Source organism: Malaclemys terrapin, chromosome 15 (genome assembly GCF_027887155.1).
Source record: "Malaclemys terrapin pileata isolate rMalTer1 chromosome 15, rMalTer1.hap1, whole genome shotgun sequence".
NCBI lineage: Eukaryota > Metazoa > Chordata > Testudines > Emydidae > Malaclemys > Malaclemys terrapin.
In genome coordinates this window covers 4,858,422-4,998,964 of record NC_071519.1, presented here as the reverse complement: position 1 = coordinate 4,998,964, position 140,543 = coordinate 4,858,422, and the positions used below count along the sequence as shown (strand labels likewise).

The 140,543-nt window shown below is 49.4% G+C and overlaps 6 protein-coding genes and 1 long non-coding RNA gene across 9 annotated transcripts; 4 read left to right on the top strand and 3 right to left on the bottom strand.

The window, feature by feature from the left end:
- Positions 1 to 32,043: 32,043 nt before the first annotated feature.
- Positions 32,044 to 49,904, bottom strand: LOC128823007 (zinc finger protein 436-like). The gene is made up of 7 exons (XM_054005006.1): positions 49,669 to 49,904; positions 47,946 to 48,053; positions 47,297 to 47,417; positions 45,628 to 45,716; positions 44,813 to 44,939; positions 36,586 to 36,699; positions 32,044 to 36,224 (listed from the first exon to the last, which is right to left on the bottom strand). The coding sequence occupies exons 3-7, from the start codon at positions 47,373 to 47,375 to the stop codon at positions 34,846 to 34,848; spliced, it is 1,788 nt and encodes a 595-aa protein (XP_053860981.1). The 5' UTR covers positions 47,376 to 47,417; positions 47,946 to 48,053; positions 49,669 to 49,904; the 3' UTR covers positions 32,044 to 34,845.
- A 255-nt stretch (positions 49,905 to 50,159) lies between these two features.
- On the top strand, positions 50,160 to 51,631 carry LOC128823121 (uncharacterized). Its single transcript, XR_008441674.1, has 3 exons — positions 50,160 to 50,226; positions 50,780 to 50,866; positions 51,415 to 51,631. It is a non-coding gene; the product is annotated as an uncharacterized LOC128823121 (long non-coding RNA).
- Positions 51,632 to 51,971: 340 nt separating this feature from the next.
- LOC128823349 (zinc finger protein 3-like) lies at positions 51,972 to 79,275 on the top strand. Its single transcript, XM_054005590.1, has 9 exons — positions 51,972 to 52,066; positions 52,666 to 52,688; positions 54,462 to 54,494; positions 56,140 to 56,210; positions 59,196 to 59,392; positions 59,495 to 59,867; positions 61,804 to 61,834; positions 71,832 to 71,945; positions 72,298 to 79,275. Exons 1-9 carry the CDS (start codon positions 51,972 to 51,974, stop codon positions 73,152 to 73,154), a joined length of 1,794 nt encoding a protein of 597 aa, XP_053861565.1. The 3' UTR covers positions 73,155 to 79,275.
- On the top strand, positions 52,657 to 138,622 carry LOC128823040 (zinc finger protein 154-like). The gene is made up of 8 exons (XM_054005071.1): positions 52,657 to 52,688; positions 54,044 to 54,159; positions 54,462 to 54,494; positions 125,507 to 125,595; positions 126,374 to 126,500; positions 128,705 to 128,842; positions 134,628 to 134,732; positions 135,060 to 138,622. The coding sequence occupies exons 4-8, from the start codon at positions 125,572 to 125,574 to the stop codon at positions 136,082 to 136,084; spliced, it is 1,419 nt and encodes a 472-aa protein (XP_053861046.1). The 5' UTR covers positions 52,657 to 52,688; positions 54,044 to 54,159; positions 54,462 to 54,494; positions 125,507 to 125,571; the 3' UTR covers positions 136,085 to 138,622.
- Positions 93,867 to 95,947, bottom strand: LOC128823082 (SRRM2 protein homolog rsr-2-like). The gene is made up of 2 exons (XM_054005167.1): positions 95,478 to 95,947; positions 93,867 to 94,412 (listed from the first exon to the last, which is right to left on the bottom strand). The coding sequence occupies exons 1-2, from the start codon at positions 95,866 to 95,868 to the stop codon at positions 93,874 to 93,876; spliced, it is 930 nt and encodes a 309-aa protein (XP_053861142.1). The 5' UTR covers positions 95,869 to 95,947; the 3' UTR covers positions 93,867 to 93,873.
- Positions 109,178 to 113,141, top strand: LOC128823096 (E3 ubiquitin-protein ligase TRIM7-like). 3 transcript variants are annotated; one of them, XM_054005190.1, is made up of 6 exons: positions 109,178 to 109,277; positions 110,018 to 110,086; positions 110,630 to 110,851; positions 111,507 to 111,529; positions 112,321 to 112,433; positions 112,720 to 113,141. In XM_054005190.1, exons 1-6 carry the CDS (start codon positions 109,227 to 109,229, stop codon positions 112,797 to 112,799), a joined length of 558 nt encoding a protein of 185 aa, XP_053861165.1. In that variant the 5' UTR covers positions 109,178 to 109,226; the 3' UTR covers positions 112,800 to 113,141. The 3 variants fall into 3 exon arrangements, with proteins under 3 accessions (XP_053861165.1, XP_053861164.1, XP_053861166.1); XM_054005189.1 differs by lacking the exon at positions 111,507 to 111,529; XM_054005191.1 differs by lacking the exons at positions 110,018 to 110,086; positions 111,507 to 111,529.
- Positions 114,369 to 118,839, bottom strand: LOC128823077 (uncharacterized). The gene is made up of 2 exons (XM_054005157.1): positions 117,251 to 118,839; positions 114,369 to 114,501 (listed from the first exon to the last, which is right to left on the bottom strand). Exon 1 carries the CDS (start codon positions 118,288 to 118,290, stop codon positions 117,283 to 117,285), a length of 1,008 nt encoding a protein of 335 aa, XP_053861132.1. The 5' UTR covers positions 118,291 to 118,839; the 3' UTR covers positions 114,369 to 114,501; positions 117,251 to 117,282.
- Positions 138,623 to 140,543: the final 1,921 nt, after the last annotated feature.

The following is a 140,543-nucleotide window of genomic DNA, read 5'->3' as shown; positions in this document are numbered from 1 at the left end:
TGCTGTGATTCTTGGTGTAAGAGACCACTCAGAGGAGATGCATGGGGGAGGGGGGAAGCGAGCATGTGGGGTCATGTGCCCCCTCCCCAGATTTGCTGCTTGGCTTGTACTGAGGATGCTCTCACAGACTGAGCATGCTCAGTAGCACTGCTGAAGCTGCCTGCCCTAATTCTGACCCCCACTATTAGTAGGCACGGGTCATGTCTGGGGCCATTTATCGCAGAGAGATGCTCACCAGGGTGGCAAGACAGACCGGAATACCCAAGGGGACTCTCTGTGACTCCGGGTTAAGGCAGTTAATATGCCTGAGGACTTTGCCCTTGGTGCAATAAGTTTAGCACTCACAAGGGATAGCTCAGTGGTTTGAGCATTGGCCAGCTAAACCCAGGGTTGTGAGTTCAATCCTTGAGGGGGTCACTTGGGGATCTGGGGCAAAATCAGTACTTGGTCCTGCTAGTGAACGCAGGGGGCTGGACTCAATGACCTTTTAAGGTCCCTTCCAGTTCTAGGAGATGGGATATCTCCATTAATTATTATAATTAATTATAACCAGTTTGCGGTTTGTGCCCTGTTTTTTATAGTTTGCTCCTCCCCCCTCCCCCTTTGCTATGGCAATGGAACCATCTGCAGTAAAAGATGAGAACGAGCCAGTTGGTAAAGGGCATCAAAATGCCTTCTGGGCTAGAAGTCAAAATAGAGTTGAATGCTGATAATATCTTGTTATAGTGGGAGGAGCCAGAAGCCTCATTAAATGTTATAGAACAATGGATTTTGGAATTTAAGTTGCTATCAGGCTTCAAAATAAACTATGATGAATCCAAAATGTTAGGAATTAATATTCCCCAAATGATCAAAACCAAACTGTCATCAGCTTCATAAATTTAAATGGGTAAAGAAATCTTTAAAATGTTTATGAATAAATATGGTGGAGAAACATACAAATCATTCTAAGGCAAATTACACTCCAATGTGGAATAAAATAAGACGACCCAGGACAATGGAACAAATAGGAATTTTATTGGCTAGGTAAGGTAGCCTCGGTACAGAGGAATTGTCTTCCCAAAGTTGTTTTTGTTTCAGTGCATCCTTGTTGGTATCCCTGCCATGACCTTGAAAACATGGAAGTATGTGCTATTAAAATTCAGATGGAAACATAAAAGACACAGGGTGCATTCTAAAATTCTGCATAAGCCTACAACGTGGGATGGAGTAGATTTCTCTGATTTGGCTGATTATTATGATGAATCGCAATTAAAATATGTGATCAACTGGATTAACAATTGTCCATCCAGGCACTGAGTAAAACTCAAACAAGACTGGAGCCCAGATATAGCTATTCATAGTAATGGTTGGGTTCAAAGCAAATGTAGCTAACCAAAAATAAAAGACCACCCATTCATCCAGACCACCTTAGCAGTTTTGGACCATTATTTTTTTTTTAAATCTGTTGTGAAGGCCCCCTCCATTAGCTAGCTTCATTAATAATCAGGAAATTAATAATCAGCAAGGTAGGGCATCCCCCCTCTTTCCAGCACAATGAGGTGAGAAGATAGAGCAGTGATCCCCAAACTGTGGGGTGTGCCCCCCTAGGTTTGGGGTGGGTTGGCCACTCTGCCCCCAGCTCCACTCTGCCCCGCCCCCCAAGCTGCAGCTCCAGCCCCAGCTGAGGCTCTGTTCCTGCCTGTGGCTCCTGGCCCCAGCCTACTTCTTCCCTCCTTCCCTCTCTGCCCCCAGGCCAGCTCCACCTCTAACCCCAATCAGCAGGCAGGGTCGTCTCTGGGGATAATGGAAAATAACATGAAAATCCCCCAACCTGTGGAGGTTATAGAATGGCAGAATCCTAGAAAGGTAGCACTGGAAGGGACTTCAAGCGGTCACCTAGACCAGCCCCATGCACCGACTCAGGACCAGGGAAACCTAGATCATCTCTGACTGGTGTTTGTCTCAGCTGTTCTGAGAAACCTACAAGGATGGGGCATCCATGACCTCCACTGGGAGCCTATTCCAGAGCTTACCCACCCTTAGAATGAGAGCGCTTTTCCTAACATCTAACCTCAATGGGCCGTGCAGCAGATGAAGCCCATTACTTCTTGGCCTGTCTTCTCTGGCCAGTGAGAACCATTGACCCATATCCTTATAGCAACCCTTAATATATTTGAAGACTCATCAGTTTTCTCCTCCTCCCACCCAGTCTTTTTTTCTTCAGACTAAACATGCCCCATTTTTTAACCTGTCCTCATCAGTTTTTTTTAACCCTTCCATTGTTTTTGTTGCTCTCTTCTGGACTCTCTCCAATTTGTCCACCTCTTTTTTTAACATGCGGCGCACAGAATTGTATGCAATACTCCAGCTGAAGCCTCACCTGCGCCAAAGTAGAGAGTGACAATTAATGACCACGTCTTACATAGGACGTTCCTGTTTGTACACTTGTCGTCAAGTCTCTCCTCTCCAGAGCGCCTCCTTGTCTCCAGGTGCAGCACTGCAAAGATTGTCCTTGGCTAGCGGGCCATTTTACCATTCTTGGGGCTACAACCACCTGGTCTTCTGTGTGGCTTAGCCGTGCAGCCAGGTCACTGCTCAGTTCATTCCCCTTCTTGGGTTGATAGAAAAGTCCTAAAAACAGGAAGTCTAACAGCTTCCAAGCCTGTCTCCTGGCTCTATCTTGTACTTGGCTTCTTTTATCTTTGTCACCCACTCTTCCCCCCCACCCCACATGGTCCAGGGAAGAGGTAGGGGACCCCCAGGCCCACCCTCTCTGGGTTCCAGCCCAGGACCCTGAAATCTCAGGACAACGAAATCACAGGGAAGATGAAAGGAAATCAGAAGTAGCAGCAGAATTATTATCATGCCATGGAGGGATCATCTTGTGGCTGGGAGGAACATAAAGGGCTCGGAGATAGTAGCTCAGGCCCCACTGGGAAGGGAGGAGGTGGGAGGAGTAGGAATTGAGCTATAGTGAGATGAGAAAAGTGAAAATATTTTGGGGGAAAAATATGACTGCAGACAGGGATCTGGGGGTCATAGTGGATCACAAGCTAAATATGAGTCAAAAGCGTAACACTGCTGCAAAAAAAGCAACCATCATTCTGGGATATATTAGCAGGAGTGTCGTAAGCAAGACACGAGAAGTAATTCTTTGGGTCTACTCCATGCTGATTAGGCATCAACTGGAGTGTTGTGTCCAGTTCTGGGCACCACATTTCAAGAAAGAGGTGGACAAATTGGAGAAAGTCCAGAGAAGAGCATCAAATATTATTCAAGGTCTAGAACAGTGGCTCTCAATCTTTCCAGACTACTGGCCCCCTTTCAGGAGTCTGATTTGTCTTGCATAGCCCCAAGTTTCACTTCACTTAAACTACTAGCTTACAAAATCAGACATAAAAATACAAAAGTGTCACAGCACTGAAAAAAATGTCTGACTTTCTCATTTTTACCATATAATTATAAAATAAACCAATTGGGATATAAATCTTGTACTTACATTTCAGTGTATAGTTAGAACAGTCTATAGTATAGAACAGGGGTGGCCAACCTGAGCCTGAGAAGGACCCAGAATTTACCAATGTACATTGCCAAAGAGCCACAGTAATATGTCAGCTGCCCCCTTCAGCTCCCCACCCCGCTCCCAGCACCTTCCACCCACCGGCAACCCCACCGATCAGCGGCCTCCCCTCCCTCCCTGCACCTCCCGCTCAGCTGTTTTGTGGCATGCAGGAGGCTGGGTGGGGGGAGCAAGGGCACAGCAGGCTCAGGACGGGGCGGGAAGGGATGGAGGGGGTCAGGGCCCATGGCAGAGCCAGGGGTTGAGCAGTGGGTACCTCCCGGCACATTGGAAAGTTGGTGCCTGTAGCTCCAGCCCCGGAGTCGGTGCCTATACAAGGAGCCGCATATTAACTTCTGTAGAGCCGCATATGGCTCCAGAGCCACAGGTTGGCCACCCCTGGTATAGTAGATAGAGCAGTCTAAACAAGTCATTGTCTGTGTGAAATTTTAGATTGTACTGACTTTGCTAGTGCTTTTTATGTATCCGGTTGTAAAACTAGGCAAATCTCTAGATGAATTGTTGTACCCCCGGAAGACCTTTGCATACCCTTGGGTGAGAACCACAGTCTTACACCACATGGACGGTGGCTTAGCTTAAATCTCTGAAAGCCAGGAAATGAAGAGTGAAGGTACACAACACCTCTTCAATGCAACTTTAACTTTACCCCCACTCCCTAATCCTGGAGCTGGCAGGAGCCACTGGGAATATGTCAGTACGGGTGGAGCAAAGGTTTAAAACTACCAAAGGAAGTGGAGGAGTCTCCATCTCTTGAAGTCTTCAGGTCAAGACTGGATGCCTTTCTGGAGGAGGATTTAGTCAAACACAAGGTATTCAGCTCAGTAAAGCACTAACTGCATGAAATTCTGTGGCCTCTGTTGTACAAGAGGTCAGACTATTCCCTCCCAGCCTTTTACCCTCCCCCCCCAAAAACAAACAAACAATGAATCCATAATAGATATGAGGACGGACTAAGAGAATATGTCATTGTGTTGTGTTCACAGATTGGAATACCAACATATGTCCTCATGCCCTCCTGTGTGCACTGGTCAGGTGTAGCTGTCACTGAATGGGGGAGGGAATAGTTTGGTAGAGCTGTGACTGTGATATCAAGACAGGTGCATGTGAAATGTGAAGGAGCAACTATGCCTCGTTTCAGTGCTGAGTGTTGTCAGTAATGGTGCAAAAGATTATGCTCTTGCCATGAGGATTGTCAGCAGGCTTATTTGTCTTAATGCCTTCTTCGGTGTCTCTCTCCCTTATCTCCTTCCCACCTCTAGATGGGAGATGTGGTCAAGGTAATAAGAAGAGGGCCTGAAACATAAGGACTTGTATTAGAGGCTTGGTATGAGGCCTGAGGCCTGGGCTAAAGTAATGGTCATAACTTGTTAATATAAAGCAAAGTTAAGTTGTGAGCAAGAGGCAGGCCCTGCTCACAGAATCTGGCAGGATCAGGGCTGATAGTGCAGAAACACACATTCCTAAGTAGTGCTAGGCATAAGAATATATACGCAAACACATTCCAGAAAGGTGATACCCGAATACCCCGATGGACACATTCCCCAAAGAGAACAGGAACATGCTGACCCATCTTAAGGATAAGCTCAGGATGACGGCATGATGGATAGAGATGGTTTGATCAAACCTACAGGTACAAGGCAATGGGTGGCGCCCTAATACGTCAGAGGGTGGCACCCAGATACGTCAGGGGCAATAGGTAATTTGTTTGTTTGTATAAAAGATGTATCTCAGAGGGAGTGTCTTTGGCCAGCCGAGGGGGCAGTGGAAAGTCCTGCCACTGACTGAGTTGCATCCATTGTCATGCACGTACATGTTTTAGTATCCTTGTAGAGTCTGCCAGGTGCTATTACTATGCTTCGTCAGCAATAAACCTGGCCTGGCACCTTCACACCTTAACGGATCTTGTCGTCATTGGGCAGTTCGCATGGGATCTGCTGTGCCAGCTATCTGCGCAGAGCTGGGACAGCACATTGGGAGAACACACATGCAGCCAAACATCTGACGACACCTGCTATACTGTGAGAACATGAAACCTGTCCTCTGCCCTCTAGACTGGCTTCCCATAGAATTTCAAGTCAAGTTCAAGTTCTAGATAATACTTAGTCCTGCCATGAGTGCAGGGGACTGGACTAGATGACCTCTTGAGGTCCCTTCCAGTCCTGTGATTCTATTGTTCCTCATCTTCAAAGTAAAATATCACCTAAAGCTTCTGAAGGTTGTGTGGTTGACAGATGTGCCCCTCTGGTACAGTGAAAATCTGCATAATGCAGGTAAAGCTCATAGGAACAGCCATGTTGGGTCAGACCAATGGTCCATCTAGCCCAGCGACCTGTTCTCCAACAGTGGAGAATGCCAGATGCTTTAGAGGGAATGGACAGAACAGGGCAATTAGTGAGGGATCCATCCAGTTGCAGCTTCTGGCAGTTGGAGGCTTAGAGACACCCAGGGCATGGGGTTGCCTCACTGACCATCTTGGCTAATAGCCAATGATAGACTTGTTCTCCAGGAACTTATCTAATTCTTTTTTCAACCCACTTATACTTTTGGCCTTCACAACATCCCCTGGTAGCCCATTCCACAGGTTGACTGTGAGTTGTGTGAAGAAATACTTCCTTCTGTTTGTTTTAAACTTGTTGGGAAGGCCAAAAGTATAAAAGATGCTCTGGGATACAACCCCATGCACTGGGTGTTCCTAAAACTCTGACTGCCAGAAGCCAGGACTGGACAATAGGGGGTAGATCACTCAATAATTCATTCCTACTGGAGCATCTGGCAACAGCCACTGTCGGAAGACAGGATACTTGGCTAGATGGACCGTTGGTCTGACCCAGCATGGACGTTCTTATGTTGTTATGTATAGACAGGTAATCCAACCCTTCAGTCCCCTGGCAGCTCTGAGGTTGGGGATATTAGGCACACAGCAGAGACACCGAGTCCCTGCCCCATGGGAGGATGCATGGAGGGGCCAGTCTCTCCCACTGGGGTGCAGAGCCCAGTGCTGATGTGCCATCCCCTCAGCAATGAGAAAGGAGAAACACACCAGGCCCTTGCCTGCTGGGGAGGGAGGGACCAAAGCAACAGCTGCCAGTTGCCATATGGCCCTGTGAGAGGGTGGCCCTGCAGGGAGCGTGTGACACTGAGCCAAAAAAGATTAAGCAACTAGCAGGCTAAATTACCCAAATTCAACCTTTAAAGTCACATTAGAAAAGTATGTAAATGGTAATTAGGTCTATTCCTTATCAATAGCTAACGTAGCCATGTGCCATAGACTAGAGCTTTGAAATGCAGAATTGGAGGTAATACTAATTCTATGTGTTTACTTATATCTTGTTAGATGTTAGCCATGTAAACAGACGGTTCCTGTCTGTCACTATATCTACTGATTCAGAGATCAAAAAGGGAATATTCACATTTAGATGAAACTTGGGTGTAATGTCACCATCTTCATTTCTCTTTGAAATTTGTAGTAAATGGTCTATGAACTGCTCAATGGAGAATTACCTTATGCTGATGAATGCAACTGTGAATACGTAGGAAATAGGAGGTTTTATGCCAAAGCCACAATGCTGCACCCAAGGAATGCCGGCTGTCAAGAGGCTGCCAGAGAGCTATAAAAAGAACTCTTGGGTCCTGATCCTGTTATTGCAGGTCTGCTTAAGCTTCATTGGGGAAGTTTGAGTCACAAGGCTGAGGTCTCCAGCTCCAGTCTGGGTCACCCCGATATTGGACATTGACCTATAACCTATTAAACTAATCCTGGAATAACTATTTGCAACTCTAAAGCTCACCATCTCTATCAGACTGACCTAAGAACTCAACTCATATCTGTATGTATAAAGATCTTTTAACCTATACTGTCTCTCTTTTCTTTTTCATAAATCTTAGTTTAGTTAATAAGAATTGGCAGTAAGCGTGGATTTGGGTAAGATCTGATCTATTCACTGACCTGGTGGGTAATGTATCCAATCCTTTGGGATTGGTAGAACTTTTTATAGGATGAACAAGATTTTCAGTAATCCTCACCATATTTAACTTGGCTGTTTGGGTGGGAGGCCAAGGCTGGGTTGCTTTAAGGGAGCTGTGATACTGGCTTCTGGGTAGCCGGGAAGGTATTGTAGAAGCTGTTTTGTTGTTGGATTTGTGAATTTAAGTATTAGAAATAACCACCAGTTCCGGGGATTGTCTGCCCCATTTGTTGCAGTTTGCGCTGACTGAGCAATCTCAATGCAGTGTGGTTCCCCCCCTCCCCCGAACCCTAGTCACAGAGGGAGCTGCAGAATATTACCCAGGAAGGTGCTCTGGGAAAGTGTATTCATTGGTGCTCTGCCGGTCATCCTTATTCATTATTACCCTGCAATATTGTGCTGCGTATTACTGAGCAGGGTTGTGGCGGGGATGGGGATGTCTTTATACTAGCATCCAGGCCCTTAATAATCTTCTTTCCCTTAGCAAACAGCTCCCCAGAAATTCCTTTGCTCTCCATCACGGGGTTGACTACTCACTGCCACCGGTGCCTCCTCCTGGCCACTCCGGGGATTAGTTCATGGCTTGGCGTTCCAGCCAGGTCACAGTACCCCTCCCCTTCTGGGGTTCTGTCAAAGTCCTCCACGGCATCCCAGGCAGTCCTTAAATCCACTGTCCTAGCTAAATCATTGCCTCACACTTTCTTTACCACCCGTCTCACTTCAGGGTATGCCTTTCCCTCATGGCCAGGCTCCTAGATTCCCTCCTTCCCTCTCTAATGCACAGAGGATGGCTGCAGACTTGCTCACTGCAGCCCTTTCTGCTGCCAGCTTCCTGGCTTTATCCAAGCCCAGCCCATACCTGCTCAGTTCAGCTCCAACCTCTAGGCAGGGATTGCTCCTCCTACCTAATCCCCTCATTTGGGGCCCTATCACACTAATTGGCCCTTTCTGAGCCCCCTTAACCCTTTCAGGGTTGGAGTGGGGTGAACACCCCACCACATCTCCAGGCAAACATCCGAGCTTCCGTGCAAAATCATCTGAGTTTGCTTTAGAGGTGTGAGGGTGGGAAGAGGAAACAGAGCAGGGTCAAAATTTTCAGATGTTGCTGTTTTAAAAAGTAGTTAAAAGGACGTGATACTAGAGTATTTTAAACTCAAGATTTAATTCCCTCCGCCCCTCCCAAGAGATCTATTCTATTGCAGGCAGGAGTTATTTCAGGAGAGTTCTCTAATGAAAGAGGGACAAACCCTGAGCTGAAGCCAAGCTGAGTCCTTTAGAGACCTCACAGCAGCTAATAACAGAGGGGACGGGAATCCTTACCCAGCGAGGTCACGTTCTCACAGTTCTCCTGCATGATGCCTCTCTAGAGGGCTCTCTGAGTGGGGTCCAGCAGAGCCCACTCTTCCCTGGTGAAATACACAGACACCTCCTCGAAGGTCACCGGCCCCTGAAAGAGCAAGAGTCCAACACTCAGTACCTGCTGCCTCACTCACAGCCCCACTATTCACGGAGGAGAGGGATCTAGCAGATGGAAGCTCTGGGAGGCTCACAATCAGCAGATCCCTCCTCCACCCTGCTCAGAGGAGCCAGCAGGCCTCAGAGTGAGGCGAGAAAGAGCATCCAGGAGGCATGAGGGTCAGGGGATAAGGAGAGAGCCCATCGTCCTTCCCAGCAGATCGTGAGGGCAGGGTCTTCATATTCATCACACACCTACTAGCCACAGACTGATACAGGAGATGGGGCTCCTAGCAGGGTCCAGGGAGAGTTCCGAGGTAGGAAGCCCAACACCCTCCTCATTGTGAGGAGCTGGATATGAAGGGAGGGGCAGCTCCCCTAAGCCTGACTAATGGGTGCCCCCTTCATATCTCACAGCAGCTGTTGGTTAGTCGGGTCAGGCTACAGCACTGGGAATCTGGTCCGTTTTCCTACCTAGGTGGGTTGTTTCCTGTTCCATAAAAAGAGAGGAATTTCCACCTCCCACCCCCCTGAGTCTTTTCCTAGAATCTAGCCACCAGGTTAAACAAGTCTCAGCATGTTTGTTATACTTTATCCCCCTCCCTTTCTCTAGCCTGTGTATTTTCTGCCCCCTCTCCACCAGCTCTCACCTCCTATCTATTTATCCCCTGCAGCAGGAGCCCTCCCAACAACTTCCTGATAACAGTGGAGCTACTTCAAGCAGGGATTCTCGTCCCCGGTACTCAGGGCCGACGAGAGAGGGGGGGAAGCAGATACAAATTACTGGGGCCCGGCAGTCCGGAAGGGGGCCTGGGGCCCAGCTTCCCTGGCTTCGTTGGCCCTGTTTAGCCAGTCCGTCCTTGCTGGGGGGCCCGAACTTGCTCCCGGCGGCCCGGTAGTGGGGAGGATGGGACAATCTCACCCAAAACGTGGGTGTTGTTCTGCAGCCCCTCAAGGGCAAAGGGGTGACTAAAGAGATTTCAGCAGGAGCTTTTGACACCCAATTTCCCCCCAGTCTCTTTCCCGGCCAACGGACCTTCTAGACTCCACCTTGCTGGGCAAACGCACAGTTGCTTTTTTGCAGCGCGGACCCAACCCTTTGCACATGGGCTAAACCCACTTAGACTTTTTTAAACCCTCACAGGAACAGAGTCTGAAGAAAAGGAGCAGAAACGTTAGAAAGGAGCAGAACCAAAGGAGCTGCTTTGAGCTCCCTCAGCCGTAGTCCTTGGCCACTCTCCCGCAGTGGCAGGAACTGGCTTTTCCTCCATCTGCTCCTCACCTTGTTCCCAGGAACATGATGCTGCAATGTGTGTGTCTAGGCTCGTTTGAGAGCTGGGATCTCTCTCCTCACTTATTTCTCCTGCTGCCTCTTTCAGTGTCTCTCTCCTCTTTCCCCTTTCTACCTCTTTCCCTCTCTCCACGCTGGCTGGGAGATTTGATCACTGATCCATTTCCAGGGGTATTCGATCTGCAACTGGATTGGCTCCTGCCAGTTCTAACGCGAGCGAGATCCTGTGGGCGTCAGTGACAGCAGCAGCTGTGGGAGCTGAAGACACACGAGGAGCAGAGACGGGGCAAAGAGGGGCTGTCTGTGCAGAGAGTCACTGTCCCCAGCACTTTCCCCAAGGTGTCCCTCAATCACCTGGAGTCTCTGGCTCCAGAGCTGGTGTCAGCAGAGCCCGGGGCTGCACTAGGGGCTAGTCCTTGCTGGAGAAAGTCCCCACCTTGGCTGGGCACAGAGGGAGCTTTAATGAAGGTCTCTCCCAGCATTCCCACTGGGGGACCAGCAGCTGTTCGGTCCCAGATCCCACATCTCAATGGAAGCAGCATCTGACTGTTGACTAATATATGCTGGCTAGTCCCTCCTTGCAGCTCCCAGCTCCTTTCACTGCCTCTCCAAGCGGAGCTAACACCTGGGAGCTGCAGGGAGGGGCTGCTGAGGTTAGGAGAGGGGTGTGCCGGGGGGGGAAGTGTGATTCAAGCTGTTAGGGGGGGCTGAACCTTTAAATTGTGCCCCGGCACTCTCAGCATGCACCAGTCATCTCTGGCAAAAGCCTCTAGCCCCACCACCCCACTGCAGGGCAGAAACCCTGAGCCTCCCCTCACCCCAATTCTGGTAGGCCGAGGATGGGGGGAGGGCGTGGGGGCTCTACAAGCCAGACTTTAACTGTAAAAGAGCCACAGTTTGGCCACCCCTGCCTTATAGCAACAGGCAGGCACCCTCACAAACCTATTTATCCAGATATAGCCCAGGAGGGGTTTTTGTACCCCTTAGTGCCTGGAATGTGTGTGCCCAGAGCTCAGATAAGGGTGCACCAGGACCTGGGATGCATGGTGGGTTCAGAAAAAAGAGAAGGGGTACACCATGGTACCAGATAATTAAGATAAAACATAATTAGTTGAATCTAGTTTGAAATGACTTATATGGGACCTTTTACTGGTAAACCAGTAGGGTATAAAAAGATAGCTTTAGGGATGTAACTTTGGCATAAGGTGACTATAACATTATAGGCGGTGGGTATCACAGGCCAGGGGAGGTTGAGCTTCCCCAAACAGCCAGGTGTGGCCCTGCCAATGCTCCGCCCCCAGACTCTCTCCCCCATCCCCACCCCAGAGGTATCCCACTCTTCTCCCATGGCCCAGGCTGGGGATGGGGTGGGTCGGCCTGCGGCCCGGGACTCGGGATGGCTGGGGCCGGTGCTCGCACTGCCTGGTGCTCTAGGGCTGGGGCCACTGGGGCCACCTGGGGCTGCTCTGGGCTCTGGCGGGGTAGGGGCATTGGGCAGAAGGGGCGGGGCCGGGGGCTAGGCTCCCCGAACGGGCAGTTCATGTGCCGCCCTGTGTAACATCACGGTACGGGATAGGTCTTCAGACACTGGTATTATACAGAACCTTTGTCCTGTACCATATTAATCCACATGACTGACATTGGCTATTTGGTCTCTTGCGTATATTTCATAATGAACCAAAACGTGGTCAAGCAGCAGCTATGCAATTTATCATTATGACATTGAAGCTCAATCCAGATATCCTAAACATATAGACAGAGGCAGAGTGATTGAGAAGTCTCCATTCCCTTAAAAATGATGGCAGGTAGCTAATGAAACCACCTCCCACCAATACAGAACTGTTCTCCGTCCCAAAACCTGAACTTCCTGCAGTTTGAAAGAGAGGAAAGTGGAAATATCAGAAGGAATTTATATCAATAAATAGGTAAAATGATCAACTTGGAGTGGCGTTCATAGCAGTATTCGAGCATTAGAGAGGGACAAAATTGGCCAGAATTTTCTATCATTATTGGAATTTGCCAGAAGATTGAAATCGAAGGCGATTTTGTTGATGCCAGATAATCAGAGAGATGGGGAAATCGCAGGGGATATTAAATCAGTAATAGATAACGAGAGAGAACAATGGGGTGATTTTTAGGGTATTTTACATCAGTCTGTGAGAATGGGGGAGGAAAGGGGTCACGCTAAATATCTGACAGAAACCCACCAATATCTGTGGGGATTGTGTAGGGATAGCCAATAATCAGGGGGGAAAGTCAGAACGTTTGAGGAGGCTGTATAGGGATGATCAGTAATTAGACAGAAAGGGATGGTTTCCCTGCTGCCCTGCCATTCACATGGGCAGCAGGGAGACCTGGGAAAGGAGGGGTGAGGAAACCCCAAGTTTACTTTGCAGCAGGGTGGCAGTAGCAGCAGGGTTGGGCAGGTGACTGGCAACTGGTGGGAACTGCATTGGGTAGCAGTCTAAACTGGCTAACCTGGGGCTGGGCAGTCTCCATAGGGGTCATTGGCTCCTCCCTTCCCTTCCTGCGCCCCTGCCATGCCCTGTAGCTGGCAGAGAACAGCCACCCCATCCCCACCCCAGAGGCAGCCATGTCTCAGGGGTCCCCCAAACAGCACCTGCTAACTCCCAATCCTAGTCAGGGAATGACTCAGGGCAACAATTTCCTACCTAACCAAGGACAAAGCACTGCACAAATCCCCAAATCTGAGGAGACCTGAAATTGACATTTGAGACCTGGAGAGGAAATGGGACACAATCTGAAAGGAGAATAGAGAAAAGGCGGATGGCTTGAGAGCAAAGGGGAGAAATCGACAGATTGTATTACCGACATTCTGCAATGGTGGAGAAAAGGGGCAAAACTGGGCAGGGTGGGAATTTTATCAATATTTGAGACCGAAAGGGCAAGATCTGAGGGAAATTCACTGCCCCCCATTTCTCTCCCTGCTCCTCGCCCTAATTTCCAAAGACTGCAATTCACACGGCCCCTCCCCCATCTCTATCTTATTTTTTCATCTCTTCCCTCCCTGACACCTCCACCATCAGACACACAAAGGGGACACACAAAGGGGAACCCCCCCACACACACACTGGGGCCCGATCTCTTTCCCCTCCTGAATCCCCCTGTCTGCTTTGCATGGGGCAGGGGGCTTTAAGGAAGGGCTCTCCCCAGCACAGACCCCACTGGGGAAGCAGCAGCAGCTGCTCAGCTCCCAGCTCAGAATGGAGGCAGCAGCGTCTGCTCTTTTCCAGCCTAGGAGCTGCCCGAGGTGAGGTCTGATGATCTCGGTTCTTCTCCCCAGCTCCTGCCTCCATCCTCCCAGCACCCACTGCAGCCAGCTGCTCCAGCCCCTTCCTGTGCCCTGCAAACCCCACCCGGGCTGGGGCTGTCTGCAGTGGCTGGAACCAGCCCCAGCTCTGCAGACACCATCTGCTGAGCCAGGCACTCCCGCTAATGGAGAGAGAGCTGTGGGGGGAAGTTCTGGGGATGGGACAGGGATCAAATCTCCCAGCCAGAGGGGGAAGGAGAGGTTAGACAGGGAAGAAGGAGAGAGAGACACATTGGAAAAGGCCTACCAGGGAAATACCTGGGGAGAGAGGTTCCCAACTCCGAAATCTGCCCTGCTCCATTTACTGCCCCATCTGTGGGTTGATCTGTGCTGTGCTGTGGGGCAATATCTCCAGTGCCAATCATATCACATATCATCTCTGTCAAGCGAGCTTGTATAGGGGTTTCCTTCATCCCAGGCACCCACCTAGCTGAGTCAGTGCATACATAAGAATGGCCATATTGGGTCAGACCAAAGGTCCATCTAGTCCAGTATCCAGATATGCTGGAGGGTAGGGAGAGGATACAGAGGGACTTATACAAATTAGATGATTAGGCCAAAAGAAATCTGATGAGGTTCAACAAGGATAAGTGCAGAGTCCTGCACTTAGGATGGAAGAATCCCATGCACTGCTACAGACTAGGGACCGAATGACTAGGCAGCAGTTCTGCAGAAAAGGACCTAGGGGTTACAGTGGACGAGAAGCTGGATATGAGTCGACAGTGTGCCCTTGTTCCCAAGAAGGCTAACAGCATTTTGGGCTGTATAAGTAGGGGCATTGCCAGCAGATCGAGGGACGTGATCATTCCCCTCTATTCGACATTGGTGAGGCCTCATCTGGAGTACTGTGTCCAGTTTTGGGCCCCACACTACAAGAAGGATGTGGAAAAACTGGAAAGAGTCCAGCGGAGGGCAACAAAAATGATTAGGGGGCTGGAGCACATGACTTATGAGGAGAGGCTGAGGGAACTAGGATTGTTTAGTTTGCAGAAGAGAAGAATGAGGGGGGATTTGATAGCTGCTTTCAACTACGTGAAAGGGGGTTCCAAAGAGGATGGATCTAGACTGTTCTCAGTGGTAGCAGATGACAGAACAAGGAGTAATGGTCTCAAGTTGCAGTGGGGGAGGTTTAGGTTGGATATTAGGAAAAACTTTTTCACTAGGAGGGTGGTGAAACACTGAAATGGGTTCCCTAGGGAGGTGGTGGAATCTCCATCCTTAGAGGTTTTTAAGGTCAGGCTTGAGGAAGCCCTGGCTGGGATGATTTAGTTGGGGATTGGTCCTGTTTTGAGCAGGGGGTTGGACTAGATGACCTCCTGAGGTCGCTTCCAACCCTGATATTCTATGATTCTATCCTGTATTCTGACAGTGGCCAATGCCAGGTGCCCCACAGGGAAAGAACAGAACAGGTAATCATCAAGTGATCCATCCCCTGTCTCCCATTCCCAGCTGCTGGCAAACAGAGGCTAGGGACACCATCCCTGCCCATCCTGGCTAAGCCATTGATGGACTTATCAGTCATCGGTGCTCCTCTCCCCTGCTGCTTTCAGAAGGACTGATCTGTCATTAGTTTCTCTACTGTAGGAGGCAGGGGCTGCATCATTTATCTGGGAGCAGAGGTGGGAAACTCGCACACTTTTGCACTCTGTTAAAATCATACAATCGTAGGACTGGAAGGAACCTCGAGAGTGCATCTAGTCCAGTCCCCTGCACTCATGGCAGGATTGAGTATTCACTAGACCATCCCTGACAGGTGTTGGTCTAACCTGCTCTTAAAAACCTCCAGTGATGGAGATTCCACAACATTCCTGGGCAATTTCATGGTCATATGAGGAGAAAATATTGCTTCTTGGATACGCCCAGGGGTGGTGTGTAATTTCCCCAGATGACTGGGTGGGGTTCAAACTGGTTCTGTGTTGCATTGTCAAATGGAACCCCTAGCTATTGAACCTGGCAGAAGGGTTACACATAGATAATGCGGCACTGTTGCAGTTTTCATAGCTACGATGCTACAGGGTTAAAAAAAAAATTAGACACATGCACAGCGGATAGGTACATGCATGTGTATTAGCCAGGATTTGCCTGGGAGTGGAAAGCGGTGGGCAGATGGGCAATGGGGTCTGGGGGAGGGGGCGAAGAGGTGCGTGGGTATGGTGAGAGGCTGGCTGGCTGGCAGGCGGAGGGACCTTGGGGAGGGGGCAAAGAGGCGCTTGGAAGTGGTGAGGGGCTGGTAAGCGGGTGCGGTAGGGCCATGAGGAGGGGGCAAAGAGGCATGTGGGAGTGGTGCAGGGCTGGCTGGCTGGCAGGGGGACCTTGAGGAGGGGGCAAAAAGGCACGTAGGAGTGGTGAGGGGCTGGCTGGCCAACAGGCGGGGTGGGGCCAGGAGGAGGAGGTGAAGTCAGGTGGGAGGCTGGCTGGCCGGCAGGTGGGTGGAGGGCCCTGGGGGAGGGGGTGAAGAGGTGCACAGGAGTGGTGAGGGGCTGGTAGGTGGGCATGGTGGGGCCATGAAGAAGGGGCAAAGAGGCGTGTGGGAGTGGTGAGGGGATGGCTGATAGGCAGGCAGGGGGGGATGAGGAGGGGCGAAAGAGGCACGTGGGAATGGTGAGCCCTGGAAATAGGGACTGAAGCTCCATTCTGTATCCATGGCAGGTTCAGAGTGATTAAAGAGTTGGCAGTGGTGGGATTCAAACCTACACCTCCAAAGAGACTAGTACCTTAAACCAGCACCTTAGACTGCTCAACCACACTACCAACTGGGAAAAGCTAACTGTCTTGTCCTCTACGTATGAGGGCTTGTCTACTTAGGTCAACACTGTAGAGTGGAGGAGGGACCCCCCAGCAGCTCAGGGGGGTTTCTCATAACGGAAAAAATTTCTTGCTCACAAAGATGCAGCAGAGAATCTGATGATTTCAGGAGCCTGGGGGGAGATGGACTTGGGGAGACAGGTCAGGTTGCTAGGAAGATAACAGGATGCTGACCCCATCAGGAAAGGGATAGATAAGAAGACAGAACAGATCCAATTGCCTCGCCCCCTTGCTACAAGTCCTCTGGAAGGGCACAGTTCAGGGGGGAATTAGCCCGGGTGTGACATTGCCCTCTATATGATTTTATGAAAATATGCTAATGAGTGTGAATATAATGTAACTGGAATATACTTCTTGCAAAAGGCCTCTTGTAAGGTATCATTACAAAGCTTATAACACTGGTCTACAATTTTGAGAAGTCGTCTGCTTCAAAGATAAAATGTGCTATTTATTATGTATTTTGATGTGCTGAATTCAAATATGACAATTAAAACAACTGATTGGCTACTGTTTCTAAGATATTTAAGTTTTTATATTTTATGTCTATGTATATTGTGTAGATAGTAGAGTTTTAATCATAAATTGTAAACCTAGGTCTTTTCATGTGTTTATGGTTGCTTTACATGATAATATTTCACCTGTCCTGTTTATGTAACACTTTAAAAATCAGCAAAAGAGTTATATAAATAAAATTTATTATGAAACAAAAGGCAAAAAACTATTCTGTACATAGTTTAGTCCTATTCAGTGTCTACTCGGCGCTTCTTGGCTTGTCTCTTGTATTCATTAAATGGAGCATCTCTTGTCACTGTCCAGCAATAGTCTGCAAGCATTGATGGGCTCCATTTGCCCTGGTAGCGTTTCTCCATTGTTGCAATGTGCTGGTGAAATCGCTCGCCGTGCTCGTCGCTCACTGCTCCGCAGTTCAGTGGAAAAAAATCTAGATGAGAGTGCAAAAAATGTATCTTTAGTGACATGTTGCAACCAAGGCTTTTGTATGCCTTCAGGAGGTTTTCCACCAACAACCTGTAGTTGTCTGCCTTGTTGTTTCCGAGAAAATTTATTGCCACTAACTGGAAGGCTTTCCATGCTGTCTTTTCCTTGCCACGCAGTGTATGGTCAAATGCATCATCTCGAAGAAGTTCACGAATCTGAGGACCAACAAAGACACCTTCCTTTATCTTAGCTTCACTTAACCTTGGAAATTTTCCATGGAGGTACTTGAAAGCTGCTTGTGTTTTGTCAATGGCCTTGATAAAGTTCTTCATCAGACCCAGCTTGATGTGTAAGCGTGGTAACAAAATCTTCCTTGATTCAACAAGTGGTGGATGCTGAATACTTTTCCTCCCAGGCTCCAATGACTGTCAGAGTGGCCAATCTTTCTTGATGTAGTGGGAATCTCTTGCACGACTATCCCATTCGCAGAGAAAACAGCAGTACTTTGTGTATCCAGTCTGCAGACCAAGCAAGAGAGCAACAATCTTCAAATCACCACAAAGCTGCAACTGATGTTGGTCATAGTTTATGCACTTCAAAAGTTGTTTCATGTTGTCATAGGTTTCCTTCATATGGACTGCATGACCAACTGGAATTGATGGCAAAACATTGCCATTATGCAGTAAAACTGCTTTAAGACTCGTCTTCGATGAATCAATGAACAGTCTCCACTCATCTGGATCGTGAACGAAGTTGAGGGCTGCCATCACACCATCGATGTTGTTGCAGGCTACAAGATCACCTTCCATGAAGAAGAATGGGACAAGATCCTTTTGACGGTCACGGAACATGGAAACCCTAACATCACCTGCCCGGAAATTCCATTGCTGTAGTCTGGAGCCCAACAGCTCTGCCTTACTCTTGGGTAGTTCCAAATCCCTGACAAGGTCATTCAGTTCACCTTGTGTTATGAGGTGTGGTTCAGAGGAGGAGGATGGGAGAAAATGTGGGTCCTGTGACATTGATGGTTCAGGACCAGAAGTTTCATCCTCTTCCTCTTCCTCGTCTGACTCAAGTGAGAATAATTCTGGTGCATCAGGAACCGGCAGTCCTTCTCCGTGGGGTACTGGGCGTATAGCTGATGGAATGTTTGGATAATGCACAGTCCACTTTTTCTTCTTTGACACACCTTTCCCAACTGGAGGCACCATGCAGAAGTAACAATTGCTGGGATGATCTGTTGGCTCTCTCCAAATCATTGGCACTGCAAAAGGCATAGATTTCCTTTTCCTGTTCAACCACTGGCGAAGATTTGTTGCACAAGTGTTGCAGCATATGTGTGGGGCCCACCTCTTGTCCTGATCTCCAATTTTTCAGCCAAAATAAAGGTGATAGGCTTTCTTAACCATAGTGGTTATACTGCGCTTTTGTGATGCAAAAGTCACTTCACCACAAACATAGCAGAAGTTGTCTGCACTGTTCACACAAGTACGAGGCATCTCTGCTCACTTTGGCTAAACTGAAATGTGTCCCTTTGCAAAATCAAACACTGACAAATAAGAGAGCACGACACTATATGATTTCTAGAGCTGATATAGGGCAATTTGTTCAGCAGAGTGATGTAAGCTTCGTTATGATTGCATCATCCATGACTTCTAGGAATAACATGATGCAATTCATATCATGTATGACGCAATACCAGCTTCAGATTGCATCATTCATTGTTTTGCCTAAAAAGCAAGTACTGTCCAAACCCAGTCATAGATTTATTCATAGATCCAGTCAAAGATGTATTTTAGTCATTTCTGGTTTAAATTGAGATCCCTTCCCTTTATAACTCACTTATCCTCCGCCATTCCCAAGTCAAGGGTCATATATACTAACTCAATAGCATATCTTGAAAACTAGAGCCAATCAACAATTTTAAGCATCATTTTCATTCTCAGTGACCCAGAATTAGTAAAGTTTGACTACATTTATTTCAGAAGCATTTGGGCTGTAGAGCAGTATAATCTACTGAGTGTGGTCATCCTATTTGTATAAATGTATCACTCTTGTATCTGAAACTAGAAATATGAAAGAAAACTCTGAGGTCCTATTGAAGCTATGCAAAGTATGGGCCATTAATGGTGGTTTGGAATCTTGATGGCTCCCATCAAACAGGACAATTGTCTGTAGATGGCTCTGTTTGCTTGCAGGCCTTCCTGTGAGTCAGGCTGGGAGGAATGAGGGCTTGGAGTCTTACAGTGATATGTGATCATGTCACCTGGCCTGGAATCCATCTTTAACCTGGTGCTTTTCCATTTAGAAGGAGGGGTGGGAACCCAGAGAAGGGCAAAGGATTCCCACCTTATGCAAAAGATATATAAGAGGGTGGTACAGAACAGACGGGGCTGGAGTCATGAGAAATCCCCTAGTTACCACCTGAGCTGGAACAAAGACTGAAGCAGGGGAAAGGATTGTGCCCAGACTAGGCATCCAGTCTGTGAAAGAAAGTTACTGAAACATGTTTGAGGGTGAGATTTTATTTGTATTCAGTTTTCTTACTGTATTAGGTTTAGACTTGCGTGTTTTATTTTATTTTACTTGGTAATTCACTTTGTTCTGTCTGTTATTACTTGGAACCACTTAAATCCTACTTTTGTAGTTAATAAAATCACTTTTTATTTATTAATTAACCCAGAATATGTATTAATACCTGGGGAGGACGGGACAGCTTTATACAGGGTAAAACGGATTTATTTGGGGTTGGACGCCATTGGGAGTTGGGCATCGGTGTGTTGGAGACAGGAACACTTCTTACGCTGTTTTCAGTTAAGCCTGAAGCTTTTAGGGGATGTGGTTCAGACCTGGGTCTGGATTTGTAACAGGCTAGCGGGTCTGGCTCAGACCAGGCAGGGCACTGAAGTCCTAAGCTGGCAGGGAAAACAGGCTCACAGGTAGTCAAAGCACATCAGGTGGCAGTTCCCAAGGGGGCTTCGGGGATCTAACCCGTCACACCTGGGGTCTCTTCCACTCTGCAGGGTAGCACAGTACTGAGGGTAGGGTCCCCTGGCCCTCTGACAGGGTGGGGCACCAAACAGTTACAGAGCTCTGGCCTACAATCAGGGTAGAGCAGCAGAGTTCATAAGCAGGCAGGGCAACAAACAGTTAGGAGGTTCTGGTGCATTCAGGACAGTGCAGTAATGGGTCTATACGCCCAGACACTCAAACAGGGCAGAGCAGCAAACAGATGGGGGACCTGGCTCTGGCGAACTGCGGACAAACAGCTCTCTTGGCCGAGGCTGGGGAGGTTGTCACCCCAGGGGTGGGATGGCAGGGGATGCAGGGCCACCCGACTGCACCACATCCCAGCCCAGGGTCTTAACAGTAGTGGAGTATTCCACCACTGGGTCAATGGGGAAATTCGGCTGCAACTTGGCGGCCGGCCATCAGTCACCAACTCAGCTGAGCTTTATTCGGCTCCCCTGGGCTACTTCCTACTCTCCCGTTTGGGGGGAGTGGGTTACCTGGGTCCCAGGGTCGGTGTTTGTCTTGCCGGTGTAAACAGTCAAGGGCAGCCCCAGCAACTCTTTGGTGTGACCCAGGGCCAGCCCCAGATTTTTTGCCGTCCCAAGCAGCAGCAAAGAAAAAAAAAACCCGATTGAGCGGCCGCCGAAGTGCTGCCAAAGAGGAAGCGAAGGACTGACGGACCTGCCGCTGAATTGCCGCCGCAGTCCCGGATGTGCCACCCCAACAGCGGATGGAGCCACCCCAGGCACCTGCTTCCTTCGCTGGGGCCTGGAGCCGGCCCTGGTGTGACCGGCAGCTCTGGCAGTCCCTCCTGGTCTCGGGCACTGTCAGGTCCAAGCTCCAGCCACGGATGGGAGATGTCCTTGCCCTCCAGCGGCTCATCTTCAACTGAACTGGAGGTCTTGGGGAATTTGAGCTGCAATAGGAATCACACAGGGGAAGGGTTTGTGGTGCACAAGCCAGGATGCAGCTGGATGGGGAGTGAGTCTGGGGTCCCAGCTCACAGTAATGTCCTGAGCTCCCCAAGTCCCACTGACAGCTGAGCTCTTCCTGCCCATTGAAGCCTAGAGAGACAGTGGGTGGTGGGTGAGTTTGTAGCCAAATAACTGACAGAGCCAAGCAAGGAGCAAAAAAAAAATGTTTGCTTCAGTCACTGGGTCTCTGTTTCTCTTGCTCACTCTCTCTCTCCCCTTCTCTGGTAATGAGCAACAGGAAGAGAAGAAGAGGTTGAAACATGTGCTAGGTGGTGGCTGGGTTTAGATGACAAATTTAAAACCATCACAGCACCCTCTAGTGTGACACTGACACTATCAGATTCTGACCTTTTATTGACGTTTCATTAATAAATGTTTCCCTGAAGTACGTTGCTATGATTATTTCAATGGCCCCTACACCGATACCTGCTGCCCCTTCTGGCTGGTTCATTGCACTATTTGGAACCTGCACCTAAAATTACCCCCTTCCTGGGAGCAAGAGTCAAAACTGCCCAAGGAAACCCAACTGAGTTTCAAGTGCAACACGGGCAGGAAGGCAAGGACACAGCACAGTCTCTGAGCTCCTCCTTTGTCACAGGGAGTGGGGTCTAGTGGGCTAGAGCAGGGGAGCTGGGATTCAGGACTCCTGGGTTTTATTCCTGGTGGTGGGAAGAGAGTGGGGCCTAGTGCGTTGGGGGCCTGGGAGTTAAAGAGAAAACACCTCCTTTTACAGCATCAATGCACATGGAAGAAGCACACGGCTTCTCATGTCTTAGGTTCTGGCGCCACCACGTGGCCAATTTCTTTTCACTTCTTATTGTTAAAACTTTTGGGTACTTTGCACAGAAACGTTATTTCCTGGTAAGAGTCCAAGGAGTGGAAGCTGCATTGATTTAATTCTATAAAAAATATATACAGAAAGGATTAAAATATTCCCCAGAAAGCTCTCTCCCACCCGTCTTCCCTCACTGCTGCCAGTAAAGCTCAGTTCTGTCCCACAGCCCCAAGAACTGTGGGGTGCAAGTCCTGGGGCTGATTTACAGTAAATGTAGGGGTGACTCTGCCTGCCTAGACTTTTCAGTAGAAAAATTCAGACACAACACCATGTCTGGTGAAGGAGGTATAGATGTGCTATTTGATTGTTTTTCTCATTTTAAATGTACTTGATCATTTCCATGGCAAAAATATTTGTACAAGACCATGAAAAAAGGAAGAAACCGTGAAAATACCCATGGGAGAGAGGGGGGTTTCTGAGACCTGGGGTAGAGATGGAGATTTTCATGAAAGGGGGAGAGGCCCTGGAGCAAAGGGGAAGGTTTTTTGTACAGTTTCATTTTAACCGCTCCCCCCACATGTGACCTAGAGCCTCCCCCCGGCAAAGCCACCTGTGACAGCCCTACTGTTCTGGCTCTCCTCCCCACTGCAAAACTGCAGCGCCCCCAGTCTAGCTCTCCCTCTCCTAGCTGGATCCCCTGGCAGCCAGAGCTCTCCGCAGAACTGCCACGGTTGCTCTCCTGGGTGTCTGGTCAAGGGCAGCTACCGGCTTCTCCTGAGAATGCAGCTGAGAAATGACTCGCCCTTCTCTAGATTCTCTCCTGCGGGCTCTGAGAAGCAGGATGAGGCCTGTATGATAAAGTCCCTGCAACATTCCCCTTTCATCCCAGCCCCTGGTATGTTGCCAGTATCCTGCTGTCCCCTGGCAGCAGCAAAGGATGTTTCCCACCATCCAGGAGACAGGGCCAGCTTTAGGAAGTACGGGGCCCAATTTGAACATTTTCAGTGGGGCCCCAGCAGGGATGACTACCAAAAAAAAAACATATGTAAAAAAAAAAAAGTCTTTCATTTCTTCCATGTATTATTTACTTTCCATAACTATATAAATAATAAAATTATATATTATGTACATTGTGTCATATATGCTGTTGATCGGTTATTAATGAGCTCTGTTTCACGTGTGTGGGTCCCCGCCACTCCCTGGGGGTGTGTGCACATGTGTGGGTCCCAGCTACTCCCTGCCCCCCTCATTGAAGCAGGTGTGCAGGGTTACTGCCCTGGGAACTGCAGGGCACCAGTGGACATGGGGCTGGCTGGAAGCAGGGCAGGGGCTGACTGGAGGTAGGGTCTGGCTGCAGGCAGGGCAAAGGGTGTGGGGCTGGCTGGAGACAGGGGTGTGTGGGGCAGGCTGGCTGGCTTCAGGCAGGGTCGCAGGGGTGTGTGGCAGGGGTTGGCAGGGCTGGAGACAGAGGAGTGAGGGACTGGCTGGCTTCAGGCAGGGGGATGTGGCAGGGGTTGGCTGGAGACTGGGCAGGGGGTGCAGGGCTGGATGCAGGCAGGGCAGGGAGTGCAGGGCTGGTGCAGGCAGGGGTGTGTGTGGGGCTGGCTAGCTTTGGGCAGGGCTGCAGGGGGGTGCGGCAGGAGCTGGCTGTGGGCAGGGGGTGCGGCAGGGGCTGGCTGTGGGCAGGGGGTGCAGGGCTGGCTGCAGGCAGGGCAGGGGGGGCAGGGCTGGTGCAGAGCTGAGGGCAGGGGGTGCAGCAGGGGCTGGCTTCGGGCAGGGGGTGCAGGGCTGGCTGGAGACAGGGGCTGGCTGCAGGCAGGGCAGGGGTTGCGGGGCTGGTGCGGGCAGGGGGTGCAGCAGAGGCAGCTGGAGCCCCGGCCCTTTAAATAGCCCCTGGAGCCCCCCGCTACCCCAGGGCTCTGGGGGCTATTTAAAGGGCCCGGGACTCCCCTGCTTCTACCGCCCCGACCCTTTAAATAGCCAAGGGAGCCCTGGGGAAGCGGCAGGGCTACAGTGGCTATTTAAAGGGTCGGGCGGTAGAGGCAGCGGGAGCCCCGGACTTTTTAAATAGCCCCCAGAGCCCTGCAGCCCTACCCCAGGGCTCCAGCAGTGGGGCTCTGGTGGCAATTTAAAGGGCTTGGGGCTCCTGCCCCTGCTGGGAGCCCCAGGCCCTTTAAATTGCCCCCTGGGGAAGCCAAGCCATGCTGGTACACCATACCGGGGCTTGGGTGCGGGGCCCTCTTAGGCGCGGGGCCCAATTCAGGGGAATTGGTTGAATTGATCTAAAGCCAGCCCTGCCAGGAGACCCCAGCCTGGGACTAAAGTCAGCTTCAGGCTTCTCCTCTCTCCTTTCTTGGAATCAAGTTCACATTTTTACCAAGATTAAAGCAGCCCCCCTGAGTCTTGATCAATGTAATAGAATATCAGAGCTGGAAAGGACCTTAGAAGGTCATCTAGCCCAACCCACTGCTCAGAGCAGGACCAATAATCCCCAGATACATTTTTGCCCCTGATCCCTAAATGGCCCCCTCAAGGATTGAGCTCACAACCTTGGGTTTAGCAGGCCAATGCTCAAACCACTGAGGTATCCCTCCTCCACAAAATACTATCACAAGTTCCCAGTGTCTCCATGGAAGACAATTTGTTAAATCCCAGATGAGGGGAGTTAAATCGGTTCTCAGCCTGAGTCCTTTGCTCTTAATCCTGAGGATGTTGTCCCACCATGGGGCTATTTCAGGGGTGGGCAAACTATGCCCTGGGGGCATGATTGGCTCTCAGAGCTTCTCATGAAGCTTAAAGAAATTTGATGAGGTTCAACAATGACAAGGGCAGAGTCCTGCACTTAGGATGGAAGAATCCCATGCACTGCTACAGGCTGGGGACTGACTTGCTAAATTCTGAAGAAAAGGACCTGGGAATTAAAGGGGATGAGAAGCTGGATATGAGTCAGCAGTGTGCCCTTGTTGCCCAGAAGGCTAACGGCATATTAGGCTGTATTAGTAATGAAAATGATCGGGAAGCTCGGGCACATGACTTACGAGGAGAGGCTGAGAGAACTGGGCTTGTTTAGTCTGCAGAAGAGAAGAATGAGGGGGGATTTGATAGCAGCCTTCAACTACCTGAAGGGAGGTTCCAAAGAGGATGTAGCTCGGCTGTTCTCAGTGGTGGCAGATGACAGAACAAGGAGTAATGGTCTCAAGTTGCAGTGGGGGAGGTCTAGATTGGATATTAGGAAACACTATTTCACTAGAAGGGTGATGAAGCACTGGAATGGGTTCCCTAGGGAGGTGGTGGAATTTCCATCCTTAGAGGTTTTTAAGGCCCCACTTGACAAAGCCCTGGCTGGGATGATTTAGTTGGTGTTGGTCCTGCTTTGAGCAGGGGCTTGGACTAGATACCTCCTGAGGTCTCTTCCAACCCTAATCTTCTATGATTCTATGATTATAGGCCACTGGATGCTCTGGAAATAGGAGGGCTCTGAATGTAACACCTGATAAGTATGGCCTGTCTGGGGTTGTAGCTCTGTGGTAGAGCACATGTTTTTCATGTATAAAGCTCTGGATTCAATTCCCATCATCTCCAGGTTCTCCTTTTGCCCTGCTGCTTTGCTCATGGCCAGTGGGGATGTGGCTGAGCAATCTCCTTGCACAAGTTTCAATCCTGAGCAGTGAGGGTCAAGTGCCAATCATATGGAAGGTCTGTTTGTGGGAGGGTGTTTCTGCTCCTAAATCACCTGCATGCTTTTAAGATTCCCATTCACTGGGCTGCTTGATGAGGAAGGAGAAGGGAGAATCAAGGGTCCCATTGGCACAGACTGAGGGGCAAGGAAACGGAGGGGCAGTCAGTGCCGAGGGAGGAGAGAGGTCAGTGATTTACACAAGACAGGGGACAGTGTCTCTTTTCAGGGACAGGAGGTGAGGGCAGATTGTTTGGGATGATGCTGATGATGAATAGAAAAAACGCTGGAGTCAATGAAAGATGAGATCATAGAAGGGGCAAGAGAAGGGCAGCCCCATAGAGGGCCATGGGTGCTCACACAACGCACAGTTAACACGGGGAACTCTCTGCCAGAGGATGTTGTGAAGGCCAAGACTAGAACAAGGTTAAAAAAAGAACTAGAGAAGTGCATGGAGGATAGGTCCATCAATGACTATTAGCCAGGGTGGGCAGGGATGGTGTCCCTAGCCTTGGTTTGCCAGAAGCTGGGAATGGGTGACAGGGGATGGATCACTTGATGATTACCTGCTCTGTTCATCCCCTCTGGGGCGCTTGGCATTGGCCACCACTGGAAGACAGGATAGTGGACTAGAATCATAGAATATCAGGGCTGGACGGGACCTCAGGAGGGAATCTAGTCCAACCCCCTGCTCAAAGCAAGACTAATCCCCAACTAAATCATCCCAGCCAGGGCTTTGTCAAGCCTGACCTTAAAAGCCTCTAAGGAAGGAGATGTCACCACCTCCGTAGGCAACCCATTCCAGTGCTTCACCACTCTCCTAGTGAAAAAGATTTTCCTAATATCCAACCTAAACCACCCCCACTGCAACTTGAGACTGTTACTCCTTGTTCTGAGAACAGTCTAGATCCATCCTCTTTGGAACTACTTTCAGGTAGTTAAAAGAAGCTATCAAATCCCCCCTCATTCTTCTCTTTTGCAGACTAAACAATTCCAATTCCCTCAGCCTCTCCTCATAAGTCAAGTGCTCCAGCCCCCTAATCATTTTTGTTGCCCTGTGCTGGACTCTTTCCAATTTTTCCATACCCTGGATGGGGGGGGGGGATAGTTCAGTGGTTTGAGCATTGGCCTGCTAAACCCAGGGTTATGAGTTTAATCCTTGAAGGGGCCATTTAGGGAACTGGGATAAAAATCTATCTGGGGATTAGCCCTACTTTGAGCAGGGGGTTGGACTAGATGACCTCCTGAGGTCCCTTCCAACCCTGATATTCCATGATTATTACAGTACTCCAGATGAGGCCTCACCAAGGCTGAATAGAGGGGTATGCTCACATACCTCGATCTGCTGGCAATGCCCCTACTTATACAGCCCAAAATGCCGTTAGCCTTCTTGGCAACAAGGGCACACTGTCAACTCATATCCAGCTTCTCATCCACTGTAACCCCTAGGTCAGGCCTGCACAACATACGGCCTGCATGGGCTCACTGTGTGGCCTGCATGGGGTGAGTAGGCAAGCTGGCAGGTGGGCAGGGTGATGAAGGGGCCAGTGTCAGGCTGGACTCTGGAGAGTGAGGGTGAGCCAGTGGCAGGAGGCAGGGGCAGCGGCAGCGGCAGAAGGTAAGAGGCCAGGCAAGTGAGCTGGCGGTGGGGGAGGGGGACAGGTGAGCTGGAGGAGGGGGCTGAGGAGGCGGAGGGGGCAGGTGAGCTGGCGGCAGGGGAAGGGTGGCTGAGGAGGTAGGTGGGTGGGGGCGCAATTGGGAGAGGGAGGTTTTTCTGTTGTTACACGGGCAGCTGAAGAGGCGAGCGTGGGGGGGGGGCAGGTGAGCCGGCAGTAGGGGAGAGGTGGCTGAAGAGGCAAGCGGGGGGGGGGGGCAATTAGGAGAGGGAAATGGCAGAATGCCCCCTGCCGGTCCCAAATGTTCAAGTAACTGCCCCAGGGTGGTAAAGAAAACTGGGTCATTAAGGCTTGACAGCCTCTGTGGGGAATCACTGCTAATCCCAGGACCAGACAGGCTGCTGTGTTTGGATCAGGGGTTCATGTGGCTGTGGTCACTGCAGGAACTGCTTCCAAGGAAAAGCCACCTTAGGAGGACCCTTAAATGTATATTTAGCTTCTTTCTATCTCGCAGTCAGAAGAAGCTGGCCCCATGTGCACACACCCAGCTCTGTGGACTCAATCCCACCACACTTTGGGAACCTGTGCAGCCGAGTCTGTCCCCAGCAGTGCAAAGGCAAAGTGAGGACAGGATCAAATCAAATGTCCATCCCCGCATTATAGAAGAGAGAACTATGACATACTGCACATAAATCCAAACCACTTCGTTAGCTGAAGAGTTAAGCTGCAAATTTTAGAGGAGCACAGTTAGCCCATCAACAAATCTCACTTACAAATACTCGACAGCTTCCCTAGAACCCCAAAGGCAGGACAGTCTAGAAATGAACAGTTCAGGGATCCAACCCCACAGCCATATCTTTCTTCCCTGTTCCTCACCATCCCCACAAGAATCTTAGCCACATCCCACCCGGTCCAGGGCCCCACCTCTTCCTCTGCAGAGCAGCCCTTGCCGCAGAGCCAGGACTCAGCAGAAGGGTAGTTTAAATAATTTACAGAGTTAATGTTATAAACATGACACAGGTCTTTGTGATCCCCCAGCTCTCCCCCAGTAACACCCAGAGGTCCCCGTCTGACTCAGCCAGACACCTGGTATTTGGGGCCAAGCCATTTTGGGGGTAGGAAGCTAGGAAAATGTTCAGAAAGGGAATGATGGATATTTGTGAAATACCTTAATTGCAAAACCCCTTTTCTGAAGGTTACCAAACCTCCCAGACAAATCCTACCTGGCCTAGGAGAGCTCAGGGGATCTGGTAATTTTTGGGAGAAGTTACACAGAAGTTAAAAATGGATCTTAGTTGTATGTTAGGATCAGTCTGAACTATGGAGTGGCTACCACTGGCCATTTACATCCTGGTGAGTGAGCAGCATTGGGCCTGATCTGGTCTGGCTCCCATCCTCTCTCCAAAGGTGGCAGCTGTCTGGAGGTGCTGCCTTCCACGCCTTCCTCTTTCACATCTCATTCATTCAACAGGGCAATTGATTACAAAGTGGGGGGAAGATCTTATTCTACTTCTAGCAAAAAGACATTTTTCTTTTACCTTTATTATACTACCTCAGGGGCCCGCTATAACATATTACCAAGGTTCAATACAAAGTCATATAAAAGTTATACAAAAATGCATAATGCAGAGATTTATCTACAACTGCATTGATTGACTGCTGTGTGCAGTAATATAGTGAGGCTTTATACTTGGGGGGGGCAGCGAGTCGGAGGTGAGCAGAGAGCCAGTAGGGGTTCTAGGGGCGGGCATGGGGGTTTCTGGCAGGGGAGGGAGGAGGTGAAAGGAGGCGAGTGGTGGGTGGGGGACTGACTAGGAGGGACACAGCAAGCCAGCTCGGTTCCCAGCCTGTAGCAGTGCATGGGATTCTTCCATCCTAAGTGCAGAACTCTGCACTTGTCCTTGTTGAACCTCATCAGATTTCTTTTGGCTCAATCCTCCAATTTGTCTAGGTCACTCTGGACCCAATCCCTACCCTCCAGTGCTTGGATTCTTTACATGTTGTCACAGAAGGAAAAGCACATGTTCCATAATTTCATATGGCAGAGTTTTAGGGCTATTTTGATTCAGGGAACTATGCTAGTGGGTGCTGTGGAAGCAGAGAAAGAACTGACAGGAAGGGGATTGCAATGCATGACAGTTTGTTAGCAAGAGTCGGGCTAACTGTGACCCTAAGAACACGAGATTTGTAGAAGCGAGGATTGTGTGAGGCAAGTGGGAAAGAACTGTGTGAGAAGTTGTTGCGACCTTGTGTACATAATGTGTAGATAATATGGAATGTAGACTAGAGTCTAAATAAGTGAGAAAAATAAGATATCAGGATGACCTATGTATAAACAAAATGCAGCTGTTGCTTATTATTGTCTGTAACAAAAGGTATAAATGCTTGCTGTAATTGTTTACCTGTAGAGAGACCTGCCTAGGATGGGGAGACCCTGTGTCCTAGTGCACTCTCTCCCTCTACGCAATTGCTTGAGAAAATAAAGTATCTGACTTTGCTGCACCCAACCAAAAGAGTGAGAACTCTGTTTTTCTCTGATAGTGCCTTCCCTGTGAGAATTTGACAGGTGGATCAACATACGTGCACATTGTGACCCTTCTCAGGGAGCTGAGGGCTGTGAGTCTCCTTGTTGCCACCTGCCACTAGAAAGAGGGACTTTTGCATTTGGCAACTGGATATTAGCAACCAAACTCACCCAGCCTGTCAGGCACTCAAGCACCCGCCTCTGAGCTACAGCAGCCCTGCCAGTTGACAATAGAGGCACCCTAACCTCTGAGTCCCCCTCTGATCTAGCACCGATCACTAGATACTCAGAGAAATCCCAGTCTCTCTCTGCCCGAAGCAATGGTACATCCCAGGTTACCAGTTTTACTATAGACCACTGCTCCTGTTTCACACACAGCACTTGAGTACAGTTATTGAATAAACGGAAATTTATTCAACAAGGGAGAGAGATTTAAACAGAAACAAATGTGAGTGATGGAAACAGTTACAAACAAAACAAAACAACAAAACGCAACCTACACTATTTAATAGTTACCTTTCCCTAACTAAGTAGATTCTCACCTCACACCTCAGTCTAGTGCAGTGATTGCTAGTCCCTAGGAGCCAGGGCCCTGCCTTTCATGAAGCACCACTGGTCGTTAGGGATCTCCTTGGTGAATGGACCCAGAATATTTTTCTCCACCCTGTTATAAACGGAATCAGTCTTTTGTCTTTATTCACAGAAAGGACGATCTCCTCATTGTCATATCGTTCTTTTCACTTCCACAGGGTTTCGATGTTTATAGTTTGTCTTTGATAGTTTTCCGTTGACTTTTCTGGGCTGGTGCAAAGGTTGACAATGGAGCAATACATTGCATAAGTGGCTAACAAGGGAGGGGTGACAATTCCCTCCCACTGGAATGGGCCGTCCCCACCAAGACCTATGATTGGGGTGACTTATTTTCATGACAATACCATATGGGCATAATTTTCCATGTACTTACATTACTCCTTCAGTATGACTCGTACACACCTCTCATAGTGATTAGGAGTAACAATAATTTACAAGCTTTCAGTAGAGATCTCACTGCTATGCTTCCTAGATAAATACCATAAAATCAGTGTATTAGGTGTCATGAGTGTCTCAAGTCTGAGACAGGAGTTGCTTGTGATTAACAGTGACCCCTTTGCCAATTGGCAGATATGAGCTTTTGTCACATGTGCACTGAGCTATACGGAGATGTACACTCACACCCTGAGATCATAGAAAGGCCAGCACAAAAAACAGAGAAAGGAACAATAAGATACTAAAATGACAATGGTTGGAACTCTCCATTTCTCTTGGTCTTTGGATTGATGGGTACTAAGAGCTGTAGCTACAGTTGAGGAACCAGGCGATCGGACAGCTGGCTCAGCCCTCCATACTAGTAGCTTTCTCACATGCACGGAAATGAGTCAAAATTGGAATTGATGTCATGACTTGCTTCCCATAGGGGATCAATCTGTCTAAGGCTATGTCTACACTTCAAACATTAAAAATATTCTTCTGACAACCTAACACTGTCTATACTGGGGCTCAGGTCACATTAACTACTTCTCTCAGTGGAGCGGATTTTTCACACACCCGAGAGATGTAGCTTTGTCAACATAGCTTTTCAGCGTAGACCAGCCTTTAGATGGCTTATTGACCTGAAAGGCAATGGACTTCAGCCTTTTCCTTAATATTGATGGTTGACGATGGCAGCTTTCCTACAAGCTGGACACATCCTATGACAGATGTCATGCCTTTCCTTTGCAAATTAGAGAAGTGGGGAAGTCAGTAACTTTTTACCCACTGTCAGGGTCATACACTTGTCTCCTTGAGTAGTTTTCCTTTTCATAGACATTGATTTTGAAGCTAAGCAAAGTAAGTTCTATTTGAAATACAAAACTTTTAAAATCTATACTGGACCAATATTCTCTTATACACTCTCTCTCACAAATATTCTTCCACCCCAACCATTGGAGTGAGGTTTTCTACCAGAACTCCTTACACAACAGGGGGTAAATTAAAGCAAAGTAACTTTTCAAGATTAGCCATCATTTCCTGTACGACTAACAAAATAAAAACCAAGACAACTTTCAGTTTTCCAAAATAATTCAGATTATCACACAATTAGTCTCTAACTCTTTAACCAATAACTTCACCTATAATTTCATTTTCATTGATAACAACAACATATTCAAAGATCACAAATTCTTGTCATATATGTTAATTTTCTTTTATCCCCATTGCCATCAACTGAACCTTGGCTCAAGTTGTGGTTTGTCCCAACGTAGGTCCCAGCCACTTCTGTGAGTTCATAAATCTCTGGTTCTTCTGCCATGTGTGTTAGTGCAAGGGATTTCCTATGTGGGAGTGTTTGCATCATGAGGAAAAATACCTCTCTATTCACACTTTTTAATCTTTCAAAGTAGAAGGAGGTAGAGGAGAAGTGATGTAAATGCATAAAACACAAGAGAAAACTATCTGGTCTACACTAAAGACATTTATCATATAACTATATTGCTCAGGGGTGTGAAAAATCCACACTGCTGAGCAACGTAGTTACACAGCCCTAACCCCCTGTGTAGATAGTGCTACATGAGCAGGAGAGCTCCTCCTGCCAACATAGCCACCGCCGCTTGCGGGGGCTGGACTAATAAAGTCCAATGGGAGAGATCTCTCCCATTGGCTGAGCGCGTCTGTAATAGCAGTGCTACATCAGCGCAGCTACATTGGTGCAGCTGCGCTAACATCAGCTTTATTGTGTAGCCATAGCCTCAGACACAAAACCATAGAATCAGGACTCAACATGTGAGTATCTGGAAGTCTGAAATTGGAGCCTGATACATTTGTTGCCTCATTGATTGTCATCATTTCTACAGCCTGAAAGTCCTTGTTACCCAATCAAGCAGCTAGTTTGGGCTCCACGAAGAAGGAATGTCCTATGAAGCACTCTCTCTTTGGATCCAAACGGTGAAGGATGATTGTTCTCAGTCTAACCCTGGTATCCTTTGGAACTGTAATCAGTGACATTGCACTAGTAAGTGGAGTTGTACAAACAATTTTCCTTGGGTGATTGGTCACCATAGCTTTCTTTACTGGGATGGAAACCAAGAATTGGATGTGAACTCTTTCAACCCCAGTTCTTTCCAAATCCTTGGCCTTAGTTAGGGTAAATTTACACTTCTCTGAAGTAGAATCCTTTACAAAACCACTCAAAATCTCAGCAGTGTTAGTAAGGAATGGCTTCCTAAAACATGCCCAGTTTTTTTTTAATTTGGTGGCACAGGTCCAGGCAAGGGACTGGATACAGGCCTGGATCAGAATCTCTGTTAGTTATCAGAGCTGGAGTTTCTATTCAAAAATAGCTATTTTTCTGCAGCTATTAGATTTCCAACACTGATTTCATTTTATACACATTTTTAGCACCTACAAAGGATAAATTCAACAAAACTTCCACTTCTATTTCTTCAACGTCTGCATCCCATAGCATAGGATTAGCTAGGAGAGATCTTCTGTGGAGCCTGGGTTACAAATGCTTTAGGAACCAAATACATGGGCATTTTGCCTAGTTCAAAATCACGTACCGTGGAATTCTCTCCCCACATCATCTGTGACAAGATTGACTTCAACAACTGAACTACACTGTGATCATATGCACTTCCTTCAGTTAGTTGGGATTCTGCTGTTGTTCACCATTTCCGAGTTGAGATTTTAAATCACTGCTGTTTCTTTGTTAGTATGTTGAGTAAATTGGAGAGTTCTCTCCTATTGACAGAACTGCACTTGAACTTTTTCCATGTCATCATGGAGGGATGGGGAAAACGCAAAGTTGAAGAAATGATGAGCTGAGAAATGATGACTTTAGCAAATGGTCATTTGTCTTAAATTCTCCAATAAATCTGAGCTACATCCTATCAAACTGAACTAATATCCAATTGGGTGACCAAACAGCCTTCAGGAAAGATAGAAACCCACATCACAGAGAGATAGAATACATGACAATGAAAGTGTCAAGTGAAATTCCAGAGTAGGTTACATCTGATTATTCAGAATCAGGACAAGAGATTCTCCCATCACATTCTCCTCTGATCCATTCAAACCTGCTTCACTCAGCACTGTCTCAATAGTCAGTTATGCTATTTAATTTTTTTTTAGTATCCTAGCATCCCCATAATGGGGGACAAAACACTGACCTTGACAGAAGTGGCTTTACCAATAGATGGAACCTGGGATTTAAACTCCAAATGATCACACTGTGTTTGGGATCCATTTTAATTCCCCGTCCGGGTCTTTGACCTTTCATCTCCAGTTATAGTGACTCTGATATAGGATTAAAGAAGTCACAGCATCATCTCCAAGCACAGACAGCTGATAACACTTCATCACATGACACTTTGAGAAGTGGATGGATAGAATGTGATGAAGACAAACTCTGCATGGATCAGATAGGAGGTAACAGTTCTGGAGTGATGGGGAAGGAGGGAATCTCTGAGTCACACCATCTCCTTCCAGTGTCACAGAGGCTGAATTGACACCTTTTTTCCTGCCCCTGCTCCTCTTCATTTAAATATAATTTAAATGTTCCCAATATAACTGCTCTTCAGCACAACCCAGAGCAACATGAGAACAACTAGCAACGATACAATCTGCATCATTGGTGACTAACAATAAGTCTGCAATAGGAGGAATGGTATAAATGTGATGCTCCCTGGTTCCCTGTAGGAAGGGCACATTCGAATTACTCATGAGCCAATGGAGTTGATAGAAAGGACAAATGGGTCTACCTCGAAACAGGGTGAATTGCAAAAGGCAAAAATAGGTCACCCATCTGGACAAGCTGAGGGATAACGGTGCTGCAAACAGTTCAAACAGCTTTAAAGGTCACTATGGGGGAATCAGCCAAAGTATTAAAGAAAAAAAGAAGTCTTGATAGCCCTAGAGGCTTTTATGGCGTTGATCTCCCTTGCAGATTCTCTGATGCCTAACATGGGCTGAGCTCCAAAAAAAGGTTTTCCGACAGTCCCTGCATTCATAGGGTTTCTCACCTGTGTGCATTCTCTGATGTGTAATAAGATGTGAGCACTGAATGAAGGTTTTCCCACACTCACTGCATTCATAGGGTCTCTCCCCTGTGTGGATTCTCTGATGACTAACAAGGCTGGAGTGTTGACTGAAGGTTTCCCCACACTCACTGCATTCATTTGGTTTCTCTCCTGTGTGGATTCTCTGATGTGTAATAAGATGTGAGCGCCGAATGAAGGTTTTCCCACACTCACTGCATTCATAGGGCCTCTCCCCTGTGTGGATTCTCTGATGTTGAAAAAGGCCTGATCTATGAGTGAAGTTTTTCCCACACACACTGCATTCATAGGGCCTCTCCCCTGTGTGGATTCTCTGATGATTAAGATGGGCTGCTCTGTTAGTGAAACTTTTCCCACACTCACGGCATTCATAGGGCCGCTCCCTTGTGTGGATTCTCTGATGGGTAATAAGGTTTGAGCTGCGATTGAAGGTTTTCCCACACTCACGGCATTCATACGGCCTCTCTCCTGTGTGAATTCTCTGATGGGTAATAAGGTGTGAGCTGCAATTGAAGGTTTTCCCACACTCACAGCATTCATACGGCCTCTCTCCTGTGTGAATTCTCTGATGGGTAATAAGGTGTGAGTTGCAATTGAAGGTTTTCCCACACTCACTGCATTCACAGGGCCTCTCTCCTGTGTGGATTCTCTGATGGGTAATAAGGTGTGAGTTGTGATTGAAGGTTTTTCCACACTCACTGCATTCATAGGGCCTCTCCCCTGTGTGGATTCTCTGATGACTAACAAGGCTTGAGCGTTGACTGAAGGTTTTCCCACACTCACTGCATTCATAGGGCCTCTCCCCTGTGTGGATTCTCTGATGTTGAAAAAGGCCTGATCTGTGAGTGAAGTTTTTCCCACACTCACTGCATTCATAGGGCCGCTCTCTTGTGTGGATTCTCTGATGTTTAATAAGGGCTGAGTAGTCACTTAAGTTTTTCCCACCCTCAGTGCATGTATTTTTTCTCTTTCCCATGAAGATTTCTTGCTGGATTGTGGTTTCCTTGAGGTTCTCCTGAGTTCCCTGAGAATAAATATATTTACCCACTTTCTCTCCTGGCTGGTTTCCCTGTTCTCTCTCTGGTCTGTGCTGAATCTCACAGGATTTTCCCTGCTCATGACTCCTGGACACATTCCTTTTCGATCTCTGCGATAATGCTCCATATTTAGCCACTTGCTCAGCAGCTTCCTGCTGAGAATTCTGCTCATTCTCACAAAGAATTGCATCACCTGCTGTGATAGAGACAGAAACCTCAAATAGGGATGGAAAGGGGAAGAGCAAACCAAAACAAGTGCTGGAGAGAGGTCAAATAAAAACCAGGAACTGAACTCCCCCAAACTCTTCCCCCAAATAGGAGAGAGGAGGGGGTCAATTCAGCCTTCACATCCCATCCAAATATGCAGGGGGAAGGGAAGAAGCTACTCCCTGGTGTCTGCTAGGACCTACAGGAAGCCATGAGCTATGGTTATCCTGAGGATATGACCCCTGCTAGGGACAATAATGAACTGAGAGACCTCCCAAGGGCTTTGTAGGGCATCCCAGATGTTTCCTTCAGGCACTTACAGATTCTGAGTTGGTTTAATGTTTCCTCACCTGTGCAGGGAGCTCTCAGGATCTCTCTTTCCTCTGAACCCTGGAGGTCTCGGACCCATGACTCTTCCCCTTGTTCCAGCTGGGAGATCACATCAGGTTGGGAAACTGGAAACCCTGCTCAGATGAAAGAAAACAAAGGAGTTCAGGTGATTTCATAAAAAACCATTCTATTAATTTAACTTCAGTACTTAGTGTGACCCAGTGTGCCTGGGGCGCTCCTCACTGAAAATGCCAAGGTCAGGGCAGGTGGACTCAATAGGTGTATCCCCTTGGTCTTTTCCATGGGTTCATTGTACAGCTCAGGGGTGGCCAACCTGTGGCTCTGGAAAATATCTTCAGAAGATAATATGTGGCTCCTGCAAGGAGCTGACTCTGGGGAAAAAATGGTAGTTGCTCAGCACCCACCGGCAGCCCTATCAGCCCCCCTTCCCTCCCCCAGCGCCTCCCACCCACAGACGGCCTCCCCTTCCCTCCCCTGCGCCTCTTGCCCGCTGCGATCAGTTGCTTTGCAATGTTCAGGAGACTCTGGGGTGGAAGGGTGGAGAAGTGAGGACGTGGCATGCAGCCCCCTTCTTCCCCTAGCACTGGGGGGTGGGTGGGAAGGAGGAGCAAGGACACGGTGTGCAGCCTCCCACCTAACACGATCAGCTGTTTTGCAATGTGCAGGAGCCTCGGGGGGCGGGGGAGGAGCAAGGACACAGCTAGAGTCAGGGGAGGGGGCAGGAAGAGGCGGGGGAACTTAGGGAAAGGGGTGGAGTCGGGGACAGGGCCTGGGACAAAGCCAGGAGTCCAGTCCAGCACCCCCTGGCCGGCACCAGTGTCTCCTTGAATAAAGCATACAGTGATTAGCTAGTGTGGAAATTTTTAATCAAATTTTTTCTTACACCATCTAACAATGCGCAAACAGGAAAGAAAATACAGAGATGAAAATCGAGGCTTCCAACCGGAGTGGGAGAATAAGTACTTTTTCGTTGAACGTAATGGTAAGGCCAAGGTTCTGAACTCTGCACTTTAAAACTGAAAATTTTGAAAAAACAAACAGATGTAGAAGCCCAGTTTTCCCAACAGATGTGCCAACTGATCACAGACTGTAACATTAGCCTCCTATTAGGTGGCCTGGTACACAGCCCATGTGAAAAAGCCCTACTCTGAAGGAGGGCTTATAAAAAATTGCCTCATTGATGTGATTTCAATCCTGTCACCAGAGAACGAGAACCTACAGAAGAAAATTTCTGGCCTGCAGCTTTCACACCACACAATAGAATGCAGCATCTCCAACCTGAACAGTGACATCAAATCGCAACTGCACTCGCAACTTCAGCAGTGTGAGTATTTGAGCATCGCTTTGGATGAGTCATGCCATGCACAGGATAAACCTTATTATTGGTATTTGTCCACACAGTGTCTGACGACTCTTTAAAAAAGGGAAGGAGGAGGATCCGGGGAACTACAGGCCAGTCAGCCTCACCTCAGTCCCTGGAAAAATCATGGAGCAGGTCCTCAAGGAATCAATTATGAAACACTTAGAGGAGAGCAAAGTGATCAGGAACAGTCAGCATGGATTCACTAAGGGCAAGTCGTGCCTGACTAACCTAATTGCCTTCTATGATGAGATAACTGGCTCTGTGGATGAGGGGAAAGCAGTGGATGTGTTATTCCTTGACTTTAGCAAAGCTTTTGATACGGTCTCCCACAGTATTCTTGCTGGCAAGTTAAAGAAGTATGGGCTGGATGAATGGACTGTAAGGTGGATAGAAAGCTGGCTAGATCGTCGGGCTCAACGGGTAGTGATCAATGGCTCCATGTCTAGTTGGCAGCCGGTTTCAAGCGGAGTGCCCCAAGGGTCGGTCCTGGGGCCGGTTCAATATCTTCATTAATGATCTGGAGGATGGTGTGGACTGCACTCTCAGCAAGTTTGCAGATGACACTAAACTGGGAGGAGTGGTAGATACACTGGAGGGTAGGGATAGGATACAGAGGGACTAGACAAATTAGAGGATTGGGCCAAAAGAAACCTGATGAGGTTCAACAAGGACAAGTGCAGAGTCCTGCACTTAGGACGGAAGAATCCCATTCACTGTTACAGACTAGGGACCGAATGGCTAGGAAGCAGTTCTGCAGAAAAGGACCTAGGGGTTACAATGGACGAGAAGCTGGATGTGAGTCAACAGTGTGCCCTTGTTCCCAAGAAGGCTAACGGCATTTTGGGCTGTATAAGTAGGAGCATTGCCAGCAGATCGAGGGACGTGATCATTCCCCTCTATCTGACATTGGTGAGTCCTCATCTGGAGTACTATGTCCAGTTTTGGGCCCCACACTACAAGGAGGATGTGGAAAAATTGGAAAGAGTCATAGAATCATAGAATAGCAGGGTTGGAAAGGACCTCAAGAGGTCATCTAGTCCAACCCCCTGCTCAAAGCAGGACCAATTCCCAACTAAATCATCCCAGCCAGGGCTTTGTCAAGCCTGACCTTAAAAACCTCTAAGGAAGGAGATTCCACCAGCTCCCTAGGGAACCCATTCCAGTGCTTCACCACCCTCCTAGTGAAAAAGTTTTTCCTAATATCCAACCTAAGCCTCTCCCACTGCAACTTGAGACCATTACTCGGTCATCTGCTACCACTGAGAACAGTCTAGATCCATCCTCTTTGGAACCCCCTTTCAGGTAGTTGAAAGCAGCTATCAAATCCCCCCTCATTCTTCTCTTTTGCAGACTAAACAATCCCAGTTCCCTCAGCCTCTCCTCATAAATCATGTGCCCCAGCCCCCTAATCATTTTTGTTGCCCTCCGCTGGACTTTCTCCAATTTTCCAACATCCTTCTTGTAGCGTGGGGCCCAAAACTGGACACAGTACTCCAGATGAGGCCTCCCCAATGCCGAATAGAGGGGAAAGATCACGTCCCTCGATCTGCTGGCAATGCTCCTACTTATACAGCCCAAAATGCCGTTAGCCTTCTTGGCAACAAGGGCACACTGTTGACTCACATCCAGCTTCTCATCCACTGTAACCCTTAGGTCCTTTTCTGCAGAACTGCTGCCTAGCCATTCGGTCCCTAGTCTGTAACAGTGAATGGGATTCATAGATTCATAGATTCTAGGACTGGAAGGGACCTCGAGAGGTCATTGAGTCCAGTCCCCTGCCCGCATGGCAGGACCAAATACCGTCTAGACCATCCCTGATAGACATTTATCTAACCTACTCTTAAATATCTCCAGAGATGGAGATTCCACAACCTCCCTAGGCAATTTATTCCAGTGTTTAACCACCCTGGCAGTTAGGAACTTTTTCCTAATGTCCAACCTAGACCTCCCTTGCTGCAGTTTAAACCCATTGCTTCTGGTTCTACCCTTAGAGGCTAAGGTGAACAAGTTTTCTCCCTCCTCCTTATGACACCCTTTTAAATACCTGAAAACTGCTATCGTGTTCCCTCTCAGTCTTCTCTTTTCCAAACTAAACAAACCCAATTCTTTCAGCCTTCCTTCATAGGTCATGTTCTCAAGACCTTTAATCATTCTTGTTGCTCTTCTCTGGACCCTTTCCAATTTCTCCACATCTTTTTTAAAATGCGGTGCCCAGAACTGGACACAATACTCCAGCTGAGGCCTAACCAGAGCAGAGTAGAGCGTAAGAATGACTTCTCAAGTCTTGCTCACAACACACCTGTTAATACATCCCAGAATCACGTTTGCTTTTTTTGTAACAGCATCACACTGTTGACTCATATTTAGCTTGTGGTCCACTATAACCCCTAGATCCCTTTCTGCCGTACTCCTCCTTCGTATTCTTCCGTCCTAAGTGCAGGACTCTGCACTTGTCCTTGTTGAACCTCATCAGATTTCTTTTAGTCCAATCCTCCAATTTGTCTAGGTCCCTCTGTATCCTATCCCTACCATCCAGGGTATCTACCACTCCTCCCAGTTTAGTGTCATCTGCAAACTTGCTGAGGGTGCAATCCATGCCATCCTCCAGATCATTAATGAAGATACTGAACAAAACCGGCCCCAGGACCGACCCTTGGGGCACTCCGCTTGATACCAGCTGCCAACTAGACATGGAGCCATTGATTGCTACCCGTTGAACCCGATGTCTTGTTCACACCTTCCCCCTGCTGAAGAATGGCTATTTCACTAGCTGTTTGCCTTGCTGTCTCTGAGGAACTGGTCTGTGGATGTTCCCCAGAATTGTAACTTTTTCAGTAATACCATACAGTAAAATCTCATCACTTTACATACAGTGTTGCTACACATATTTTAACAGGAGGATAATATTCAGTAGATTGAGTTTTCAAACGATATCTCACAATCCATACTTGTTCACTGGTTTACTAAGCATGACACTGTATAGAATTGTGAGACACTTTATATTATTATTATTAATACCAATATTATAAAATTGCAATGAATCATGCTAATATACCATGTAAGGTATCTGTTATGATTGTTATGATTTTCCAAGTATGAGACTCTTGTTTCTATGTTTATATCACTTTTGTATTGTGAGTTATAGATATACAGATATATCCATATCTGCATTTCCAGACTTGTGCAATGTTTCTGGGGGACACCCCCAGGCAGAATGGCATTGGCACTACCTAGCCTGTTTGATGGCCCATGAAGGGTCATCAGCTGTAGCAAGGGTGGCCAACCTGAGCCTGAGAGAGAGCCAGAATTTACCAATGTACATTGCCAAAGAGCCCAGTAATATGTAACGATTATATACATATATCTATATATGTGTGTGTGTGTGTATATATATGTACATAGATAGATAGATAGATAGATATGGGACTTCTGGAAATCTTGGCTTTCAACAATTCCCTTGAAGTTTGGATTGTGTTCAGTTGTGCTCACATGCAGCAGTTCTCTTAAGTGGCAGTCTGTCAAGACGGATCGGTGCTTGGATTTCACATGTTTGAGTGTCAAGAAAACAGACTCCCAAAGATAGGTCAAGGCAAACATCAAGATTAATTTTAGGGCTGCACCTCTGATGTTGGGGTATTTATCCTTTGGTACAGATTTCCAGAAAGTAAGGGTCCCCCTGTGTCTTCTGAACAGATTTTAATCTGTCATCTTCCAAAAGTTCTATTATTTCCATCTGGGATGTGGCTTCTTCAGTGACTAAAAGGGGCTTCAGACAATTGGCTTCAGCACTAAAAGGGTCAATCAGAAATCTGTTTGAGGTCTTCTCTGCTGCAAATCATGGAATCTTTCCTCAAAACTGTCCTTAAGATCTTTAATTAGGCTCGCATATCTAGTTGTGCTCCATTTTAGGGGTTCTGCTGCATCTTATTTTGATCTGGCTTGAAGCTGTGACATTGAGGGAAAGTATGTCAGCTCTCATGCAATGATGTTTTTTAGGTCAGCCTTGACAAAGCCCTGGCTGGGATGATTTTGTTGGGAATTGGTCCTGCTTTGAGCAGGGGGTTGGACTAGATGACCTCCTGAGGTCCCTTCCAACCCTGATAGTCTATGATTCTATATTCTATGACTCATTTACATTGCATCACAGGGAAGACTTGAAGCTCACATCCACAACAGACAGCCTGTCACCATAACTCAGGTAAAAATTGAAGATGTTTCTAGTACAAAGGACTGAATTATAAAAAGAGGTGGGGAAAATGCTTGAGACTCTCTCCTCCCACTTTTCCCTCTCCTCATGACAACAATTCCTGAAGAACTGAACTTGGGCGGCAGGGGTGGGTTAGGGGGAGTCCTGGCTGAAACGAAAGCCAGCACATGGTGAGAGAAACATTTGCTTTGAATCCATTTTAGCTTAAGTTAGATGTTAGTTACAAAAGAAATGCAAGATAAAACACAAACTAAGTCTAACTTTTATGCCTCATTACCCGTAGTCACCTAATATCTTTTTTTTTTTTTTTTGGTAGTTAATCTTGTTTTATTGTTTTATCTAACTAGTGTGTTTGGATTAAAGTGTGTGGGAAATTCCATTTGGGATAAAAGGCTGGTGCATGTCATTTTCTACTGATGAAATGACAGATTTAATATGAGCTTGTGTTGTTCAGTAGCGTGCTGGACAGTGCAAGAGGCACACTTCTGGGGGGAAATCTGGCACTTGACAATTTGCTGATGCTCTCCTGAGGTGTAATTCATGAGTCGCTGACTAGCAGAACTCTATACTGTGTAGCTGGGAGAGAGTTACAGGCTGGAGACTGTGTGTTAACTGCCCAGGAGTGGCTGTTCTCACAGTAAAACAGTGGAAAAGGCACCCCAGCTTGGGGAATTGAGGGAACACAGCTGTTCAACAGTCCAGACTGTACTGTGGTTAATGTCACAGACATTCATTATGACAGAGCCTTTTACAACACAGAGAGGGTAAATCCATGTCCCAGAAATTGAAGACTCCAGACAGAGGGCAAGACTCCCTGGAACTGCTTCTTGCCAGAGGTCCAGAGACGAAGAGAGAGTCCTGAGGAAGCTGGGAACAGTAAGCATGGGCTGGTGGGGTTCAGTGGAGAAAGAGAACAGGAAGGGCAGGGATATTACTGAATGCAGAATCTCAGCAGTGCTAGATGTCAGGATAGCACATACTGCAGCCCATTGGAAAAGTGAATGCCAACTATACATATAAAATGATGGGGTCTAAATTAGCTGCTTCCACTCAAGAGAGGGATCTTGGAGTCACTGTGGATAGTTCTCTGAAAACATCCACTCAACGTGCAGCAGCAGTAAAAAAAAAAAAAAAAAAAAAGTGAACAGAATGTTGGGAATCATGAAGAAAGGGATAGATAAAAAGATAGAAAATATCATATTGCCTCTATATAAATCCATGGTACACCCACATCTTGATTACTGCGTGCAGATGTGGTCGCACCACCTCCAAAAAGATATATTGGAATTTGAAAAGATTCAGAAAAGGGCAACAAAAATGATTAGGGGTATGGAACAGATTCCATATGTGGAGAGATTAAAAAGACAGGGACTTTTCAGCTTGGAAAAGAGACGACGAAGGGGAGATATGATAGAGGTCTATAAAATCAAGACTGCTGTGGAGAAAGTAAATAAGGAAGTGTTATTTACTCCTCCTCCTAACACAAGAACTAGGAGTTACCCAATGAAAGTACTAGGCAGCATATTTAAAACAAACCAAAGGAAGTATTTCTTCACACAACACACAGTCAACCTGTTGAACTCTTTGCCAGAGGATGTTGTGAAGGCCAAGACTTGAACAGGGTTAGAAAAAAGAACAAGATAAATTCATGGAGGATAGGTCCAGGAATGCCCATTAGCCAGGATGGGCAGGGATGATGTCCCTAGCCACTGATTGCCAGAACCTGGGAATGGATGATAGGTGATGGATCACTTGTTGATTGCCTGTTCTGTTCATTCCCTCTGGGGCACCTGGCATTGGCCACTGTCAGAAGACAGGATACTGGGCTAGATGGACCTTTGGTCTGACCCATTATAGCCGGTTTTATGTACTAGGGAATCTAGTGAGTCCAGTGGAAAGGGAGGGAGTATGAAAATCCCTGGGTATGGAGAACACTGGGAAATTAGAAGCAATAATTCAGGAGTAACAGACTCTAATTAGTCTGGAAAAGCAGAATGTGAAAAATAAGAATCAGGTCATGTGACTTCAGGACTGATGCACTCCAAGATCCGAGGAGCCTGTAGAGAAGAGAGATTGTGCTATTACACATGGTGGTGGGGGAGCAAGACTCTCCATGTCTCAGGAAGTTTCACTACCAACCTAGGCCATTTTCACACGCATGGGTGCAATCCAGACCAGTGAGGAGTTCTGTCATCTGTAATCCTGGGTGAGTTTCAATGTTCTGCTGCTGGAGCTCCGTTGTCTGGATACCCCCAGCCAGCATTCAAGAACGCACGGAGTGTCTGTGTGATAAGTAACCCTGGACCAGCAGCTCTGACTCCAGCAGCCTGCTTGTTACACCCCAAGCACATTCTGGTCTGGGTGGAGCAGGCTCAGGGTTTGAGAGAAGGTCAGGGGTGAACCTTTGGTTGGTCATGCTGGACTTAACTCCCAGTTTTACTTGAGCAAACAGGAGATATTTGACACTGTGCGATACTGCTCCTGTGCTCTGTTCCCAAAGTGTTCTGCAGCAGGGAAGGGTCTTTGGTAGTGTGTGTGTCACTGGCATGTTGGGGTGATGCTGAAAGAGGACAGAATAGAGGTGGCATTGAGGGACTGACATGAACCTTATCTCTTCCTTTCCCCTTCTAATAACCGACGGGAAAGGAATCCTTACCCAGCGAGGTCACATTCTCATAGTTCTCCTGCATGACGTCTCTGTAGAGGGCTCTCTGAGTGGGGTCCAGCAGAGCCCACTCTTGGTTCGTGAAATACACAGCCACTTCCTTGAAGGTCACCAGCCCCTGAAAGAGCAAGAGTCCAACACTCAGTACCTGCTGCCCCACTCACAGCACCACTTCAAATGGAAGGATGCGATCAAATGCGATCTGGATGGATCACAGTCGCAGAGTCCCACCCCCATCCCACTCAGAGCATCCAGGAAACACCAGGGTGAGGGGATGAAGAGAGAACCCCTTGTCTCTCCCAGCAGATCCATCATATACCTACTAGCCACAGACTGATACAGGAGATGGAGCCACTAGCAGGGTCCAGGGAGAGCTCCCTGGTAGGAAGCCCAACACCCTTCTCATTGTGAGGAGCTGGATATGAAGGGAGGGGCAGCTCCCCTACACCTCACTGGTGGGTGCCCCCTTCATATCTCACAGCAGCCACTGGTTAGTCGGGTCAGGCTACAGCACTGGGAGTCTGGTCAGTTTTCCTAGCCCCATGTAGGAGGGTTATTTTCTGTTCAATGAATTAGGTCATTTCCACCTCTGAACCTCATGGGTCTGTTCCTAGAATCTAGGCTGCCTATTAAACAACTCCCAGCGGGGTTGCCAAACCCTGTTCTCCTCCCTTTCTCCAACCTGTGCATTTCCTGCCCCGCTCCAACCTCCAAACCAGACTGTGCAAACCTTCCCATCTCCTGTGTATTTGCTGCCCCTCTCCCACCTGCAGGAACCCACCAGCAACCCCCCCAATAATCCCTACCTGAGCTGGCTCCTCTGCAGCCATTTCTCTCCCCTGTCCCATGGGAGGATGGGATGAGCTGGAGCGAAACATGGACGTCATTCTGCAGCCTGGCATGATGAGAAGGGCAGTTGTGGAGGATTCAGAACAGGGTTTAGTTAATTTCACATCAGAATTCCCCCAGGCCCTTTCCCTGCAGAGAGACACCCTAGATTCTGCCATGCTGGGAAAATGCTTAATCTCTTTATTACAGTGTAGACCTGGCCCCTCCTGCCAGGCTAAGCCCACAGAGAGATTTTTAACCTCCCTTCTCCCTCCCCACATCCCATAACAAAGTCTCTGAACACAATGCTAGAAAAGAGCAGAACCAAAGGAGTCACTGTGGGGGATTCCCTCGGACACTGACCCCACAGCAGCCACACCCCAGCAGGGGGAATATGGAGTCAGGAACTGGTTTTTCCTCTGTCTGATCCTTTTGTTGTTCACTGGAAAGTGATTCTGCCCCGGGATGCTGCAATACATGTGTTGGTGTGGATTAGATAGCTGGAAAGCTCTCTCCCCACTCATTTCTACCACTGCCCCTTTCAGTCTCTCCTTCCCCTGTCCTCTCTCTCTCCCCTCTGTGTTGGATTAAAAGTAATAATTAATACATTAATTATTTTGGGGAAAATATGGTCCAGTACAGACCCCAGATTTGGCTTGTATTATTAGAAAGAAATATGTCTCTCAGCCAGGGCCGGCTCCAGCTTCTTTGCCGCCCCAAGCAGCGGGAAAAATAAATAAATTAAATAAATAAATAAATAAGAGATAAAGCTGCGATCGGCGGCACTTTGGTGGCAGCTCTGCCACACCGCTTCATTCTTCGGTGGCAATTCGGTGGCCGGTCCTTCCCTCCGAGAGGGACTGAGGGACCCACCGCCGAATTGCCACCGAAGACCTGGACGTGCCACCCCTTTCCCTTAGCCGCCCCAAGCACCTGCTTCCTGCACTGGTGCCTGGAGCTGGCCCTGCTCTCAGCCTGCTGAGTTTGTGCTAAGTGAAGCAGGTCTGTTAATTTGCAAGGTCTGTGATAATTGTAGAAAAACATCCAGAGACAAAAAGTTTGTTCTAAAGGTGATAAGAGAACAGCAGTCTCCCTGAAGTCAGGAACAAGATTTGTTAATCCTCCACTTTTGCATTTCTATCTCGCTTGTTTTCTCTTCCTGTACAACAAGTCGCATGGATAGATTCATTGGAGTCTGTCATGCCCCAATGATTTGAGAATGGTTATGTTAAAGAATATATAGGTAATAAAATGTAAACGTGATAGGAAGCAGGTTAAGTAAAATAAAGCGGGATTGCAACTGTGTGTTTGGATGTTTGGATGAGTAATAAAAAGGTTGAAGTGCCAGCCTAATAAATGTCTGCACATTGAGAGGAAGAACTGACAGGCTGAAGAATGCATTGGGGAGATAGCCCAACGATAACCGTGAGGGCACACCGGAATCCACCCACAACTGCCCCAATGGCGGGAGGGCCAAAGAACCGAAGAATAAGATATGAAGAATTGCCGTGCCATCTGCGTGATTGACCATCACTTCAAACGTGAGAACAGCATGATGAAGCAAACCCTATAGACCTGAATGAGGACAAATCCTTATAAAAACAGGCCCTGAAGACTGAGAACTTTGGGTCTGATTCTGCAACTAACCTCCAGGAACATCAGATGCGCATCTGACAAGGCCCTGCTCCCTCCTCGTGTCTTGGGCACCTGGCCAGCGACTTGGCATGAGCAACCTCCAAGATGGTAACTATAACAACCTTGCAGAACTCTGTGTGCATGAGTGAATGAATGTGTGAGAGAATGAAATGTTACAGCTATAACTGATTGCTTACTTTAATTCTTTCTGTATTCACAATAAACGTGGCGTATTGCCTTATCCCCTAAATAAGATCCTGCTGGTTTTTATTTTCTAAGTATAACATCGGGCTGGGACAGTCCCATTCCTGGGTTCTTTGCTCTCCCATGGCTGGATCTGTCAATTGCTAATGGGAGGAGAAATGAGGGGGGGCTGTTTGTGCAGAGTCACTATAATGCCAGACCCCAACACTTTCCCTGAGGTCTCTTTCAGTTACCTGGAGTCTGTGGCTCAGAATTTAGTATTAACAGGGTCCACGGCTGCCCTAGGGCGCTAGCACATCAGAACCACCCCTGAAATCCCAAACCTCCAGAACCCACCAACCTAACTAGAGTACCCCCTGCCCAGCCACCCAGAGGCCTCCCCCTACCACAATGCCCCTTCAGCTCCAGCTGCAATCTCCCCACACAGACACCACCTCCCCCCCAGCAACAATGTTACCTCACAGTGTCTGATGAGTGGATAGAAAGTTATCACCACCCCGTGCTGGCCAGTCACATAGGCAGAGGGAGCCCTGCGGGATGCTTCTTTAACAGGAGAATGGAAGGCCTGGAGGGACAAAATAGGTAAGAAATTTCCATGCCCTGTCCCTAGCAAATAATGGCCACCATGTATCCACCCCAGACGTGGCTACATCTTAGCACTGTGAGAAGCAACCCTGCACAGAGACCATTTGTCATGGGGTTTGGGAAACTTCTGGACCCACGCTGCACTCAGAGCAACATCCTCATCCTGTGCCAGTTGGAGAAAAGAAAAGGGTCCAGCCAACTCTCCTGTAACCAGCTGGGAACCACTGATCCCCCAAACAGGGGGAGGCCTCTGGCTTTGATGTGTATTAAAGATGTGGATGGTCTCTTTCATCGGCAAACATTTTAACAGAGATAAAGGGGGAAACAAATTATTCTCAAAGGAGAGGGGCAAGATGATCACTGGGCAATTTAACCCCCTGCAACCTCCAGGATGGACGGAACCCCAGACCAGCAGCGGGCTGAACGGGCCAGCGGCCGGGACCCCGCCTGGCAGGGGCCAGTGGATGGAACTCCAGAGCGGCAGTGGGCTGAGCCGCTCAGCCCACAGCCGGTCTAGGGTTCCATCTGCCGCCCCTGCCAGCTGGAGTCCCGGTCCCCGGCCCCGCTCAGCCCACTGCCAGTCTAGGGTTCTGTCCGCTGGCCCCTGTAAATGTAAAATGTATGACTGGCACGCCAAAGCTTAAATTATAGTAAATAAATGAAGACTTGGCACACCACTTCTAAAAGGTTGCTGACCCCTGGTTTAGGGTATTTTATATTAATCTTTGAGATTTGCAGAGAAAACATGTCACAAACTACGCAATTGATAACATGAGAGAGAAGCACCAAGATCTGAGGGGATTTTATATTGCTGTTATTATTAGATATTATTATGATATCTGAGGGGATTGCTTGACTGGATTTTATATGACTGTCCAAAACATAAACAGAAAGTGATGGTTCCTCCCACTGCCACCATTCACATGGGCAGCAGGGAGCCCTTTGAGGAGCTGATTTAAGAGGGCAAGGGAGGGGGAGCCAGAAGGCTCCCTGGGTGAGGGAAGGGGGCAACAGTGGGGGATGGGCAGGTGACTGGCAACTGATGGCCGTGGGCAACTGTGTTGATAGTTTGGGGGCAGCAAGTGGGATTGGGAAACCGAGGTCTGGGCAGTCCCCATGGGGGACACTTGCTCCTCCCTTCCCTGTATCTCATCCCATCCCCATTCCAGGGGCAGCCATGCTTTGGGGAATAATTTCCCACCTAAATAAGGACAAATCGCTGAAGATAAAATGGGTGGGGTAGCCCCCCACAGCTGAGAAGATTTTAAATTGACATTTGAGAAGCATGGAGAGAACAGGGGGAAATCGGGGGAGACTAGAGAGCTGATCATTTGGGGGGAATCACCCTGGATTTTATAGCCACGTATGATACTGAGAGAGAAAAGGGGGAAAACTTGAGAGAATTTGTATCCGTATGTGGGAGGAAGAGGGAAAGGATCCGATTAACTCACCTCCCCCCGGGAATTTCCGGGCTGCACAGAAACAGTTCAACTACCCCTCCCCCCGTCCCACTGAACTTCCCCCTCCCTGCAACTCCGGTTTCCCCCTTCCCTTCCCGACACCTCCCCCCACACGAAAGGGGAACCCCCCCTCACCCCGATCCCAGCGGTGCCGGGGGCAGATCCTGCTGCAGCTCCGAGGCTTCTCCCAGGTCCCCCGGGGCGGAGAGTCACTTTCCTGCCCGGCCCCCGGGGTCTCTCACTCACCGGGGGGCTCCGGCCCGGGGCTGCCCAGGGGGCGGGGAGAAAGCCCCCCCCCGGCCGGGCACGGGGGGGTTAATGCCGGGCTCCCCCCGCACAGACCCCGGGGAGCAGCAGCTGCTCAGCCCGGGTCCCGGATCACACGGAAGAAGCAGCAGCGTCTGGTCCGCGCCAGAGCCCCGCCCCCTGTCCGTGCCAGAGCCCCGCCCCCAGGAGCTGCCCCGCCCCCGTCCGTGCCAGAGCCCCGCCCCCAGGAGCTGCCCCGCCCCCGGGTTCTGGGCTTTGTTCTCCCGGCTCCTACCTCCCAGCCTCGCTGTTCTAGCCCCCGCCTGTGTCCTACAAACAGAGGGGCCCTTTGTGTGCGTCGGCAGCGGGGCCATGGCCATGGCCGGGGCCGGGGCCGGGAGCGCAGCGCGGACGCTGCTCCAGCCCTGCAGCCCGCGGGGCAGCGCGGTGGGTCCGGGGGCAGCGCGGAGCGGGCAGGGCCTGGGTGGGCGGAGACACGCGTGGGGCGGACACGCTCCTGCCGGGAGGGTCCGGGCCCGGCTGCCTGGTTCGCCCCCTGCCCGGGTGGGTCCCCGAGCTCCCCGCGGCCGGAGAGGGGCTGTGGGGGAGGGGCTCGGATCCTAGGCTGGGCCCGGGAGCGAGGGGCGGGGGGGGGAAATGTATCGGGGGTCAGAGCCGGGCTGGGTGCGGGGGAACGGCTAGTGCTGGGGATTGGGGTTGTTGAGGAGGTGGATGGGCGGGGACATTGGGAGCCGGGGGGTTGGGCTGCACCCCGGTCACTTCTCCAAGGGGTCCTGTGTTTTCCCTGGGAAACCTGGTCCCCGTTTCACCAGCCCCTCAGAGTTTCCTGGCTAAGGTTGAACTAGGCCGGGGGGGGGGGGATGTCGAAGTGCATCCCAGGGACTCTGCTCGGGCATCTGCAGGACAGGATGGGCCTTGAAATCTAGCAGTTGTGAGGCCGTTTGCAGCAGCGTGTAACCCCCTCCCCCGCTTCTTCCAGGAGCCCCCACGAGAGCGTCTGGCCCCTCTGAGAAAAGAGAGAGAAGCAGCCAAAGCCGAGGAGCAGCAGCAAAGCGAGGAGCTGCTGGTAGGTGCCCAGGGCCCGCTGCCACTCAGGTTTGCCTGGGATCACAGTGCCCTGAGTGAGAAGTGAATGCAGGGCCCGGCCTGCCAGCCTCAGCCGGGGAGCCATCCCCACTGGAGCCCAGGGAGAGGCAGGGTCAGACACGTGGGTGACATGATGCCCTTAGGATGCAAGAGGCTGCAGGGCAGGAGAGGGTCAGTCTCTGTGTTAGCCCAGAGACCCTGCCCACGGGCTGTCTGCATGTTACAGTGACCAGGGATCCTTTATAGCTGTGGCGGGGGTGGGATGGGGAGGAAGGAGATGAAATGTGGGCTGCAGAGATGGAGGGTTTGGCTCAGTGCAAGTTGATGAGGTTTAGGGGGGAACAGGCCCTCCTGTTAGTGATGTACAGCTCACCCCAGCCCTGAGCCCTCCTCCCTTTTTGGCCTAAATATATGTCTCATCCCCCACCACAAGAGATCCTGTGCTCTGATAAATAACTCCCCCAGCCGCTGGGAGGTGCATTTATGGTTCTCCCCTGTTACCGACCCGCCCTCTCCCTGTGATTGCAGAAACAGACGGAAGCCGAGAGGCGGAAGGTCGTCTGGGAGTTGCAGGAGCTGCGAGGGTTTCTGGAGGAGCAGGAGCAGTGGCTGCTGTCCCGGCTGGAAGAGCTGGAGAGAGCCATTGTCCAGAGAAGGGATGAGGGCGTTTGCAGACTGTCCCGGGAGATTTCCCTGCTCAGTGAGAGGGGAGGAGAGAAGGGACAGCAGTCGCTGAGCCAGCCCCTGCAGGTCAGGCTCTTATTGCAATGATCATAGGCGCTGTTCCTATAGGCCAGCGATTCTCAACCCGTGGGCCGCATGCAGCCCAATTAGCACAACTGCAGCCCAGCTCAGTTGTGTACTAAAGGGGCTGCTGGCCCACCCCAGGTGGCGGGAGTCTGGTGTCGGGGCTGCCCGCGGGCTCTATGGGGTCAGAGGTCTGGGACATCTGGCCGGCCCCGCTAGCTACAGGGCAACCGGCCTGCCCCGCAAGCGCTGGGTCTGGGGCAGGCAGCTGGCCCACCATGTGTGGTGAGGGTCTGGGGTTGGGGCAGCCGGCAGGTACCCCAGGATCTGGGGCAGCCATGTGGCAGGAGTCTGGGGTGGGCAGCCAGCCAGATGGCCCCACGCAGCGGAGGTCCGGCATCTGGGTCCAGGCTGCTGCTGCCCTGTGGCCCAGGTAACACATTGTGTAATAAGTTCAGAACCACTGCTGCAGGCACTTCTCCGCTCTAGACCTCAAAGCACTGTACAAAGCGGGGTCGGGGGCATTATCCCTGTGGGATAAATGGGGAAAGCGAGGCAGAGGGAGGGGCAAAGCCCTGCCCAAATCACATAGTAAATCTGTGGCAGCACCAGGAGTGGGACCTGGGAGTTCTGGTGCTGCAACTCCAAGATTTTCTCTCCTCTCCTGTAAATGTCTGTCTGCATTTGCACTTGGAGGGTGAAATCCCCTCCCCCATGCAGAGGTCCCGAGCCAGCCTAAAGCCCCACTCCCATCGGGGCTTGTGGGGCTCTCAGCACTGGCGGAATTTGACTCTCAAGACAGAGAAACATTTTCTTCCTGGGGAGAAACTTTCCTCTGTGGCCACCTCCCAGCTGGGGTTTCTGGGGCTGCTGAGAGCAACTGTCCTTGCTGGTAGGGAGGGGGAGATGGCACATGAGTGTCTAAAATTCCCTAAATACCAGAGGCTCCAATTGTGATTCCCCTGCAGAACAGGAGGCTTCCCCAGCCTGGTACAAGTCCTCTGACGGCCTCTTCTTTCTCTCCCTCTCTAGGGTGCTGGGAGCACTGGGGGAAGGTAAGTCCTGTGCTCTGTCTCACTCCCCTCATGGTCTGTTAGGCCTGGTAACTGCACTGAATTCGGAGCTTCCTGGCTTGGTGCCTGTGATTGTGTCTCTCTAGGGGCTGCCTCAGCAAGGGGCAGAGTCTGTTACTCTCTGGCAGCTAATGAGGTCACACCAGGGCTATCAGACATATGGCCCCTGGGCCAGACCCAGCCTGTCTGGTGTATTTATGTGGCCGCATCACGTATTCAGAGTGTGCAGAATCTCAGTTTGCATTGTTTTAAAAGTACTTTTCTAGCCCTCCTGGTTACAAAGCAACCCTCCTAAATGGACATAGAGACAGTGTTGCCTTTTGGATTGTGCGCACAGCCTGAAACAGCGGCTCCGGGAGGTGTGACTGCCCTTGTCCTCTGTCCATCTCTTTTGCGTGTCAAATGAAATGACAACACTTTAATATCAACATTCAGTATTCCATGGCTGACCACTTGAGCAGGTGGAAGGGGGAGGGGGTGGGAGTGAAGCCTTTGAAGGGTGGGTATAGGGGGTTGCTGTAGGGAAATAAAAACAGAAGAGAGACCGACAGGATAAGGAAGCAAGAGATAAATAGAGAAAGGAGGGTGGGAAAGGAAGGGTAGAAATAGCAGGGGCCATAAGGTGATGTGTGGGAGGGAGGCTGTTTCTCCAGGCAGTGATACAGATTGTGACAGTAAAGGACTTAATAAATAACAGTAACTAAAATTGTGTTTCCTATACAAAGGGCAGAGTCTCTGCTCATTCTTTGTGCATGCAGGTCCCATTGAGAGCAGTGGGTGTCTTGCTGTGAATGGAGGTGGGGTATGGAGTCCTAAATTGATGCCCTGGGCCACTGACCATAACGGACAGTGCAATACAGCCCTCACCACCAAATGAGTTGGACAACTCAGGGTTACTGGTTTAGCTGAAGGGCTCGGGGCTTTTGGTGTTTAAGGGCCCACGTTCATTTCCTGCTGAAGATCTGGGCTCTGCCTGTGTCCACATTGAGCATGTGGGACACATCCACTCTTTGATCTGTCTCCTCCCTTTCCATGTAATCCCAGTGCTGGCATCCCTTGTTGCTGGAATATCCCAGTGTGGGAGGTGGCTCTGCTCCCCACAGAACTAGAGTGTCCTGGAGAAAGCTCCTGAACCTGTCTCTGTTCCTTGCCCCAATGTTTCCCCGTGTCCCATCTCTCTGGGCCCATGGCGAGCACAGGGCTGAGGGCGGGTGACTTACCATGACAGTGACTACCTCAGGCTACAAAGCTCAGATCCAGGTTTGCTGGAATTTAAGGGTTCCTGGGCTCAGGGATTGGGGACTGGGCCCATTTCTCACCCCTCCTCCTTTCCCTAGCAGGGAGGATGGGAGATTTCAGAGTCCGGAGCTGGGGTATGTGGAGCTGGAGAAGAGACTCAGTGATTTCTCTCTGAAAAGTGCCCACCTGCAGGAGGTGCTGCTGGGATTCAAAGGTGAATGGGAGTCTGGGGGTGGCGTCTCCTCTGGTTAGAGAGACCCCCACCCTGGGGAGGAGTTGGGGACTCTAGTGATGTCACTGACCCCACACTCCGTCTCTCAGCCCCAACTCCATGAATCGCCCTTCCCCATGGGAGTAGCCCTGTGGGGCTGGCTCTGTCTGCAGCGGCTGCATTATCGGCCTCGGTCAGTGTCACCAGCTCATAGTTAACAGTGGATACATTAATAACCAAGGGGAAACCTCCTCGTGAATGCGGGGACCTGAATTCTCACCTCTCCCGTCCTCTCCTTCCCCTAGAGACGCTGCGACGGGAGCTGGGGAGCGACACAGGTACGTGTCTCTCTCTGACGGGCCATGGGGACATTTCAGACCAATAAAAAGGTTAGCCACATGGCATCACGGCCTCCAGTCCCAATATTCCACAGCTTCCAGCTGCACAATGCAAAGCAGGGTGAGCCCTGAGACTGATTCACTCCTGTTGTGACGTCTGATGGGGATTCAGAGCGAATCCAGATCTCGGGTGTGTTTTCCTTTGGGGAAAGGAACACCAACCCGAATGGTTGAAATAGGATGAAACAAGGACAAAATATCCAGACCTGAGGGGTCTGAAAGCTTCAATGTATGATTGAAAATGGTCAGATGTGGGCAGCAGAGTCTCGGGAGCGAGGAGGGGCGGAGCCCAGCTGTACCTTTTATGGACTGACTCTGGCTGAGCAATGGGGCTGTGTGAAGGGGCAGAGAAACTGCCAGATGGTACAACAGGGGTTAAAGAAAACCTGTGGGTTCAGCTAGCCCCGCCCCGCTATCCCAGCAGTCAATGCCAGGCAGGGAAGAAAAGAAGGGAGCCTGGCTCCATTGCGGAGGGAGGAGCTCTGTTTGCCTGCCTGAAGGGACGGATCAGTGACGTGACAGCCAATGGAGACTTTTAGAAGGAAGTAGCCCAGGAAAACAGACCTTGACTCCCTCTGCTGGGAGGGACACCCATCTCCCCTGTTTAGGGGTTCAACTACACAGGGCTCTGGGCTGGGACCTGAAGGAGAGGGAGGGCCCAGGTCCCCCTGCACCCCTGCTGACCAACGATCTAGCCACTAGGCTGCCCGGCCACTGAAGGGCCTATCACAGGCTGGTTTGCTGAATACAGACTGGCTTTGAATGTTCATTTGGAACAAAGATGGAGCTGCTGTAGTGCATGTTGGTGTTTTGCACCCTTTTCACATTGGTAACCCCTTATTTTAAATCCTCCCCCCCACCCCCTTTGGGATCCTCTGACATTTACTATGACATGAGAATAAAACACGTATCAAGCCTGATCCTATATAACTTATATAAACGCTGCACTGGATCCTTCATGATTTTGTATCCCTATTGCCTATGAATGGGAAGAGAGTGTTACATTGTATATAAAGGAATCTGAATTGGGCAGCTAGTGGCTAGAGCAGATATGGCCCAACCCTGGGAAATATTGATTTCAATGCAAGCCACATTCATAATCATTCGGAATCCCAGCTGTGATTTTAGTAGGGCCGTTCATTTTCAGTTTGTATTTGATTTAATTTTTCTGGGGAATTGATCAGTATTACCCCAACAACAAAAACAGGTGATTTTTCTGGGTAAATATGGGGGTTTATTTTGGTGGATGGAAAGAAAGGGGGGGGGAGAGCATTTAGTAGATTGATGAACGGAATTCAAAGGATCAACGTGGTTTGCTGCAGAACTAAAACAGAACTCAAAACACAAGGCCACGTCTGAGTTTAAGAAAACAATCTAATCCCCAAATGAAACTTTTCATTTGAATGAACAGGTTTCTGTTGCAGACTTTCAACTATTAGCTATTTAATAACTGGGCTGCACCATTTGCAGTGCATACACTCAACTTCATCCTTTTCTCCTGGTTTTGTTTTTTTAAAACTTTCGAATACTTCCTTGTGTTCTGAAACATATTCTGAGACAGATTTTTGTTTTCTTTCCATTGTAGAGTATCAGATCTTTAAACCATTATCTGATAACAGTTTCAAATGTGCATGTGATGGGCACATAGATTCATCAGTACGTTCAGATGCGCATGCACTTCAGTGCTTGCATGCGTGCCTGTTTGTTTATTGTGTGTATCTTCTAGAGAAATACAGAGCCTTTCTTCAACAGGCAGCATTGCGTATACACAGAGTGATGCATTACAAGAATACATTCATCTCATGTAATGGATTGTATTTTTCGAACAAGTTATTTTTTGTATATTTGAATGATACAAAAGTAGGGTGAAAATCAGAAAAGTGAATAATACTTTATTTTTCAAGAAAAATCAGTTTAAACTGGAAATGAAGGGGCTTAGATATTAGGCAGCCTGAAGCTGTGCACAGCAACCCTTTCACTGCTGTGTCTGTATCGCAACCAGAGAGACTGACACCCCACCCGTGTTGGGCGATGAGGCAGCGTGTCGAGCCGAAATGGCATTAGCTCTTGCAGGATAGGAAAGGCCTCCAGGAATAGACAATAACCAAGTCTCTGAGCCAGGAGGGAAGAGAGAAACTGAGGAGAAATAAGTGGGGAGAGAGGCCACGGGCTCCGAAACCTGCTCAGATCCAGTTCCTGCCTCAGCACTGGTCAGATTTTGCCTGGTCCCTAGCTCTGCGTAGTTCCCCCTCTGCTGGGGGAATGTGCCGTCCGGGGGAATGTCAGGTTTAAAGGGTCTCGATGGGTTTAGTCCTGGTGGGAGGGATGGGTCTGCACTGCACAGTGCCGGAGCACTTTCCCAATGTGAGAGTCTGAAAGAGCCAATGAGACTCGGGATGTGAAATAACCTAAAGTCTATTCTGAAATCCCCCCACAATAACCCTTCTCCTCCCGACAGGCTGCAGAATAACATCCCCGGGTCCCTCCAGATTCTCCCAGCCTGCCCAGGGAAGGGAAGTGGGTGCAGCAGAGCTGTCTCAGGTAGAGATGCTGAGGAAATTGCTGGGGGCGTTCCTGCAGGAGCCAGAGGGACAGTGAATACACAGGAAGTGGGAGTTTGATCTAAGGGTGGGAGGGTGCAGACAGTGCACAGGGTGGAGAAAGGGAGGGGGACAAGGTGTGATGAACTTGCTGGGACTTGGTAAATCTGGGGTCTAGATTCTAGGAATAGAGCCATGGGGGTTGGGTGTGGAAATTCCCCTATTTTTGGAAGAGGGAACAAGCCAGCCTGGGCTGGGAAAACTTCCCAGACTCTCAGTGCTAGAGAGTGAACCCACTAATCAGAGGTGGTTATGACATATGAAGGGGACACCCAGCAGAGGGGCTTAGGGAAGATGCCCCATCTCCTGACATCCAGCTGCTGGAAATGGGGAGGGTGTTGGGCTTCCTATCAGGGAACCTCTTTGGACCCTGCTTGGGGGCTCCATCTCTTGTATCAGTCTCTGGTAAGTCTGTGTCTGATGCAAGTGAAGACCTTGTTCCCTCTATCTGCTGGGAAGGATGAGGGGCTCTCTCTAGCTCCCCTCACCCTAATGCTTCCTGGGTGCTCTGAGCAGGTTGTGGGTGGGACTCTGTTGACTGTGTATCCATTTGCTACCCCATGAATAGTGGGGTTGTGATTGGGGCAGCAGGTACTGAGTGGGATATCCTTGTTCTTTCAGAGGCCGGTGACCTTCGAGGAGGTGGCTGTGTATTTCACCAGGGAAGAGTGGGCTCTGCTGGACCCCACTCAGAGAGCTCTCTGCAGAGATGTCATGCAGGAGAATCATCAGAATGTGACCTCGCTGGGTAAGGATTCCCATCCCCTCGGTTCTTAGAAGCAGAAATGCAGAGTTAAGGTTCACGTCACCTGTGACAAAGTGGGAATGTTCTTTGTTTTCTCTGAATACTGAGAGGTGCCTCAGTTTCCCCTATGCATTTCTTAAGTATCTAGGTGGGGCGATATGGGTGTGTGATTGTTGCAGAGCCCTAGAGGGCCAGTGTGATGCTGTCTGCAAAGAGAATGGCCGACACCCTGGCAACTGATGGCCTGGGCCCCTCCTTTGCAAAGGTGCCAACTGAAGGTGTTGGAGAGCAAAGAGATCAGATGGCTTCCTGGCCCGGGAAAGAGACAAAGGCCAGCGGAGGGGCTGGAGAGTTTCAGTTTGGAGCTGGCTGGGGAAATGGAGGGAGGACCAGATGGGGCTCTGGCCTCCCTGCCCCAAGATGGACCTGACTTAGGGGTCCTATTTTCTGTACCTACAAGCTCTGTTTTAGACCATGTGCCACGGACTCACAGATCGTGCCCATTCTTGACCCAGTGCGGTCCGTGGGGAGGGGGGTGCCCCTTTCAGTGAGACAGCCCTTCTCGGGGGTCCACTCTCTCTCGGGGTTAGGCCTCTCCACCTCCTGGAGCCTCACCTCTCTGAGCCTTAGCACGCCTGTCTCTCAGCGTGGGCCCCCTCAGGGAGTCCACTCGTTCTGGACCCCTGGGGCCTCCACCCCCCGAAGGAGATGATGCCACCCTGTTCTCTAGACCGGAGTGACTCTCAGCCAGCATAAAACAGGAGGGTTTATTGAGCATTGAACATAGCACAGAAAACTCTCAGGGCCTCAGGCCTGGCCTCCCTTAGCAAAGCATATCCCAGTCTCCCCTGCATCCAGGTGGACTCTACCTGCTCCCCCTCTCCAGTCCCGAGCCCCCCTGCTTCCCAGCTGGGCATCTGCTATCACCGGCCCCAAGCCCCATCTCTGTCCATTGTCTTCTCTGCAAGTAAACAGGGTCATAAACCGGGTCACCTGGGCCTCCTCTCCTCTCTTCTGTCCTCTGGCCCCCTCTGGCTGGAACCAGCTGGTTAAGTCACCGGGGTTCTCTCTTTACATCCCATTGTCCTCCCACTGGCCAGAACCGGCTGCAACTCCTGAGCTGGGCCTCCGGGTCGTCAGATCACCAGTCACTGAGGTATCCATCCTCCAGGCCATTGGCTAGGGTCCCAAGTTCCCTCTCCAGTCCTCTGTAACAACAAACTCCCTCTCCCCTCACCTTGTTAAACCAGTAACACCCAGGGAAACTGAAATTTGCTTCTTGGCCTTTTGGCTAAGATCAAGTGTAGTTGGAATGAGGAACGACGGGAGCTGGGAATATTGATACCGCGGATCGAGTCAGAGGACAACGCCATCATTGCCCCCGGAGCCAGAGGCATGCTAGAGAGATCCCTGAAGGCCGCCGTCCACGCGCTCTACATAGACACCCTGAAGAAAAAGACAGACCAGGGTAAGGCCTTCGAGGTGACCAGCAAGTGGGACTCCAGCAACCACTTCCTCCCCACAGGCAGCTTCACCCGGTTCGCCGACTGGCGGTTCATACACCGTGCCCAGCTGAATTGCGTCCCCCTCAACAGAGCCGTCCGCCACGGGAACCAGGACAAGCGCTGCAGGAAGTGCGGGTACATCGCCGAAACCCTACCCCACGTCCTATGCAGCTGCAAGCCCCACGCCAGAGCCTGGCAACTGCGACACAACGCCGTCCAGGACCGCCTGGTGAAGGCCATCGACCCGCGCCTGGGGGAAGTCAGCGTTAACCGCACCGTCCCCGGCACCGACCGTCCCCTGTGCCCAGACATCGTCATCACGGACGAGGTCGGAAAAAAGGTCATCCTGGTTGACATAACGATCCCGTTTGAGAACAGGACCCCAGCCTTCCGTGAAGCCCGAGCCTGCAAGCTTGAAAAATATGCCCCCCTGGCTGACACCCTGCGGTCAAAGGGCTACGAGGTACACACAGACGCTCTGCTTGTCAGGGCCCTGGGTGTCTGGGACCCATGCAACAAGTGAGTGCTGAGGACCTGTGGAGTGGGCCGTCACTACGCACGGCTCATGTGATGCCTGATGGTCTCAGACACTATCCGTTGGTCCTGGGACATCTACAAGGAACACATCACCGGCCACCGCCAATACCAAGAGCGAGCCCATTAGACCTCGCCCACCTGCAAGGGAGAAGGGACTCGCTAATCCCCCTGCCGCCCCCCCCCCCCGCTGGGCCTTATCCCCTGAACCCACCCAACCTCACTAGCTGCCGCCAATACCGAGAGCGAGCCGGGGAGACCTCGCCCACCCACAAGGGACCTATAAACCCCCCCCCCTACTGGGCCTTACCCCCTGAGCCTCGAACCTACCCAACCCCCGCTGGACCTTACCCCCCCCTCCTCCAAGCCCTGAATCCGCCCAACCCCATTGGCCACTGACGATAATGAGAGTGAGCCGAGGGGACCTTGCCCACCCACAAGAGGGAAGAGGCCTATATACCAACCCCCCCCCCCCCCCCCCCGATGGGCCTTATCTCTTGAGCCCTGAACCCACCCAACCTCACTGGCCACCGCCAATGCCAAAGAGTGAGCCGGGGAGACCTCACCCACCCGCAAGGGGGAAGGGACCTATTAACCTCCCTCCCCCCGCCGGGCTTCTTTCCCCTGAATCCCAAACCTACCCAACCTAACTGACTCCCACCTCGTGAGAGTCACCCCATCACCATTACCCAACCCACCTACTTGTACCTATGGCTGTTTGTACCCCCTGTGTGGATGATTGACCCTCACCGCTTATCAACTGTGTCTTACCCCCCCCATTGGAGACACTACAGTCTGTATGTATTACGTGTGCTGCCAACCCCAACATAACATCCCCCCCCCCTGTATGTTCCCCCCAATGATCGACAACTGACTCCTCAAATCGTTTGTACCGTTTATTTTTAAATGCTCTCTATGAGCTAAGATCTAGTCTTGTGGTCTACCCAAGGCTGTGATCAAGTGTCTTGATGTTTTTGATCTTCTGGCCTTAAGATGAAAACCTTGTCTGTGTTTCTGGGACCCAGGTAAACGGAGTCCCACCCCCCACTACATGCAAACCATTGGAAAAACAAGAAAATCCCATCACACCATGTTCCTGTCATCTAATAAACCTTCTGTTTTACTGGCTGGCTGAGAGTCACGTCTGACTGCGGAGTTGGGGTGCAGGGCCCTCTGTGGGAAGCGCATGGTGGTGCAGGGGACGCTGAATGCTCTGAGGTCAGACCCAGGAAGGCCGAAGCTGTGTAAGCTTCTTGCCCTGGAGACAGTTTGCTCAGAGAGAGAAAAGGCTCCCCCAGAGCCCTGACTGGCTTTTTATGGAGTAGTTCCAGAGCATCGCCTGGGGACTCTGTGACATCACCCCACAATGCAACCTCTTCTCTGCCCTGTTTCAGCATCACCATAACATGCTAGTGACACACACTCTAGCACTCTGCCCTCTCCTGCTACAGAACACTCTGGGAACAGGAGCAGAACAGCACAAAGTCTAACAACTTCCCTTTGCTAAGGGAAAACCTGGATTTAGGTCTGGCATAGCAAACAAACAATTTTCCAATCCCTGACCTGCACTCAGAGATTGAGCCTACACCACACTAACCATCACAGACTTTCGGAATATTAACATGCATTTGCCCGCCCCCTGAGGATTCCGTCTGAGTCACCCTCTCTAAGCCCTGGAGACCACTAAGTATGTATGCTACCAGAGTGCTGACAATGCTTATGGAAAGTGCACACCCCCTGCACATTTATTGTTGCAACCTTCAACACTGAAATGAGGCATTCAAGGTTCACGTGCACCTCCCTTTATATCACAGTGACAGCTCTGCCAAATTGCTCTAACTAATCACTCCATCATCCAATTACAGCTACAGCTGGAGGGCATGCAGATAAATGTTGGTATTCCCATCTGTGAACACAATGCAAACAATGGCATGTTCTTAGTCCTTTCTCCTATCTATTGTAGATTCATAGATTTTTTTTTAAGGCCAGAAGGGATGATTAGGTCATCTAGTCTGATCTCCTGTATCACACAGACCGTTGAATTTCATCCAGTTACTGCTGTATGCGCTGAATACCTTGTGTTTGACTAAATCAGAGGTCGGGACCCCTCAGGGAGTCACCAGTTTATTACCTGGGGAGTCGCGAGTTGTCAGCCTCCACCCCAAACCCCGCTTTGCCGCCACCATTTATAATGGTGTTAAATATATAAAAAAGCTTTTTTAATTTATTGGGGGTGGGGGGTCACCCTCAGAGCTTTGCTGTGTGAAAGGGGTCACCAGTACAACATTGAGAACCACTGGACTAAATCCTCTTCCAGAAGGGCATCCATTCTTGACTTGAAGACTCCAAGAGAAGGAGAATTCCCCATTTGCTTGGTAGTTTATTAACCGTTGCACCACCCTTACTGCACCATAGTCCATGGCTAATGCCAGCTCGGGGCGGGGTAGAGTTAAGGTTGTGTTGCAGGTGTGGTATGAACTTTCACGCTTCATTCCCCGATTTTCAGAGCTCTAAGTTTAATCCCCATCCAGGTTCTGCAAGGGCCCACGGCAGCACTTGGCAACCTTACTTCTGTATTACAGAAGTTAATTAACTGTGCCTACACTTGAGATTTTGCTTTTAAAATTTTTTTGGTGTGATTCTTCACACCTGGGCAAAGCTCCCAAGAGGAACTCCTGGAGAATGCAAGAAAAATGCTCCTCTCTCACAAAATGGGCAGAGCTTCTGGGAAATGCTGGTGGACATTCTGGCAGTATTTTCTGACCCACTGAATGCACCTGATAGAGATAATGATGGTGCAGGAGGAGGAGGATGATACGGACATGGGATGCTCAAATTGGCTGCTGCTACCCATGGCTCTCGGTGTAGCTGCTGATATCCTCTCCCTCCGGCACTTCTGGAGCACGTTGGTGGGATCACATCATCATGCAGACTTGGGGTGACCAGCGATGGGTGCAGAACTTTGCGTGAAGAAAGCTACATTTCTGGAGCTTTCTGAGCAGCTTGGCTTGACCCTCCAGGATCATGGCACACACAGCAGCCCTACCAGCCCAGAAGGGGGCAGGAGGTTGCCCTGGAATGTATGCAAGAGGCAGATTTGTCCTGTCCAGCTACTTTTAAGCCCTGGTTACATGGGCCACCCAACCATGATGTTGGCCAAAGTGTTGCTGGGATGCATTGCATGGTACCATGGAGGGGACTTGGGCCATGGTGGGGGTGCAGCAGGAGCCTGCCCTCTTGTGGTGGTTAATGAAAGCAGCCACTCAGACAGGTCTTTTTGCTGCACTCTGACTTCCTTCCTCAACCAATGTTCCTGTTCCAGGAACGGCAATGCAATTGTTGGGAATCATTAGGAAAGGGATAGATAGTAAGACATAAAATATCATATTGCCTCTGTATAAATCCAGCATGCACCCATGTCTTGAATACTGTGTGCAGATGTGGTCGCCCCATCTCAAAAAATATATATTGGAAAAGGTACAGAAAAGGGCAACAAAATGAGGCGGGGCAGGGAACAGCTTCTGTATGAGGAGAGATTAAAAAGACTGGGAATTTTCAGCTGGGAAAAGAGGTGACTAAAGGGGGATATGATAGAAGTCTATAAAATCATGACGGGTGTGGAGAAAGTAAATAAGGAAGTGTTGTTTACCCCTTTCATAACACGAGAACTAGGGGTCACCAAATGAAATGAAGAGGCAGCAGGTTTAAAACAAACAAAAGGAAGTATTTCTTCACACAACGCCCAGTCAACCTGTGGAACCCCTTGCCTGAGGATGTTGTGAAGGCCAAGACCATAACAGAGCTCAGTGCAAAAGTGCAGGAAAAAAAAATACTGGTGGAATCTGAAAGAAAAATTGGATATTTTGTGAAACTGACCTTCAATATATTGTGAGAGGAATGCTGTAGATCCCAGAAGCTCCATGGACACTACTGCGTTAATCGCAATGAAAAATTCATACAGAAAATGGTAACTTGAAAATCACAATTTCGCTTAAAATTACTGAACATTTTGGGCTCTGGGGGAAGCGACATGGTCATGACCTACTCCATAGGCCTTCTCTGTCATTTCAAGCATTCCGCGTTTGGGAGGACACAACAGTTCTTGTGGTTTCTGAATGGCAAAGAGAGATTTTATTCCATGCCTTTGGTGGCAAGCCAGCCATGTATGCCATCAAAGTATGCCAACTTATGGTGACTGAACATCACATCTGTAAGGGAAGTGGGCTGATCCGCTGCTGAGGACACCCTGGAAAATATACCCTTCCCGGAAATGTGACTCTATATCTTGAGTGTCTGATACGGGAAAAGTTTGAAGCACTTGGGACTGGGGCAAAATTCATGCGGGAATCAGCAGGATACTGTTAACATCTGCATGCCTTATGGCCTCCCGATGGCTTTGAATACAGGCTTTTATGGCTACATGCAAACACATAAGCTATGAGGTATTCACAAGGAACTCTGCGTAACCCGCCCCTCCCCCTCCCCCATGGTTTTGTCACCCATGGACTCCATTTCAGCTCCCCACCCCGTACAGTTCCCTGTTTACAGGTGGCTCTCTACACAGCGGGTTTGGGACAGAGCAGCGTACTGATAGCGAAGGCAATATCAGGTTTTTATTGTTAACGCCTTAGCAAGAATATGAGTTTCTAGTAATGTTTTATTTTTAATGCTTGTTTCAGTGTTTGTGCTTCCCAGTCTCCAGTTTGAATTGCACATGGTGGTGGAGGGGGAGGCCAAGGTGTGCTGGTGGTGGTGGAAGTAAAGGCAGGGCGGGTGCTCCAGGAAATGGGGGTGCTAGCCGTGTGGGAGGGAAGGGACACTTTTTGGCAGGAGCTTCTGGGAGGTGGGAGTAAGGACTGCTTGGGGGAGAGGGATGCAAAATGGTTGGGGAAATAGGTGCCGACTGCCTGGGTGCTCTGGGGCTCAAGCACCCACGGAAAAAAAAATAGGGGGTGCTCTGCACATGCCAGCCACAGCTGTTGGGCGGCCCTAGGGCTGGCTACTGATCAGCTTTTCGGCAGCTGGTGGGAGGCGCTCAGGAGCGGGTGGAGAGGAGCCAGTGGTGGGCAGGGAGACCTTGGGGGATGGGGCTGAGGTGTGGGAAGAGGCAGGGTGAGAGCAGGGCCTCAGGAAAAGGGGGGGGGCTTGGGGTGGAGCACCCACCTGGAAAAATAAGTCTGTGCCTATGCTTGGGGAGCAGGAAATTTGAGATAACTGGTAGAGGGCAGGGCTGCAAGACATGGGAAAGGATGAGCTAATATAAGGAGTGAGTGCTTCTGGGGTCCCAGGAGGTGGAGAGGGGCGTGGGTGTATTGGTGAATGACAGGGCTAGCTGAATGTCCATCCCCTTCCTCAGCTCTTTGAGTCCCCCACCCCAGTCAGGCCTTGTGCCTGTCTCCCTCCTGGAGTGGAATTCTGCAATTCTCCTGCTCCTAGACCAGGCCCTGGGCTGCAGTACCCAACAGATGATGCATGCTTACCCAGCAGGCCAGGCTGAGTGCAGACACTTTCATCCGTCTGCGATCATTTGTGTACGGTCACAAAGCAGCCCTCTTCACGCCAAAGTTGTGTCCATTTTGCAGTAGGAATCAAGGGTAAGAGAAAAAAGGATTTTAAAATAACAATCTTCACGTCTGCTTGTCTTACTGCTTGTCAGCTAGGCAGGTGTGACCCAGGGGAAATTGTGGTGATAGTTTTATGATGCCGATGCCTGCCTCAGTTTCCCTGCGTCCTTTGCATTGCTACCCGGGGTGAAAAAAGGACTGCTCTGCTCTTGGGGCAGGACCGGAGATTTGAGTTGTTTGCATCAGGTAGCTGGCTGGGTGCACTGAATGAGTCATTAAAGGACACACTGAAGCCAACCCAGATCAATGCAGAATCCAAAGAGACAAAGTCACCCCCTATGGCCAGGACATTTCCACATGGCAACAAACAAGTGCAAGGAAAGAGAATTCCCCGCCCCTCCTCTCAGCAGGGAAGCAGGGCAACGGGCTGAGCTGGAGAAGGAAGGGGAAAGCTGGCAGGCAACTGGGCTCTCTCCTGGGACTGACCGAGAGACTGACATGGATTCCAAACCAACTTGGCTGGCTACTTGCACTGGTCTGCCTTAACTTTTGCTGCTCTAGGCTGGAACGTAGACCAGACCCTGTGGATCCGTGAGAGCAGATCTAACTTCTTCAGATACCCCATTGGGCTCCCTGTGTCTCTGTCTCTTTCCCCTTTCCAGTTACTTGAAGTGGATTTCCTTTTTCCACTGCTCCAGTTTGGCCCAGACTTTGGCCCTGCTCATCTAACCCAGTTCTGCGAGTTAGCTGGAGCTGGCAGATGCTGATAGTTCCTGCATTGTCTCATAACAATTTTCAAGTGTTTGCCAAAAGGTGGCTAATTTTGAGCCATTCTTCTTCCCTTCCTGCCTGTTTTCCATACCTCCCTCCCCCGCATTAAACTGAACCAACAACTGTAAACATCCCAATAGCCAGGTCAGCATACAGTATTCAACAATATTACGGAGCAGTTCCAACTCCCATCTCAGGGGTCTGGAGCTACAGGCGAGGGCCCTACCAAATTCACGGCCATGAAAAATATGTCCTGGACCATGAAATCCTGTCTCCCCCCGTGAAATCTGTATATTGTAGGGGGGCTGTGGTAGTGCCACCCTTACTTCTGTGCTGCCTTCAGAGCTGGGTGGCTGGAGAGAGGCGGTTGCAGGCCAGGCACCCAGCTCTGAAGGCAGTGCCGTCGCCAGCAGCAGCGCAGAAGTAAGGGTGGTATAGCATGGGATTGCCACCCTTACTTCTCCATTTCTGCTGGTGGTGGTGCTGCCTTCAAAGCTTGGTTCCTGGCCAGCAGCTGCTGCTCTCTGGCCACTCAACTCTGAAGGCAGCACAGAAGTAAGGGTGGCAATACTATGGGCCCATTACACTAGCCTTACGACCTCCCCCCCCATGACCCTCGTTTGGGTCAGGACCCCCATGGTTACACCACCGTGAAATTTAAGATTTCAACATCTGAATCAGTGAAATGCAAGATTTTTAAAATGCTCAGACTGTGAAATTGACCAAAATGAACCTTGAATTTGGTAGGGCCCTAGATATAGAACTAAGGGACACTTGGGAAAGGGGGAGGGTTTGTTCATTTGGAGGGAGCGGAGGGAAGGTTGTGGGGGAGCTGGAGCTGCTGGGATCCTACCCCATTAACACAGAGTCCCTACAGACCCCTCGCTGATTTAGGAGCTGCAACCCATTCCTATTGCTGCCCAGTTTCACTTTATCTATATTTTCAAATATCGTTTTCACTCTTCTTTTTCCATTGCTGAGTGCCTACCCCCACACCACACTCACCTCTTCCATTCCTCCCAGCAACAAGATGACCTCTTCCCTGGTGAAAAGGGGTCTTTCTTGGCTGTGTCCTAGGTTGGGAGTAATTCTGGGGATGCAGAAGATTGTCCTTCCTCCTCCCTATCTGTAGCAGCCCTGATCTCTCTTGGCTCTTTGAGTCAGACCCGCCTGATGTCACATGGCCCAATTCCTATTAGAATCATAGAATATCAGGGTCGGAAGAGACCTCAGGAGGTCATCTAGTCCAACCCCCTGCTCAAAGCAGAACCAACACCAACTAAATCATCCCAGCCAGGGCTTTGTCAAGCCGGGCCTTAAAAACCTCTAAGGATGGAGATTCCACCACCTCTCTAGGGAACCCATTTCAGAGTTTCACCACCCTCCTAGTGACATAGCTTTTCCTAATATCCAACCTAGATCTCCCTCACTTCAATTTGAGACCATTGCTCCTTGTTCTGTCATCTGCCACCACTGAGAACAGCCGAGCTCCATCCTCTTTGGAACTCCCCTTCAAGTAGTTGAAGGCTCCTATCAAATCCCCCTTCACTCTTCTCTTCTGCAGATTAAATAAGTCCAGTTCCCTCAGCATCTCCTTAGAAGTCATGTGCCCTAGCCCCCTAATCATTTTCATTGCCCTCCGCTGGACTCTCTTCAATTTGTCCACATCCTTTCTGTAGTGAGGGGCCCAAAACTAGACACAATAGTCCAGATGTGGTCTCACCAGTGCTGAATAGAGGGGAATAATCACTTCCCTCGATCTGCTAGCAATGCTCCTACTAATACAGCCCAATATGCCATTAGCCTTCTTGGCAACAAGGGCACACTGCTGACTCCTATCCAGCTTCTTGTCCATTGTAATCCCCAGGTTCTTTTCTGCAGACCTGCTGCTTAGCCAGTCAGTCCCCAGCCTGTAGCGGTACATGGGATTCTTCTATCCTAAGTGCAGGACTCTGCACTTGTCCTTGTTGAACCTCATCAGATTTCATTTGGCCCAATCCTCCAATTTGTCTAGGTCACTCTGGACCCAATCCCTACCCTCCAGCATATTTACCTCTCCTCCCAGTTTAGTGTCATCTGTGAACTTGCTGAGGGTGCAATCCATCCCATCATCTAGATCATTATTTTTTATATTCTCCTTTTCCAAAGAAACTAGAATCTGTTGCTCTTGAATTATAGCATCTAATTCCCCAGCCTTCTCCAGACCCTAGGGGATTTTCATACTCCTTCCCTTTTTGCCTGACTTACTAGAGTTCCTAATTGAATGGGTGGCATGTGAACCGCCGGCTCAGGGAGGCTAGCCCCCGCCCCTTCTGCCTGAGGTCCTGCCCCTTTTCCACTCCGGAGCCCAGAGGCCCCCAGGGCCGCTGGCCCCTGCCCCAGCCCTGGGCTACCCAAGCGCCTCCAGCCCCAGAGCGCCAGGTGATGCAAGCACTGGCTCTGGCCCTCCAGAGTCCCTGGCTGCAGCCTGGTCCCCCCCTAACCCCAGCCCAGGGCCTGGGCCACAGGGAAGAGCCCCAGAGCACTGGCAGGAAGCAGGAGGAGGCCTGGGGGCAGAGTGTGGCCTCAGCCTCTCCTGCCCTGTGATACCTGCCGCCCATGCCTCAATCCTCAAGATGTGCTTTCCTGACATCTAATACACCTGACATACCGTGCTCACTCCGTCCTATCACTTAGTCTGCTAACCCCCACCAACACATGCTCACTGTTCCCAGCTTCCCTGGGACTCTCTCTCAGAAAGAAGCAGGTTTCCTTTCCCACTGCCATCTTCCCTTTCTAGGCTGTGGAGTTAGTCTCTGTGTTTTAGGCCTCCCTTTGAGGAGATTGTCGGGCAGTGTGTTTTCCCAGCAGAGATGGGGTTAGTTAAATCCCTCTTTCAGCAGAGCCTCCAACACGTTTGAGCATGTAGAGCAGGGATGGCCAACCTGTGGCTCTGCAGAAGTTAATATGTGGCTCCTTGTATAGGCACCAACTCCGGGGATGAAGTTACAGGAGCCAACTTTCCAGTGTGCCAGGGATGCTCACTGCTCAACCCTTGGCTCTGCCCCTCTCCACCCCTTTCCGCCCCCTCCCCTGAGCCTGCCATGCCCTTGTTCCCCCCATCCCCGTCCCAAGCCTCCTGCATGCCATGAAACTGCTGATCGGCGGTGTAACGGTGCCCTCCATAAGGCTTCTTGGAAATATGCTTATGAATGTATATATGACATAACTGGAATATGTTTTATGCTACATATGCTATGCCCAATCAAGAAACACTTAAAGGACAATGAATCTTGGAAGGCTCCTATCCACATAAGAAGTCTACCTGAGGATGTTCAGGGTAGGATGTAAACAGTGGCTGCTGCCTGTAAAAACTGTGGCTTGCCCATGTGACTCCAAAACTCCATCTTGGAGCTGGACTTTGCATAGAAGAGAGGAGGGGGTCTCCACCCACAAGAGAAAGTCTATTTAAATCCTTGGGAACCCCCTCCATTTTGTCTTCAGCTGGCTCAAGAGATAGCCTCTCCACCTCTAAGGATACCTGAAAGAAACTGGAACAAAGGACAGTAACTACAGGGGGTGTGAGTGATTGCTGGACCCAGACTAGAAGGAGACTAGTCTGTAAAAGGAAGCCTGACTAACCTAATTGTCTTCTATGAGGAGATAACTGGGTCTGTGGATGAGGGGAAAGCAGTGGATATGTTATTCCTTGACTTTAGCAAAGCTTTTGATACGGTCTCTCACAGTATTCTTGCCGGCAAGTTAAAGAAGTATGGGCTGGATGAATGGACCATAAGGTGGATAGAAAGCTGGCTAGATCGTCGGGCTCAACGGGTAGTGATCAATGGCTCCATGTCTAGTTGGCAGCCAATATCAAGCGGAGTGCCCCAAGGATCGGTCCTGGGTCCGGTTTTGTTCAATATCTTCATTAATGATCTGGATGATGGGATGGATTACACCCTCAGCAAGTTTGCGGATGACACTAAGATGGGAGAGAGGTAGATATGCTGGAAGGTAAGGATAGGATACAGAGGGGCCTAGACAAATTGGAAGATTGGGCCAAAAGAAATCTGATGAGGTTCAACAAGGACAAGTGCAGAGTCCTGCACTTAAGACGGAAGAATCCCATGCACTGCTACAGACTAGGGACCGAATGGCTAGGCAGCAGTTCTGCAGAAAAGGACCTAGGGGTTACAGTGGACGAGAAGCTGGATATGAGTTGATAGTGTGCCCTTGTTGCCAAGAAGGCTAACGGCATTCTGGGCTGTATAAGTAGGGGCATTGCCAGCAGATTGAGGGACGTGATCATTCCCCTCTATTCGACATTGGTGAGGCCTCATCTGGAGTACTGTTTCCAGTGTTGGGCCCCACACTACAAAAAGGATGTGGAAAAATTGGAAAGAGTCCAGCGAAGGGCAACAAAAAATGATTAGGGGGCTGGGGCACAGGACTTATGAGGAGAGGTTGAGGGAACTGGGATTGTTTAGTCTGCAGAAGAGAAGAATGAGGGGGAATTTGATAGCTGCTTTCAACTACCTGAAAGGGGTTCCAAAGAGGATGCATCTAGACTGTTCTCAGTGATAGCAGATGACAGAACAAGGAGTAATGGTCTCAAGTTGCAGTGGGGGAGGTTTAGGTTGGAAATTAGGAAAAACTATTTCACTAGGAGGGTGGTGAAGCACTGGAATGGGTTCCCTAGGGAGGTGGTGGAATCTCCTTCCTTAGAGGTTTTTAAGGTCAGGCTTGACAAAGCCCTGGCTGGGATGATTTAGTTGGGAATTGATCCTGCTTTGAGCAGGGGGTTGGACTAGATGACCTCCTGAGGTCCCTTCCAACCTTCATATTCTATGATTCTGTGATTCTTACTGTATTAGACTCAGACTTGCGTGTTTTATTTTATTTTACTTAGTAATTCACTTTGTTCTGTCTGTTACTACTTGGAACCACATAAATCCTACTTTCTGTATTTAATAAAATCACTTTTTGCTTATTAATTAACTCAGAGTATGTATTAATACAAACAGCTGTGCATATCTCTCTATCAGTGTTATAGAGGGCGAAAAATTTGAGTTTATGGATTTATTTGGGGTTTGGGATTCCATTGGGAGTTGGGCATCTGAGTGTTAAAGACAGAAACACTTCTTAAGTTGCTTTCAGTTAAGTCTGCAGCTTTGGGGCACGTGGTTCAGACCCTGGGTCTGTGTTGGAGCAGACTGGCATGTCTGGCTCAACTAGACAGGGTGCTGGAGTCCCAAGCTGGCAGGGAAAGCGGGGGCAGAAGTAGTCTTTGCACATCAGTTGTCAGCCCCAAGGGGGATTCTGTGATCCAACCCATCACAGGGGGGGCTGCCAGTGGGCAGGAGGTGCTGGGAGCGGAGGTGGGGGGAGCTTATGGTGGGCTGCTGATGTATTACGGTGACACGGTACATTCTGGCTCCTTTTCAGGCTCAGTTTTGCCACCCCAATCTAGGGAGCTCACACCAGCATATTGCAACTTCCAAATGGGCTGGTTAAAATAATAGAATTTTGTTGTGTGACAAATCTCTTACAAACCCACCGGATTTCCTTTCCCTCTGCAGAGTTTCCGCTCTTCAAAACTGATGCGATCTCCCATCTGAAACAAGAGGATGAGCCAGGGGTCCCAGATTTCCATGATTCAGAGGAAAGAGAGATCCTGAGAGGTGCCTGCATAGGTGAGAAATCATTAAACTAATTCAAAACCTGTCCGTGTCTGAAGGACACAGCTTGGATTCCCGACAGAGACCTCGTGAGTTCTCCGAGTTCAGGATTGTCCCCAGCAGGTTTGTATTCTCAGGGCAGATGTTGCTCATGACGTCCTACCCATCCTGAGTGACACCTGGCAGTAGCTCCCTCCTTGACTTCCCTTCCCCCTGAGTGTTTGGATGGGATTTACAGGAAGAACTGATCTCCCTCACCCCCGTGGGAAAGACTTTGGGGAAATTCAATTCCTGATTAATGTCCATCTCTCCAGCACTTATTTTGGTTTGCTCTCCCCTGTTTCTGAGGCGTCTCTCTCTATTCCAGCAGGTGATGGGATGGTGAGTGAGAACGAGGAGAAGAAACCTCTGCAGGAAGATGCTGAGCAAGTGGAACCATGCAGGGCCTTGCTGCAAAGATCTCAGGAGGACGTGTCCAGGAGTCATGAGCAGAGAGAAGGTTGTGAGAGTCAGCACAGGCCAGAGAGGAAGCAGGGAAACAAGCCAAGGGAGAAAACAAATAGCTCCATTAATTATTGGGGACCTCATGAGTACCTTGAGGTAACCATAGCCCAGCACAAAATCCACACAGCAGAGAGAAATAACCCATGCAGTGAGTGTGGGAAAAACTTCAGTAGACGCTCTGACCTTATTAAACATCAGAGAATCCACACAGGGGAGAGACCTTATGAGTGCTGGGAGTGCAGGAAAACCTTCACTCGCAGCTCAAACCTCATTGCACATCAGAGGATTCACACAGGAGAGAGACCCTATGAATGCTGCCAGTGTGGGAAAAGCTTCATTTGGCGCTCAAGCCTTATTACACATGAGAGAATCCACACAGGTGAGAGACCTTATGGGTGCTGCGAGTGCGGGAAAAAATTCATTGAGAGCTCAAAGCTTAGGAAACATCAGCGAATCCACATGGAAGACAGCCCCTTTGAATGCTGCGAGTGCAGGAAAAACTTCATTCAGAGCTCAGACCTCATTGCACATCAGAGGATCCACACAGGAGAGAGACCCTATGAGTGCTGTGAATGCGGGAAAAGCTTCACTCGGAGCTCAGACCTTATGAGACATCAGAGGATTCACATGGGAGCCAGACCTTATGAGTGCTGTGAGTGTGGGAAAAACTTCGCTCGGAGTTCAGACCTGATTAGACATCAGAGGGTCCACACAGCCTAGAGACACTGTAGATGCTCTGAGTGTGGGAAAGCTTGTCTCAGAACTCAGCCCTTACTTATCATCAGAGAATTTGCAAGGGAAATAAAAACCACAAGAACTTGATCAAGGGCTGACAACAGGGTTTATTTGTTTTTTTCTTTACTAGTTTTTGCTAATTCCCTCTTAAAAGCTCTTTGAACTAGGTGGGTTTCCCATTTTTCTCTTTTGTAGCTCAACATTCTTTGGGATTAATCCTCTGCTCCAATCTATCAACTCCTTTGTTCTATGAGTCATGGGAACATGTCTCCCTATTAGCTCCAGGGGACGGGGTGACCTAAACTAGCTCCATCAAGAGAAAATTACCTGGCCCTCATCTCCACTCGGTTTCCCATTGCCTTAGCTCGCTTAATGTAAAACCACAACTATTCCTACAGTAAAGACATAGCCTGTCTCATAGTAGTTGGGGTGTCTAGCAGGTTTACTCAGAACTTCACCAGTGCTCCATCAGTTTTCCTTGTCTAAACAACCCCGGAGCGTCTCATTTCTACTGTTCCTCCCACTGTAAAGGGATCGTTAGAGTCACCAAGTTCCCCTTTGGGAACCAATTCTCTTATTCCCATTTTTCTCACACTGCTGTGGATTGTGCTGAACATCAGTTACTTGTTGTACCATTTTCTCACTTAAAATATATTTAATTATAACAAAGTCTGTGACACCCAAAGACAATCAGGTGTGGTGGAGGGACAGTTTTTCCTAATATCCAACCTAAACCTCCCCCACTGCAACATGAGACCATTACTCCTTGTTCTGTCATCAGGTACCACTGAGAACAGTCTAGATCCATCCTCTTTGGAACCCCCTTTCAGGTAGTTGAAAGCAGCTATCAAATCCCCCCTCATTCTTCTCTTCTGCAGACTTCCCATCATCCCAGCAGTGTTTCCTTCTGTCTCAGCTGTATAGAGTTTATCTTCTTCATATTCTATCCCTCCACCTTCCATCGTTTCCCAAGACACAGTGTTCTGAGCTCTCCATGCTTGGGAATCATGGTTCAATTTCTTTGATCCTAAATCAGACTCATTAGGTTTGGAGGTGAAAGTGTCCCGGAAGGAGATTTTTTAATGGATCTAAAACCATGTGATCATTCTTAGTTTAAACTCCCATTTTTCATCTATAGGCAAAGCCACTTCTTGTCTTTTTCCTTCTGAGTTGGGATTGTTTTAAGATGGGAAGGCTGATTGTTTTTTCCCATTATGATGATGCTAAAACTTTCCTAAATCACATGACTCAGTAACTGTGAGACAGCATGGAGTGGGTGGGATAGCTCAGTGGTTTGAGCATTGACCTGCTAAACCCAGGGTTGTGAGGGGGCCACCTAGGGATCTGGAGCAAAAAATCAGTACTTGGTCCTGCTAGTGAAGGCAGGGGGCTGGACTCGATGACCTTTCAAGGTCCCTTCCAGCTCTATGAGATAGGTATATCTCCATATTATCTCGAAGCAGGTTTTAAAGGATGAGAGGAGATGATGATGGGAGAATCTGTTGTCCTGATTCTGAGTCATCAGGGGTGTCCTGCTCTGGAATTTAACTTTCTGTGGAACCAAAAGATTCTTACCCCTAGGTGAGAGGTGGGTTTTTCTCTCTCCAGAATGCCGTTTGGTTACATAACTGGATATCAGTTTTGTTTGACTGAATGTAACAGATTTCCTGGGGACTTTGAGCCAAATGGTAAAAAAGATTTTATTTTTTTCTTTTGTTTTTGTTATTTTCCCACCCTGCCATGATGATATGGAGAAAGTCCAAATGCAGTTCAGTCAACAGGAGAGAATACTCCAAGTTATTGGACATGCTAACAAAGACATAGCAGTGTGTTTAATTCTCTGCTCTGAAATCGTGATCTACAGCAGACTCCAAACTGTGCAACTAACTGAAGCAAGTGCAGATCATCACAGGGATGTTCAATTGTTTAGGTCAATATTGTCTCAAACGATCCATGGAGCGTAAGTGACATGGAACTGTGCCAAATCCCCTTGTATTTGGTTCTCAAACTGGTTGGGTCCCAGGTCCTACAGGAGGTTACTCCTGAAGATCTCACCTGGCTAATCTTGTGAATTGGGACATAGACTCATAGACTTTATAGACTCATAGACTTTAAGGTCAGAAGGGACCATTATGATCATCTAGTCTGACCTCCCGCATGATGCAGGCCACAAAGCCGTCCCAACCCTTTCCCTTGACTCTGCTGTTGAAGTCCCCAAAGTCTGTGGTTTAGAGACTTCAAGTAGCAGAGAATCCTCCAGCTAGTGACCCCTGCCCCATGCTGCGGAGGAAGGCGAAAAACCGCCTCTGCCAATCTACCCTGGAGGAAAATTCCTTCCCGACCCCAAATATGGCGATCAGTAGAACCCCGAGCATGTAGGCAAGATTCTCCAGCCAGACCCTCATTGTCCATTGATACTATTTACCAGCGATGGCACACTGTTCATTTGACTAAAATCATGTTATCCCATTAAACCATTCCCTCCATAAACTTATCTAGCTTAATCTTAAAACCAGACAGGTCCTTCGCCCCCACCGTTTCCCTCGGAAGGCTGTTCCAATATTTCACCCCTCTGACAGTCAGAAACCTACGTCTAATTTCAAGCCTAAACTTCCCCACGGCCAGTTTATATCCATTCGTTCTCGTGTCCACATTAGTACTGAGCTGAAATAATTCCTCTCCCTCCCTGGTATTTATTTCTCTAATATATTTAAAGAGAGCAATCATATCCCCCCTCAGCCTTCGTTTGGTTAGGCTAAACAACCCGAGCTCCTCGAGTCTCCTTTCATACGACAGGTTTTCCATTCCTCTGATCATCCTAGTGGCCCTTCTCTGTACCCGTTCAAGTTTGAGTTCATCTTTTTTAAACATTGGAGACCAGAACTGCACACAGTACTCCAAATGAGGTCTCACCAGTGCCTTGTACAACGGAAGCAGCACCTCCTTATCCCTACTAGATATACCTCGCCCAATGCATCCCAAGACCGCATTGGCTTTTTTCACCGCCACGTCACATTGTCGACTCATAGTCATCCTGCGGTCTACCAGGACTCCAAGGTCTTTCTCCTCCTCCGTTACTTCTAACCGATGCGTCCCCAGCTTGTAACTAAAATTGTTGTTAGTCATCCCTAAGTGCATCACCTTACACTTTTCACTATTAAATTTCATCCTATTTTTGTTACTCCAATTTACAAGGTCATTCAAGTCTCCCTGCAGAATATCCTGATCTTGCTCCGAATTGGCAATACCTCCCAACTTTGTGTCATCCACAAACTTTATCAGCCCACTCCTACAATTGGTTCCGAGGTCAGTAATAAATAGATTAAATAAATGCTGTCCCGAACTACGCAGGTGTGGAGGAAAGAGAAGTAGTGCTTTGCTGAACTCACACTTTGTAGTTGCTGCAATTGTGTATAAAATGAAATCAGTGTTGAATGTGAGACAGTTGCAGAAAAATAACTATTTTCTAATAGAAACCCACACCTGGTAACTTAGTGAGACTTGGATTCAGGCCTGTAATCTAGTTCCTAATTTAGATCTGTGACACCATCTTAAAGAAATTAATTGGGCATGTTTGAGAGGCCATTCTTCACTGAAAGTATTCAGATTTTGGGTGGTCTGGTAAAGGATTCTACCACAGAAAAGTGTAAATTTACCCTGACCCAGGTGAAGGATTTGCAAGACTCGGGTAGAAATAACAGGCATGCACTTGTTCATTTTCACCCCAGAGAAGAAGTTTTGGTGCATTAGGACCCAGGTAAAACTGTTTTTGGAACACCACTGTCTAGTACAGTGGCACTGATTACAGCCCCAAAGGATGCCAGGGTTAGATTGGGAACAATTGTCCTCTAACATTTGGATCCAAAGTTCCACGAGGCAAAGTGAGAAAGTTGATGCCTTCAAAGGACATTCCTTTCCCATGGATCCCAGTCTGGTTGCCTTGTCGGACAACAAGAACTTTCGTGCTGTGGAAGGGATGGTAACCAATGAAGGAATGAATGGGTCTGGCCCAGAGTTCAGACTACAGCATTTACAGATCTTGTCCCCTGATTCTATGCTTTTGTCTCTTAGTTTTGCTCTTGTGTCCTATGCTTTTGGACCACTTCTCCTCCACCTCCTGCTACTTCGGAAGATTACAAAGTGTGGAAAAAAAGTACAGGTGTTTTTTATCATTATGCAAACCTGCCCTCCTAGGAGACCCTTTCTACCAACACTTATGGCAGAAGACCCAGAGATAAATGAACTATCAGAAGTGGAATGCACCTATATTGGGGTAAACCATAATGGCTCACTTAGTTTCCTTTGAAATCCCAGTTGAGACCAACACATATCATAGAATCATAGAAGATTAGGTTTGGAAGAGATCTCAGGAGGTCATCTAATCCAACCCCCTGCTCAAAGCAGGACCAACCCCAACTAAATCATCCCAGCCAGGGCTTTGTCAAGCTAGGCCTCAAAAACCGCTAAGGATGAAGATTCCACCACCTCCCTAGGTAAACCACTCCAGTGCTTCACCACCCTCCTAGTGAAATAGTGTTTCCTAATGTCCAGCCTAGACCTCCCCCACTGCAACTTGAAACCCTTGCTCCTTGTTCTGTCATCTGCCACCACTGAGAACAGCCGAGCTCCATCCTCTTTGGAATCTCCCTTCAGGTAGTTGCCGGCTGCTATCAAATCCCCCCTCATTCTTCTCTTCTGCAGACTAAATAAGCCCAGTTCCTTCAGCCTCTCCTCATAAGTCATGTGCTCCAGTCCCCTCATCATTTTCATTGCCCTCCGCTGGACTCTCTCCAATTTGTCCACATCCTTTCTGTAGTGGGGGGCCCAAAACTGGATGCAATACTCCAGATGTGGCCTCACCAGTGCTGAATAGAGGGGACTAATCACTTCCCTTGATCTGCTGGCAACGCTCCAACTCATGCAGCCCAATATGCTGTTAGCCTTCTTGGCAACAAGGGCACACTGTTGACTCATATCCACCTTCTCTACCACTGTAATCCCCAGGTCCTTTTCTGCAGAACTGCTGCTTAGCGAGTCGGTTCCCAGCCTGTAGCAGTTCATGGGATTCTTCCGTCCTAAGTGCAGGACTCTGCACTTGTCTATGTTGAACTTCATCAGATTACTTTTGGCCCAATCCTCCAATTTGTCTAGGTCACTATGGATCCTATCCCTCCCCTCTAGCGTATCTACCTCTCCCCCCAGCTTAGTATCATCTGCGAACTTGCTACTGGTGCCATCCCATCATCCAGATCATTAATGAAGATGTTGAACAAAACCGGCCCAAGGACTGACCTCTGGGGCACTTTGCTTGATACCACCTGCCAACTAGACGTGGAGCCATTGATCACTACCCATTGAGCCTGACTATCTAGCCAGCTTTCTATTCACCTTATAGTCCATTCATCCAATCCATACTTTTTTAACTTGCTGCCAAGAATACTGTGGGAGACCGTATCAAAAGGTTTGCTAAAGTCAAGGTATATCACATCCACCACTTTCCTCATATCCACAGAGCCAGTTATCTCATCGTATAAGATTTTGCAATCTTTAGGTGTGTCACTGGTACCAATGAAAAAGAAATTAAACATGAATTTATTGGTTAAAGAGTAAAACGCTAATGATGTGATAGCCTGAATTATATTGGAAAACTGAAGTATATGTTGTTGTTTTTTCCTTTGTTACTAAAATAGGCAATGGTGGTTAATCCTGAAAAGTTTATTTGCGATAATTTATCCCCCTTGGACAAAGGAATTCTGACATCAAACCTTACTCCAAAGCTTGGGGTGGGGAAATATGTTAATGAAGTAATGGAACTGAGAATACAAACTCCATAGAGAATTTAATTATTTGTATTTCAGATGGAATTCATTTGGATAAGGGCTAAAGTAAATATCTGTAAAGAGGAAAACAACTTAAGGACACAATTTGTGTGACCTTTTCCCTAGTTAGATTTTAAGGATCATGAAGTTCCCACCTTCTCTTGTTTGCAAAGGAAAGACGTGAGATGTGTCATGAGATACACACACTTATTAATAAGGATTGTGATGGATGCATGACACAGTGAGTATTTTATCTTTTAAAAATTCCTGCAACCCATTTTTTTTTTTTTTTTGGTGCTGAGATTCCTTTTCCTTTTGAGGATGATGGCTCTTAGAGGAAGGGTATTTAACCCTTAGGCCAGGTTATGGAATCAACTCAAAACACACATTGTTTTTCCTTTTCTTTTCTCTTTCTTTCTTTTTTTGTTTAATGTATCTTTGGGGTTCGCACATCCACAATTGATGTTTTTCCAACAACTGCTATTTTAGGAAAACTGCTGAGTTAAAGGAGACTTTTCCAAACTGACAGCCCAAAGTCTGCCTCATTCCAACAGGACTGATGTTAGTTCTTGTTATTGATAGTCATACCATCAGTTCTGTATTTTTATATATTCTCTTCAACAAAGAGTATGTCTGAATTCGAAGCCCCAGAACACAGGTCTTGACCAATGTGTAACCCTATTCAGGAATTTATTCATCATGCTGTATTTAATAACTCTAGGGTGCCTTCATGTCTGTAAAACTCTTGATATTCTTGGAAACCATCTCCTTAACATAAATATAAAATGCTAACATAGGCATATATAGATTAGGGACACTAATAAGAGATTATTATTATAGCAGATGTTTTCTGTTGGGGAAATCAACATGGAAGAATGATTGTGGGGTAAGAAAGACCCACTGAGAGAGATTAACTTGAAGAATTGTTAGTCCTCTCAGCTGTAAATAAACATGCCTTCTCCCATGAGTCGGGTAAACTGAGAATGGACAGAAATGACACCAGAACATATGTTTCTGGGAGAATATTCTTGGCAACTAGGTTTCCTTTGTCTGAAACCCTATACCATGATACCAATGTGGGAACTTAGTTGGGGGGATGAAAACTGCGCAGATGCAGGAGAGATACAGATCCAGCTCTTAATCTGACAACAAAGGGCAGTAATGGAGCTATTTATTTCTGTATTCTGTATAGTGCTAATCTGTACTAATCTCTGATTAATAATTTAAAATTAAATCATTTCAATTGAGCCTGTTATTTTGACAGTCTCAAGTCGTTAACTCAGACACACAACAACTGGGCATGTTGTCTGTATCCAAGGCACAGTTCATATCAGATTTACCTGGAAGCTCTCAGAGGAGTCACCATAAATTGGGATAAGCTGGAATCGTCATCCACAAAAACCAAGGGAAAGGCTGAAGTCCTTCTCCTTTCAGGTCACCTGGGGGTCTAAGAGAGACTGGGAAGGAGCTCACATCATCAATGACAGCATATGCCTGTATTCTCTGCCTAATAAAACCTGCTAGTGGGGAGTACTAGGCCAGCTACCCCATTGCTTGGTTCCTTGACTGCAGCTACAGCTCCTACCACACAACTCCAAAGGCTGAAGGAGCTAGAGAGTTCCAACCCCTTCTCATTTTAGTATCTTATTTTTCCTTTTTCTGTTTTTTCTCTTTTCTTTGCATTAAGTGGGAGATGTCCTGACCTTTCTATAACATTAGGGTGTGACACTGTGGCTCAGTGCATGCCCCTGTGTTGATCAAGCCTAAAATCCACAAAGGAAGGCATTAGATAGAATAGTTTTTATAGCCCTAAACTCTCTCCGATGAAATCGCTGAGTGTATGCATTTCATTTGTCCCCCAGACCAGGGGGATGAGGTGGATGAGACTTTCTTCAGGCAACTAACAGAAGTTACTAGATCACAGGCCCTGGTTCTCATGGGAGACTTCAATCACCCCGATATCTGCTGGGAGAGCAATACAGCAGTGCACAAACAAGCCAGGAAGTTTTTGGAAAGTGTAGGGGACAATTTCCTGGTGCAAGTGCTGGAGGAACCAACTAGGGGCAGAGCTCTTCTTGACCTGTTGCTCACAAACAGAGAAGAATTAGTAGGGGAAACAAAAGTGGATAGGAACCTGGGAGGCAGTGACCATGAGATGGTCGAGTTCAGGATCTGACACAAGGAAGAAAGGAGAGCAGCAGAATACGGATCCTGGACTTCAGAAAAGCAGACTTTGACTCCCTCAGGGAACAGATGGGCAGGATCCCCTGGGAGAATAACATGAGGGGGAAAGGAGTCCAGGAGAGCTGGCTGTATTTTAAAGAATCCTTATTGAGGTTGCAGGAACAAATCATCCCGATGTGTAGAAAGAATAGTAAATATGGCAGGCGATCGGCTTGGCTTAACAGTGAAATCCTTGCTGATCTTAAACACAAAAAAGAAGCTTACAAGAAGTGGAAGATTGGACAAATGACCATGGAGGAGTATAAAAATATTGCTCAGGCATGCAGGAGTGAAATCAGGAAGGCCAAATCACACTTGGAGTTGCAGCTAGCAAGGGATGTTAAGAGTAACAAGAATGGTTTCTTCAGGTATGTTAGCAACAAGAAGGTGGTCAAGGAAAGCGTAGGCCCCTTACTGAATGGGAGAGGCAATCGAGTGACCGAGGATGGGGAAAAAGCTAATGTACTCAGTGCTTTTTTTGCCTCTGTCTTCACGAACAAGGACAGCTCCCAGACTACTGCACTGAGCAGCACAGTATGGGGAGGGGGTGACCAGCCCTCTGTCGAGAAAGAAGTGGTTCAGGACTATTTAGAAAAGCTGGATGAGCACAAGTCCATGGGGCCGGATGCGCTACATCCGAGGGGGCTAAAGGAGTTGGCGGACGTGATTGCAGAGTTATCTTTGAAAACTCATGGCGATCGGGGGAGGTCCCGGATGACTGGAAAAAGGCTAATGTAGTGCCCATCTTTAAAAAAGGGAAAAAGGAGGATCCAGGGAACTACAGGCCAGTCAGCCTCACCTCAGTCCCTGGAAAAATCATGGAGCAGGTCCTCAAGGAATCAATTCTGTAACTACAGGGGTGAGAGTGTTTGCTGAACCCAGACTAGAAGTAGGCTAGTCTGTCAAAGAAACTCATTGGAACATCTCTGAGGGTGAGATTTATCTGCATTTAATTTCTACTGTATTAGGCATAGACTTGCGTGTTTCATTTTATTTTGCTTGGTAATCACTTTGTTCTTTCTGTTATTACTTGGAACCACTTAAATCCTATTTTTTGTATTTAATAAAATCACTTTTTACTTATCAATTAACCCAGAATATGTATTAATACCTGGGGGGACAAACAGCTGTGCATCTCTATCAGTGTTATAGAGGGCGAACAATTTGAGTTTACCCTGTATAAGCTTTATACAGGGTAAAAGATTTATTTGGAGTTTGGACCCCATTGGGAGTTGGGTATCTGAGTGCGGGAGACAGGAACACTTCTTAAGCCATTTTCAGTTAAGCCTTCAGCTTGTGGGGGATGTGGTTTAGACTTGGATCTGTGTTTGCAGCAGGCAAGCGTGTCTGGCTCAAACAAGGCAAGGTTCTGAAGTCCCAAGCTGGCAGGGAAAACAGGCTCAGAGGTAGTCCCAGCACATCAGGTGGCAGTCCCAAAGGGGTTTCTCCGATCCAACCCGTCACAAGGGCACAGCACAAAAGAGAATTTTTTCAATGTAGGCATGGAAAGGACCTTGAGAGGTCATCAACTTAAGCCTCCTGTGATGAGGCAGGACCAAGTATGCCTAGATATTCCCAGACTGGTGTACCTCTAACCTGGTCTTAAAAGCCTCCAATGAAGGAAATTCCACAACCTCCCTTGGAAACCAATGCAACTCAAACACAGACCAAAACAATGCTGTACACACACAAGATGCGCTTGGGGCTAAGGGGAGAGGCAAGAATTCAAACAATCTGGGTTCAGTTCCCAGTTTTGTCCCAAATTCTCCATGCAAACTTGAGCAAATTACTTCAGTTCTCCAAGCCTCAGTTCCCCATCTGTACAACAGAGAGTCGCCTCCCACCATTTGCCTATTTAGCCTTTGAGCTTTTTGTGGCAAGGACTGTCACTGTGGGCATGTCTACACTGCAGTGAGACACCGGTGGCTGGCCCGTGCCCACTGACTTGGGCTCACACGGCTCAGGCTGTGGGGCTGTTTAATTGTGGTGTCGATGATCTGGCTTTGGCTATAGCCCAAGGTCTGGCATCCTCCCATCTCACAGGGTCCTACAGCCTGGCCCCAGCCCGAGCCCAGACATCTACACTGCAATTAAACAGCCCTTCACCTGAGCCCTGTGAGCCTGAGTCAGCTGGCATGGGCCAGCTGTGGGTTTTTAATGGCAGGGTAGAGATACCCTTGGTGTCTGTTCAGCACCTGTCACAATGGGGACCCTGATCGTGGTCAGTGTCTGTGCAGAGCCCTGCACAACAGGGGGCCTGACCTCAGTCGGGGGCTCTGCAACTCCCGGCATTACAGGATCCCTGATTTTGGTTGGGATCCCTGCAGTACCTGGCAAAATGTGGGGGCAGGATCTCTGTCATGGTCTGTGCAGTGCCCAATAGTGATGGGGCATGTTCTTGGTCGGGGTCAGTGCAGGGCCGGGGCCCAACGGGGACACAGATCTCAGTTGGGGTCTCTGAAGTGCCCAGCAAAATGGAGGCAGCAATCTGGGCTGCAGTCGTGCACTGCCTGGCATAAGGGGGGCTGTGATCTCAGTCCAGGTCTCAGTTTTACTTGGCAGAACAGGGTCCAGATCTCAGTTGGGGTCTCTGCAGCTCCAGGAACAACAAGGTCCCTGATTTTGTTTCCCGTCTCTGCAGCACCTGGCACAATGGGAGCCTGATTTCACTTCATGTTGATGCAGGGCCTGGCACAACAGGGGCCCGGAGCTCAGTCAGGGTCACTGTAGCACCCGGCACAACAAGGTCCCTGCTCTCCATAGGGATCTGTGCAGTTCCTGGCACAATGAGTGCCCCAAACTTGGTCAGGGTTTGTGCAGTGCCCAGCACACTGTGGGACCTGATATCAGGCAAGGCCTGAGCCATGCTCAGTATGATAAGATCCCTGATCTCAATCAAAAAGAACAGGAGTACTTGTGGCACCTTAGAGACTAACAAATTTATTTCAGCATAAGCTTTCATGGGCTACAGCTCACTTCTTCAGATGCATAGAGTGAAACACACAGACAGAACATGAAAAGGTGGAAGTACGCATACCAATTGTAAGAGGCCAATCAATTGAGATGGGCTATCAGTAGCAGCAGAAGAAAAAACTTTGAAGTGATAATCGAGATGACCCATAGAAGGTGTGAGGAGAACTTAACATGGGGGGGAAAAATTTCAATTACTGTAATAACCCAGTCTCTGTTTAGACCTAAGTTAATTGTGTCTAATTTGCATATTAATTCGAGTTCAGCAGTCTCTCTTTGAAGTCTGTTTTGAAGTTTTTTTGTTCATGTTTTCTGTATGTATAAATATCTTCTGTGTGTTTCACTCTATGCATCTGAAGAAGTGAGCTGTAGCCCACGAAAGCTTATGCTGAAATAAATTTGTTAGTCTCTAAGATGCCACAAGTCCTCCTGTTCTTTTTGTGGATACAGACTAATATGGCTGCTACTTTGAAACCTGATCTCAGTCAGACAACTGGAGAGAAAAGCAGGAAGATTTTCAAGAATTTGATATCAGTATTTCAGAACTGAGGAGAAAATGGGGCGCAAACTAAATATTTGCCCACATAAGAGAGAAGCACCAACATCTGAGGAGATTTTATGTCACCATTCAACCGTTCAAGAGAAAAGAGGAGAAATTTGAGGGGATTAAACAGTGATACTCAATCAACAACAGAATGGGATGGATTCTTCTTGCCTCACATTCACATGGCCCGCAGGGAGCCCTGGTTGATGTCACTTTCACAGGGGAAAGGAGTGGGGCTAGAGTCAGAAGGTCACTGGCTGTGGGTAGGGGTTGGCTGTGGGGTTTGGGAATGTGACTAGCAGTAGTGTGGGGGGGGCTGCTGGGTTGGGCAGGGTGGGGGAGGGGAAATAGCTGGGACTGGGCAACCTGGGGCTGGGCAGTCTCCATGGGGGATGCTTGCTCCTCCCTTCCTGGGCCTTTCCATGCCCTGTTGCCAGCAGAGAGTGCCCCCCCCCCCCAGCCCAGCCCAGAGGTGTCCCTGTCTCAGGGCTCTCCCAGCCTCTGCCCATTAACCCTCTTCCCAGTTCAGAAATCTCTCAGGGGAACCATTTCCCACCTAAACAAGGACAAATCACTGCAGGTAAAAATGGGGGGAAACACCCGAAACCTGAGATTTGAACTGGGCATTGGTGAAGTGGAGAGAAAATGGGGAACAATTGGGGGAGAGGAACAGAGACCTTCTCAGGGATTTGAGGGAAGGGGGGGGGTCACCCTGGATGTTGCTCGTTGCTCTCTAGAGAAAGGGGGCAGGGCTGGAGAGGATGGAGGGTCCCCCCGGGAGGGGGCAGCGGTAAATCCGAGGGGATCTCACTCCCCCCTTTCTCTCCACGCTGCTCGGGGGTCACCTGCTCTTCTCCGCCCCCCGCCCCCATGTCCGGGCTGCACAGACATTTTCCATGTAGTGAAGGATACTGCTCCTCGTAGGAATGTGCTACCGGCAGCACACTCCGATACTTATAGATGTTAGAAGCTACTATTGTATTAAACTGCTACCGGATGTAGCAAATGCCGACAGGTAGCCGTTACTTGCACTATAATAGATGTAAGGTTTCAGAGTAGCAGCCGTGTTAGTCTGTATCCGCAAAAAGAAGAACAGGAGGACTTGTGGCACCTTAGGGTATGTCTACACTTCGGGATTAATCCGAATTTAGATAATTTGGATTTGAAAAACAGGTTGTATAAAGTCGAAATGTATGCGGCCACACTAAGCACATTAATTCGGTGGTGTGCGTCCAAGTACCGGGGCTAGCGTCGATTTCTGCACCGTTGCACTGTGGGTAGCTATCCCATAGCTATCCCATAGTTCCCGCAGTCTCCCGCGCCCATTGGGATTGTGGGTTAAGGTCCCAGTGCCTGATGGGACAAAAAACATCGTCACAGGTGGTTCTGGGTACAGCCTCACCTCCTCCCTCCCTCCTCCCTCCCTGCATGAAAGCAAAGGACGGCAGACAACCATTTTCGCGCCTTTTTTCCTGGGTGGGTGAACACTGCAGACTCCATACCACGGCAAGCATGGAGCCCGCTGAGCTCAAGACTGTGGTGACGACGCAGGAAAGGAAACAGAACGCCAGGTTTGTTGGTAGCCAGAGAGCTTTACAAGCCTCTTGCAAAAAGCCTCCCAGGAAAACTTTCCTGGGGTTTTTATTTCTCTCCTTACTTTGTTTACAACACTTCTTAGTGGTCACATTCCTGCGCATAGAAAAGCCAGGCAGTGTACATGCACATAAGATAACGAACCCCTCTCTTGAGCGCGTGAACACCAGCTGCGAGGGTACAATCAAATCAGCCAAATAAGTTTCCCAAACACAAACGCTGGATTGAAGGTCACTCCTGCCTCGTAGCCATGGGAGCAGTTTGCTGCGCCCGTGGGCTGGCGATTCGGGAGCTATGCATCCCTACATCCCCCCCCTGTTTTATTTTATATGCGGTGTTTAGACAAAGCACTCTCGCAGGGTAGCATGCACAATGCCACTAGATTGGGTATACACTAAACAAAGCAGCAAAATAAAACGCCAAAAATCAAAACTAGGACCCCATACTATAAAAGGGTCTTTATCCACTCTAAGGGTGGCTATAACTAGATATAATCTCACCAAGGAGGAAAAACGTTTTGGCGGATGGTTTAAGCATAACATTTTAGCATATCAATTTTCTATTACATGCAGTTACTATTATCAGTAAGCTTAAAACAGCACATTTCTTTCACTGTCTCACATCCCAGATGTTGCTGGGTGGTTTACAGACAGGAACAAGGCAGGTACTTAACAGACCTTGCATTTCCGGGGCAACGGCCAGGCAGAAATCAGATTGATTTAATACTTCTGCCAGGTGGACCCAGGTGTTAAACTGCAGCCGCTGCTCCATCTGGGGTTCGCCTTGGCAGCTAGGGGCCAACAGGAAACTCCCCAATACACACAAAATAAGGAGTGAATTAGCATTAAGGCAAGCTAACAATGTCACAAGGTAATTTTCTGCGGTAGGTTCTAGCTGCTGCTGCACTCACAGCTGCTCGGCCTGCAATGAAAGGGCTTTAACCTGTCCCCAGGTTATGCGCTGCAGGGGCCCCCGCGGGGGGCGCTGGCGAGGACGCTCGGGATCCTGCAGATGTAGGTTGAACTGTGGAATGGGGTTCGATAGTCCCTGGTGCCAGGCCATCGCCGTGCCACGGGCGGACGTTACGCGCCGGGACCCACAACGGACCTGTAGGAAGAGAAACGGCAGCATGCCCTCGTCCCCACGTTATAAGGGGCACTGGGCCATGCCACTGAGGGTCTGGGGCCTTGCGATATTTAACAAAGGGGCGGGGCAAGGCCTGGTAGCTGCGAAAATGACATTCTGCTGCAGAGTAGTTGTCAGTCAAATTCAAATGATTCAGGGTAAAAAGCACTGCAGCCAGCCATTCCTGGCGGGGAGGAAGGCCTACGGGAATCCCCCCTTTCTGTTTTTGGCGGACCAGGGCTTGTTTGAGCGCACGATTGGCTCGTTCCACAATGGCCTGGCCTGTGGGGTTATACGGGATACCAAACGTGTGGACAATGTCCCACGTGGTACAGAAGGAGGCAAAGGCCGAGCTACAGTAGGCGGGGCCGTTGTCGGTCTTAAGATGGGATGGGTGACCCATGATTGCCATAGCGCGAATCATGTGATTAATAACATGACGAGAGGCCTCACCCTTCTGGGGGGTGACCCACACATAATGGGAAAAGGTATCTACACACACGTGAAGATACTGCCAGGGGGCAAAGGGAGGGAAATGTGTAACATCCATTTGCCAGAGCTGGTTGGCCGAGGTTCCACGAGGGTTAACCCCTACCTCCGGGCTATTGGAGAGAGAAGCGCAAAGGTCACACTGGCGAACAATGGCCTGCGCCTGATACAATGGGAGAGTGAACTGCTTGGCAAGGGCCTTGGCGGATTGATGAAAAAAGGCGTGGCTTTCGATTGGGGAGGAAAAAATTGAGGCCACCGATTTGACCGCCTGGTCGGCCACCGTGTTGCCTTCTGTTAATAGGCCCGGTAGTGTGGTGTGACTGCGAATGTGTGCCACAAACAGTGGGCTAGAGCGGGAGGAAAGGAGCTGTTGCAGGGTAAGAAAAAGGGCCAACAAATTGTCATCACAGGAGGGCGACACATAGGAACCTGGAAGAGACTTAAGAACATTAGTAACATAAAGACTGTCAGTAATCAAATTAAAAGGGTCATCCTGGAAGCATCGGCAGGCCAGGATGACAGCAGCCAACTCTGCGCGCTGTGGGGAGCGCTGAGGCAGGGTAAAGCGGACTTGCCAAGTGCCTTGCACCTGCCAGCTGACCGCACCTCGTGTTGGGCCGCCGTCCGTAAAAAGGGTAAGTGCATCCTTAATGGGGACGGTTGACAAGGACGGCCGGAGGTGAAGGCAACGTTGTTGTAGGAATGAAAGACGGGGGTCAGGGGGAATGTGATATTTAACTTCCCCAACATAGTCAGCAAGAGACAATTGGAGGGTGGCACTGCAAGAGACAGTGCGTTCCCAGTCTTTAGCCGGGATGGGGACAATAATGGCAACGGGGTCCCAACCCAAGAGGGTACGGGACCGTTCTCGCACTTTAAAAATCAGCTCTGCGGCCTGTTGAGGGAGTGTCTGAATAGTATGCGGAGGGGAGTGGGTCAAATAAATCCATTCAATTAAACGAAGACGCGCTGCCGCCCCCTCCTGGGCGAGGACAGCTGTCGGTTGTGAGAGTGTGGGAAGCAAAATGGCAAAAAGGGGCTGTTCCCTTTCTCGGCGGTCGACCCACACCTGGGCCAGGGTCTGGTTAATGAGGGTGACCGCTTGGCGCTGTTCCTGGGAAACGGGAATGATATCTCCGGGGAGACGGCCCTGCCGAAGGCCAGAAAAAAGAGGGGACAGCATGGAGGTAGTCAGAGGGCAAAAAGGACGAATCCAATTAAGGGACCCCAATAACTGTTGAAGCTGTACAAACGTAAGAGGGTTGGGCAATACCAACTCGGGATAAACTGGACGGGCATATGACTGAAGCATGCGGTGACCAAGATACAAAAAGGGTGGCTGACGCTGGATCTTGTCCGGTGCCACAACCAGGCCACACGCCGCAAGCTGGTGGCGCAGTTCGTCCAGCCAGTCATCAGGGAGGACGGGGTGAGCCACCAGGATGTCATCCATGTAGTGGTAAATTAAGGCATCTGGGTGTGCTGCGCGGAAGGGCCGTAGGGCCTGCGCAACAAAATGCTGACACAAGGTGGGGCTATTCAACATGCCTTGAGGGAGCACATTCCACTGATAGCGTGGAGTGGGCTGGGAGTGATTCAAAACCGGAACAGTGAAGGCAAAGTGCACCCGGTCCTCAGGGTGCAAGGGGATGGTAAAAAAACAATCCTTTAAATCTATTACAAATAACCGGTAATCACAGGGAATAAGGTTGGGATTAGGGGTACCACACTGCAGGGGACCCATAGGCTGTATAATTTTGTTAATGGCGCGAAGGTCCTGCAGGAGGCGCCACTTGCCAGATTTCTTTTTAATCACAAACACGGGGGTATTAAAGGGGCTAGTGGACTCCTCCAAACGTCCTGCCTTCAGCTGGTCATTAACCAAGTGCTGGAGGGCCTCCAGCTTTTCTAAAGGAAGCGGCCACTGCGCAACCCATACGGGTTCGTCAGTGAGCCAACGGAGGGGGAGGGCCGTATGCCTAATCATTGATATGGATGGTGGCAGTGAACTGTGTCAATAAATCACGGCCCCACAGGTTGAGGTGGACGGGGAGAATGATAGGCCGGATACGGGCGCGGCGGATGCCTTGGGGCGCCCTAACCTCCAACCATCGGGCACTTCGTTGTGAGTCCTGTGCCCCGCCCACACCCCAAACTGCCGGAGCCTGCTCTGTGGGCCAATGGGCGGGCCACTGCGCAGCGGCAATGACGGTAATGTCTGCCCCAGAGTCGATAACACCCTCGAACGGCTGATCGTTGAGGCAGTAAATGCGTTTGGGTTGGGGTGCTCCAATGTCTTTAACAACTGCTGCCACTTGTGGGTGAATAGTGCGCTGGTCGGTGGACCCGAAGCCTCCGGTTCGGGGAACGTTTCTTCCCCCTGCCGGAAGGGAGTAGGGCACAAGTATGAGTTGCGCCCAGGCATCTCCCTGAAACAGCCGTTTCGGGAGATGACTCCACAGTTGAACATGGATAATTCCACCATAGTCCGAATCCACCACCCCAGGCACCACAAACAGGCCTTGCTTGCTGGCGGACGAGCGGGGTAGGACAAGGCCCACCATGCCCTCCGGCAGCGGGCCCTGAATCTGGGACGGCATGAGGAGGACCTCCCCGGGGAGAGTGATATCCATATTTTCCTGATTAACAAGGTCAATCCCCGCACTGCCCCTTGTGGCGGCGGGGGCGTCGTGCACGGAGAGGGGCGCGGCCTTGGGTCTCGGGCTGGTCGCAGGCCCGCCTACTAGTTTCCCGGGGGGTTGTCTCGGTTAGCAGCCAAGACCCGGCTGTCACCCCCGGCCAAGCGACACTGCGCAGCCCAATGGTAGCCCTTTTTGCATTTCAGACACAGCGTGCGGGGCCTCTGGTCTGTCCGGGGCTTGGGTTTGTTTTTACACATGCCCCCCGCAGGGGCCCGACACTCCCGCCAAAAATGTCCGGGCTTCTGGCAGTTAAAGCAGTTCCCCTGAGGCTTCTGCCCCTTGTGCAGGGCAGCTGCCAGCAGGGCCATCTGATGGGTTTGAGTGCCTACATCAGTACACGCCTGCAGCAACTCCGCCAGGGTCGAAAGACTTAGAGGACTCGCTCGCAGCGGGGACCCTGCGAAACGCGCGACGGGCACACTGGCCAATGATGGGAAAAGCTACCTGGGGCGTGCCCACCACCTGCTCGGGGATGCCCGAAAACTGCCCTGTGCCATATAACTGCTCAGCAAGATAAGCCCCCCCACCTTGCGCTGCTGCTGCAAGCGCCTCTCGCTGGTACTCGCTATCCCACACAACGTATTGCGCGGGAGACAGCACCATGCGACACATGTCTTTCCAATCTTGGGGGAGCAAGAAGTAACCGTTTGACACACCTTCCAAGATCCCCAGGGTGAAAGTGGACCGCACCCCGGTCTCACGAACTGCCTTGCGGAGCTCGCGCAGAACTGAGTAGGGGAGAGCCTCCCAGTCCACTATCTGCCCCCCATTTCCATTATCCCGCCTAGAGACGGGGAACGCCTCGAACCCACACTTGGATTCCTTGTCGGTCAAGAGACCGGCCTTGCGCACCTGCTGCACCGCCGCGGCGACAGCGCCCCCCCGCCCGACCGGTAGGCATGGGGGCGCCGCCATGGGCAGCGGCGCAGGGGGGGTCAGCTGCGGGCAGGAGGGGGGTGGCCCATCACCTGGGGGCAAAAGGGGGACCGGCTTGGGGCTGTTGGGGCCGATCCCCTCCAGTGCCTCCTTACAACGCTGCCAGAGCAGCAGGCACTGAACTGGGGCACGGGGTTTACTATACAAGGTGATCCCAATCTGTATCCAATCAAAAAGCTGCAATGACCCGCAGTCTGGATACCAGGGGCACTGGCGATCTATTTCCCTTAGGAGGTCCTCAATATGAGCGACCGGGACAGCGACACATGATCGCTGTCGTATAATCTCTTGTAACTCTCTTGCGTGCTCCTTCTGGGCACTGGAAAGTTTCCCCCCCATACTCACGAATAAGGGGCGGCAAACAGCCGCGGGCGCGCTCGGCGTATCCAGCCGGTGAGTAGAGGGGTATCACGTCGGGGTCACCAGCTGTGGTGACGACGCAGGAAAGGAAACAAAACGCCAGGTTTGTTGGTAGCCAGAGAGCTTTACAAGCCTCTTGCAAAAAGCCTCCCAGGAAAACTTTCCTGGGGTTTTTATTTCTCTCCTTACTTTGTTTACAACACTTCTTAGTGGTTACATTCCTGCGCATAGAAAAGCCAGGCAGTGTACATGCACATAAGATAACGAACCCCTCTCTTGAGCGCGTGAACACCAGCTGCGAGGGTACAATCAAATCAGCCAAATAAGTTTCCCAAACACAAACGCTGGATTGAAGGTCACTCCTGCCTCGTAGCCATGGGAGCAGTTTGCTGCGCCCGTGGGCTGGCGATTCGGGAGCTATGCATCCCTACACAAGACAGCAGTCATGAACATTGTAAACACCTCGCGTGTTCTCGTGGAGTTTATGCTCAGCCAGGACCAGAAAAACGAGGCGAGGAGGCGGCGGCGGCGGCAGCGCAGCGACAAGCATGATGAGGACATGGACACGGACACGGATACAGAATTCTGTGAAACCACGGGCCCCGGTGCTTTGGAGATCATGTTGTTAATGGGGCAGATTCTATCCATGGAACGCCGATTCTGGGCAAGGGAAACAAGCACAGACTGGTGGGATCGCATAGTGTTGCAGGTCTGGGACGATTCCCAGTGGCTGCGGAACTTTCGCATGCGTAAGGGCACTTTCATGGAACTTTGTGACTTGCTGTCCCCTGCCCTGAAACGCCAGAATACCAAGATGAGAGCAGCCCTCACAGTTGAGAAGCGCGTGGCGATAGCCCTGTGGAAGCTTGCAACGCCAGACAGCTACCGGTCAGTCGGGAATCAATTTGGAGTGGGCAAATCTACTGTGGGGGCTGCTGTGATGCAAGTAGCCAAAGCAATCACTCAGGTGCTGCTACGAAAGTTAGTGACTCTGGGAAAGGTGCAGGCTATAGTGGATGGTTTTGCTGCAATGGGATTCCCTAACTGTGGTGGGGCGATAGACGGAACCCATATCCCTATCTTGGCACCGGAGCACCAAGCCACCGAGTACATAAACCGCAAGGGGTACTTTTCAATGGTGCTGCAAGCACTTGTGGATCACAAGGGACGTTTCACTAACATCAACGCGGGCTGGGCGGGAAGGGTTCATGACGCTCGCATTTTCAGGAACACTACTCTGTTTAAAGGGCTGCAGCAAGGGATTTACTTTCCGGACCAGAAAATAACTGTTGGGGATGTTGAAATGCCAATAGTTATTCTTGGGGACCCCACCTACCCCTTAATGCCATGGCTCATGAAGCCGTACACAGGCAGCCTGGACAGGAGTCAGGAGCTGTTTAACTACAGGCTAAGCAAGTGCAGAATGGTGGTAGAATGTGCATTTGGCCGTTTAAAAGGTCGCTGGCGATCATTATTGACTCGCTCTGACCTCAGCCAAAGAAATCTCCCCATTGTTATTTCTGCTTGCTGTGTGCTCCACAATCTCTGTGAAAGTAAGGGGGAGACCTTTATGGCGGGGTGGGAGGCTGAGGCAAATCGCCTGGCTGCTGATTACGCGCAGCCAGACACCAGGGCGATTAGAAGAGCACACCAGGAAGCGCTGTGCATCAGAGAAGCTTTAAAAACCAGTTTCATGACTGGCCAGGCTACAGTGTGAAATATCTGTTTGTTTCTCCTTCATGAAAACCCGCCCCCTTTATTGATTGATTTTCTGTAAGGAACCCACCCTCCCCCTTCCCCCAGCTTTCTTTCAAACCAAATAAAGTCACTATCATTTAAAAATCATTTATTCTTTATTAATAGATTAGAAAAAGAGGGAGGGAACCCGGGTGGTATTTGGGAGGAGGATTGCTGGGAAGGAAAAAGCCACAAAGAAAAGGTTAAAAAAATGACAGCCTTTTGCTTGGGCTGTCTACTGGGGTGGAATGGGAAGGTGTACGGAGCCTCCCCCCCCCCCGCGTTCTTACACGTCTGGGTGAGGAGGATACGGAACATGGGGAGGGGGGAGGGTGGAACAGGGGCTGAAGCGGCAGTCTGTTTTCCAGCAGCCGTTCCTGAAGCTCCACCAGACGCCGGAGCATATCTGTTTGCTCACGCAGCAGCCCCAGCGTTGCATCCTTGCTCCTCTGGTCTTCCTGCCGCCACCTCTCATCTCGAGCGTCTCTCCTCTCCTCACGTTGGTCCCTCCTCTCCTCACGTTGGTCCCTCATGTCCTCACGTTGGTCCCTCCTGTCCTCACGTTCACTGGCTTCTTTCCTATACTTTGAAACTGTTTCCTTCCACTCATTCAGATGAGCTCTGTCACTGCGGCTGGATTCCATAATTTCAGAAAACATCTCGTCTCGCGTTCTCTTCTTACGACGCCTTATCTGTGATAACCTTCGGGATGGAGGAGGGATGCTTGAGGAATTTGCAGCTGCTGTAGGGAGGGGAAAAAAGAGAGAATTGTTTAAAAAGCTATATTTTGCAGAACAATGCTTATACTCTTTCACGGTGACCAACACTATTCACATTACATAGCACATGTGATTTCTGTGCAAGGTCGCATTTTGCCTCTTAATGCTGAGTGCCTGTGGCTTTGCTGCTAGAGATCACAGGTCTGGGCAACAGAATTCGGCTTGCATGCGGCCATGGTAAGCCATTGTTTTACAGCTTCTGCGCCCTCCTTTCCCACATACCAAGCATAGCCTGTAGAGTGCTGCGGTTTTTCTGTTAACATTCAGCAGCAGCAGCAGAAAACAAACTAACCACCCCCCCTCTCGCATGAATTCTCTGGGATGATCGCTGTACCCCTCCCCCCCACCACGTGGCTGGTATCAGGGAAGATCCCTGCAGGCACCAAACTAACCACCCCCGCCACCGCCCCCCTCCCGCCATGAATTCTCTGGGATGATCACGGTACCCCTCCCCCCACCGCGTGGCTGGTAACAGGGAAGTTCCCTGCTAGCCAAACGCGAAAAACTCAGGGCCAATTTCCCATCTGCGCTTGGCTAACTGCAGGGAAGGATTTCTTTTCCGCCACAGGCAAACAGCCCAGTAGGAATGGCCACCTCTGTCCCCTTAATTAAGTTCCCGTATTTCAACCAGGTTACCAGGAGTGATATCACTCTCCTGAGGATTACACAACAAGATAAAGAACGGATGTTGCTTGAATGCCAGCAAACACCGGGACCATACGCTGCCAGGCTTTGTCAGGCAATGATACCAGATTACTTGCTGCAAGCATGGCGTGGTCAAGTGTCCTACCATGGAGGAGGGAATAAGGATGCACTGCCCAGAAACCTTCTGGCAAGGCTTTCGGAGTACCTCCAGGAGAGCTTCATGGAGATGTCCCTGGAGGATTTCCGCTCCATCCCCAGACACGTTAACAGACTTTTCCAGTAGCTGAACTGACCGTGAATGCATCCCAAGTCCTCAGGGCAAAGTAATCATTAAAAACCGTTTGCTTTTAAAACAAGTTTTATATTTTAAAAGGTAAACTCACCTGAGGTCCCTTCCATGGGGTCAGAGTCTTGGGTACTGGCTTGGGAGGGTACTTCAGTCAGGGTGAGAAAAAGATCCTGGCTGTTGGGGAGAACGGAGTGCTGTGTGCTCTCTGCAAGCTCATCCTCATCCTCCTCCTCCTCCTCTCCCCCATCGGCAGAATCCTCAGGCGTCGCTGATGAGACTATCCCCGACCCAGAATCCACGATCACAGGTGGGGTAGTGGTGGCAGCCCCCCCTAGAATTGCATGCAGCTCGGCGTAGAAGCGGCATGTCCGCGGCTCTGACCCGGAGCGACCGTTTGCCTCCTTTGTTTTTTGATACGCTTGTCTGAGCTCCTTGACTTTCACGCGGCACTGCTCAGAGTCCCTATTGTGGCCTCTCTCCATCATGCCCTTGGAGATTTTTTCAAAAGTTTTTGCATTTCGTCTTTTAGAACGAAGTTCTGCAAGCACTGAATCCTCTCCCCATACAGCGATCAGATCCAGTACCTCCCTCATGGTCCATGCTGGTGCTCTTTTTCGATTATCAGCCTGCATGGTTACCTGTGCTGATGAGCTATCTGTGGTTACCTGTGCTCTCCACGCTGGGCAAACAGGAAATGAAATTCAAATGTTCGCGGGGCTTTTCCTGTCTACCTGGCCAGTGCATCCGAGTTTAGATTGCTGTCCAGAGCGGTCACAATGATGCACTGTGGGATAGCTCCCGGAGGCCAATACCATCGAATTGCGGCCACACTATCCCTAATTCGAAATGTTAAAATCGATTTTGGCGCTACTCCGCTCGTCGGGGTGGAGTACAGAAATCGATTTAAAGGGCCCTTTACATCGAAATAAATAGCGTCGTTGTGAGGACGGTTACAGGGTAAATTCGAATTAAAGCTGATAAATCCAAATTAAAGTCGTAGTGTAGACCAGGCCTTAGAGACTAACAAATTTATTAGAGCATAAGCTTTCGTGGACTACAGCCCACTTCTTCGGATGCTCCTGCTGCCCCTGCGCGGGGCTCGCGGCGAGGGGGGCCGGGCACAGAGTCCCCTCGGTCTCCTCCCGCCCCAAGTCTGCCGGGCGGCTCCCCCGGGCCCTCCCCGTCCTCTTGCTCAAGCGGGGCCTGGCCCCGCCCACATCCAGCCCCCGCCCAGCCACAGGTACCCCCTGCCCGGCCCCTGGGGCGTAGCGCCTCCCTGCTGGCTGCTGCCTGCACGGCGTCCCTCCTAGCCTCGTGCCCCCAGAGCGCTTCTGCCCAGGGACAAGGCCTGATTCGTGGGTAAGATCTGATTTGTATATTGACCTGGGGCTTGGTCCTTCAGGATCCAGAGAACCTCTTTTCTTTTACTGGGGTATTGGTTTTCATAACCATTCGTCCCCATAACGAGTGGCACTGGTGGGGATCCTGGGAAACTGGAGTGTCTAAGGGAATTGCTTGTGTGACTTATGGTTAGCCAGTGGGGTAAAGCCGAAATCTTCTCTGTTTGGCTGGTTTGGTTTGCCTTGGTGTGCAAAGGAACCCCAGCCTTGGGCTGTAACTGCCCTGCTCTAAGCAGTTTGTCCCTAATTGGCACTCTCAGTTGGGTCCCACAAAAGTCAGCACCCTCCTTTTTTATAGTATCAGTCCTGCCCCTTTGAAAACCATTCCCAGTTGACAAAAAGTCTGTAGGGAAAGCTCTTCCCTGCTGCTTTTCCTCACTTTTTGAGTTTTTTTTTCTTCCTGCTTGATGACTGCTTATTGCTTAAAAGCAAATTAAGCAGAGCACACATTCCTTTGAGACAGACCTGTTTGCCAACTTGTGCTGTGGTTTGCAATCCAAGTTAACATTAGGCCAATGTGTGCTTCTGGGAAATGGAGTTGACCGGGATAAGGAGGTTCCACTTTTGCCAAGGTAAACTAATTCAATGGTTTTAGGAACAGTTCATGTCTAGCGATGATGCAGCATAGCTGGTGCTTCAGAGGAGTCAGTCTATTCTTACTTTGGCATTTAATCCAAATGCCAGTTTTGTTGGGGGGAGGAATGAAATCATACTGTGGTTCACCATGGTGTTTGGATGACTCCTACGGAATCAATTTTTTTTAAAAAGTACCTTTTAGATTGTTCACCTGGCACTGTTTAATATTCATAATCCAACAGGCCTCATGGTTCCTCTTTGCTATTGCATCTGTGTAATCCTGCTGTTCACTAAATAAAAGGCATGATAATGACTTCAAGAAGTTTTGACCCTTCCCAAATCTGATTATCCACTTAAAATCTGAGGCTCTTTTGGAGTGAATCACAATTAATTTGCCTCTACCTTAATTTGATCTCTTGAATACTTTCTGGGCTTGGTCTGTCAATCATGCTGCTGATGTCCAGTCTAGAATCAGTTGCTGCTACAAGAAATGTCCTAGCTTAGTTTTCTGTTGGTGGAACAACACTACCTCTAGAGATGCCTGGCAAGAGGTTCTGGCTCCCTGAGCATGCTCGGTTAAGATCATCATCCAGAGCTGGTGTTTTATGGAGCATCCTCTTTGAGCAATGGACGTACTGAGTTGGGTCGAGCCTAAAAGCAGAAAAACCTTCAGAATCTGAAAGGGGTCTTGCTTCAAATGTTAAAATGCAATGTTAAGTCCCCTTCCAAATGGCTAAATAGCTTTTTGGGGAGATTTGAGACAACTTTCTTAGTGAAAACTCTCTTCAGTTCACCTTCAATGTAAACTTTAATTTTCATGTTGACATATTTTGCTTCAGCAATACCTTGTCTTTCACCTCCTGATATCACCCATGGAGCCCATAACGGTCAGAGTGGACAAGAGTTTTCCTTTGGCTCATCAGTAACTTACAGATGTAACCAGGGCTCTCTCTTGTTGGAGAGGCCTCCATTTATTGTATAACAAAAGATAATGTCAATGGAGAATGGAGTGGGCCTGCCCCTGAATGCAAAGGTTAGTAGCATCTGTTTTTTATCCCCTTCTTATTCTACTATCTCCTCCTAGGAAAAACTATATTTTCATTGCTAAGTAAACCCATAAACCTGAGGAAATTCAGTTAATGCTTAGTCCCCTTAAATTTGTATAATGAAAACTAGTTACTGTTGGAAAACTAAAGAATGACGGACACTTCATAAATCATTCCTGGAAACCATTTTGCCCCTAATATATCCTGTATTTTTTGTCTCCCTTCAGTGTTCCAAGATTGCAGTTAATTCTCATGTCACAAACAGTTGATTTTTTTAGGTGGAGATAAACTCTTAAACTAAGGTTTTGCTTTTATGCCAGTACCCTACTATTCAAGTGCTAAAGGAGAGATTACAAGCAGGGTTGTTTGGAAACCATATTTTTCAGAACTCTCTGGGAGGGCTCCTTGGCAGTGAAGGCTCCTGCTTTTGTGAGTTCATATCACAGCCATAAAGTTCTTAGGAGGGGGAAATAAAGGTCATTATACAATCCTCATTTTGGTAACTACAGTGCTCACGCACACTATTGCATTTAGCTAACAATGCATTTATGTACTTGGTATTCAAGCAGCTGCAACAACTTGGTAACTCAGCAAGAATAAAACCCCAGCCTAACAGCTGGGAGTGAGGCTTTTTCAGAGGCATTAGGCAGGTTCGTCACCTCACTACTTAATATTAACTCCCCCAAAAGCAGGGACGTTCTGTTCCAGAATGTCATTGTATGTAGATCTCTTATAGCTTGACCCAAATTCCTGATGGCTTCATACAATGATGTTTAACTCATGCAGTTTACTGGGAGGGCGGGGAAGGGGCCTGATAGCCATACAGTTGGGTGCTGTGCTATATGTAGATGAACATCTTATTAAAGGGAAAGATCCAAAGTTGTATAACTTTATTTTAAAATATGTTTTGATACCTGCTGTAGTCAAGTATCAGGGCTTTCTCTTCTTTCCTTTACCCCTCCCCCCCCTCCCCCAACTAAATGCTTCCTGTGCAAAACGTTCTTATGCTGGCACTTTTAATTTTCAGTGGTTAAGTGTCCAGAGCCAGAAGTCAAAAATGGAAAAAAGCAGTCTGGGTTTGGATCTGACTATTCAAATGGAAACACCGTAATATTTGAATGTGATTCTGGCTACACTCTGAATGGTAACAGTTCAGTTAAATGTGAAGCTAACAATTCATGGGTTCCATCTTTGCCCACCTGTCTACGTAAGTATAAGCAATTGTGTTGAATCTTTTATATGCTAAATGTTTTAATGTTTATTGCTTCTGAGAAGCCATGTTAGAATGATATAAAGTTTGAATGTCTGTGTCCCCTGTTTGTAATAGGCATAACACACACACAAATTTGTATTCAAGCTAATGTTGGGGGAGGGGGGGGAAGGTATATAATACATAGGTTGGGAAAAGTGTCTGTACATAGAACTGGAAGGGACCTCAAGAGGTCATTTAGTCCAGTCCCCTGCACTCAAGGCAGGACTAAATATTATCTAGACCATCCCTGACAGGAGTTTGTCCAATCTGCTCTTTGTGCAATCTCCATCATTGGGGATTTTTATCTCCCTAGGCCTGGGGAGAGTGTGAAATAGGGCAGCCCAGGCTTTGCTCTTCCGGTGTCCCAGCACCCTGGGCACTGGGGAGAGGGCATACCTGGAGGCAGGGAATGGAACTGGGCTGGGCAAAGCCACATCTCTTTCAGCGGGGCAGGCATTTCCTCTCTGGAGCAGAAGACTGGGAGCTGGGCAAGCAGTTGCTCAGGGTGCCCAGGGTAGGGAAGCAGGACCAGTGGCACTGCCTGACCATTTCCTTAACCTGCCATGCTAAGGTGAGTGCCTGCCCTGCTGCCCAGGCTCTCTGGGATTGTCCACACAGGAATAAAAAACCTGGTGACTGGCCTGGGTCAGCTGACTGGGGCTCGCAGGGCTCGGGATCCGGAGCTGAAAAATTGCTGTGTTGATGTTTGGGCTCGGGCTGGGGCCCTGCGAAGGGGGAAGGTCCTAGAGCTTGGGCTGTAGCCTGAGCCCCCCAAGCCTGAGTCAGCTACTTGGGCCGGCCACGGCCATGCTACAAGCCCTTTACCCTGTGTAGATGTACCCTCTGAGCCCAAACCTCAGCCCCCCACCTTTTCAAGTCAAGTTTCTGCTGCTTTTGAGCCAGTGTGGAGAGCAGAGGACAGGTTTGATGTGCTCACAGTAGCCTTCCATATTACCTTATTAAGAATGAAGGAGAAAATCATATGTTGTTCTTTGGGTGAAAAAATAAATAAATAAAACCAGATTATAAGCAAATACAAGATTTCATTTATAAGGAGGCAGCATTGCATGTGCTAGTTCGTCAAATGGATTATACGGCGCTCTGACTGTGTAGTTACAGTACATGGTGCTTTAAAACAGGTATGTAAACTAAAGTAATTGCGTTTAGTATATTTCATGAAGAGCTTAATTGTGTTTAGTATATATCGGGGTCCCCAACGCGGTGCCCGCGGGCGCCATGGCATCCATGTGCGCCCGCCTACTGGCTGCCAGAAAAGCAGCCGCTGAGAAGCGGCAACGTCAAGAAGCGCTACCGCCAAAATGCCGCCGAATTTCAGCGGCAACGCCTCTTGATGACGCTGCTTCACGGTGGCATTTCGGTGGCGACGCCTCTTGACGTTGCCGCTTCATGGCGACATTTCGGTAGCTGCTTGTCTGGCGGCCACGGTCCTCAGCGGCTAGTCATCTGGCGCCTGCCCCACAGAAAAGGTTGGGGATCACTGATATATATCATAAAGAAGCTCACATGGACTTTATAAGGACTATACAGTATTTTACATAGCATTCACATGGTCCATTGTTAAATAAGAATATTCAATGTGACTAGATACTGAAGAAACTAATATCGCGCTATAAAAATGTTGTTTATGTAAATATACAGAGGTGTCCATTCCTGGTGCAGAGTGGAACTTCTAGAGGAATGTTTTTCCACTCAGCTTTTTTTTTATAATGGGGAGAAGAGCAGATTCATAGATAGCCTAGTTCTCCGTTAGTTAGCTTGTGTAATTATCAACACTTACATTTTTTGTTGTTTGTCCCTTGCAATTACGACCTCTACTGACAAATTAACCCTAGCCCTGACACATCCATAATGCATGTTTTCTCCTGCTTTTTCTAAGATTTTGCCACTAAGAAAATGCCATAACCTCTGCTTTAACCTGAAATGAGTTTAAAATGTTTGTTCTATGCAGTTTCACATAATACAAAAACTAGTATTTGTTCCTGACAATACATCCAATGAAAAGTTTAGTTTAAATGAGAACTTTGAAGTCTAAAGAAAGATGTGTGTAAGACTGAAGTACACCTCTACCCTGATATAACGCGACCCTATAGAACACGAATTCGGCTCTAATGCGGTAAAGCAGTGCTCCGGGGGAGGCAGGGCTGCGCACTCCGGCAGATCAAAGCAAGTTCGATATAACGCGGTTTCACCTATAAGTAAGATTTATTTATTTATTTGGCTCCCAAGGACAGCATTATATAGGGGTAGAGGTGTATATAACTATTTATTTATCTTCCTTTTGCAGGATACATGACTGATGCTGGCTGATGGCTATGGTTTACAAATTAACAGACATTGGAAGAAAAACATGGAAAATTTAGGAGATAAATGTCATGCATTTGTACTAAAATTTCTGCCCTCTCAGGCAACTGGTGTTACTTTCACTACAACTTCTTTCCTCTGTTGAGCTGGACTTGTAGTAGGAATCCACTGCATTTGAGTAAAGCAGAAAGACAGGAGGTGAATTATTGCTCTTGCCCTTGAAAATGGCTTCTGAAGCAAGCAAGGCAGTTGGCAGCATCAAAATTACTTTTCTGAATATGCAGCTGATTCCTTATTCAGCCTCTCCATAGTGCTAAATGTTTCCCCTTAAAGAACATAGTCACCATCAAAGCATGGTATGGTTTGGATTGTGAGTTGTGGCTTTAACTGCAGACAGCAAGAGACACTGTTCAGATCCCTGCCTACAAGCTGCCATCATCGAGTGCGTATTATTCTTTAAACACAAATTTAAAGATGCCAGACACTAGGTGGAATGTTGTAAATTCTTCATAAAAACATCCATACTGGGGCAGACCAATGGTCCATCTAGCCAGGTGCTTCAAAGGGAATGAACAGGGCAGTTATCGAGTGATCCATCATCCCGTCAGCCAGGCCCAGCTTCTGGCAATCAGAGAGTAGGGACACTCGGAGCATGGGGTTCAGGGCCGGCTCCAGGCACCAGCCCACCAAGCTTGTGCTTGGGGCGGCACCTGGAGGGGGGTGGCACGGCGCTCCGGCCCCCGGGGAGAGCGGAGACACGGCCAGGCTCGCCACCCTCCCCCCGGCGCTCCGGCCGCCCTCCCCCCCGGCGACCTCCCCCCGCAGGGGAGGGGGGGGCGGCCGGCGGCTTTTTTGCCTGGGGCGGCAAAAAAGCCAGAGCCGGCCCTGATGGGGTTGTATCCCTAGCTATCCTCCATGAACTTCTCATTCTTTTTGGAACTCAATTATAGTTTTGGTTTCATGTGATCTTTCTTCAAATTTACTCTCCATTTACAGATTTTTTTTTTTAACGTAATACTACAGAAAGAAGCCAACTCCCCTGTTTACAGCTCTGTTTGCTGGCTCCTATGCCGCTGCAGCTGTCTGAAACTATAATTGAAGATGCCCGTTATTTATTTGGAATAGGCCTTTTTCTTAAATAAAAGGGATACTGACTAAAGACTCTAGCATCCTGATATTTTTACCATACCTGTCAATAGAAACTGTCTCATTAACTATTTAAAAGTGATGTTGAGACCTAACCCTGTGCTCTCATCTAATCACTAGCTGCTTACAGAACAGAAAGAAGTTCTTTCCTTTCCTCTTGCAGATAAGTATCTTCACTACTGTGGAGGGATTTTTGTAACACGTGTCAGAAGTTGACTCAATTCTGCGTAGCCAGACTCCTGGGGGATCGCTGTCAGAGGAAGGAGATCCCCACTGCTCAGAGCTGAGATCAGTGCTATGGCCTCCACTATGGCTGCAGTCCTTCCCCTACCCTCACTTCCTCTTAGGGTGTGAACTGGCAAGGCAAGATGCCACAGAGCTACTTCTGCAGAAGATCCTGGCATTTAACACTGGCTTTGTCAGACAAATTTTGGTGCTGTGCACTAGACTACAGCTAGGAGGAGCTAAGTGAACTAAGATCAATTTCTCTCCTGCTTTCAGGTGTTCCTTTGCCAGGCAGTGGCAAAAACAAATGTTAAGAAGGTTGGAACTCTGAAAACAGTCCTAAAACTTCTTCTAGGTAGGGAAAAAGAGTCGTGCAGCCTGCCCCAGTGGTCAATAAACTAAGGCCATTATGGTTCAAGTATCTCCCTCTTCTATGTTGGCTTTGGGAATATGTATTTTTATGTGAAAGGCCATAGATACAAATTTAAGGAGTGGGATAGGCTACACAACTTGTTCCAGCACCCCTGCATCACTGGAACTGAGAATGCTCAGTTGCAGCTGCTGCCCTTGTCCTGCCTCCCTTGGTGTAGCAATCTGCTCCCTGTTGCTTATGGGCAACAATCAGAGGGGACAGGTGGGGAGAGGCCAAACTGGCTGCACAGCTGGAAGCAGGGGAAGGAGAGGGGTTGAAGTGCAAAAACAAGGGACAGAGTTGGGGGTAGGAGCCAGGATCAAGAACAGGATCGAGACACCACCGGCTAGTAGCAGAGGGGAAAACCCTGGCCCAGGCAGTGGCGGAAGGGATGAGCCACCCCAGATGGGATGAGCCACCTGCTGTGTTTGCAAAACCCTGGTGAGTGGGCAGAGGGCCTTTTTTATTTCACCTCCCACAGGATGGTGTATCCCAGCACCTGCTTCCCAAACACTCAGTAGGGCTCTGGATTTTGTCATTCAGGTTCCTGCTGTTTGCACACTGCTGAGTTGATCAGACTCAAGCGTAGTGGGTGGGGATAGGGTGTACCAAACATCCAAAGTTACATGGATGACCTCTTCCTCTGTGTATGTTTACACATTACATTGCATTTGCTATACAGTTAAATCACACATTTTTGGATTGGCTTTGGTTCCTGCAAAGTAACTATCTCTGTACAAAAACAACAAGGAGTCTGGTGGCACCTTAAAGACTAACAGATTTATTTGGGCATAAGCTTTCGTGAGTAAAAACCTCACTTCTTCGGATGCCTTTTTTTCTTCTTTTGACATCCGAAGAAGTGAGGTTTTTACTCACGAAAGCTTATGCCCAAATAAATCTGTTAGTCTTTAAGGTGCCACCAGACTCCTTGTTGTTTTTGTAGATACAGACTAACACGGCTACCCCCTGATACTTGACTATCTCTGTACAGCATGCTCTGTCCATGTGAAATCAGATCTTTACATTCCAGGTTTATCTTGTCCATACCCCCAACCATCAGGGTGTTGCTGCTTATCTTAGCTAGCACAGACATTCTGACTCCAGCATACTGTTTGTCAAGCCCCTATTTACAACTTAACCTTCCATTCACCCTCCCAGTTATTCCCACTAAGACATGAGACAAGTTAGTTACGTCAAGCCAGGCCTACACACTGCCTATGTTTTTACTGTGATTTTTAATTTTTGTTCTTATTTCTACACCACAAATTTGCATCATGTGACTTCCAGGCTGATGGATTTCCTTGACGTGTCTCAAAGCTTTTCTTCATTTTCATTTGATCCACCAAGGGGATTGCCTTTCTCAATGGTTCCTTTGCCTCTCAATCCAGCCCTCAGTGCTTTTTCATGTCACTGGTTGTGCGTAGGACTTGGCTCGTAAATATTCACTAAAGGCAGTACACTATTTCCTATGAAATCCTTCTCAAAAGCAAACGTCTGCTGTAATTTTTGCTGAACATACATCTCCAACTCCAAAATAGATTGACAACCACAAGAATTCAAACAACATGAGTTACACTAACAAGGCATGACTCTTTCTTTGTGTATATATATATATATATATAAACTAAGAATTTTGGGTTGTTTTTATTTCTCTTTTTGTTCTTTAGGGTGCAGTAGGCCCAGAGCCACCAAAATAGGAGCCCAAGCTCTGGTCCACACTACAAACTGATGTCAGGATAACGACGTCACTCAGGGCTGTGAATAATTTGTACTGACTAAATCCTTACTGCAGACTGTGTTATGCCGATGAGAGAGCAGTTACATGAAAAATAAGTATAAATTTAAAATATTACCACCGCACCATGCTATAATGTAACTTTATTTCTCAGTTATGTTATCCTGGGTATCCATGGTCATGCTGACGGCCATGAGTGCCTACCTCAGGGCAGACTGTCAGATGCGAGGCAGACACCCAAAAATTGTAGTGAGCAATTTTTACAAAAGCAAAGTTCCCTCTCTTGGTATTGTTACCTCCTCCTCAATTATTGGGAGTGGACCACATCCCCCTGACTGAATTAGCCATGTCAATACTGCCTGTATATTTATGCCTGTATCTGTAATTTTCACTCCATGCATCTGAAGAAGTGGGTTTTTTAACCTACAAAAGTTTATGCCCTAATACATCTGTCAGTCTTTAAGGTGCCACCAGCCTCCTTGTTGTTTTTGTGGATACAGACTAACACGGCTACCCCTCTGATACCTAGTACCAAGAGACTGTCAGTCCCCCAGGTCGATTTGCGTCCTAGATCTCAAACCAAAGACAATGCTGGTAGACAATTCTATAGTAAACTAAAGGTTTATTAGCTAGGGAAAAGATATGAGAGTTATTGAGCAGTTAACCCTAGTAAAATATATGTACAGCTGCATAGGTGTCAACTCTGTGGGTGCTCTGGGGCTGGAGCACCCATGGGAAAAAAATGGTGAGTGCTGAGCACCCACTGGCAGCCCCCCTATTAGAACCTCCCCCCAGCACCATCTGCCTGCCAGCAGGCCCCACTGACCAACGTCTGTCCCTCCCTCCCTGCACCTTCCACCCACTGCAATCAGCTGCTTTGTGGGGCATGGGAGACTGGGTGGGAGGGGGAGGAGCAAGAATGAAGCACGCTCAGGGGAGGGGGTGGGGCAGGGGTGGGAAGAGGTGGGTGAGGGTGTGGCCTGGGGCACATTGGAAAGTCAGCACCTGTATGTACAGGTGAGTCACAGTCTATAATTCCAAATGGTAGCAGAGATGTAGTCATCTGCCAGTTTCCCAATAGTCTTTTAGGGCTACCCAGAGTAACACTGGGGAACTCTGTCTTCTCATTTGATTATTCTGTCCTGTAAGAGTCCAGAGATGAAGAATTTTTCCTTGCATCCATACGTATAGCTTCTTCTTACAGAAAACAAGCTGACAGGCTCACTATCCACACTAGGTGTTTCTTCGATGAGGGAGAACAAGGAATGCATTTAGTGTCTTTGATCTCCGATCATCACACACAGTGACTACTGGCTTTGAAATTAGCACTTTTCTGTTAAAGTTCTTCCTTTGCACTACACAAGGCTTCTTTCTAGTTTGATGGATTTGTTAGTTACAGGGGTATATACAATGTAAATCTTTGCTATTACATTGTAACAGAATAGAGATAAAAGTGAATGTTCAATGCATGCAGCATCCCCTACGTTTTCACCAAATACACTCGTCTACATCTAACAATCACTTTGATCTCTACTAATACGCAAGTGGATTGGCCTGGCTTCCAGCTATGAATCTGTAAGTTTTTGGTGAGGCCTGGGGCTTTGGCATGAGCTGTCACCTGATCTGCCCACATCACATCCACAAACAGCAATACCAGCCCATATATTTTCACTGAGCAATGATTTCTAGTTTTTTTTTATTCCATCTAATTAAAACCCTATAGTACAATTCCACCCCCTTTTGTACTTAAGCCATCACAGCTCATACTGTCTATGAATGGGTGACAGTGGATGGATCACTTGACGATGACCTGTTCTGTTCATTCCCTCTGGGGCACCTGGCATTGGCCACTGTCAGAAGACACTGGGCTAGATGGACCTTTGGTCTGACCCTGTATGGCCGTTCTTATGTTCTTAACAAATGAAGGAATAGAAGAGGAAAGTGTGCCATTTGGTGTGTGCAGGTTAGGGAATTATTTACAAAAATAAATATTTGTAATAAGTTATCAATTACAAAAGAATTGGGGTGGGGGGAATCATATGTTACTGAAAGTCCAAAATGGTATTGAATGTTATAGGAACCTATAACTGTTTTAGGTATATGGATTCTTTGGGAGTGAGAACAGCAAAAGTATGAAACTAGCGCTCCCTAAAGGCAAATAAAAAAGAATCCAATATGTATTTATTTTAATTTAATGTCTTTTGGGTGCACAACTCATGATTCTTGAATACTTGACTACTCAATTTACCTTGGTCTTATATGCCTATATTTAGTAAAAATTACAGAAGGATTTCATACAAGATATTATCATGCCCGTGTGACCAGATTTTTAAAGGTTTTTAGGGAATTAGTGGGATTTTCAAAAGCATCTAGGTGCTTTCAACCTTTAAAAATTTGATCTGTAGTATTTGGGAACCAAGTTCTATGCACAAATGGTGATGTGAAAAAGTGCTGAATTGAGAGGAAAAACAACAGTGGATAAAGGCAGTCCCCACTGGTGGATTAAAGGAAAGAGTAGATGTTTTGACACCAACCCAGGAAATTGGTCGGCCTTGACCTTGCAGGCTCCCAAAGAATAAACTTGTTATTAAAAATTATTTTTAAACATTAAAACTACAATACAAACAGGAAGTGCTCTACCAGAAATACTGTGAGATGTGATGGCTGAAATTCCCAGCAACATGATATTCGCTATTAAAGATATGCACAGGGATGCAGAATGACAGCTGTCTGCACCATGATAATGAAGATAAACGATGAAGTGCTAAAAGGAACAAAAATATCATTTTGCCGAGTAAATAATTTAAACAGCATTTCTAGCGGATTGGAACCAGAGCAGCTGCTAGGCCAGTGCAGCCTACGGCTATGAGGCTCTATGCAGACATATACACTGATAAGGGATCCCTTGAAACACTAAACCCCTATGACAATGATAATGTTGGGGGGGGGGGTGTCCAGTCTACTTCAGCAGCTCAATGCGCCTTGGTCCTGCTAGTGCAGGCAGGGGGCTGGGCTCAATGACCTTTCAAGGTCCCTTCCAGTTCTAGGAGATGGGATATCTCCATTTATTTATTTAATTTCTATTTCCGACAGGGAAGAAGCGGCTTTATCTAGCAAATGGGATGCAAGGTGCCTTTAAGAAAAGAGCCCCGGGACGCGGCTCGGAAGCTACTGTCCTGCAGAGAGGGAGGGGGACCCCCAAAGCCCCTCCCCCCAACCTGAACTTTTGCAAACAATGCAGATGGCTCACGCTCACCCCCTTGGTGGTGACTTTGGCCCCTTCTGCCACTGTCTGGCCCTGCATCGCCCAGTCCTTAACGATGCTCCTTGCCCCTGATTTTGCCGCTTGTCTCCTCTCCTTCCCCTGTTTCACTCTCCTGTGCCCCCCTCCCCTCTGATCTGCCCCTTTAACCCCCCCGCATGAGCAGCAGGGAGCAGATTCCCCCCCCCCCCGGGAGGCAGAGCGAGGGCAGCAGCCGGCTACTGAGCATCCTCCCCTGGCAGAGACACGAGCAGCACCACCTCGCTGCGGGGCTCCCCCAGCTGGAGGCGGGTTTTCCCGGCCAGAGCTGGATTCACCGCGTGTCACAAACACCCTGCGCGGGGCCCGCACCAAGGGCTCCTGCCCGGGCCGCTGCACACGGAGGGGCGTCTCCGAGCCGGGCCTGGGGAGACGCCCCTCCGTGTGCAACGGCCCGGGCAGGAGCCCTAGGTGTTTGCAGCGAGGCCATGGCCGGGGCCGGGAGCGCAGCGCGGTGGCTGCTCCAGCCCGGCAGCGCGGTGGGTCCGGGAGCAGCGCGGAGCGGGCGGGGGCTGGAGACACGCGTGGGGCGGACACGCTCCTGCCGGGCCCGGCTGCCTGGTTCGCCCCCTGCCCGGGTGGGTCCCCGAGCTCCCCGCGGCCGCAGAGGGGCTGCAGGGGGCGAGTGTCCCGGGCGGAGCGGAGCGGCCCCTGCTGCGGGGCCCGGGAGCGGCTGAGCCGGGAGCTGCAGGAGGGGCCCGGAGCCTGGTTCGGCTGCAGAGCTCGGAGCCCAGGCTGGGCCCGGAGCGAGGGGATGGGGGAGCTGGGGGTGTATCGGGGGTCGGAGCCCGGCTGCAGGGGGGACTGTTTGGAGCTGGGAGTTTGGGGAGTGTCAGGGTGGGGGTAGGAGCTGAGGTTGGGTGGGTGTGTGTCCGTGTTCAGCTACTGCACTTGGGGAGTGTGGGGGGCACTGGGGAAATTGGTGCAATGTCTGAAGTTGGTTACTTGGCTGTGAGCAGGGCCTGGGATGTTTGCAGCCGGGGGGTTGGGCTGCACCCCTGTCACTTCAGCCAGGGGTCCTGTGTTTTCTCTGGGAAACCTGGTGCCCCTTTAACTGGCCTCTCTCAGATCTTCCTGGCTGAGGTTGAAGAAGACTTGGGTTAAAAGTCTGAGTGGCAGGGACTCTGCTCGGGCATCTGCAGGGCAGGATGGGCCTCGAAAACTGGCAGTTGTGAGGCCATTTGCAGCAGTGTGTAACCCCCTCCCCCGCTTCTTCCAGGAGCCCCCACGAGAGTGTTTGGCCCCTCTAAGAAAAGAGAGAGAAGCAGCCAAAACCGAGGAGCTGCTGGTAGGTGCCCAGGGCCTGCTGCCCCTCAGGTTTGCCTGGGATCACAGTGCCCTGAGTGACAGTGAATGATGGACCCGGCCTGCCAGCCTCAGCCGGGGAACCATCCCCACTGGACCCCAGAGGGAGGGTAGGGTCAGACACATGGGTGACATGATGCCCTTAGGGTGCAAGAGGCTACTGGGCAGGAGAGGGTCAGTCTGTGTGTTAGCCCAGAGACCTGCCCATGGGCTGTCTGCATGTTACAGTGACCAGGGATCCATTTTAGCTCCTGGGGGTGATGGGGAGGAAGGAGATGAAATGTGGGCTGGAGAGATGGAGGGTTTGGCTCAGTGCAAGTTGATGAGGTTTGGGTGGGAACAGGCCCTCCTGTTAGCAGTGTACTGCTCACCCCTGCCATGATCCGTCCACCCTTCCTGACCTAAATGCACTTTCCATGAGCCACCACAAGAGATCCTGTGCCCTGGTAAATAACTCCTCCACCCGCCAGGAGGTGCATTTATGGTTCTCCCCTATTACTGACCCGCCCTCTCCCTGTGATTGCAGAAACAGACGGAAGCCGAGAGGCAGAAGATTGTCTGGGAGTGGAAGGAGCTGCGAGGGTTTCTGGAGGAGCAGGAGCAGCGGCTGCTGTCCCGGCTGGAAGAGCTAGAGAGAGCCATTGTCCAGAGAAGGGATGAGGGCATCTGCAGACTGTCCTGGGAGTTTTCCCTGCTCAGCGAGAGGGGAAGAGAGAAGGGGCAGCAGCCGCTGAGCCAACCCCTGCAGGTCAGGCTGTCATTGCAATGATCATACGCAGTGTTTCTATAGGCGCTTCTGAGCCCTAGACCCCAAAGCACTTTACAAAGGGGGGTCAGGGGCATTATCCCTGTGATACAAAGGGGGAAAGTGAGGCAGAGGGGCCACACCCCTGCCCAAGTTCACATCATGAGGCTGTGGCAGCGGTGCCAGGGATGAGTCCTGGAAGTCCTGGATGCTACAACCCCAAGACCTTTTCTCCTGTCCTGGAAAAGTCTGTCTGCATTTGCACTTGGAGGGTGAAATCCCCTCCCCCATGCAGAGGTCCTGAGCCAGGCCTGAGGCCCTGCTCACACCAGGTTAATGGGTTACTGGGGTCAGGAGGCTTGTGGGTCTTTCAGCACTGAGGGGGAATTTGACTCTCTCGAGGCAGAGAAACATTTTTTTCCTGTGAAGTGCCTGGGGAGAATCGTTCTGTAATGGCAAACCCCCAGCAGGGATTGCTGGGGCTGCTGAGAGCAGAAGTCCCTGCTTGGGGGATGGCAGCTGGTCTGGGAACATGAACCTGAGGGTCTGAAATTCCCTAAATACCCAGGACTCCAGTGGTGATTCCCCTGCACAGCAGGAGAGCTCCCCAGGCTGGGACAACCCCCCTGACTTGCCTCTTCTTTCTCCCCTTCTCCAGGGTGCTGGGAACACTGGGGGCAGGTGAGTCCCCGGTTCCATTTCACTCCCCATCATGTTCAGTTACGTTTGGAATCTGCACTAAATATGGAGCTCCCCCCTGCTCCTGCAGTGTAACACCCCGGTTTGGTGCCTGTGATTTTGTCTCCCCCACCCAGTGGCTGCCTCAGCAAGGGGCAGAGCCTGTTACTCTGACAGCTAATGAGGTCCCACCAGGGCTGTCAGACATATGGGCCAGACCTGGCCTGTCTGACAGGTTTATGTGGCCGCATCACATATTCACCGTGTGCAGAATCTCAGCTTTCAGGTTTTTTTAAGTAAGTGTCAAGCCCTCCTGGTTACAAAGAAACCCTCCCAACTGCAAACGGAGACAAGGTTGCCTTTCAGGGTCTGCTGACACCATGGCTCAGGGAGGTGTGAACTCCTCTGTCCCCTGTTAATTTAATTGGAGGGTCAGCTGACATGAGGACACTTTAATGTCAACATTCAATATTCCATGGCTGGTCACTGGTGGAATGGGGAAGGGGCAGGAATGAAGCCTTTGAGGGGTGGGACTAGGGAGCTGCTGTAGGGAGGAGAGGAGAGACACAGACATTGAGGAGAGAGAGAAAAATGGAGAAAGGAGGGTGGGGAAAGGAAGGGAACAAAAGGTAGAAATAGCAGGGGCCCTAATCGTGCGTAGGATGGCGGGGGGGGAGGGTGTTGTCCCATTGAATGATACTGATCGTGACAATAAAGGACTTAATAGAGAACAGTAACTAATTGTTGGCATGGGGATCGGGCTCATTTCTCACCCCTCCTCCTTTCCCCAACAGGAAGGAAGGGACGTTTCGGAAGCCGGAGCTGGGGTTTGTGGAGCTGGAGAAGAGACTCAGCCATTTCTCTCTGAAAAGCGTCCACCTGCAGGAGGTGCTGTTGGGATTCAAAGGTGAATGGGAGTGTGTCTGGTTAGAGCGACCCTGAACCCAGGAAGGAGTCAGGGACTCTAGTGATGTCACTGACCCCAGGATCCATCTCACAGCCCAGCTCAGCAAGACACCCTTCCCCATGGAGTAGCCCTATGGGGCTGGCTCTGTGTGCAGCGGCTGCACTATCAGCCTCTGATCTCTGTCACCATCTCGTAGATAACAGCAGTTACATTAAATAACCAATGGGGATTTCTCCATGAACGCAAAGGCCTGACTTCTCATCTCTCCCATCTTCTCCTTCCCTAGAGATGCTGCAACAGGAGCTGAGGAGCGACACAGGTATGTGTTTGTCTCTGATGGGTCATGGGGAAATTTCAGACCAATAACCATGTTAGCGAAAGGGTATCACGGCCTCTAGCTCCGATGTGTACCTGGAAGCTATAGAATCATAGAATATCAGAGTTGGAAGGGACCTCAAGAGGTCATCTAGTCCAACGCCCTGCTCAAAGCAGGACCAATTCCCAGCTAAATCATCCCAGCCAGGGCTTTGTCAAGCCGGGCCTCAAAAACCTCCAAGGAAGGAGACTCCACCACCTCCCTAGGTAACGCATTCCAGTGTTTCACCACCCTCCTAGTGAAATAGTTTTTCCTGATATCCAACCTGGACCTCCCCCACTGCAACTTGAGACCATTGCTCCTTGTTCTGTCATCTGCCACCACTGAGAACAGCCGAGCTCCATCCTCTTTGGAACCCCCCTTCAGGTAGTTGAAGGCTGCTATCAAATCCCCCCTCATTCTTCTCTTCTGGAGACTAAACAATCCCAGTTCCCTCAGCCTCTCCTCATAAGTCATGTGCTCCAGACCCCTAATCATTTTTGTTGCCCTCCGCTGGACTCTCTCCAATTTGTCCACATCCCCTCTGTAGTGTGGGGACCAAAACTGGACACAGTATTCCAGATGAGGCCTCACCAATGTCGAATAAAGGGGAACGATCACGTTCCTCGATCTGCTGGCAATGCCCCTACTTATACAGCCCAAAATGCCGTTAGCCTTCTTGGCAACAAGAGCACACTGTTGACTCATATCCAGCTTCTCGTCCACTGTGACCCCTAGGTCCTTTTCTGCAGAACTGCTATCTAGCCATTCGGTCCCTAGTCTGTAGCAGTGCATGGGATTCTTCCGTCCTAAGTGCAGGACTCTGCACTTGTCCTTGTTGAACCTCATCAGGTTTTTTTTGGCCCAATCCTCTAATTTGTCTAGGTCCCTCTGTATCCGATCCCTACCCTCTAGTGTATCTACCACGCCTCCTAGTTTAGTGTCATCTGCAAACTTGCTGAGAGTGCAGTCCACACCATCCTCCAGATCATTAATAAAGATATTAAACAAAACCGGCCCCAGGACCGACCCTTGGGGCACTCCGCTTGAAACCGGCTGCCAACTAGACATGGAGCCATTGATCACTACCCATTGAGCCCGACGATCTAGCCAGCTTTCTATCCACCTTACAGTCCATTCATCCAGCCCATACTTCTTTAACTTGGCGGCAAGAATACTGTGGGAGACCGTATCAAAAGCTTTGCTAAAGTCAAGGAATAACACATCCACTGCTTTCCCCTCATCCACAGAGCCAGTTATCTCATCATAGAAGGCAATTAGGTTAGTCAGGCACGACTTGCCCTTGGTGAATCCATGCTGACTGTTCCTGATCACTTTCCTCTCCTCTAAGTGTTTCATAATTGATTCCTTGAGGACCTGCTCCATGATTTTTCCAGGGACTGAGGTGAGGCTGACTGGCCTGTAGTTCCCCGGATCCTCCTTCTTCCCTTTTTTAAAGATGGGCACTACATTAGCCTTTTTCCAGTCATCTGGGACCTCCCCTGATCGTCATGAGTTTTCAAAAATAATGGCTAATGGCTCTGCAATCTCACCCGCCAACTTCTTTAGCACCCTCGGATGCAGCGCATCCGGCCCCATGGACTTGTGCACGTCCAGTTTTTCTAAATAGTCCCGAACCACTTCTTTCTCCACAGAGGGTTGGTCACCTTCTCCCCAGGCTGTACTGCCCAGTGCAGCAATCTGGGAGCTGACCTTGTGCGTGAAGACAGAGGCAAAAAAATCATTGAGTACATTAGCTTTTTCCACATCCTCGGTCACTAGGTTGCCTCCCTCATTCAGTAAGGGGCCCACACTTTCCTTGACTTTCTTCTTGTTGCTAACATACCTGAAGAAACCCTTCTTGTTACTCTTAACATCTCTTGCTAACTGCAACTCCAAGTGTGATTTGGCTTTCCTGATTTCACTCCTGCACGCCTGAGCAATATTTTTATACTCCTCCCTGGTCATTTGTCCAATCTTCCACTTCTTGTAAGCTTCTTTTTTGCGTTTAAGATCAGCAAGGATTTCACTGTTTAGCCAAGCTGGTCGCCTGCCATATTTACTATTCTTTCTACACATCGGGATGGTTTGTTCCTGCAACCTCAATAAGGATTCTTTAAAATACAGCCAGCTCTCCTGGACCCCTTTGCCCTTCATGTTATTCTCCCAGGGGATCCTGCCCATCAGTTCCCCGAGGGAGTCAGTCTGCTTTTCTGAAGTCCAGGGTCCGTATTCTGCTGCTCTCCTTTCTTCCTTGTGTCAGGATCCTGAACTCGACCATCTCATGGTCACTGCCTCCCAGGTTCCCATCCACTTTTGCCTCCCCTACTAGTTCTTCCCTGTTTGTGAGTAGCAGGTCAAGAAAAGCTTTCCCCCTAGTTGGTTCCTCCAGCACTTGCACCAGGAAATTGTCCCCTACACTATCCAAAAATTTCCTGGATTGCCTGTGCACCGCTGTATTGCTCTCCCAGCAGATATCAGGGTGATTAAAGTCTCCCATGAGAACCAGGGCCTGCGATCTAGCAACTTCTGCTAGTTGCCAGAAGAAAGCCTCATCCACCTCATCCCCCTGGGCTGGTGGTCTATAGCAGACTCCAACCACGACATCACCCTTGTTGCTCACACTTCTCAACTTTATCCAGAGACTCTCAGGTTTTTCTGCAGTTTCATACCGGAGCTCTGAGCAGTCATACTCCTCTCTTACATACAACGCAACTCCCCCACCTTTTCTGCCCTGCCTGTCCTTCCTGAACAGTTTATATCCATCCATGACAGTACTCCAGTCATGTGAGTTATCCCACCAAGTCTCTGTTATTCCAATCACATCATAGTTCTCTGACTGTGCCAGGACTTCCAGTTCTCCCTGCTTGTTTCCCAGGCTTCTTGCATTTGTGTATAGGCACTTAAGATAACTCAATGATCGTCCCTCTTTCTCAGCATGAGACAGGAGTCCTCCCCTCTTGCGCTCTCCTGCTTGTGCTTCCTCCCAGGATCCCTGTGATCGGCGTTGGCCCACCTACCCGCTAGGGGGCGGTGGGGAGCTATGAGGTCACTGGCCGGCCTGGGTCACGCCTCCGTCAGCGGGGAATTAGCGGCGGGGCGGCCGCCAGCCAGAGTCTGTAGCGCGCCCCTCAGGCAGGGGAGCGCCGGCAAAGGTCAGTAGCGCGCCCCTCAGGCAGGGGAGCGCCGGCAAAGGTCAGTAGCGCGCCCCTCAGGCAGGGGAGCGCCGGCAAAGGTCAGTAGCGCGCCCCTCAGGCAGGGGAGCGCCGGCAAAGGTCAGTAGCGCGCCCCTCAGGCAGGGGAGCGCCGGCTAAGGTCAGTAGCGCGCCCCTCAGGCAGGGGAGCGCCGGCTAAGGTCAGTAGCGCGCCCCTCAGGCAGGGGAGCGCCGGCTAAGGTCAGTAGCGCGCCCCTCAGGCAGGGGAGCGCCGGCTAAGGTCAGTAGCGCGCCCCTCAGGCAGGGGAGCGCCGGCAAAGGTCAGTAGCGCGCCCCTCAGGCAGGGGAGCGCCGGCAAAGGTCAGTAGCGCGCCCCTCAGGCAGGGGAGCGCCGGCAAAGGTCAGTAGCGCGCCCCTCAGGCAGGGGAGCGCCGGCAAAGGTCAGTAGCGCGCCCCTCAGGCAGGGGAGCGCCGGCAAAGGTCAGTAGCGCGCCCCTCAGGCAGGGGAGCGCCGGCAAAGGTCTGTAGCGCGCCCCTCAGGCAGGGGAGCGCCGGCAAAGGTCAGTGGCGCGCCCCTCAGGCAGGGGAGCGCCGGCTAAGGTCAGTGGCGCGCCCCTCAGGCAGGGGAGCGCCGGCTAAGGTCAGTGGCGCGCCCCTCAGGCAGGGGAGCGCCGGCTAAGGTCAGTGGCGCGCCCCTCAGGCAGGGGAGCGCCGGCTAAGGTCCCGGCGTGGCTCTGCCGGGTAGGGGAGCGCAGGCCCACCCTACACCACTGCGCTCCAGCCCAGGGCCCTGACAGTGGCAGAACGAGGGTCCCACCACTGGGTCAGCGGGGTCGTCCCGCTACATAGACTCACCACTGTGCAGCTCTGTCCCTGGGCTACTTCCTACCCGACAGTTTTCCCCGAATCGCTCTGGTCCCGTGAGTGCGTCGGGGTAGTCCGCTGCTGGCAGCTCCGGCTCCCCCTCAGGCTCAGGCTCCTCCAGCTCCTCTGGGTACTCGGCAGCGGGCAGTCCTGGCAGCCCCAGTCCGTCCTCCAGGTGAGGTCTCCACTGGCCCAGGGCCTCCCCTGGTGTGGCAGCAGGCTCTGACGGGAGCAGCCCACGGTCTGTGTCTGCCTCCCTCCCTGGTGCTGCCCCAACTGAGCTAAGGGCCCCGCCCTTTATACTTCCTGTTCCACCCCTCCCCTTCCGGGGGGTGGAGCGAGCTTGGGCTGGCCCCGCCCACTCAGGCTGAGGGACAGGCACTTTACCCTCAGGTTCGGAGGGAAGCCACCCTGGCTCCCTACAATCCCATTTCCCCACTTACCTCAGGGCTTTGGTCTCCTTCCCCCGGTGAACCTAGTTTAAAGCCCTCCTCACTAGGTTAGCCAGCCTGCTGGCGAAGATGCTCTTCCCTCTCTTCGTTAGGTGGAGCCCGTCTCTGCCTAGCACTCCTTCTTCTTGGAACACCATCCCATGGTCGAAGAATCGAAAGCCTTCTCTCTGACACCACCTGCGTAGCCATTCGTTGACTTCCACGATTCGACGGTCTCTACCCCGGCCTTTTCCTTGCACAGGGAGGATGGACGAGAACACCACTTGCGCCTCAAACTCCTTTATCCTTCTTCCCAGAGCCACGTAGTCTGCAGTGATCCGCTCAAGGTCATTCTTGGCAGTATCATTGGTGCCCACGTGGAGAAGCAGGAAGGGGTAGCGATCCGAGGGCTTGATGAGTCTCGGCAGTCTCTCTGTCACATCGTGTATCCTAGCTCCTGGCAAGCAGCAGACCTCTCGGTTTTCCTGGTCGGGGCGGCAGATAGATGACTCAGTCCCCCTGAGGAGGGAGTCCCCGACCACCACCACCCTCCTCCTCCTCTTGGGAGTGGTGGTCGTGGAACCCCCATCCCTAGGACAGTGCATCTTTTGCCTTCCAATCGGTGGAGTCTCCTTCTGCTCTCTTCCCTCAGATGGGTCATCTAGTCCACTCTCCGCATTAGTACCTGTAGAGAGAACATGGAAACGATTCCTCACCTGTATCTCCATTGCTGGTGCATGGACGCTCCTCTTTCTCCTTCTGGAGGTCACATGCTGCCAAACCTCCTCACAATCCTTCTGTCCCTGCTGCGCCTGCTCTGAATCTTCAGAACATTGTGGCCGTAGAAGCATCTCCTGACGTCTGTCCAGGAAATCTTCATTTTCCCTTATGCAACGCAGAGTCGACACTCGTTTCTCCAGCCCTCGAACCTTCTCTTCCAACATGGAGACCAGCTTGCACTTTGTACAGACAAAGTCGCTTCTGTCCTGTGGAAGAAAGACAAACATGGCACAACCTGTGCAGGTTACAACAGCTGATCGCTCACCTTCCATATCACCGTCCTCTTAGGAGCTTCCTCAACAGTTGCAGGAACTACTCGGAGAAACCTGCAGATGAAAGCCTCAGTGCGCTCTCCCCAAGCGAACTCCCTCTGTTAGCCTCTGCTGTTCGCCGCTCAGCTGGTTCGCTGCTGACTGCCCTTATATACCAGTCAGGCCCACTCAAGGCCCACCTGGAACAAAGCACTCCCAATTCACACTTTTCAAACAAACAAGCAAGCAAGGAATCAAGCACACGGTCAAACTGACCAACTGTCCCAGCAGCAGGCACTCAGATACTCACCAACACAGCCCCCCTAATGCAGCACTTAGCGTACCTCCTCTCGGACAGCTCCCAGGCAAACTCCCGCTGTTAGCCTCTGCTGTTCGCCGCTATGGAACAACGTGAAGCCAGATGAGCCCTATGACTGCCCAATTCACTCCTGTTGTGACATCTGATGTGGATTCAGAGCGAATCCTGATCTCACTGGTGTGTTTCCCTTTGGGGCAAGGAACAAGCACCTGAAAGATGTGAAACAGGAGGAGATAAAGGGCTGGTCTCCACTGGTGCGGCCGGGGGGGGAAATCGATCTAAGATACGCAACTTCAGCTACGAGAATAATGTAGCTGAAGTCGACGTATCTTAGATCAATTTACCTCACGTCCTCACGGTGCAGGATCAACGGCCGCTGCTTCCCCATCAACTCTGCTTCCGCCTCTCGCTCTGGTGGAGTTCTGGAGTCGACGGGGAGCGCGTTCAGGGATCGATTTATTGCGTCTAAACGAGACGCGATAAATCGATCCCCGATAGATCGATTACTACCCGCGGATCTGAATGAGAGATGGGACAGTGGATACAGACTGGCTATGAATGGGAAGAGGTCCCTGGGTTGAATATGGTCTAATTTTGAATGAGGATGGGAGCCTGCTGTAGGGTATATCTGTGTTTCTTACACTTTTCCCATTGGTGAGCTGTTGTATTGATTTTAAAAGCTTAAAGTGTTTACTAATTTTTTTTTTTTACTGTTTAATATTAAAACAGTGATCTTTCTTTCTTTCTCTTTCTTTCTTTCAAAGAGGCTTTGGTTTTACTTTTCTTTTGGCAAATACTTAAAACATTTATTTTAGTTGAAAGTTGATTATATGAGTTAATATTTTCACTTGCCATGCGGTTTATGCACATTTTTTGGCAAGTGTGTTAGCTTTCTTATTGTTTAGATGAGTTTGCTTATTTGCATATGGGTGACTTCCCCCCCCCCGTCTTTAAAATAAATGGTTCATTTATTTTTGAACTAATTAATTTATTATTTTAATTAGTTTAAAGTGTTTGTTTTCTTTTCTTTTAGCACTTTAGAATTTGTTATGCCAGGTATGAAGATAAAACAGGAAGCTACTTGTCACATAGTTTGAATTTGTATATAATACGAAAGTTGACACAATTCGTTTTTTACAGCTGATTTTAAGGCGAACAATACAAGCAACAATGTCAGGATACTGACTAATTTTTTTCACCAGTTTAAATATTTGAGGTTTAAAAAAAAATTTTTTTTGCACCAGCATATTGGCCCCTATTTTGGTGGAATGAATAGCTATTTATATATGCAATGCGTAAACTGGCACAAACATTTCTTTTATAAGACTGATATTGCAAATTTTGTGGACAAATAATGGTACCTCTTTCCTTAATTAGTGTCTTAAGATTAGTGTCCTGACATTGATGTAGTTGGGTTAATATTTTTGCTTTGAAGAACTGTTTATTTTTAACATACTTATTTTACATTTTGTTTATTTTATTGCTAGAATTTAGGAGGTTAGTTGGCACTTGACACTTAACTATAATCTAAACAAATAAAAAGAAGTAATTTGAAAGAATGGCGGTTAACTTTTAATGACTTTGTTAATAAAAAATGTTGTAGATCTTAAATTGTTTTTTATAGTTTGAGGATCTTTCTTTCTTTGGCCTTGTCTATACTACTGCTTAAGTCGACATAAGCTACATCGCTCAAGGGTGTAAAAAGACCACCCCCAAAGTAACATCAACTTAACACAGTGTCTACATAGTTTCTGCCTCTTGTTGAGGTGGATTAATTACATCAATGGGAGAGTGCTCTCCCATCGATTTATCATGTCTTCACTAGACCTGCTAAATCAATGCCTTGATCGCAGCGGCGCTGATGTAGCGCAATAGTGAAGACTTGCAAGCCCTTTCTTTCTTGCACTACTTAATTGTTTGTTTGCATAAGCAGTAGCTTGAGGTTTCCAGTTTATTTTTTGATACAACATAGTACTTATACTATGTTCTAAACATGCAATTGCTAAGAAACTTTTTTTTGCCTTGTTCAAGGTAAATTAAGCAAGGGACTTAAATCAATTTTGTTTTTAATTTTTGTGTGGCCTGATTTTTTTTTTTTGCAGGTCCCCAGTCCCAATCCTTATGTACTTGTAGTAATTTGCTGAGGGGTCTAGTAATTTGGCATATGCTGGGATGAATTGCCTGCAGTAACTGCAAATTTCCAGAAAACTGCATACTTCTGATACATTGGAGAGGGGCTTTAAAATGTTGGGGCAAAAATTGTCTTTATTGAAAAAGTCAATGAGCCAAAAAGGGGCAAACTATTTAGGGTTTAAAATTTGTTAAGGGTCTAAGACTCCAAGTACATAATTTAAAGTATTTTAGCACATAATTGTTGGCTTTCACATGATCTTTTAAAGCTGTACTAAAAATTTAAACAATGTTAACATAAACAGTTGTGTCTCTCTCTCTCTCTCTCACACACACACACACACACCTCTCTCTCTTCAGGCTGGTTTTATAAAACAACTATTTTTGAATATCTTTTCATTCTTTTTTTAAGGTTAAACTATTTCGTTAATTATTTTCACTTGTAGGAAATTATGTGCAGCTTTTGGGGGAGGAATTTTTTTTGAACTTTAACCACTGTTTTAGATTGTTGCACAGATAGCGTACTAGAATTAAAGAAGGATTTAATCAGGGTTTTTTTTTGGGGGGGGGTGTTTAATGTAACACAAAGTTTTGCTCTTTAATTAGCAAGGGGCAGGGAGAATTTTATAATTTTTTGAATAGTTCTTAAACTGAAAATAAGGTACACAATAACACATACCTTCTCTGATTAAAATTTTCTGGGTTTAGTTTTGGGGTTTTACCAGTCGTGGTGACTGATGGGACAAAGTTTTGTCTTTTCCATGTGGAAGAAAACACAATATCTAAATTAAATTTTGCAGGAAGTTTACAATGGATTATGCCCTAAAAAAAAGTATTTCCCTCCTTAGAATTTAAGAGATGGACAATTTTTTAGCTGATATAAGGCTAATTTCCTGGAAAAGCTGTGTGTTCTGGAAATAACCGCTAAGGTTATTTGTCCTTTCTGAATTACCACGTTTTACAGGGAAATTCTCTGCAAAGTTTGGAATTTCCACAGAAAATTCACTAATTACATTGCTCCTTTTGGAACTGGATCCGATTTTAACAGGGGCTTTGACTTTTAGGGACACAGTCATCCTCTAAATAAGTAAAAACTGGATAGTGTTCAAAATCTAAACCTGTTGCCTTTTGTACCAGTGCAGTTGTTCCTAGTCACACTGGGTGTGGTAGGTCTTGGACTACACTTAGGCAAGGGATGAATTTCATATTCCCTACTTGAATTGGGGAAGCAAATACCTCTCAAAACCTGAACATTTTGAGCCTTTCCAAATAGGTTTGTGGGAAGAAAATTCTTTTTTTAACTGGATGGCATATTGGGTTGCATCTGTGTAGCTGTTTATGTGTATAATTAACTTTTCAAAGACTTTTTTAAAAGAAGGGAAGACATGCATGAAGACACTTCTTTTGATTAGTAAAAAGAGTTTGGAATTGTTTTTGGTTAAAGAACACACAAATGGCAGGTTATATATATTGTTGTTAGTTTGCACAGACTTGTCTTTAAATAGTCTATAAGAAGAAGGGGGGGAGAAATGGTGGAAGGACAAAGATCAGTTGGGAGAGTAGATTTGTCAAGGGAGAGGAGGGAAAGAGGTGGAACAGAGAAAGGGTTAGACAAAGAGGGGTAGGGAAGAAATGCAGAAGGAGGAGGAAGGAAATGGTGTATGGGAAAAACCACTTATTTCTGTGGGACCCCAATTGATATGCCCTTCCAGCTTGACTGTGATAACTGATAACTACTGTCTGGGAATGGTTTTCCAACCAGTTATTCATGTGCCTTATAGTAGCTCCATCAAGGCTGTATTTGTTTATGAGAAGGTGATGTGAGACAGTGTCAAAAGTCTTTCTAAAGTCAAGATATACCACATCTACTGCTCCCCCTTATCCACAAGGCTTGTTACCTTGTCAAAGAAAGCTGTTATGTTGGTTTGACATGATTTATTCTTGACAAATCCATGCTGAGTGTTACTTATCACATTATTATCTTCTAGGTGTTTGCAAATTGATTGCTTAATGATTTGCTCTATTATTTTTCCAGATACTGAAGCTAAGAGGACTGGTCTGTAATTCCCTGGGTTATCCTTATTCCCCCTTCTACAGATGGGCACTATATTTGCCCTCTTCCAGTTCTCTGGTCTCTCTCCCATCTTCCATGAGTTCTTGAAGATAATCACTAATGGCTCAGATATCTCCTCAGTCAGCTCCTTGAGGGAAAAATGTCCCTTCCTGACCTCTGCCAGTGGCCAGCTGAACCCCTGAAGCATGAGGTTTAGGAACATAAGATCTAAACCAGAAGTGAGCCCCAGGGCTGCTGAGCCCTGCCACCCATCATCACAAATAACCCCATCATACAATCATATTGTAACAGGGGGCAACTCACCACCGCAGCACCTACTCCTGGCTGTCCTGGGAATTAGCTTGGGGTTTACCAGTACGCCCATGTCTCACCCATCGTCTCGTCTGTCTCCATGACCCACGTCACTCCCCGGACCGGGTCGTCCTCTTCTGGACACAGCCTTCTGGTGGTGTCCCAGTCTGTCCCTTCCCCCCTTCCAGGGGACTGACAGTCCTTAGTCCAACCACTTGCCTCAGTGGCAAACTGCAGTCCCAATTCTAGCTGCTTGTCTCAGTGGCAAACTGCAGTCCATTGACTGGCCTCTCCCCTCAATGGCAAGTGGGGCAAGGTGTCTGGGGGGGACCCTATAGCCAGCAGACACATACTGCCTCTCCTCCAACTCTGGCATCTCCTTCCCTGGGCCACTCGCCCGCAGCCCTAGCACCTCCACCACCATTGTATCAAGGCTCAGTCTGGCAGCGGTCAGCCGGGAGCTCACTCATGCTCCCTGCCCAGCACTGCTCTGTCCATGGTGCTCCAGCCTTCTAAGCAGCCAGCCCTCCTCCCTCACCCTTCAAGCAGTGACAGCCCCTTCTTATATGGCCCTGATTGGCTGTTCCAATAAAACTTCTCCTGATTGGCTGGCACTATAAGCCTTTTCCTCATTGGCTGCCTCCCATGCAGCCTCCTCAAGGTGGCTTTAACCTCTTACCTACCAGTGAGGGGCAGGCGCCCCATCACACACACTCATACATTTGCCCAGCACTTCCTTAAAGCTACAGAAGCTGTTTGCCCCCACAACGGCTGTTGGGAGGCTGTCCCAGCCCCTCACCCCTCTGATGGTGAGAAAACTTCATCTAATTTCCAGCCTGACTTTGTTCATGGCCAGGTGAGAGCCACTTGGTTTTGTGCTAGGCTTGTCCTTTAGCTTAAATAGTTCTACACCCTCCCTAATATTTACCCCCTAATATATTTACAGAGAGCAATCATAGGCCTCCTTAGGCTTCTCTTTGCTAGAGTAAATAAACCAAGATCTTCCAGTCTCCTCTCATCAGGCAGGCCCTCCATTCCCCTGCTCATCCTAGCCGCTCTTCTCTGCACATGTTCCAGTTTAAATTCATCTTTCTTGAACATGGGTGACCTGCCTTGTCTAGCTCAAATGAGGTCATACCAGTGCCTTGTGTAAACGCATTAATGCTTCTCTATCTCTACCGGAAACTCCTCGCCTGATGCGTCCCAGAGATGCATTTGCCTTTTTCACAGCCACATGACATTAGTGGCTCATAGTTAAGGCTACATTTTAGTCACAGGTATTGTTAGTAGGTCATGGGGCCCTGGAGGCACTGCAAGTGCTGGGAAGGGGTGGGCTGGGGGCGCCACAGGTACTCAGGGGCGGGAAGACGTGGGGGCACTGCGAGTGCTCAGGGGGGCACGGTCAAGGGGGGCACGGTGGGGGGTTGCAGCCCGGGGGCAACACAGGTGCTTGGGGGCGTGAGGGTTGGCAGGGCTGGGGCAGGTTCCCCACCCGGCTCTAGGGAAGCAGCGACCTCCAGCTCCTAGCTCCATGTGCTGCCTCTGCTCTGCCCCCAAGCCCGGTTCTGCAGCTCTGATTGGCTGGGAACCGTGTCTAATGGGAGCTGCAGGGCTGATGCCTGCGGCGGAGGCAGCATATGGAGCTAGGAGCTGTGGGAGAGGAGTTCTTGTCACCCTTCTGGGGAGCCCCCCCCCAGGTAAGCACTGCCACACACCCAATCACCAGCCCTGAGCCCCCCCTCCTCCCAAAAAAACCTCCTGCTGCCGGGAGGTGCGGGGGGGGGGGGGCAAGACTGCTCCAGCAGTAGCCAGTGCGACTAGCCCAGGGGCTGCCCAAGCTGCTCAGGCGGCTCCCGGGCCAGCCACACGGGCCGCTGCAGAAGTCACAGAGGTGAGTGACAAACATGGAGCCTTACTCATAGTCACCTGTGATCCACCAACACACCAGGTCTCTTCCTCCTCTGTCTCTTCCAGCCACGACTTGTAGCGGATATTCTTATGATCAGACGCTGTGTGTGTGAGACCTTTCACTTTGTACTATTGAATTTCATCCCGTTTCTGTCACTCCAGCCTTGGAGGCCATTCACAGCCGTACGATGTTCTGATCCTTTGCATCTCGGCAAATTTCATTTCATGTACTGCACCTGCACTGAACAGGCTTTGTCCAGTACCTGCCACTGCCTAGTTCCCGTGCTGCAGGGGGAACGCGCTGCCCTCAGGGTTGGAAAATGTCTCAGAGGGTTCAGTCCTGATGGGGACGGGTTTGTGTATGTGCTGTAATAAAGTCATAGAATGACTGATGATGTTCCCAGCATGCGTGTCTGGAACGTCTGTCTGCAGGGAAAGCACTAGGGGCAATCAAGATGTGGAATGAACTAAAGTCCCTTCCGGACTCTCACTAGTTCTCTCTCTCACCCTGACAGGCTGCAGAATAACACCCCCATTTAGCTCCAGATTGTCCCATCCTTCAAGGAGAGGGGGAAGGGAAATGGCTGCAGAAGAGCAGGCTCAGGTAGGGATACCAAGGGAGTTGCTGGTGCGTTCCTGCTGGGGGGGGGGCAGAAAATACATAGGTGGGAAGTTCAATCTGGAGGTGGGAGGGGGCAGGAAATACCCAGGGTCATAGGCGCTGACAGCCAAACAGCTGGGAAGGGCTTGGGGGAGGGCAGAGAGCAGCAGGTGGGCGGGAAGAGGAAAAGGAAAAGTCAGCACCTGTGCAAAGGGTGGAGAAAGGGAGGGGAACAGTGGGTGACAAACCTGCTGGAACTTGTTTTTACTTGGGGACTAGATTATAGGAACAGACCCCTGGGGGTTATGGTGGAAATTCCTTTTTTGTGGAACAGGAAACAGATGCCCTGGACTTGGCTGGGATAACTTACCAAACTGCCAGTGCTGGAGCATAAACCTACTAAGTGGAGGCTGCTCTGAGATACGAAGAAGTTACTGATCAGAGGGGCTTAGGGGAGATGCCCCATTCCCTCCCATCTAGCTGCTGGCAATGGGGAGGAGGTTGGGATTCCTACCAGGGGGCCTGGAGCCTTCTAGGGACCCATCTCCTGCATCAGCCTCTGACTAGGTGTGTAATGAGTGTGAAGACCCTGCCAGCCTCTGTCTGCTAGGAGGGAAGTGGGACTCTTTTCCTCCCCTCGCTCTGATGCCTCCTGGATGCTCTGAGCAGAGTGGGACTCTGTGCCTCCTTAGGCTTCCAATTAATTGGGCCTGCTGTGTCATGAATAGTGGGGCTGGGAGTGGAGCAGCAGGTACTGAGTGTTGGACTCTTGCTCTTTCAGGGGCCGGTGACCTTCGAGGAGGTGGCTGTGTATTTCACCAGGGAAGAGTGGGCTCTGCTGGACTCCACTCAGAGAGCCCTCTACAGGGATGTCATGCAGGAGAACTGTGAGAATGTGACCTCGCTGGGTAAGGATTCCTGTCCCCTTTGTGAGGGATAGCTCAGTGGTTTGAGCATTGGCCTGCTAAACCCAGGGTTGTTAGTTCAATCCTTGAGGGGGCCATTTAGGGATCTGGGGCAAAAATTAGTCTGGGGATTGGTCCTGCTTTGAACAGGGGGTTGTACTAGATGATATTCTATGATTAAAAGAAATGAAAAGTGAAGGTTCACGCCACGCCCACAATGCAACCTGAACTCTTCCCTGTTTCAGCAACACCCTAACATGCCAACGACACACAGATTAGCGCTCTCCCCTCCCCTGCTACAGAACACCTTGGGAACGGAGCACAGGGGCAGTATAGCACAAAGTCTAATATCGCAGAATTGCAAAATGTGACCAGCCCTTTAGCCTCACTAGGCCCTGCAGACCACTAGCATGTATGCCAACTAATTACTGACAGACCCATAGCAAGAACGCACTCTGTGCGCCTTTACTAACACAGCCTACAACACTGACCCCTGAAAGGAGGCATACACGGTCCACATGCACTTCGCTTCATATGACAGTCACAGCTCTGCCATGCTATTTCAAGTAATCCCTCTCCTGTCCAGTTACAGCAACAGCTGGCACAGTGCCCACAGCTGGAGGGCATGCAGATAAATGCTGGGATTCCCGTCTGTGGAACAAAACACAAACAATAGCATCTTCCCTTAGTTCTTCCTTGTATCGATTATAAAGTCACCCATTTTATGGCCAGAAGGGAGTATTAGGCCACCTTGTCTGACTGCTGTAAGGAGCTGAATAGCTTGTATACAACTAAATCATCCTCTAAAACAGCAGTTGTCAAACTTTAGCAACCCAAGGACCCCCATTTTGATTTAAAAATTTTCATGGACTCCCAAGCCACCCGCTCAGCTCCAGGCCCCGCCCCCACTCCACCCTTTCCCCCGAGGGCCCACCCCTGCCCCACCTCTTCCCATCTGCACTCCACCCATGCCCCTCCTCTTCCTCACCTCTTTCTGCCCCTTCCCCCAAGTGCACCCCATCCCCACTCCTCTCCCTCCCTCCCAACACCTCCTGCACGCCGCTGAACAGCTGTTCTGCAGTGTGCAGGAGGCCCTGGGAGGGAGAGGGAGGAGTTGATCAGTGGGACCGGCAGCCCCAGATATGACTCGTGGACCTCCTGGAGTACTAGTCCGCAGACTCCAGTTTGAGAAACCCTGCTCTAGAAAGTTGTGACCCGAGGTGCTTAGGGTAGCCCACACTGCAAATGCCAAGGTCAGTGCAAGCTGCAAAAAGAACAACAGATTCTCCCAGAACTGGTGGTTAACACTGTGGTTAGATCCACCAACCAGCCACAAACTGTCAAGAAGCTGAAAAAAAGAAATCACACAGCCCCCTTATTGCATTCCAGGCTCTGGCTCCCAGTCAGGAAATAGATCCGGTAAAGTGAGAAGTTACTTAAAACTCGACTCACTATACAAAATGTTCTTCTGATCCCCAAAGTATCAGCCACATTACCAGATTGCTGTGATCCCTCGCCCTCCAGCGGGGTTGGGAGACCACTCTGCCTCATCATATTGGGCGGTAACCCTCGGGCTCAGGTCACACCAGTGGCCCTGAGCCATAAGTAATCTATAGTTCTGGGCCCATCTGACAGAGGCAAACAAGCAACAATAGTCTGGTGCTCTTGTCCCCAGCCTTGGGTGCAGCAGAGCACTGCATAGTCCTTAGCTTGCAGCCCTTCAGTTTAACAATCTGGAGCTCTAGCCCATTGGGTGAGGCAGAGCAGGCTAAGGCAGCTAGTTCTGAGTTCCAGTAGGGATGAGCTCCCACACGGTCTAAGGGATCCAGAAAGGGTGAGCACCCACACAATCTTGGGGCTTTGGAAGGAGTGAGAGCGTCCTAGCTTGGTGAATGGTAGATTCACGCAGGCCTTCTGGCCTATGGTGGGGCATCGGCCACCCCAGGGGTGGGGAGGCAGGGGTAGGGGGACGTGGGCCCTCCTGACTCTACTGCGTCCAAGCCCAAGGCCCTAACAGTGGCGAAGTGGTCTGCCACTGGGTCAGTGGGGATCCAGCCGCAACATGCTGACCTAGAAGCAGTCAGCCACATAGCCAGACAGTTGTTGGCTGCCCCCCTGTGGTTTGGTACCTCTGAGATCCACAGGTCCTCTGGGTACACAGTGGATGGTAGTCCCGACAACTCCCCTTCTGGGTCTGTCTCCTCCAGGGGCAAGGTGCTGCAGAGTACAGATTCAGCTCCCGGATCCCGCAGCAGCGCAGAGGCATCCGTCTCCTTCCCTGGCTCCCACTCAACTGAGCTGCAGAGCCCTCACTTTATACATCCTGTCCAGCTCTGGTACTTCCGGTGAGGGGGGCGGGGCGGGTTTGGCTCCATCTACCAGGGTGAGCATAGTGATCCTTTGCTCTCCAGTCCAGAGGGAGGCCACTCTGCCTCGCTACACAGATCAATACTAGTTTGGATCTTACCCAAAATACCACGCTGCCAGCCAAGCCCTATAATGGGGTCGGCACCCGCCTCTTGCGAGAGCCCCCTTCTGGTCGGGTGTGAGCCTGCTGTTTTTGTTTGGAATACGGATGGCACCTACTTCTTGCAAGCACCCCCTCCCCTCCCCCCAGGCCAATGGTGGGTCTTCAGTCACCCACACTATCTGTAAGTGGAGCAAACAAACAAACCCCTTCCAGGGAATAGAGTCTCTACCTTCTTTCTCAAGGCCCTGGTATGAGGCCGTACCACTAAGGCTTCCTTCCCAGACACACTGCCTTCTATAACAGTCTGACAGGGGCCCATCACGGTACCCTCGGTTGGTGTGTCCTTTTCGGAAGCACTCCTTGGTCTCAGTCTCTAACCAGACCAACAGGGCCCATCACAGTACTCTTGCTTGGTCTGGCTAGGTTCTGGACCCAGATCTTATTCTCCTCAGCCAGCCATTAGCAATTTCTTAGCTCCCCCGGTCTTCACCAGCCTTCCCTGGGCTCAGTCCAGCACACACTGAGCTGTTCATGGTCCTACTGCTCTTCCAGCCAGCCAGAAACCCAGTCATAGAATCATTGAAGATTAGGGTTGAAAGAGACCTCAGGAGGTATCTAGTCCAACCCCCGGCTCAAAGCAGGACCAACACCAACTAAATCATCCCAGCCAGGGCTTTGTCAAGCCGGGCATTAAAAACCTCTAAGGATGGAGATTCCACCACCTCCCTAGGTAACCCATTCCAGTACTTCACCACCCTCCTAGTGACATAGTGTTTCCTAATATCCAACCTAGACCTCCCCCACTGCAACTTGAGACCATTGTTCCTTCTTCTGTCATCTGCCACCACTGAGAACAGCCTAGTTCCATCCTTTTTGGAATCGCCCTTCAGGTAGTTGAAGGCTGCTATCAAATCCCCCTTCATTCTTCTCTTCTGCAGACTAAACAAGCCCAGTTCTCTCAGCCTCTCCTCGTAAGTCATGTGCCCCAGCCCCCTAATAATTTTTGTTGCCCTCTGCTGGACTCTCTTCAATTTGTCTACATCCTTTCTGTAGTGGGGGACCCAAAACTGGACACAGTACTCCAGATGTGGCTTCACCAGTGCCGAATAGAGGGGAATAATCACTTCCCTCAATCTGCTGGCAATGCTCCTACTAATGCAGCCCAATATGCTGTTCACCTTCTTGGCAACAAGGGCACACTGTTGACTCATATCCAGCTTCTCTACCACTGTAACCCCTAGGTCCTTTTCAGCAGAACTGCCGCTTAGCCAGTCAGTTCCCAGCCTATCGCAGTAAATGAGATTATTCTATCCTAAGTGCACTTGTCCTTGTTGAACCTCATCAGATTTCTTTGGCCCAATCCTCCAATTTGTCTAGGACCCTATCCCTCCCATCCAGAGTATCTACCTCTCCCCCCTGCTTAGTGTCATCTGCAAACTTGCTGAGGGTGCAATCCATCCCATCATACAGATCATTAATGAAGATGTTGAACAAAACCAGCCCCAGCACTGACCTCTGGGGCACTCCGCTTGATACCGGCTGCCAACTAGACATCGAGCTGTTGATCACTACCTGTTGAGACCAACGATCTAGCCAGCTTTCTATCCACCTTATAGTCCATTCATCCAATCCATACTTCTTTAACTTGCTGGCAATAATACTGTGGGAGACCGTATCAAAAGTCCTCCCTCTTCCAGCTCCAGGCAACAGCTGACTGCTCTGTGTCTGCTGCTTGTTTTTTATATGGCCCTCCTGGCCCCTGGTTGGCTGCTCTTGCAGCCCCTCTGATTGACTGCTTCTCCTACAGCCACTCTAGGCTGCCTGGAGGACTTCTCCTCTTCTCTTTTCTGGGGTGGGATGAGGCAGGGCCGCAAGGCTTCCAGCACGGGCCTCCGGACTTAGTCCACCCTGTCACACACGCATACAATGATGAATTTTGCCGTGCATCGTAACTGCTGATTTCAACTGCCATAGCATTCAGTGGGACGGTACAGAGAACACTGCTGATGGAATCTTGGTTGAGACGTGGGCAGTTGTTCATTAGCTGAGCCTAATTCATGACCCAAAGGTACTTACTGCTTTTAACAGTGGCCGGTTGAAGCATCGGTATAATAGCCCTGATCTAGTGCTACATGAGTTGATATATGTAGCAAATTGGTGTTAGACTCAGTTCTAAGATCACAACACCACCCTATTTGAATTGAGGTAATCGATGCCGTCATTCCCATCATTGTTCCATTCCAACATCGCTTCAACTTCAATAGAGCAAACTCACTCTTCAGTGAGTGCCTAAATTTTTGGCAGAACTTGATAGAATCCTTAGATGTGATTAAGGTTAAGATTTTGTCATGATTATTTTTAGTGAAAGTCACAGACAGTAAAAGCTCCGTAGCAGCCTCTGCTGGGTACGCCAGGTTCCCTGGTGCCCTGAGAGGGGAATGTCATGGGCCCAGCGCAGCAGCTGGCGGCGATACTTCTGGGGTACCACCAGCTGCCTCCTGATCCCCCCTGACTCCATTTTCCCTGGGGGAGCCCATTCTCGGTACAGGAACCCCTTCTCCCACAGGAACCTTTTCCGGCCACCTCGTCCCATGGTCTGTACCGCATTGAGGTCGGCTAGGTCCCTTATCTTCTGCAAGGAGGGGTCTCTCTGTAACTCGGCCTGGAACTCAGCAGCGGAGACAGGGATGGCCACCTGCTCTTCCTCGCCCGCTGGGTCCGAAGCTGCAGCCTCCCTGAGCCGTGTCCCTGGGCGTTCCCTCCCCACCAGGTTAGGGTCCTGCGCCTCCGGCAAGGCACCCCCCCCAAGGCCAGGGCGCAGTGCCCCTCGCCGGCTCTGACTGCGGGTCACAACCAGTGCCCTTTGGGGGTTGCTTGGCCAGTTCTCCAGGTCCCCCCCCATCAATACCTCAGTGGGCAAATACGGGTGTACCCCCACATCCTTGGGGCCCTCCTTGGCCCCCCACTTCAGGTGTACCCTTGCCACGGGCACTTTGACTGGTGTTCCGCCCACCCCCGTCAGGGTCAGGTAGGTGTTGGGCACCACCTAATCTGGGGCCACCACCTCGGGCCGGGCCAGCGTCACCTCTGCGCCCGTATCCCAGTATCCATTGACCTTCCTCCCATCCACCTCCAGGGGAACAAGGTACTCTCTCCGGAGGGACAGCCCCGCGCCTACCGTATAAACCAAAAACCCTGAGTCTGGAGCATCCAGCCCCCTAGAGGAGCTGGCCTGGAGCTCTCCTCCCTCCTTAGCAGGTGGTACTCTGCCAGCCCCCCTTCCCTGGGAATGCTGCCTCTCGCCGGGCTGGGTCTCTACCCAGTCAACCCTCTGTGGGTTCGGTCTGCTCAGCCTGTCCCTGAGCCTGGGGCACTGGGCCCGTATGTGGCCTTTTTGGCCACAGTGGTAGCAGCCCATGTCCCATGGGTTCCCTTGAGTGGGTTGGATGGTCCTGACGCCGGATGTTCCCCTCTGATGGGGTTTTTCTGTATTTTCCCACGGGGAGGTCCCATGGTGACTCTCTCTCTGCGTGGTGGTGGGACTGTTCCTTTGGGACTTCTCCCTTCTATCTCCTGACCGGCTCTTTACAAACTCATCGGCCAGCCGGCCTGCATGTCGCGGGTTCTCTGGCTTTCTGTCCACCAACCACAGCCTCAGGTCAGATGGGCACGGCTCATACAGTTGCTCCAGTACCAGCAGTTTGACCAGGTCCTCCTTCGTCTGGGCCCCATCAGCCCACTTGCTGGCGTATCCTTCCATGCGGACGGCTAGTTGCAGATATGAGATCTCAGGGGTTTTATCCTGACTCCGGAACCTTTCCCGGTACATCTCAGGAGTCAGCCCAAACTCACGTAGCAGGGCCTTTTTGAATAGTTCGTAGTCCCCTTTCTCTGCCTCTTCCAGTTGGCGGTACAATGCCACGGCTTTGGGGTCCAGTAAGGGGGTAAGGACCCGGAGTCTGTCCGCGGGATCAACCCGGTGCAGCTCGCAGGCCGTCTCAAAGGCCTCCAGGAAGTCATCCATGTCCTCCCCCTCCTTGCGTGGGGCCAGGATGCACTTATCAAAGCTCCGTGCAGTCCTGGGTCCCCCCTCACTCACCGCAGCCGGGGGTTCGCTGCCCTTCAATCTTGCCAGTTCCAGTTCATGCTGACGCTGTCTCTCTTCATGCTGTCTCTGTCTCTCATTCTCCTCCCGTTCATGCTGACGCTGTCTCTCTTCATGCTGTCTCCGTTTCTCTTTCTCCTCCCGTTCATGCTGTCTCTGTTGTTCACGATCCTCCAGCTCTCTCAGTTTTAGCTCTTTCTCCCATTCCAGCCAATTCCGCTCCACGGATGCCGAACGTCGCCAGGAGGATCCTCTGCTGGCCGGCGAGCTTCGCCGGGAGGATCCCCTGCTGGCCGGGGGGGTCACGGCGCCCTCGGTATTTGCTGGGCTCCTCCCCACCCTTCCCCTAGGCATAGGAAGGAGGGGTCTCGGGAAGCCCTCAGCAGCCGGCTGACCACTCCCAGCTGGGACAGACACTGGTGCCTGCGCTGCATTTGCCAGGCTGCTTCCCTGAGACACAGGGATCCGTTCATTCGCGCGATCTTCCGCCTCCAGCCGGGCAATGAGCTGTTCTTTGGTGAGCCTCCCAATGCGCAGCCCCCTCTGCTTGCACAGCTCCACCAGGTCGCTCTTAAGCCGCTTGGCATACATCCTCCTGCTGGCCACTCCCCGGCCTGTGTGCTCACAGCTCCCCACAGTTCCCAGGGAGACCCCTAGTGTGCCAGCCCCTCTCGAGGTCACCACCTCTCTGCCAGGGTCGAGCTGCAGACTCCTCCGCCCCTGGGACCACTCGCTGCGATCCCCCCGGGGGACCCTGTTACTGCAAAAGTCCTTCTCGCTGGTCACACCCTCCCAGGGGTAATAACCGTCTCTCTCTCACTCTTCAGCACGCCTGGTCCCCGTCAATTCCCCTTCGTTTTACTGCTCCCCAGTCACTTACTGCAGGAAGCGCCGTCCACGGGGTGCAGTAGATCCCACCTCTGCCACCAGTTGTCACGGAGTATTGGGGAACTCAGGGCCCTGCACCCCCGGCTTCCTGCGATTCACCATGACTCTCAGCCAGCCAGTAAAGCAGAAGGTTTACAGGAATACAGTCCAAGACAGGTCTTGCAGGCACAGACAACAGGGACCCCCTCAGTTAGGTCCATCTTGGGGTCCCAGGGCATCCCAGCCCCCCTTGGGAGGTCAGAGCGATCTCTGCCTCCCCACCATCTCACCACCCAGCTTCTGAAACTCTCCCTTCAGCGACCCCTCCCACAGCCTTTGTTCAGTTTCCCGGGCCAAGGAGTCACCTGGCCTCCAACCCCTTCCTGGGTTCTCATGTTACACTCTCAGGTATTCGCCTTTGGGCAGACTATCCTAGCCCCACTCCCCTGTCAGCATTCACAGACCACAGTAAGAACAGGCCCAGTTCGTCACACCGTGTTCCCAGCAGACATGGGGATAGTTAAATCCCTCATTAAGCAGAGTATCCTACACATCTGAGAACCGAGATAGGTGGCCCCAGGCTATTTTCTGCTTTAAAATAGTCTGGAGTTAAAATAATAGAACATGTTATTGTGACAAATGTCCTATGAACTCACCTGATCTCACTTGTTTTCTTTTCTCTGAGCAGAGTTTCCAGTTTCCAAATTTGATGTGATCTCCCAGCTGGAACGAGGAGAAAAGCCAGATGTCCAGGGCTCAGATGAAAGAGAGATCTGGAAGGATGCCTGTCCAGGTGAGGAATCATTAAATCAGCTCAAAAGATGAAGGAAACAGCTGGGATTCCCTACAAAGACCCTTGTTAGCTCTCTGAGTTCAGGAGTCATCCTCATAGCCGATATCACTCATGGCTTCCATCCCATAACGACAGACCTCTGGTCGTACTTCCCAACTTGACCTTCCCAGATGGGTTGTAGAAACAGGTTTTATGCCCTCTTCTCTCCTGTGTGGGGAAGAATTTGGTGGGATTCTGATCCTGATTTTTTTCTGACTCTGTAGCATTTATTTTGGTTTGCTCTCCCCTTTCCCATCACTGTTTCTGAGGTTTCTCCCTCTATCCCAGCAGGTGCTGGGATGTTGAATGAGAACAAGGAGCAGAATCCTCAGCAGCAAGATGCTGAGCAAGTGGAAGCACATGCGGGATTATCACAAAGATCCAAAGGGAATGTGTCCTGGCATCATGTGGAGGGAAAAGCCTGTGAGAGTGACCACAGGCCAGAGAGAGAGCAGGGAAACAAGACAGGGGAGAAAATTAGTAAATCCATTAATTATCAGGAAACTCAGAAGGAAACCACAGCTCAGAAGAGACTCCTCACAGGAGAGCGAAACAACACATGCGCTGAGTGTGGGAAAAATTTCAGTAGCCACTCACACCTTATAGAACATCAGAGAATTCACACAGGGGAGCGACCCTACAAGTGCTGTGAGTGCGGGAAAAGCTTCACTCGGAGCTCAACCCTTCTTAGGCATGAGAGGGTCCACACAGGAGAGAGACCCTATCAATGTTGTGACTGTGGGAAAACCTTCAGTCAGAGTTCATCCCTTATTACACATCAGAGGACCCATACGGGAGAGAGACCCTACGAATGCCATAAGTGCAGGAAAAGCTTTGCTCGGATCTCAACTCTTGTTATGCATCAGAGCACCCACACAGGAGAGAGATCCTATGAATGCTGTGAGTGTGGGAAAACCTTCAGTCAGAGTTCATCCCTTATTGCACATCAGAGGATCCACACAGGAGAGAGACCCTATGAATGCCGAGAGTGTAGGAAAAACTTCAGTAGCCGCTCAGGGCTTTTTGACCATAAGAGAATCCACAGAGGGGAGAGACCTTATGAATGCTGGGAGTGTGGGAAAACCTTCACTCGGAGCTCACACCTTATTACACATCAGAGAATTCACACAGGAGAGCGCCCATATGAATGCTGTGAGTGTGGGAAAAACTTCTCTCAGATCTCAGCCCTTATTAGACATCAAAGAATTCACACAGGAGAGAGACCCTATGGATGCTGTGAATGTGGGAAAAACTTCTCTCAGAGCTCAGCCCTTACTGCACATCAGAGAATCCACACAGGAGAGATTCTCTAGAGATGCTTCTTGTGGGAAAAGCTTCCATCAGAGCTCAGCCTTTATTTATCATCAGAGAATCCACATGGGAGATAAACACCATAAAAACCTTATCTAGAGCTGACCAAAAATAAATTTCTTTAATACTTTTGCTAATTCCCACATAGGGGCCTTTCAGGCTGTTTGAATCATTTACATTACCATGGTCTCTCCAATCTATCCAGTGAGCTTCTGGCTTGGGCCTCTTTTTGCCTCTCGAGGTCCCTTCCTTTCCTACAAATCCATGACTTTCTGTGGAAGTTATGTCCAAGCACAAGATGGTTTGGGAAATTATTAAAGTGATTCCTCTTATAACAAAATTGTTCTCAGTGGTGGCAGATGACAGAACAAGGAGCAATGGTCTCAAGTTGCAGTGGGGGAGGTCCAGGTTGGATATCAGGAAAAACTATTTCACTAGGAGGGTGGTGAAACACTGGAATGCGTTACCTAGGGAGGTGGTGGAGTCTCCTTCCTTGGAGGTTTTTAAGGCCCGGCTTGACAAAGCCCTGGCTGGGATGATTTAGCTGGGAATTGGTCCTGCTTTGAGCAGGGGGTTGGACTAGATGACCTCTTGAGGTCCCTTCCAACTCTGATATTCTGTGATTCTGTGAAAATGCTGGCTTCCTAGATATACCCTCACCTGTTCACTTAGTTCTGCGGTAAAGGATCTGCCTTTTAAACAGAATGCCAGATGAGTTCATCCTTATTGCTAGCAGTTTCACTGTATTGAATATTCTTGGAAAAATGTGACCCGCTTTCTCCTATGGCATGGAGTATATAAAAATATAGACTGTTCTTGTAGTGGAAAACTTTGATATCAACTACATAAGCAAGAGAAGTGCCAAAAAAGAGGATAGCTATTTAGCAATTTCGTCATATATTCTCTTGGACTCGGGAGGTGGTGGAATCTCCATCCTCAGAGGTTTCTAAGGCCCGGCTTGACAAAGCCTTGGCTGGAATGATTTAGTTGGTGTTGGTCCTGCTTTGAGCAGGGGATTGGACTAGATGACCTCCTGAGGGCTCTTCCAATCCTAATCTTCTATGATTCTATGTGTTAATGGGCCATGTTAAGGCATTGCTGAAAGAGGGCAGAGTTAATGTGTATGTGCAACCTTAATTGTGCCTTTCCTTATTTTCACATGTTTGTTTTGCTGAAGTTGAGGTTCTGCAAGGGGTTGATATCCTCCCAGATAACCATAACTGTGTTGATGAAGGTTTTTGCCCTTTAATTAATACCAGGGGTAGAGGCCCTGGTTGCCCCCTAGATATTAATGAGCGTGCAAAGTCAACACCAGGACTAAATGCTTAGGAATAAAATAATGATCATCCCCGTGGGCCACCACTCCTTTAAACCAATCAAGCCCCAATCAAAGCTTGGAAGGGGACATTGAAAAATGCATAAGAATTTTTTCTCTGTCTGAAAGACAGAGCTCTAGGCTTTACTTTGGAATTCATTAACGATTAGCCATGCACCCTTTCATTTATAAACACGGCCCATTGCTGAGATCTCCCAGGGGTTTTAAATTTAACACCCAACGACTTGATGATCTCTTTTTATTTCCAAAATTTCAACTCAGCACCTTTGTCTCCCATGTCCTCTGGTGGCCTCACATGCTGGCCACAATGCAAGCCTATGTGGTCTCTTGCAGTATATGTGCTTGCTGCAAGGCACAGCCCAATAAACCCTTTGGACTCCTGCAACCACTTAAGACTCTACCGGGTCCCTGGACAGCCATCACCTTAGATTTTGTAGTAGAATTATCCAAGTCCAATGGGTTTCATGACCATTCTGACAGTAGTGAACCACCGCATAAAGATTGGATAGTTCATCCCCTGAACTGGTTTACCATACTCCCAGGAAATTGCCTGGCTCTGGGTGGTATAAGTTGTCCACCTCCATGACCTTCCAGAACACATCATCTCCCACTTTTGGTGAGAAGCTGTCTGGATTTTGGATATGTAATTCTCCCTCTCCTCTGCCTACCACACTTAGATGAATACTTAAGTAGTGAGAACCAACAAGATCCTGGAATAGTATGTTCGATGCTACATAAACTTCCACCAGAACAACTAGTCCTTGCTGCAACCTCAGGGAGAGCTTGTGTACAGTAATGCAGAGCACAGTTCTACGTGGCAAAGCCCTTTTATTTCAAACAATGAGTTCCACCCTTGGTTCTACCTGGAATTACCTGCAACTTCCCAAAATGCAGCAGCCCTGGACTGGATTCAACACAAACATCAAACCTGAGATGGCATAAAAGTTCATCTGGAGGACACGAAGAAGATCTACAAACAATATGCAACCCATTGAAGAGAAGAGGGCCCTGCCATTATGCTAGGCCAGAAGGAATGGCTCCTCATGAAAAACCTACACAGGAACAGACCAACTCGTACATTGGATTACCAGTTCTTTGGGCCCTACCAAGTAAGCTGGCAAATTCACCCAGTCACCTTTGAATTCAACTTACCCCATTGCCTCTGCATAATCCTAGTTTTCCATTAAACACTTCTGAAACCCCATATTCAGGACCCATTCCTTCATCATTCACAATCCCCCTCCCCCCCACGATGCATACATTGTTCATTATCTGTTTGATACCAGAATCAGAATGGGAGAGCTGCATTTGAGTGGAGGCCTGCAGCTGGACTGGCTGCCTGCAGTGGTTGATCTCCAGGCCCAACTATGTGTTCCCACCTGCAGTTTTATGCTTTCAGCTAAAATGCTTCAGTGGGGCCATCAGAGAGGGAGACTTACTGCACAGACCAATTTGGCAGGGGTAAAGAGCAGGACTGCAAGACTACCCATATTGATGACTTGGGGCTGCTAGAGGTTAGTGGGGGAAGACTTCACTTGTGTGTATGGCTGCAAAAAGGCCTCAGGATGCTGGAGGGAAAAGGGAGGACAACATGTGGGCTAGGGCTGTGTCAAAAAAGATGCACGCGTCCTGCGGATTTTCCTGCACTTTTGAATGCCTAGCTTCTATTCCACACCCATTTGTTTCCCTTCTTCATAAATCTGGGCAGTTCAATTGGTTGAACCCAAAACATTAATCTGAAGGTCTGGGATTCAAGCTCTGGGATTTTTTTCAATGTGCTTTGTGCACAAGGAGCTAAAGGCATCCCTGGAGAATCCTTCTTGAGTTTAAGTTTCTCCTAAAGCCATCTAGAATCCTAGGAGGGGATCTTTGGTCCACAGGACTCAAGGGACAACTTACTTATTTTCCCATAACTGTAGGAATCTGGAGAAAAAAATACCTCTGTGAGTGTTACAAAGCGGTGTGTGCCGAGCCCTTCAGGAAACAGAGAGGCAGGGAGATAGGAGATGGAGGCATTGAGAAAGTAAGGAATAAACTTATCCCAAGAAAGTGTCCCCATCAGAAGTCTCCAGAGTAAAGCATAGCAGATGCTGGTCCCATAGGATAAGGATCAGTGCTCAGGGCTTGGAAACATGTGATTGGAGTGTCTCTCAGTTGAACGCTGTGGTATCTATCTGCCTTGAATGAGAGTTCGGGGGGTTATATCATGCTCTCCCAAATGATGGACAAGCCTGGGTTTTGCCTGTCAGCTACTGAGACTTAAGCATGAGAGGGAACAATAGCTCCCAAAGGTTGGCCATGAGTAGACTCCTGTGGGAAGGGGTATGAGCTGGATTTCTGCTGAGCCCTGCACCTCAGCTGGATGACAGGCCTTGCAGGCAGCCCTATTGTTTGACCTACTGGGCCAAAGTCATTTTGGCAGTGTTGCCATTGGTGTTGGCCTTTCCTCAGGAATGATGAAGGGGGGGGGTCTGAGGGAGGGAGGTTTAATACTCATCCCATTTGGTCAGGGATGAAGAACAGGGCTGCGAAAGTTTCACAGGTTGATGAGCTGGGCCTTCTAGAGTTTGGGGATGGGTGGACTTGACTTGTGTGTGGGGCTGCAAAAATGCCTCAGGGCACTGGAGAGAAGACAGAGGAGTGGACATAGGGTAGGCCTGTGCAGAGAAAGATGCAGCCTTCCTCTGGTTTTCCCCCTTTCTTTTGCCTGCCTAGTTTCTCTTCTACATGATCTTGGTTTCTTCTCTTATGAATCTGGGTAGATCAGTTGCTAGAGGAGCAGACTTTTAATCTGAGGGATTAAGATTCAAGTTCTTGCTCATACAGTTAGTATTTTAATATGCTTCATTCACAAGGAGCTTGAGCCATCCGAGTAGGAACCTATTTGACTTTAGGTTACTCCTCAAGGCTTGCAGTTTCCCAAGAATGGCCATTTGGTCCATTGGAGTGAAAGGAAAACTTCCTTACCTTTCCATTACACTAGGGGTATGGAGGAATAAAGCCAGGTGCAAAGCCTTCAGAATCCATAGAGCTTTTGGGATTTGGGGTATTTTTGATGTTTCTGGAGCTTTTGCAATTAGAGGGAGTTACAGAGGCTCTGGTGCTTCTGAAATTTCAGGAATTTC

What these genes read in the sequence shown, in the direction of transcription:
- LOC128823007 (XM_054005006.1), bottom strand. Translation starts at nt 47,375, where the DNA reads ATGCCAAGTCGCTGGCCAGGTGCCCAAGACACGAGGAGGGAGCAGGGC. An exon ending in CTGCAGAGGAGCCAGCTCAG is followed by an intron (nt 44,940 to 45,627) that starts GTAGGGATTATT and finishes TTGCTCTTTCAG; the next exon opens with GGGCTGGTGACCTTCAAGGA. An exon ending in TGAGAATGTGACCTCGCTGG is followed by an intron (nt 36,700 to 44,812) that starts GTAAGGATTCCT and finishes TCATCTGAGCAG; the next exon opens with GGTTTCCAGTTTCCCAACCT.
- LOC128823349 (XM_054005590.1), top strand. Translation starts at nt 51,972, where the DNA reads ATGTGGCAGGAGTCTGGGGTGGGCAGCCAGCCAGATGGCCCCACGCAG. An exon ending in ATGGGCACATAGATTCATCA is followed by an intron (nt 56,211 to 59,195) that starts GTACGTTCAGAT and finishes CTTTTGGCTAAG; the next exon opens with ATCAAGTGTAGTTGGAATGA. An exon ending in GCCTTCGAGGTGACCAGCAA is followed by an intron (nt 59,393 to 59,494) that starts GTGGGACTCCAG and finishes CCCCCTCAACAG; the next exon opens with AGCCGTCCGCCACGGGAACC.
- LOC128823082 (XM_054005167.1), bottom strand. Translation starts at nt 95,868, where the DNA reads ATGATGGAGAGAGGCCACAATAGGGACTCTGAGCAGTGCCGCGTGAAA. An exon ending in CCCCATGGAAGGGACCTCAG is followed by an intron (nt 94,413 to 95,477) that starts GTGAGTTTACCT and finishes CCCTCCCTACAG; the next exon opens with CAGCTGCAAATTCCTCAAGC.
- LOC128823096 (XM_054005189.1), top strand. Translation starts at nt 109,227, where the DNA reads ATGGCCGGGGCCGGGAGCGCAGCGCGGTGGCTGCTCCAGCCCGGCAGC. An exon ending in TGCTCCAGCCCGGCAGCGCG is followed by an intron (nt 109,278 to 110,017) that starts GTGGGTCCGGGA and finishes CGCTTCTTCCAG; the next exon opens with GAGCCCCCACGAGAGTGTTT. An exon ending in CGCTGAGCCAACCCCTGCAG is followed by an intron (nt 110,852 to 112,320) that starts GTCAGGCTGTCA and finishes TTTCCCCAACAG; the next exon opens with GAAGGAAGGGACGTTTCGGA.
- LOC128823077 (XM_054005157.1), bottom strand. Translation starts at nt 118,290, where the DNA reads ATGGAAGGTGAGCGATCAGCTGTTGTAACCTGCACAGGTTGTGCCATG.
- LOC128823040 (XM_054005071.1), top strand. Translation starts at nt 125,572, where the DNA reads ATGGCTGCAGAAGAGCAGGCTCAG. An exon ending in TGAGAATGTGACCTCGCTGG is followed by an intron (nt 126,501 to 128,704) that starts GTAAGGATTCCT and finishes TGTCTCCTCCAG; the next exon opens with GGGCAAGGTGCTGCAGAGTA. An exon ending in CTGGAAGGATGCCTGTCCAG is followed by an intron (nt 134,733 to 135,059) that starts GTGAGGAATCAT and finishes CCTCTATCCCAG; the next exon opens with CAGGTGCTGGGATGTTGAAT.